Source organism: Tursiops truncatus, chromosome X, assembly GCF_011762595.2.
Source record: "Tursiops truncatus isolate mTurTru1 chromosome X, mTurTru1.mat.Y, whole genome shotgun sequence".
Taxonomy (NCBI): domain Eukaryota; kingdom Metazoa; phylum Chordata; class Mammalia; order Artiodactyla; family Delphinidae; genus Tursiops; species Tursiops truncatus.
Genome location: NC_047055.1, coordinates 4,121,302 through 4,264,054, shown reverse-complemented (window position 1 = coordinate 4,264,054; position 142,753 = coordinate 4,121,302). Strand labels below are relative to the sequence as shown.

At 50.0% G+C, this 142,753-nt stretch overlaps 1 protein-coding gene across 8 annotated transcripts; it reads left to right on the top strand.

Annotated features, from left to right (window-relative positions):
- Positions 1 to 24,900: 24,900 nt before the first annotated feature.
- Positions 24,901 to 140,998, top strand: MAMLD1 (mastermind like domain containing 1). Of its 8 annotated transcripts, none has more exons than XM_073799550.1 (7): positions 24,901 to 25,173; positions 81,900 to 82,058; positions 100,634 to 102,337; positions 104,427 to 104,549; positions 131,223 to 131,466; positions 137,701 to 137,785; positions 138,778 to 138,915. In XM_073799550.1, the coding sequence occupies exons 2-6, from the start codon at positions 81,963 to 81,965 to the stop codon at positions 137,739 to 137,741; spliced, it is 2,208 nt and encodes a 735-aa protein (XP_073655651.1). In that variant the 5' UTR covers positions 24,901 to 25,173; positions 81,900 to 81,962; the 3' UTR covers positions 137,742 to 137,785; positions 138,778 to 138,915. The 8 variants fall into 8 exon arrangements, with proteins under 8 accessions (XP_073655651.1, XP_073655650.1, XP_073655653.1 ...); XM_073799549.1 differs by having other exon boundaries at positions 24,902 to 25,173; positions 100,628 to 102,337; XM_033849654.2 differs by lacking the exon at positions 131,223 to 131,466 and adding an exon at positions 128,976 to 129,098 and having other exon boundaries at positions 24,907 to 25,173; positions 100,628 to 102,337; positions 138,778 to 140,998.
- Positions 140,999 to 142,753: the final 1,755 nt, after the last annotated feature.

Genomic DNA, 142,753 nt, shown 5'->3' with positions numbered 1-142,753 from the left:
CACCCCGTGAACTTGGCTATCCCACCTTGGTCACTGGCTAGCCGCCTGCCCTCATCAGTTGAAATTCCACCTCAAGACTGCAGCATCAACCCTGCCTGTGTTTCCAGCCTGCTGGCCTGTCCTGCAAATCTGGGGCCTGCCAGTCCCCCAGAATCCCATGAGCCAATTCCTTGATATATGTTTAGAGCCTACAGGCTCGGTTTCTCTGGACAGCCCTGCCGGCTACAATGAGTAACTGGAGAGTGCTTGGGATGGTGTGTGGGATAGAAGTCAGCCTACACTAGGGCTGGTTGGATAAGCACCAGCAGCTGGACCAGGACAGGAGTTGGAGAGTGACGGTGCATGGTCCCCGAGCCCCACGCATCTGCCCACAACCCTCCACTCATCCCCAAGGAAGCTCACGTGCCCAGCAGAGTTCTCCAATTAAGTAGGGAGTGAAGGGAACTTCCCGAATCTCAGGAAATGCTTTCCAAAGCAAACCTGGTCAACAGAAGACTGTGATTCCACCAGATACTCTGCAAAGGCATTTCACGGTACCTTACATTTGGGAAACACTCTATCTCCCTCCTGCAATTCAAAGCCTCCGTTACCTGCTGGCGACTCTGAGAAGTCGTACTGGAAAGAGAGCCATTTAACGTTGTTTAAACCAGTATCTCCTGCACTTGTTTGATTTCAGAATCCTTTTCTCTTAGAACAGCTATTCTATTCACATCTGGTAAAACTCGTGTCCCACAGAGCACGTTGCTAAAAATATTGAACTTGGTGTCCTTTAACAGCCTTTCAGCTTCAGCAGGTTAGTATTTTTTAAATTTCTATTAGACTCATAAACCTGGTCGGGTCTCTATTATAGTAATTGTCATTCATTCATCGGGATATGGGGGGATGTTAGGACTGGCTTCTGGCTGAGTGCAAATATCTGTGGCCACAGCACCCTTGGCAGTGGCCCAGGGACTTGGGAACAGCAACCATTTGACTGTCTGGATTTTACAGTCTGACAGCCGATGAGTTGTGTCGTGAGGTACAGGCTCACTGCAGGCTGTGTCCTCCAGGAAAGGTTTACAGCAGGGATTCTGGGCTGCCTGGGGATGGTAGATTTTTTTCAAAGACCTGAGAAAAGTTTTGGAACTTCTCCCCAGAAGAGCACACGGAAGCACACGTGCACGCGTACATCTGCACACAAGATATCCTGCATCCAAATCCAAGGGCCTCATGAATAACCTGGAGCCCTTCCTGGGCTTCCTAGGGGCGTCTGGGCTTGGCTTGAGAACCCCTGGAATAGTCTTGGCCTCCTGGATGGGGCTCATCTCCAAAAACCTTTGACTGCCCTCCCCCCAACAGAAGTCTGGAGACTTCTTTCTTGTCTAGGTGGGAGGTGAGGGGGCAGGAGACTCAACCCCTGCCCTTCAGAGCTGACACATGGGCCCAGAGATGGGCTGGGGCTAAATTCAGAAAGCAACGGGAATTATACGAGGGCATGGCGCAAGAGGGCCGGTCCGGGGCTTCTGCTGAGGGGCTCGAGAATGGTCGGTATTAATCACAAAGATAGCTTCGTAGAGGTGGGGCTTTGAGCTGCGATTTGAAGAATGTGGGTTGTGGCTTAGGGAGATCTAAGACCAGTTGTTGCCTGCACGAGGAACAGCTCAGGCAAAGGCTGGGGGGATGGGAAAAGGGGGACATTTGGGAGAGCGGTAGGGGCAGGAAGAAGGAGGACCCCATAGGGGTCAAGACGAGGGTAAGCGAGAGCTCACAGCAACTCAGGCCTCAAATGGCGGGCCTTTTCGTTCAGCAGACACCCCATGGCCCTACTCTACGCAAAGTCCCCGCCGGCCTGGCAGGCAGGTGGGGCAGGGCGTGCCCTCCATCCACTGGATCCCTCTGGAATCCCCCACGGCAGCTGCCCTGAACCTTCACCACCAGCCTCCCCCGGCCCGCCCGGACTCCGCCAGCAGCGGCTCGGCTTGGACTTTGCAGAGGAGACCGGAGTTGGCCTACTCGAGGCTTCCATGCCCTCGCCACTTCAAAGCCACCGCACCCACCCTCGCCTCCCTTCCTTCTTTCTCTTCAACCTCAGAGGGAAAAGGGCTGCTCCTTCCCCTGTGGGTGGGGACCCCTTCCTCTGGGTCCTGAACCCCATCCTGCCCTGTCTTCTTCAGGGCTTCACTTCTTCTAGAAAGAATGCATGGCTCCAGCTGCCCTGCTTCTCACCCAAACCACCTTGCTCCTAAGGCTGAAACATCCAGCAACCTTGGATGCATCCCCAACCCCTCTACCCCTGAAAAAGCACTCCCGTCAAAGCAGCAGCCCTTTCTCCTGATGAAACTTCTACTCATGCTGCAGGTATCACAATTTAAGGAAGCCCCCTAAGCCTCCCTGCCAGATTACTTAAGGCTGCTGTGATCTCCCGCACTCCCGCCGTACTGGGTACAGCCCCTGAACGGGACACGTGACAGCAGGTACGTAAATGTCCTGTGTTTGTCTCCCAGCCAGTCTGGAAGCGCAGTGAGGGCAGGCATGTGCTTGCTCTTAGCCTGTACTCCTCAGAAAGTCGAAACTGAGACAAAGCCTTATGTGCGAGTATTCTGGGGAGAGAGTGACTCCAGGCAACAGAAGTGAAGGGCAGGGGAGCCACGCAGGGATGGAAGGAAAGTCCATATTGGAGCGTGTTGATTGAGTTGTGGCCGCCGTGAAAGGCGACTGGCTTCTTGAATTTGTGGCACTGTCTAAGCACCGTATGAAATGCATCTCAAGATCATCTACGGTGGAAGAAAAAGGGAAGCAGTTATTTCAGGGGGTGTTAACTCCCCAAACACCAGGGTGCACATGCGTGGGTACTGAGCTCCCATGGTGACTCATCTCTTGGCACCAGAGAAGCCCAAGGAAGGAGGGGAGAAGCAGGTATCATAGGCAGATGAGGCGCTGGCAGGTTGCACCAGTGTGAAGGTGGTCAGAAGCTTCACAGAACCAGTCACCACAGCAGTGGCTGGAATAAGAGATGGGCGAGGCCAAGAGAATCGAAGTGGGGCGTGAAAGGCGTCTGATGCAGCCTTCTCCTTGAACCACTCAGATTGCCTCATATCCTCCGTTACACCCAGCTCCCACATTACCAGATGGGGCTTCCATTTTTTCGAAACATTCAAAATCCGAGACCACTCTACTCAGAGGCCCCTTCGGGGTGCTGGTCAGCTGCAATCTCTGCAGAGATTTAACGCAAGAGGGTTTGTGGGAAAATGACAGTCCCCAGTGCCACAGGTGATGCCTGGGCCGTAATTGCTCATCCCCTTCGCCCTCCTGCACCCTCTGTTCCTTTGACTGCTCTGTGCTGCTTGCTTTGTGAAGCAACTCAGACCTGTACCGCCCAGGAGTCTAGCCCGTAGCTGCCTTGACCTCAGTGGGCCATGGTTCCTGCAATTGCCCGTTCACACCTTTATTACTGGACACAGAAGCACCAAGCAAACACCTCCATCGAATTCCTTGGGCTGCAAACACATTCCTCCCCGCCACCACTGTATGACAGTAGCCCTAACCCCTCCTTTCTTTTCCTGCTGGCTTGCTTGCACGAGAAACCCACACTGACAAGATGGTCAATGCAGCTTCAAGTTCAATGGAACACTTACTGTGACCCCTGGGGGAGACATTCTGTCCCATCAAACCAGAACTTATCTGCCTGAGACTAAGGCTTCAGGAACAGGAAGCACAAATTCCACAAATGGGTCACTGGGAGTGATGGTGAGAAGGCCCACTCCTCTGTCTGTCCAGCCCTTGGTTTCCAGATCTGTGGGTTCTAGCTATTGGGGACCATATATCAGCCGTTGGATCCATGTACTTACTGTGTCCTGGAGGACAGTGCCTCGACCCCCGTGTTTTGTCCCCATGCTGACATCTTAGATAAGCCTTTAACAGGCTATTCTATCAGGCACGCTACTATGAGTGATTGACTACACGGTCATCCCAGTGAGCCCATTGCTGCACTTTCTTTGCCATGAACATGATTTTCCAAGCATGTTCCCTCCAGACCTCTAGCCAACTGGTATGTTACTTCGCCAAGGCTGCCATAACAAAGTGGCTTAAAGGGCAGAAATGTATTGTCTCCAGGTTCTGGAGACTTGAAGTCCAAAATCAAGGAGTGAGCAGGGTTGGTTCTTCCTGAGGGCCTCTTTCCTTGGCTGCAAGATGGCCGTCTCTCCCTGTGTCTCTTCATCCCATCTTCCCTCTATGCGTGTCTCTGTGTGCAGAGTTCCCCTTTTTATAAGGACACCAGTCATATTGGATTAGGGCCCATCCTACTCCAGTTTGACCTCATCTTAACTAATTACATCTGCAATGACCCTATTTCCAAATAAGGTCATAATCTGAGGTACCAGGGTTAGGACTTCAACATATGAATTTGGAAGGTGGATAAAATTCAATCCATGACCACAAGCTATGTCAATCGCTACCGTCCAGGGGTCTGACCTTTATAAACTACTTCTCCCTCCACATCAAGTTGATGACCAACTCTGCCACTTGCAACTCCACCCATTAGGAGTATTTCCCTTTACCACTCCTCTTTATGTCATCACCGAGTAGGGTTGGAATGAAGCAAGAGTCTACTTCTTTTTCAGCTTTCACGAATACGTTGTGCCAAGCCATCTGACAACCAGGCCCAAATTATTTTATCCTCCATCAGCAGGTCATTGGGAAACTCCATAAAGCTGTAGGTCCGAGCTGATGGAAAGGTGTGGTCAACACAACAGATGTAGATGGCACAGGAATCTGGGCCACCTGTCTGTGCCATTTACTTGAGTCTGTGGACCTTCTTGGATCCAAAGTCCAATTATAATAGTTTTCATCATACAAAGGATATACTTGCCTGACCTTATAACTTATTGGATCTAAAAATACCTAGCTCATGAAGGGCAACTGCAGGCTTATAGTTACTTGGGGTTCCATGGTCAAACACTAAGTCTCTACCAAGGCCCAATAGCACTTGAAGAGCCCTTTTATAAAAGGAGAAAAATCCTCTGCCACAGAAATCATGACCTTTCTCCAAAACCTTAGGAGTCTGTACTTAGGTGTCTCTGCTATTAGAGCTTGCCAAGGACTCCACCCAGCATTCTCATCCACCCCAGATACCTCTAGCACCATCAGACCTGAGTCATTAGGCCCAAGAGGTAGAGAAGTTCAAACTTCAGCCTCAGCCCACTGCAGAGCCCTCCCTCGTTCTAAATTCCACTCAAAACTGGCAACCTCTGAACAATCCAATAAATATCTTAGAGAAAAATTCCCAACTGCATTCTCTGCAGCTTCCAAAATCCAAAAAGACCCATTAAGTGTTGTGTCTCTTTTTTAGTGTGGGTGATTCAAGGTAAAAATAATTTGTCCTTTGTCTTTTTCATGGCATGTTTTAGATGATTAGAACCCTAAAAATTTCTCTGACATGGCAGGCCCATGCATCTTCTTGGGTTCTACCTCCCACCCTCTTATTTGCATGTGTCTTACAAGGACATCTGAGGTACTTGTCACTTGATGCTCACCAGGTCCAATTAGCCTGATGTCAGCAATTTCATCAACATGGTGGACCAGTATGATGCTCTGTGAAATGTCAAGATCAAGGCCCCTACAGACTACGCTGGGACAGAGCTGAGAGCAGAGATTCGCCCAACCGTGGGGTAAATAGTGAATATGTACTGCTGGCCTCCTTGTATAAGGGCAATCTGCTTTTAATTCCACTTACTGATAGGGATTAAAATACAGTAAGTCCCCTACATAGGAACCTTCAAGTTGCGAACTTTCAAAGATGTGCGCGTGCGTTCCGTCAACATCCGGTGTGAGTGACATTGCAGCTTGCCCTCTGACTCCTATTGCTGATGACCCTTCAGCTCTACCATCTCCCACCTCCTCTCCCTCCTCCCATCAGTAACTCTTCTTGCCTGTTCACTCAAGGCCAGCCCCTGGATGCCAGCTGTTGTACTGAACTACTATACTTTTCAAGGTATTATACTGTAAGATTAAAATTGTTTTCATTATTTTTTGTGTTCATTTGTTTTTTATGTATTACTTGTGTGAAAAGTATTATAAACCTATTACAATACAGTACTATATAGCCGATTGTGTCAGTGGGGTACCCAGGCTAACTTTGTTGGACTGACGAACAAATTGGACTTACGAACGCACTCTTGGAACGGAACTCGTTCGTATGTAGGGGACTTACTGTAATGCATTTTACAGACCAATAGCCACACACCAAGTGCCAAAGGATGTTCTGGTCTGCTTTAGTAAAGATAGCACATCCAGTAGTTCAGCCACATCTAGAACGACCACCTAGTTAAGTTTACAGTAAGCAGTCCCCAATCATCTTGCACAATTCATCCTGGAGCCACATAGGTGAATTGAACAAGGATGTGATGGGGACCACCACCCTTGCATCCTTTAAGTCTTTGATAGTGAAACGAATTTTGGCGAATTCCTCCTCTGTTGCTTCTGATTTACTATCTTGGTTGAGGGAGCAGACAGTTTCAGCATTTTCTACTTGATTTTTTTCTATCAAAATAATTCTTACTCCACAAGTCAGGTACCCATGTGAGGGTTCTTCTAGCTGCTAAAGGTATCTATCCCGATTATATACTTGGGAGCCAGGGAAATGACACGGGATGGGTCCACAGACCCATTAGACCATTGGGCCAGAATTCCACCTATCATCTGACTTCAGGAAGTCCCCACTCTAACAAGAAAACCATGATGGCATTTTGGGTTTCCTGATGTTGATGTAAGTTCATACCCTGTATTCAACAGTTCTCAAAAAGTGTAAGTAGTTCCCTTTCCCTAGCACAGTTACCGTCACAAATGTCCGTAGGTCCCTTTGGGGAAAGATTGGGAAAATATTTGTCCTACGGAACTGTGGTGGCACCGTAGGGTTCTTCCACAAGGAAACCAGTCTCCCCTTCAATCTGGGCTTGCGTTTGGAAAGTGACGTAGATCTGGAAACTGAATAGGAAACTGAGGTTTTCACTGTGGTGGCTGACACCCACCTTCTGCTCATAAGCTTTAGATTTTGTTTAAAATTATGCTAATCAAGTGACACCCTGGTTATCAATCCACCTATCTGTCCTAGGAACACATGGTCTGTTGGTCATTGTACAGATCCCAGCAGGTATGGCACCTCAGTTGCTAGTCTGACCTTGCTTCCCATTACAATAATGGCTAAGTGTTGCCACCTGGCCTCTGCCATTCTATCAATAGAATCTCATCATCTCCACTGATACAAAGGAACCCAGCTCCATGGTGGTATCTCCTACTGTAACACTGAACCTAGAGAAGACAGCTACCTACAAAGATTCTCAAATATGCCAGTGCCCCTCTCACATACTGCCCTGATGACAGAAGCGTTCTTTGCCCTACGCAAGGAACACAGTCAAATGGTAGGTTTTCTGATATCACATAACGTATCTGTTCTAACACGTCTCTGAATATTATGCTACCATACCAAGAACGTTAGGGCAACTCCATCTCATTTATTATAGGCTATTGTCTTGTCCAAGTTTCAAGGAACATCCCAGGAGAGTATTAGGACCCTTTCCCAATGCTTTTGTCTGAACATGGAATCCCTGGGCACAAGTGAGTGCCACTATTGTCAATAAATTCTGCCTTGTCAATTCCCTGGGTCCACCGTCTTCAATAGCCAACTCCCATCAGCACTGTCACAATTCTTGCTCGCATGTATTAGCCAGTTTCTGCAATTCTCATGCAAGCTACTTTCTTTCAGAACAAGAACTGTACTTCCAAGCTTAGGCTACACTGAGAGCTAACCCTGGTTAACACCCTGAAGGCAATGAGAGGTAGTGGAGGTTTCCAGAGAGTATGGGGGTTCAACAGTCTCAGGCTTATCCACCCAAATGTCCCCACTCAAGGTCTCCAAGTCCCACTGTTTTCCCATTGAGACCGTGATACAGAAAACTATTGAGGCTCTATTTAATCTCCTTTGCTACATTGTATTTTTACAGTTTGATATTGGGTCAGATTTTCATCATGGTCTGCTCTACTGCTGAAGGACACAAGGATCCCTTTAAATGCTTCCCTCTGGTTTTCACAGGCTGTTTTGAATTGATGGTTGGCTGACCCACGTCTGCCATTTTCTTTTTTTTTTTTTTTTTTTTTTTTAACATCTTTATTGGGGTATAATTGCTTTATGCCATTTTCTTTACGGCAAGTTTCTCAAAGTAACAGAAGCCAGACAGCCCCCAGATCCTTCTGGTTCCTGTTGTGCCCGTGCTTTCCAGGGCAGAACCACGTGCTTCACAGGTGAGAATCTGAATTACTGTGATGCCACTGCACGTCAGAAGTTACCACACCCCTTTTTCCACCATAAAGGGGGTCCTTATTACCACTGACTAGTTAGAGGTCCAGCTCCCAAATCCCATCCTCAGGATTTCTAAGGCCCTTCACAGTACCAACTACCCAGTTCCCCGGAAAGCAGAACCTAAGACAAAGGGTCACATGCATGTATCTTTATTGGGAAATGGGAGCCCGGAGAGCAGGGGTGGGGGCGAGCAGGGGGGCAAAATAGGGAAGGAGGAAGAGCCAGAACAAGTATATGATATCTAATTATGCACCATGGTGGGTGACTGGTTGTCTGATGCCATATAAGCCTCTGAGAAGCCAAATGAAATATGTCTCGAAACTAGGGGGAGAAGGGGAGCAGTTACCTCTCATCTCCTCTCCCCATTGGCCAGATTCCCTCCGTGGGAGCCTAACTGGCCATCATGTGGCGTGTGCGCATGGCCAACAAGCCGCCCTGGACCTCCATGTCATAGCGGCAAAGGAGACCAGGATAGAGGCGTGCAGCTAAGCACCTGGGGTGAGGTGCTCTCGAGCTGTACCTGCATGAGGTCTGTTGAACCTCCACACAGAAAGAACTAGAGTAAGAGCCAGGTGAGGCTAAGCACATCTGAAATAGCCCTCCCTTTTCCTTCTTTTTCATTGTTTAAAAAAAGACAGAAAACAAAAAAACCAGATCTTTGCTCCACGCCTCGTATGGTGCTGGGGCAAGGTGCTTTTTCTCAGGCTGGAAGCTAGAGCCGGGAATCAGGGACAGGGTCGGGGAAGGAGTTGAACCACCTCGCTTAGGATTCTTTCCAGACCCAGGAAGCTGCTGGTAGGAAGGACCAAGGCCACGAGCAATACAGACTACTGGCCCAGGGGCTTCTGCTCACTTCCTGCCATAGGACGGAGGCCACCACTCTCCAAGCCCGGGAACAATGGGACAGTCAGAAGAAGTAAGAATCCTTTAAGGGAGAATAAAGGAGGGAGACCTCTGGGGAAAAAGGGGGCAGAGCGGGTCCTGAGAGGTGGGAACTGGATCCAGTCAGGGCCATGGAAACAAATCATCAGAGCCGCCACTCAAAGCCCTGTCCGCTCCCATCTGTAGCTAGGGCTGTGGAGGAAGAGGGACGGAGGCGTCTTCGGGAGACAGTGAGTGGAAGGAAACTGCGCAGCAGCAAGCGGCCCTTTGGGCCATGGCCTCAAGCAAATGGATGGAGATCCACAGGCAGGATGCCTTGGATTTGCTGCATCTTGGGAGCTGCATTTGCCTGCTCCCAAGAAACCACAATAGAAAATCAATAATCAGGGACTTCCCTGGTGGCGCATTGGTTAAGAATCCGCCTGCCAATGCAGGGGACACGGGTTCGAGCCCTGGTCCGGGAAGAGCCCACATGCCACGGAGCAACTAAGCCCGTGTACCACAACTACTGAGCCTGTGCTCTAGAGCCCATGAGCCATAACTACCGAGCCCGTGTGCCACAACTACTGAAGCCCACGCTCCTAGAGCCCGTGCTCCGCAACAAGAGAAGCCACCGCAATGAGAAGCCCGTGCACCGCAAAGGAGAGTAGCCCCCGCTAGTGGCAACTAGAGAAAGCCCGCGCGCAGCAACGAAGACCCAACGCAGCCAAAAATAAATAAATAAATAAACAAATTTAAAAAAAAAAGAAAATCAATAATCACTAATAAATCACTAATGTTCCACAGGCAAAATGGCCATTTCATTATCAGGAACAAGCCCTGAGCAGAGAGCAAGAGAGGTTGGCATGGAGTTTGGCTGGGACAGCGGGTCCTATGCCTCCATCAGGGGCAGGAAATGTTCTGCTTGCTGTTGATCCTACTATAGAGAAACGCGGTCCCTCGTGGCCACACTACAGAATTTACAGTCCAGAACTTTCTTGAGGGTTCTGCTCTGATTCCACCATCCTGACTGAGCCCACAAAGTGGCATGGTGGGGTGGTGCCCGTGATGTGGCACACTGCCACGTTTGCTCTTCAGGAACGAGGAGCCGCTGTGTGGCTATGGCTTCACAGACAGGGCCAGGACCCCGGAATGAACAATGACACATACTGGGAAGGAGGGCTCCTGTGGGACAGGCCTGGGGACAGGGGCAGGACGGGGAAGAGGTTGAGCCGTCCTCAAGGCTCAGTGTGGCATCACGTCTGGCTTGCTTAGAACCCCACATCTCTAGAGTGATCGCTGTGGCCCTCCCAGCCAGCCAGGCATCTGCCACCGCAGCCAGGGGACTTGATTACTAAAGCTGTTTGTTTCGCCGCTGATGCAACGTGACACCAGCCTGTGTGATCTGGCTCCGGGCATCACGTTGCCGGCACACAGCAACGAGATGGAAATTTGGCTGCTGCAAGAGGCACTGATTTTGCCTTCTTCTCTGAATCTCCTTTCTCTGAACAGCAGGGACATTTCAGTCCCATGTAAAGCACACACTCTCTTCCTCCTGGCAAATGCCCAGTACCGTAATTCCCCATATAGTGCCACCTTGGAAGAGCCTCGGGCAGCAGCATGTCAGGGGCAAGAAGACTGCACTGCATCTTAGGTCCCGAGGTGCTGGGGCAGTGATGAGGTGCCCGGAGAGAATGCACTTGGGTACTGAAGCATCTTCTTGGCCTTGCTTGCCTCTGTGCTCAGGAGGAAGGGCTGGGGAGACGAATGGCCCAGCTCACAGGAAGAGTGGCAAGCCACCGCCTTGCCCTTTGGTTTCATTACTCGAATTGCACCAGGTGGCATCTATACTCATTCCGCAAGGCCTGCTGCTTCCCTGCTGGCAGACACACTGTGCAGCCAGGGGGCAGGATGGGAAGGCATAGCTCCAGCTCCAGCACAATCGGAGGCCGCCTGCAACCCAGGATTGGTCTCTCAACCACCAAGGCAAGTGGGGGGACTTTCTGGAAAATGCTGCAGATGGGAGGTCCAAGCCTGTGGAGAGCCAGAAGTGAAGCCCAGAGACGGAAGGGAGCTTGCCCGACGTCCCACACTGGGTCAGGTGCAAGACTGAGCTGGGAACCCGGGGTCTTGCCTCCCGGGCCAGGCCTCTTATCATTTGAAGGAGCTGCCACCAACAGGCATCCAGTGTCACTGTCCCCCTCCCCACATACACACATTTATTTGTCCATGTTGCCTGTTGGTGCACTATAGTCATTTCACGTACAGGACTCGCGTTTCCCAGCCCTGTCCCTGGGTGTATGAGCGTGCTTTGCACTGGCAAGCATTTTGCAGCAGCAGCTAGAAACTGGCTGTAGCTGAGTGACAGCTCACACCTGACAGATATGAAGTCACGGAATCCTCACTCCAACCCCGTGAGGTAGGTACCCCAATTAGCCCCATTTTACAGAAGAGGAAACGGAGGCACAGAGAGGGAGGCACAAACTGCCCAAAGTCACACAGCTTCTAAGTGGCAAAGCCTGGATTGAAAGCAGGCTGGCGCCTGGTTGCTTGCCTTTACACTGTGCTACATAATCTCTCACAGGGTCGCAGGGTCGCAGGGCTGGTTTGAGGATCTGATGCGTTAATATATGTCAGGTGCCAGCGCCTGCTGCCAAGGGCCCCTCCAGCTCTGCAGGGCGATACATCTGTTGTCTCTAATGATGAGTGTGAGATGGTCCCTCCTCGTCCTCTCAAGAGTGTCCAGCCCAAGTCCAACGCTCTGCACACAGTAGGTGTTCAGAAAAGGCTCCTCTGTGCAGTTCGTCACTCAGACACACAGGCATTCACATATCGCACAGCAGCTCTGCGCCCGGCCCTGGGCTAAAACCTGATACACAACAGCTGGTGCCTGAAATCCAGCGGCACCCAGTCTAGTGGGGAGGTGGGCGGATCCGCAGTTACAGGCCAGGGCTGTAAGGACCCACCGGAGCAGCAGCTCACCCGCCAGAGCCAGAGGTGCTTTCTGTAAAAAGGCAGCCCCTTCTCCTGACCTTGGGGAGGAGGGGCCGTGGTCCGTGAAGGTGACACAGGCGAGAACGAAGGCTTCAGCCGAGGCCTGATGGCTGAGAGGAGTGGCCCAGGTGAGGAGGGAAAGGACGGCCCTCTGGTCCGCGGGAATACGGAGTGCGCGGCATGCAGGTGTGAAAGAACAAACCCGGAGGGCAGTCCGTTGAGACAGAGGATTATTCACAAGCCTTAAAATCAAAAGGTACATGACTCTTTTTGAATTATGGTTTTCTCAGGGTATATGCCCAGTAGTGGGATTGCTGGGTCATATGGTAGTTCTATTTGTAGCTTTTTAAGGAACCTCCATACTGTTCTCCACAGTGGCTGTATCAATTTACATTCCCACCAACAGTGTAAGAGGGTTCCCTTTTCTCCACACCCTCTCCAGCATTTATTGTTTCTAGATTTTTTGATGATGGCCATTCTGACTGGTGTGAGATGATATCTCGTTGTAGTTTTGATTTGCATTTCTCTAATGATTAGTGATGTTGAGCATTCTTTCATGTGTTTGTTGGCAATCTGTATATCTTCTTTGGAGAAATGTCTATTTAGGTCTTCTGCCCATTTTTGGATTGGGTTGTTTGTTTTTTTGTTATTAAGCTGCATGAGCTGCTTATAAATTTTGGAGATTATTGCAGCTCTATTTACAATAGCCCAGAGATGGAAACAACCTAAGTGTCCATCATCGGATGAATGGATAAAGAAGATGTGGCACATATATACAATGGAATATTACTCAGCCATAAAAAGAGACGAAATTGAGCTATTTGTAATGAGGTGGATAGACCTAGAGTCTGTCATACAGAGTGAACGTCAGAAAGAGAAAGACAAATACCATATGCTAACACATATGTAAGGAATTTAAGGGGAAAAATGTCATGAAGAACCTAGGGATAAGACAGGAATAAAGACACAGACTTACTAGAGAATGGACTTGAGGCTATGGGGAGGGGGAAGGGTAAACGGTGACAAAGCGATAAAGAGGCATGGACATATATACACTACCAAAAGTAAGGTAGTTAGCTAGTGGGAAGCAGCCGCATAGCACAGGGAGATCAGCTCGGTGCTTTGTGACCGCCTGGAGGGGTGGGATAGGGAGGGTGGGAGGGAGGGAGACGCAAGCGGGAAGAGATATGGGAATATATGTATATATATAACTGATTCATTTTGTTGTGAAGCTGAAACTAACATACCATTGTAAAGCAATTATACTCCAATAAAGATGTTAAAAAAAAAAAATCAAAAGGAATTTGCCCTGCTAGGTTTCAGACTTTCCTGGGACCCGTGGTCCCTATTTTCCTTCCAATCTCTCCCTTTTGGAATGGGAATGGCTATCCTCTGCCTGTCCCGCTGTATTAGTCAGGGTTCTCCAGAGAAACAGAACCAAGAAGAGATGATAGATAGATACACAGATAAGAGAAAGAAGAGGAGATTTATGATAGAAATTGGCTCACACAGGATGGAGGCCAAGAAGTCCCATCCCCCAGATCTGCCATCTGCAAACTGGAGACCCAGGAAAACCAGCAGCACAATTCAGTCCAAGTCCGGAGGCCTGAGAGCCCGGGAAGCCAATGGGGTAAGTCCCAGAGTCTGAAGGTGGGAGAACCAAGAGCTCTGAAGCTCTAGGGCAGGAAAAGATGGACATCTGAGCCCAAGAGGAGAGAGGGAATCCACCCTTCCTTCACCTGTTTCATTTGGGCTCTCTATGGATTGCATGATGCCCAGGCACACTGGTGAGGGCAGATCTCTTTGCTTAGTCTACTAATTCAAATGCAAATATCTTCCACAAACACCCTCGCAGACACACCCAGAAATAAGGCTTTACCAGCTCTCTGGACCTCCCTTAACCCAGTCAAGTTAGCACATAAAAATAACGTTGGCCAGTGTCCTTGTCCCCACGGTGAGCCACAGCCGCCCCCCACCTCTGCGGGAGACCCTCCAACACTAGCAGATTCCAGGTAGATACGGTAAGGTCCTGATCCATGGGAGCTGTGGTTACAGAAGGCAAAGCCTTTAATGCACTGAAGACCTAAAGTGAAGCCGGAGCACTCTGTCAGCCTCGGCAGCTGGCTGGCTTGCCGAGTGCCTGGTCCTTTCCTCCGTCCGGAATTCTGCCACCCATTGATAGGAAACGATGTCAGGGACCCTTCTGCGATGTCTCTGAAGTATGGGAACAGCGCTACAAGCCTCTGGAACCGACGCTGCGAGTGGCAGAACCGATCGATGGGCTAAATGGGGCCAGAGCACAGCTCCAGAGACAGGAATGGACTCGAAATGTGAATGACATAGGTTTTTGCCATTTTCTTTCTACCATAAAAATAAAAAGTATGTCCCGACAATGCATTTATCAAACAAGTATGGTCTTGATGCTTATGCAAGTCAACATTTCCGAGATGAAAATCCTAAGAAATGGATCTGTGACAAGGATTTCCAAACTGTATTGCCATCATTTGATCTCTTCTGAAAGTATGGAAAATTGTATTCAAAAGCTGGACAAATTGTATAACGGTATGCATTTTTGCTAAAAGGTACTTCAAAAAATGCTATAGTAAATAACAAAAAATCAAATGAGATTGACTTAACTATCAAACATTTTTTAAAAACCATGCTATAATAATAGTTATATGTAATACAGCTCCATATATTTCTTTCATTCTAGTCTAATGGTTTTCAACATTCAAAAATCATGGATTTTGGGGCTTCCCTCGTGGTGAAGTGGTTGAGAACCCACCTGCCAATGCAGCGGATACGGGTTCGAGCCCTGGTCCGGGAAGATCCCACATGCCGCAGAGCAACTGAGCCCGTGCGCCACAACTACTAAGCCTGCACTCTAGAGCCCACGAGCCACAGCTACTGAGCCCGCGCGCCTAGAGCCCGTGCTCCGCAACAAGGGAAGCCACCGCAACGAGAAGCTCATGCACCGCAACGAAGAGTAGCCCCTGCTCGCCACAACTAGAGAAAGGCCCGCGCACAGCAACAAAAACCCAACGCAGCCAAAAGTAAATAAAAAAACAAAAAATCCAAATCATGGATCTTGTATGTCAAATTCCTTCTCCAAAATGAACTCAAAGTAGAACTGAAAACTACCTGAAGTACCCTCTCTCTTTAAGTTAATTAATACAGTAAATAAATAGTTTTACATAATATAATGAGAAAGTATTAATGGTGTCCAAAAGCTAAAATATTTCTCATTGCTGTATAGATACAGTATAGTTTAAAATACTATATTCAATATGTGTGTTATTTAAAGTGCGAGGTGCCTTTAGGGGATTCCAAATAAATAGCGTCTTGGGTCTCTGATGACCAGTTTACAGACTAGAGAAGAACAGAGATACCCACATAAAATTCAAGATCACAAAATAAACTCTCAATGAATGCTGTATTTAATTGCAAAGGCGCTTTAGAGTAGAGAAGTGATTATAATCAACGAGAGACTAATAGGAGGTATTCTGACATCAGCCAAACTTAAAGGAGATATTGGATGAAGACAGAAAAGATTACTACAGTTGAAGGAAAAGAGGCAGGAATGAGAAATTAGGCTAGTTAATTCCCCAGGGGTCCTCGCACACCAAGAACCAGGGGAAAGCTCTGGTCTGTTGGAAAGAACACAAAGCAGATGCAAGCAACTACGTTCCTTAGGTTTAGTTAGTATTGCCTCGCCCACGTTTATAACTTTGGATGCTCCAACTGGAAGTCAGTATGTCAAATGTAGATAGAAGTGACCACCTTTGAACTCCTCCAAAGGAATACGTGAGGGGAAATATGAAATATTCTGAGCTAATGGAGAAACATACATATAATGCCAAGTGGAATTCCAGTTTCAAAGGTTTATAAAATAAGTACCATTACCCATTGGAGCATTTATGTAGTATTTGTGACTCACAGCATGAAGCAGTCTAAATAAAATTTTTCATATTTGTGTGTGATTGAAGATTTTAATTCAAAGATACATCCTGTTCGTAATGGCCAAAGGTTGAAAACAACTTGAACACTTCTTAGTATATGTTAAGTTAAATAAATGGTAAGACACATGAAATGCAATACTATGAAGACATTAAAAATGTTAACATGGATCTTTACCTATTAATTTGAAAAAATATCTCCAATATATTTCTAAGAAAAAAAAGCTGGATTCAAAGGAAAAACAAAATAACCTTTACACCCATCTTGGAAGCAGATAACTTGTTGCTTGGTTTCACAAGTGAAGAGGAATTTTGGCCCAGGATGAACGATACCCTGAGTCTCACCGATACCTGATTTAGATGACACGTGGATGAGATTTTGGACTGAGAGTTGATGCTGAATTGGGTTAAGACTTTTGCGGGAAAATTTATCCATGAATTCCCCCAGATTAGGAACCCCTTGACTAGATGCTCTAAGGTCTTCTAAGCTCTATGATTGGTTTCACTAATTTTTAACAGTAAACAAAGAAAGAAAAGGAGTAAACCATTTTGAGTTATGTTTATGTCGCTTGCATTATGGTTTTCATTCTAGAACAAACTAGATTCTAAAAGAATCCTAGTTGGAGCAAAACCCACAAGTTTCTTCTCTAAAATGTGACAGATACTCAACTATACTCCAATAAAAATTAATTAAAAAAAATAAAATGTGACAATCTGGAAAAAAAAAAGACTTTTGCGGGTGTTGGGATGGGATGTTGGATGTATTTTTCATGTGAGAAAGACACAAACTTTGTGGGGGGCCAGAGGGCAGACTGCGATGGGTTGAATTGTGTCCCATAAAAATTCATATGTTGGAGTTCTAACTGCCAGTACTTCAGAATGTGACTTTATTTGGAACTAGGATCACTGCAGATGTAATTAATTAAGTTAAGGCGAGGTGATACTGCTGTAGGGTGGGGCCCTAATCCGATACTGCCTGTGTCCTTATAAAAATGGGGAAATTTAGACAGAGGGCGTGCAGTGAAAGAAGAAAATGTAAAGCGACACAGGGAGATGATAGTCATCTACAAGCCAAGGAGAGAAGCCTGGAACAAAGCCTTCCCTCACAACCTTCAGAAAGAACCAAGCCTGCCCACACCTTGATCTCAGACATCTGGCCTCCAGAACTGGTAGCTAATGCATTTCTGTTGCTTAAGCCCCCAGACCGTGGTACTTTGTTATGGCAGCCCGAGCAGACTACGAGATTTTGGTATTTGGGGTCAGCGACTTTTCCCTGAGGGTAATAGGGAGCCATAGAAATATTTTGAGCAAAAGGGGGGAATGAGGTAAAGTGTGTGTTCTAGAAATTTACCCTAGCTACTGTGAGGAGGATGCACTGGAGTGTGCGAGACCAGAGGCAGGGAGAACATTTACGACATGTTGCTGGACTCTAGACGAAAGTGGTTGGCTGCCTAATATAATAGTGATAATTAGTAGTTGCGGTACACTTATTTTTACAACTAACACTAGCCCATCACTTCTGTTGCGCCAGGTGCTTTCACATGGATTATTATGTTTAACTCTTGCAACAAGCCGATGAGACAGGCGCTGTGGTATCTCCACGTTGCAGACTAGGAAACTTGCCCCAGGCCGCACGGTAAGCAGTGGGCCCGGGATTTGAACCGGGCGGTCTGGCTCTGATGCCCGCATGCAATGGAATGTTGGTAAGTGTCCCTGATTTGCGGCATTTGCCCATTTCTGTGGTGTAGCTACTCCCACCACGGCCAATTTCAAGCTACCAAGAGTCATCAACAAGTTCATAAAATCGCTAAAGATGTAGCAGTCCTTTCTCACGAGCTGGCGCAAGCCAGCCAACTAGCAAAGCGCCAAAGCGCCGGGCTCAGAGCTGGTAACATGCGAAGAAGTGCGTGTTCCTTCCCAATCCCCTGGTGAGCTTTGTCTTAATGGGATTTTGTGGAGGCTGCTGGGTCCCAGGCCACCTAGGACATTCGGATCTCGGTTTCACCGGTGAGTAGCTGTGTGATCTCAGACAAGTTGCTGAACGTCTCTGAGCCTCAGTTTGCTCAACTCTGAAATTAGTTCTTATGAGGCTTCACTGAGCCCACGATGTGAAGCACAGGGACTGGTGTACCCAGAGTTTGGGCTGCTTTTATTGTTAAGATGATCGTGTTTCCAAACGTAGAACAGCGGGAACACGTTGTCCGTTTTTTGTCCCCCACCCCCACCCCACCCCCGCTGACGTCTGCCTGGATAGCATGCCTGCTCGATGCTGGGCTCCGGCTGGTTCCCTGGTGTTACGTCATATTAACCTTCTGAAAGGTTGTAGTGATGGTGCAGCAGTAGCCTAGCTGGTTGCTAGGACAGCAACAGGCCTGGGTTTTGTTGTGTGTGTGTGTTTTTTCCCTAATCACAAAATTGCAAATGGTCTGAAGGGTCCTAGAATAGTGGATGGGGCCTCTTCCCATGTGGGGCCCGAGTCGTGCCTGTGCTATTGGAAAAAAATGTCATTGCATAAAGAGTAATAATTAGCAAGCCATCTGCATACTTTTTTCTATATAAAAGCTCTGACAATGTCTTTCAGTTGTGTGTATGGTGCAAGAGGAAAACTGGCAGCCATCTGGATTTACGTTAATTCCCTAAATTATTTCTCCATCTCTGTTTCAATAACCATTTCCCGTCCTTATCTATGCTTTGATGATATTACCTGTGGCATTCTGGAAGTGGCATTTATGGTAAGCAAGGAGCTGCAGGGGAAAAATTGACTTGTAGCCACGGCTTTCTGGTTTCATGGTGAAATCAATGCAAGCCATTCTACAGCCCTTTAATTAACTGCTCGCTTGCTAATGAGGGCTTTTTTCTTAAAGGTTCCTATTTTTTAAACAGTGAAGTCACCAGGAAATTACAATCAATATTTTAACAATTTCCCATTTGTTTCCATTGTGAGTCTTAAAAATTCCTACCGCCACCATCGTCCCTGAGAAAATTAAAATTGTTTCAGAACATGGTGAAGAGAAATAATTCAACTCGAAATAATACTTCAACTCAAAATGATTTCCCAGTGGCTCTCATCCACCCCCCCAGGGCAAAATGCCACGTGTGCTCCGCAAGTGCCCCAATCTGGCTCCTCACCTGGCACAGAATCACCCTTTGCCAGACATATCAAAACACTCACCGTTTGCCCAGTGTCATACAGGGTTCCGACCCATGTGCAGGCCTGGGCTTTCATCCTAACACGTTTCACCTGAAAGTCAACATCTTTCATTCAATACCTGCCTCCTGTCTTTGGGGGTGTTTGGGGTACATAACAGTAGCCTCTTCTCTGAGGACAAACATCCTATGGGCCAGGCGCCCTGCCAAGGGTGGTCCCGTACAGAGAGGGTTGCAACTCTGACTGCACCCCAGTAAGGCAGGTCCCACTATGACCCCATTTGACAAAGCAGACACCCAAGGCTCAGAAGCTTATACGGCTGGGAGATAGCAGATCCTTACAGCACAGCCTCCCAGGTCAAGTTGTACTTCCTCCGCGTGGGCCAGTCACCACCCTGGGACTCCCCACGGGCATTTGTCTGTCCAGGTGCCTGTTGCTTGTGGCCTCCAGTCTGCTGGGGTCAGAAAACACTGGTCATCAGGCTTAGGACTCTATGCAGCGGAGGAGTTAAGAAGCCCTGAGAGGATGCTCCAGGAGCCTAGGGCTCAGAGCCTGGGCTGTGGGGTGTGGCCTCTGCATGGTGGGAAGAGGGGGGGGGCGCATAGCTGCAGGGGGCCAGGAGCCAGGGGAGAGGCCGGAGGAGCAGGTGGAGGGGTGACCTCCAGGTGGGCACAGCCAACAGCCTCTGCACGTGCGCAGCAGCTGGGAGACGGGTGGGAAACGTCAGGTGTTGTGGCGAGCCCTGCAACGTGCGTCACCCCACTTCTTCCCTCTGGGTCCAGATTCCATCATTTGGAGGGCACCCTGAACCCCCCTTTGCCCCAGCCATGGGTCAGCAGTGAGTTCTTCAGGGAAGCTTTGGGGGAACCCCAAACGTCTCTGGTAAAATAGTGAAACGGGAAGAGCTTAGGGCAAAGGCCTGCAGAGTCAGAGAGGTACAGACAGGCTCGTGGCTGGCGGAGCGAGGGAGGGCACCAGTGCCTGCTGCAACTTGGGCCAGGCTTCACGGAGGAGGAGCCTTTTGAGATGAGCCCTGAAAGTCAGGTGGGATTTTGACAGGACAGCTGGCATTCTAGGCGTGGGAAGTACATAAGCAAAGGTAGAGAGGCCAGAAGAACCAGAGTTGTTCGATGTCCAATCAACAGTCCAGCCGGGCAGGAGGCCCAGAAGCACGTGTGGAAACACCAGGAGATGAACCTGGACACGGAGGCTGGGGCCACCTGTGGAACACCAGGCTGAGGAGTTGGGATTTAGAGCTGTGGGCAGTAGGGAGCCACAGGAGGCTTTGGACAAGGGTGTGCGATGAACGGTGCAGCTGGGTGTGTGTTTCTTACTGGCAGTCCGCGTGCCTGCTCTCCATGGGCCCCGACCTGTGCCGCACACAGAACTCCAGAAGCTGCCCAGTTAAGGTCCCAACATCGGTCACATAAACTTGGGAAAACTTCGTGTATGTTCACAGGACCATGCCCATGAATGACAGGTGGCTGCTGACTGTTTTCATATCTCTTGAGCTCCAGGTTTGGGTCAGACCAAAGGCAGGGCCCACACTGGCCTTGGCATGGTGCTCCTGGACCCCCATAGCCCAAGCCCAAGCCTTTGATTGGCAGCTGGGCACCAAAAGGGCCAGGAGATTCCCCCAGGAGAAGGGCAGCCCCTGGAGAACCTGTGGGATTCCTTTCCTTGCCGGGAGCCGCTGTGGAAGCAGCCCAAGCTTTGAGGCCCAGTTGCTTACTGCTCGGCCACTCTCCAGCTGCTTGACCCAGGACATGCCCCTTAGCCTCTCCAAGCCTCCCATTTCCTCATCGAGAACTCGGAGATGACAATGGCTAACACCACAATGGGTACATGGACTCATGCGGGTAAAGTACATGGTACACCTTGATCCATGGAGGGAGCTGTTAGCGCCAGACCCGGTCCACATTTGGAGTGACAAAAGGGTCTCACAGCCAGTCTACTCACTGAGAACAAAGCCCTCACCCTCACTGTCTCTGGCCTCCTCTCCCATTTCTCCATCAAACTTGGAATACCCAAGGTGACAACTAGAAGGGAACCTCTGTTTCCAACAGTAACTGAAAGAATCCCAACGCATCTGGGCCACAGTGCCCCTTGGTGACATGACCTGAGACTGGTTTCATCACGTGAATGCAAAGCTCTTTGCCTGACCTCCATCCTTCTTAAGGACACCACGAACCTCCTGAAAATGTAATGACAGCTATGGGCCCCTTCCCCAGCGTATGTGTACAATCCTGTGGCCCCCAGAGTTTCCTGAAAACTTCCAGGAAAATAGAATTCTACTAACATTCAGTGAGCAGATATTCCCTGCCAGGTACCGTGCCAGGAGCTAGGAATACAGCAGTGAGCAAAACAGACACTGATCGAGGCCCTCTTGGGATCTAACCTATAGAGGAGGTCAGCTAGCATTAAGTACTAAAGAGAAAACAAAGCAGGGAAGGGGAGAGGAAGCGCCAGAGATGGGTGTGGGGCTTTGAATTGTTACATAGGTTGGCCAGGTGACGGTTGTGTCAAGATGAAAGGAAATGAGGGAGCTGGCCCAGTGGATATCTGGGAAAGTGCATTCCAACAGAGGGAACAGCCAGTGCAAAGGCCCTAAGGAGGGATGTGCCTGGTGTGTTGAGGAAGAGTCAGGAGGCCTGGAGCAGGGTGAGAGCGAGGGCAAGAAGGATGATGATGTCATCCAGGTGTGGGGATGGGGGCATGTCTGCTAGGCCACCAGAAGCACTTTAGTTTACAGAGGAGCTGCTGCAGGTGCTCAGAGAACAGAGACCTTACTGGGGTGGGGAGGGAGGATGAGGGAGGTAGGAAATGGCAACCTGTTAGGTGGCTACTGGAATAATCCAGGTAGGAGATGCTGATGGCTGAGCCCAGAGGGTAGCAGTGGACGTGTGGGGGGGGGGGGGGGGCGGGGGAGAAGGCTGGGAGTGTGGATGCATCTTGAGGATGGAGACAACAGAACTGTCTGCTTCTCTGGATGTGGGGTGTGAGCAAAAGAGAAAAAAAAAATGAGAGAATTCAGCCTGGGCAATTTGCAGGACGGAGCGTCATGGACTCGGGTGGCAGGCCATGGGAGAAGCCGGTTTCAGAAATGTTCAGGAGCTCAGCTCAGGCTGCGTGCGGCTCAAGATGTCCGGCAGCCATCCAGGTGGTGGTGCGAAACGGGCCGTTCATCCTCTGGCACAGGTGCGGCTGTGATCTCACAGGCTCCCAGGACCCACGGGGGGAGTGGGCATCACCCGCTCCGCTGGGGAAGCAGACGGGAAGGGACATGAGGGTGGAGTGAAGGTTTCTGGGAACAGATCCCCATTTTCCACCGCACTTTGAGGCGGGCGGGAATCAAATTTTAAAAGCACTGGGCCATGCTCGGTAATAGACACAGTTATTCCTGGTTCCGTTTTGTTTAATCCGATTCTCTTCAAGACATGAACTCGCCCTCGGCCCGCGGGAAGCCGGCCGACACGAACTCGCTCTAGGATGACCACCCCCCTCCCCGCAGTAGCCCAACAGGCCGGGGACGGGGACTCCATCGCGGCCTTGTCGGGAGTGAAGGTGAGGGCTGCGATCAGTTCAGTCACCGGAGAGCAATACCCTCTCCTGGCCGCTGGCCTTCTCCAGGGCAGCCCCGGCTGGGCCCGGCCAAGGTGGATTCCTACCCAGCAGCCCCGCTGAGCCGCGGACCCCCGCCGCGCCCGCTGGGCCGCGCTCGCCCCGCTACCGGGGCCGCGGAGCAGGAGTCCGACACCTGTGCCCCACGGTGGGGCCCGGACGCCGCTCCTCAGTCAGGAAACTTGGGCAAACGCTCAGAGGCAAGCGCCCGGCTCCGTCGCGCCTACGCAGCCCACGAAAGGACTTCGCTCGGTTCTGGGAGGGGGCCCCGCGCTTCCCGCGGGCCGAGGGCGTGGGCGTGGAGGGAAGGAGGGGCCGCGTGGGCGGTTGGCCCACCCCTTTATTCCCGGCCCGCAACTCGGCCGAGTGTGACCAGATGTGCTGGTGACAGGTCGCTCCTCAGAGGTGCAGGCGGGAGCCCAGAGCCCGCTCTGGGGCTGCTGCGCTCGGCGCTGCTGCTGTCGGACCGGACGCGGCGTCCGCGAACTGAGCTCGCTCCCTGCCGCCGCCCGGGAAGTGCAGGTTAGGAAACGCAGCCCGGTTGGGGACCCCGGAGGAGGGGCGCGAGCCAGCCCCCGGGGAGACGGGGAGAGGAGCCACCGGCCTCCGCGCCCGGGCAGAGGGAGGACGGCGCGCTCCGGCTCGCCGCCGGGCAGCTCACGAGGAACCCGTGTTCCTGCAGAAGCCGCAGGTGTCTGCCCCGGGATAACCCCGCGCTGCGAGAGGCCAGGCCGGCCCAGCTCCCGCGGGGGCTCCGCCGGCCCGAGGCCAGAGAGGCGGGAGACTGGCTGGCGCGCCCGGGCTCCTCGGCGGGCGGCACAGACAGGGTCCGCACCTGGGCGGGGGCGGGGGGCGGAGGAATGCAAGGAGGAGGAGGGGGCGGGGGCCCGCCGGGCGGAGGGGGGCCGCTAGGCCAGGAGCGGGGCGGGTGCAGTTCGGCAGTCGCCACCTGAGAGCCCTGGTCCCCACTGCCGTCACAGCGGGTCGCCTTGGCCGTCTGGGCGGGAGCCAGCGGGCAGACGCGGCGGCCGTGAGACCGGCGCTCCTCTGCCCGCAGCCGTCCGCGGAAGGTGAGCACCCTTCCGGGGCGAGGGGGAGGAGGCCGGGCCGCTGCTCGAGGTCGGTCTCTGCCGAGGACGGGAAAAGGGGGAGGGGGGGATGGAAATGGCTACTTGACGCTGACACCCCGGTCCGGATGACGATCGGGGGTCCTTCGGGGAGCTGCCATCTCTCTCATTCTCTTTCTCTCGCCAGGGCCTCTCGGGGATTCGGTCTCTCCCTGTCTCTCGTCTCCCTCGGTCTCGGTCCGTCTGGAGCGCTCTCCGGCCCTGTCGCCGGTGAGTGCTGGCTCTCCCGCTCTCCCTGCTCGTTCCGCGTCCGTCAGGGGCGCGCTCACCAGCTCGCTCGGCCCAGAAGCGGGAAGTCTACCTGCCGTGAGCCGGCTTCCCGAGCGCGCGGGGCTCCGCCTGCCGCCCTCGGGCGAGCTCCATCCGCTCGTGCCCGGGGGCGCACGGCCACCCCGCTGTCGCCTCTCGCCAGCAGCGCACCGTCTAGGCGGGCCACCTGCCACCTAAGGCACCGACCGCCTCCCTCTGCGTGCGGAGCCACCGAGGTGAGTGTGCGCGTGCCCCTTCCTTCCCTCCCGCTGCTGCCCGGCTGCCCTGGCTCGAGTTGAGTGGAGAAACGAGGCAACCGCGGCGAAGCCAGCCTGCGGCCGCTTTCCTTTCCAAAGAGTGGCCGGAGGGCCCGGTAGGCCCCTCGGGCGGCCGCCGCGCTTCTGCTAACCCCGGCCCCCTCCGGGCCTGGAAACTCGGCGTTTCGGGGCTCGGGGCCGGCGGGGTCGCGGGCGGGGCGGCGTGGCTTCCCCTTTAAGGCCAGAGCCGCTCGTCGCCGCGAGTGTGAGGGTGTGTGAGTGTGCGGCGTGCGTGTCTCCTCCTCCCCGAGTGACACAGCAGTGAGAAATGCCTATCAGTAACTTAAACCCCCGAAACTCCACCTTCCGGGCGCGCGGCGCGGAGCCGGGCGGTGGGAATGGAGCGAGCAGATTGAGGCCGCCGCTGCAGCGCCGCCGGCATGAACTTGGCTGCGAGCTGAAGCGGCCGGAGGCGGGCGGGCGCGGGGGCACCGGCCGCTAGCCAGAGGTGATCTGCAATCGGGCCGGGCCGCTCGGCGGGCGCCGGAGGCCAGACTGCCCGCGCCGGTGGCCGCCCGCCCCTCGGGCATTGCCCCCGCCGCCGCCGCGGGAGCTCCGCAGCACGGTAAGGCTGAGGGCGGGCGCGGGAGGTCCGACTGCTCTGGGGGCGCCGGGCTGCACTTGTGGCCCGCACTTGTGGTCCCCGTCGCGGAGAAGCGGGGGCCCGGGGATACTGAGAGCCGGGGGACCCCGAAGTTTGCTCCGAGCACACGGCCCACCTGGCGCTGCGCGTGGTCGCCCCCTTCTCGGACTGGCTGGGCCGAGCTCAGCGCAGCTCGCATCGCCCGGGACTGTGGCCTGTGCCTGCACCCCGGCGCCCGCCGGGCGTCTGGAATCGGGTAGGGGCAGTCGAGTACCGAGAAGGGAAGGCAGAGGGGCGCGGGCCACGAGGGCTCCCCCGGCCGCGCCGGGCTACCGGGAGGCTCCCGCTCCGACCCGGCGCACCCCGGGCCGCTCGCAGCCCGGATGCCACCGGCGACGCTGCCTTCGCATACCGGCTCCCAGAGCTCGGGCCAGTCGGCAGTGGGCGCTGGGCGCAGGATTTCCCCCAACCCCACCCGTACCCAGTTTGCCGCCACCGAGCGGGAGTGTGGAGTGTGCGCGCGCCGAGCCCGCCGCCTTTCGCTCCCTCCCCTGCCAAATTCTCTGGAGAGCAGCCCTGAGCAGAGCTGGCGGCTCGAGGCAGCCCCGACTGGGCTCCTGCCCGGAGCTCCCAGCGCCCCCGCGCCCCGAGCTCCCAGGCCTCGGAGCGGCAACACAGCCCGGCGCCCGGCGCCCGGCGCCAGCGAGGGCGGGCGGGAAGCCCCCCGGAGCGCCGCCAAATACTTTTCACGGCCAGTTGGCTCGGCCAGGCTCCGTCCCGATGCAGCGTGTCCGAAGCCGCTTGGAAAGCTGGCCATACGGTCTGATTTTGATCCGTGATTAAATTCGGACTGAGCAGACACTAATAGGATTAGCTTGCAGAAAACTGCCCTGAAGTCGTCGGAACCTGAGCAAACAGACGCACTTCGGGCCGGGGGCTTCGCCCCGCCGCGCTTCTGCAGCTGGGTGCGGCCGAGCGGGACACCCCGAGTGTGGGTGGGAGTGTGTGCGCGGGCGGGAGCACAGGATGGCTGAGGGAGGTGGAGAGAAGCGACTCCACTTGCTGGGGTGGCTTGTCGTTTTTTGGCAGCAGGAGGAATTCTCCCCCCCCCCCCGGCCCCAGGGCGCCGTCCCCACGGCGAACGTGCCCTTTGCGGGTAGCCAACCAAGGCCAGCTCCGGGACATTGTGAGGGCGAGCGAGCTGGGCGTACGAGAGGCGGCCGCGCTGGAACAAAGACGCAAAGTCTCCCCGAGCCTGAGCAATTTCGAAAGAGTTGGTTGGGAAGAGGGCCCGAGTCTCCCGGGGGAGACCCCCGCGGGGATCGCGCCGCCCCCGCCGGCCCGGGCCCCGCGGCCGGGCGATCCCGTTCCCAGGCTGCGGCAAGCCGGAGGGCAGCATCGCAGCGGGGCAGCCCAGCCCTCCGCAGGCGTGGGCCGCCTCCCGGGTGCCCACGGGCCGGGTGGTGTCGGCCTCGCTCCCGCTGGGGCTTCCCGGCCGCCGCCGCCGCCGCTCGGGGCTCCCGGAGGCCGCGCAGCTTCTTCCCCCACTCCACCTCTTCTTGTCTTTATAGATTCCCCCCTCCCTCCCACCCCCGCCGCCGTTGCTGCCGCCGACAATCCGCTTTATAAAAAGCCCCTTTGTTTCCCTGGAGGCTGGAGAGAGGGAAGGGAAAAGGGACGCAGAGGCAGGGGGCGGGGGCGAGCCGCCCGGGACAGGAGGGCAAGTGTAGGCGGTGGGGAGGAGGCTGGGTCTCGAATCCCCTCCGCAGGAACCCCAGAAGGCGTGGGGAGCCCCCGGCTCCTGGCGCCTGCAGCGGGCCCGGCAGCCGGGCGGTGGACACCCGGGGCCCCCGCGGCCCGGACGGCTGGGCTGGCGGCTCGGCTAGCGGGCGGGCGCGGAGGCCAGAGGCGGCGCACGCTCGGCGGGTTGGGCAGACGCCGCTCGCCGCTGCGCTCGCCGGGCGCGGGCATAGGGGGCGCTCTTTCCTCGGTTTCGCTTTGCAGCCCGCGCCCCTCGCCGCCTAGACTCAGGGCGGCTGTCGCACCTGCCGGTGGCCAAGACGACGGCTGAGACGACGGCGGCGACTCTGAGGCTAACGCCACCCCGCGGCTGCGCTCCTCCCTCCTCCCGCGCCCTCCTGCCACCCCCAGCCCCCTACACAGGGGCTCAAACGCTCCGCGGGGCCTCTTTGTTTGCACGGAGGGAGGGCGTTGGAACTGCCACCTCCGAGGTTCGTGTAGCTCGGGCAGGCGGTAGGGACGAGGATGCACCTCCGGAACGTGCGTCAGCCTACCGCCTCTGACGGAGCCAAGGCCCTGCACTTGGGGGTGTCCGGGACCCACGGGTTCCCGGCACTAGCTGGAGTGAGGATTCAGCCGGCCCCTATCCCTTACACCTGCCCTGCCCCCCAAACTTGCGGGAACTCGGACTTGCGCGGAGGAATGTTAAACATAATGTTTGGAGTAACCTTTAGCCAGCCTGTCGGCCTGGCCGGCCCCGCCCCCGACCCCCGGACCGGTCCGCCTCTCTACTTGTAAAGTTTGTTCGGAAGGGGAATACTGACAATAAGAAAAATTGACAAATAAGGAGAAGTGGGCGGGGCCCAAACTCGACTGGTAGGTCTCCTGAGCGAAGTCAAATTCCTCCCGGTCTCTCGCCAGCTCCACCCCCTCTTCCCATTTAATCTCCCGGCGACACAGTGTGTGTGCCTTTTCACATATCTTTCCCCTGCTCCGCTCTCCTCCGATCTCTGGAGGGTATTCGTAAGTGCTGGTCGAACATTTGTTCTCTGGTCTTTGGAACAGAAGGAAGCGTTAACTCCCCCCCACCCTCGAAACACACACATCCCAACTGCATCTAAAACCACAAGAAAGTACTCAAAGGGTAAACTGTGGGCTCTACCTTCTCCTCCCCCTTTGTGCTTCCCTTCTGGAACACGATCATTGGAAAATAAAGCTGCTGATGTGCGAGATGGAACATATGGTTCCTCCATAAGAGAGAAGCTGAAATGGCCTTGAACCTGCCGGACAGACCAGCTGTTTGCTGCCAGCCAGAGCAGCTAATCAGCTTCTTCCCCTTAAAGTAACAGCCCTCTTTGCTCTTGATGACCAGTTTGCATATTAAATAGGATATTCTCCAGAGGAGAAACGTGATGGGCTCCTATATTGCTTTGTGCTTTGGTAGTTCTGCAAAGCTGGTCCCCTGCCCTGAGGGCTGCCTTGGCCTCACCCCACTCGTGCCTCCAGCGTTTGAGTGTGTTTCCTTCCACACTGATGTACTAACGTTGCCCAAAGTGGAACCTGGGAAGGAGGCGGGAAAGGGGAAAGAGAGCCAGGCTGAGAGATTCCCAGATGCCCAGGAGGAAGTCTCTGTTTTGTTGGTACTGGCTTTAGAAAAACTAGCAGTTCTCTCCCCACCCCTTAAAAATATCACAAAGAGCTGCAGCTCTTCCTTATAAGATCTGCTTAAAAATCATCCTCTTCCGGCTGTGACCATTTTCAGTTTTCCTTCAGTACAGTGCGTTTGAGAAGGGGGGGGGGGGGGGAAACAGTTTGGCATTGGAAGAAGAAAGGCTTGAGGAGATACGAGGAAATTCCATGTTAGGAAATCATTAGCAAAGGGTGACTTCGTCTGTTTTCCTGCCACTGACGCTGACAGTGACACAGATGTGTGGGTTGAAACAGGAACGTCATTGAATTTTTAAACTCAACCAGAAAATAGCCTGTTGCTTGGGTGGGAGCGGGGCCATACATTCACTGCATCTTAAGGTAGGAGATTTACTGTTGTTGATTCTTTTCACTAAGGAAAGGGATTTTGTCAAGCTTAGCCAGCACATTTAATATCATTTTTTCCCTTTTAAGTGGATCACCCAAAGGCTTAAAATGCACCTGTTAATAGATCAGCCCTAGGAAATCAACTGCTGTCTGTTTAGGCTTCTGAAATGGGCAGAAACTGACCTTAGGCAAGTGGTCCTTCTGACGGTAGAACCACTCTCCTCCTTTAAGGGGGCTTCCTATCTGCAGTAAACTTTTTTACGATTCTGATTTTTTCTTTCTGCAGCGCTGCATCAGAGAGATAATTAGCCTAGGAGCTGGGAAACTTGTGTTCTAGAACAGTCTCCCAACTAATTAGCACAGTGGTCTTGGGCAAGTCAGTCCTCCCTCCTTGTCCCTCTACCACCACGACCTCGGAGTCCGAGTCCCTTCCAGCTCTGACATACTGTGATTTGTGAATGAAATAGTCATTTTCTGGGAAACTGAAATGCTGTCGGGGATAGCAGCTAGATAGATAAAGAAATGGGACTGAGATTTTGAGGGGCAGCGAGAAGAGGGAGGAGGAAAAAAGGACAGAAGGTCAATCCAAACAACATGGAAGTCGAAATTGTTCCCTCTCTGTATCTTTCACCCATGTGAACATCTAACCCAGAAGCCTGGATGGTGGAGGCTGGGAAGCGACCCTGAGGGCTTCCTGTCCGGTACCCTTAATCCGGTGGTCTCAGGACCTACTGACGGCAGGCCTTCTCATCATTGGGTTGGTTTCCAGATAACGAGATCCAAACTCTCTGAAATTAGACTGGCATGTTTCCAAAGGACTCATCTAATATAGAACAGATTTGCTGCTTTGCAGTTATTCAGCAAAGGTTTCAAGGACAAAAAGGCCTTCCCTCTCCACACATGTGCCCCACTGGAGTATATGGGCTCTGAACTCACTGCTGAACCTTTTCTTCCTAGACCACCTGGGTATTTTTTAAAAATCACATTACCAACCTGGAGGACGCAGCAGCCATGCAAGGATCTGCCACTGTCCTGCTTCATGTTAATATTGATTTTTTTTTTAACGGATGGGGGGGGTAGACATTATGAAGGAGGACCTTTTATCCTCTGAGCTCTTTAGCAATTATCTTGCTGCCGTAAATGTTGATACACATATAATGGATGTAACTAAAAAATCTCCTTATCCAAGCAGAAGAGGCTGAGTGTTTGTTGGAGCAGATAGAATGCTGAGAGTGTGAATAGACCGACCCAGATGTGCTGGGGAGGGAGATAAACGATGGGGGAACAGGAGTCAGTTACTATGGATCAGCACAATAAACCAATTCCCATCATACACCTCTCACAACGCCAGCCACCGACGTAACCTAGGCAGCAGCAGTCAACTGTACGGCAGGAAAGGAGCGTCACGAAGCTCAGTTGGAACAATCTGATTTTTCAGACATTGAGTCCTGAAACATCTTCCAGACTTTGAGAGAGAAACTTCATAAATCTGTGTGAACCTGACGGGGTTTTATGGCAGTGTTTATTACTTGTTTCTGTCATCACTGTGTCATCATTTCATCTGCAAATGTAGCAAAGGAGGAACAGCGGGGAGCCCTCGGGCAGCGAGTCAGGGGCGGGTCACTGTGGGGATGAGGGGCGTGGCTTGTGTTAACACTGTTTACCTGGGAGGAGTTCGATGCACAGTCCCAGTGGGGTCCTGCTCACAAATGACCAGCCTGGGCGACTGAAGCCCCAGGAGCATTTTCTGCAGGGGGAGAGGATGGAAGCAAAAAGAGTTGGGTTCCCTCCCTCCCCCACCCCATTGCTTGCTTTCTTCTCCCCATTCACAGAACCTCTCCAGTTTCCTTAGGGCCTCAAGTCCCCCCACCTAAAATCTGACCTCTTCATGATTTCCAAAGCAATCAGATTTGTCACAGCCCAGAAAGCTCCCCCGGAGTGAGGCATAGCGAGGGGCTTTGCTGACTGTGGGCTCTGCAGAGTGAAGGCTTCCAGAGACAGGGCTTAAGTCCCGCCCCGGCTGCCCTCTGACCCTGGCGCACACAGTGCCCCTTTACATACAGCCCAGTCCCAGCCTCGAAGTGGGGTCCCAGCCACTTCCCCTCCCGGTGTGCCCTGCTGCTGGCTCTGCCCAGTAAATAATCATCAAGTGCGGTTTGGGAAATGCCACTTTCTTAAGGCTGAGGGTTGTTCCATGAGGCCCAGAGGAGGATGGGGCCGATCGTGGGATTTCATCACGTGCTTCCCCCTTTCCTCCACCTGTGGAAATACCTGGACTCGAGGCCACAGGGACACAGTTCTGCTGATTCTAGAAGAAGCCACTGGACGCCGCGGGGCCTGAGATAGTGAATGGCATCTGCGTCAGAAGGGCCTGGTGGCCCCGGCTGGTGCCTCCCCTCTTTGGAGGGCAAGTGTGGGCCTTTGGGAACTGGAGACAGGACAAAAACCAAGTCAGGTCACCCTGAATGATTGGGACAATCTCAGGTCCTCTGTCCAGTTGTCCCGAGTCCCCCTCCCCCATCCTTAACAGTGCTTTTCTGTTTTGCTCAGCGTTTGAACCTGAAACCCCCATGTGACATGGAGGGCGAGGGGAGAGGATCCAGCTTTGACTTCCTTTTCGCGGGCCCAGTAGCCAGCTGACCCGAGTTCCTGCACAGAGTGGGCATAGACGAACCAAGGCACTACATACTCAGATGCTGAAAGAATTTTCAAGCTGCAGGAGTAAAGCCCTGTGACTTTACAAGAGAAAAAGTAGGGCCCAGAGAGGGGGCCCGACTTTCCTGAGGAGACACAGTGAGGGGAGCCCTAAGGAGATAGAACTCCGGTCTCCTGCTCTCAGTCAAGTACTTGGGTCCGGAATGCCCACTTGGCGCCCATGCTGTGGGCACGCGGGCTTCCCTTTTTGAGGAAGAGCAGGTATGACAGGAGATGCAGCGCGAGGAGAAGGACCAGGTTTAATTGTGGGGTAATGGGATTTGCCCTGGATCAGTGTGTGCTTTGCTTAGCATCGTTAGGATGGCGGAGGGGCATGCTGGCATCAGAAGCCAACGCTTAGAACCAGTTGAAATCGGAGGTTGTAAATGAAGGATCAGACTGGGGCTCAGGCTTTGGTGCCTCCGAAAGGCGTGTGTCACGTCTTGTTTTCAAGTTGCTGACAGAGAGCTGGGCCGCCAGCTCCTTGGAGGGCTCGGCTGGGTGGGCTTTGTTGGCAGTGGCGACGGTTGTTTGGGCTTTGCTCTTAATGAGATCTCAGTGTCAAGATCTGTCTCTGGAAGTTGCAGCGCCGACCTCGGAATTCTAAGTGGGAGAGTAGTTTCGGTGCAGTTGCCGGCGTCACACGCTTTGCGTGTCTAATTCTCAAAGACTGGCGTGCGTTATGCTGGGTTTGGGGCGGAGGGAGTTCCTAAGCCGCTTGTCTGTCAAGGATTAATTTAACCTCTAATTACTACATTTTCTTCGCAGTTTGCTGCACAAACATGTTGTAACAAAAGCTCAAAGAAGTATGCCATTTCCTTTCGCCGCCGCTCTCCAATTCGTCTGGGGGGGATACGGAGTCAAATCGGACACACTTGGTGTTAAAATAATGGTGCTGACATTCGAATGAAAGTGAACGATCTGGTTGTTTCTAGTGACCCCCCAGCGATGGGGTACAGAGTATTATGGTTATATGCTATGATTGTATATTATTATCGTGGTCCTCGCAGGCCTCAAAACGAGCCCTGAAAATATGGGAGAGTGTCGCCACATCAATCCCACTGGGGCAGCCAGTACTCCCGACACGTGGCCCGTGTGTTGCCTTTGGAGCGTGACTAATGCCCTGCACTGGAGGCCAGCCTGGAAGCGCTTCCTGCCCGCTAATAGGGCAAGGTGGCGAGGTCTGGACCCTCAGTAGAGGTGAGGCCATTATCAAATTGGAGCCTCCCGAGGGCCTGCTCCCTAGGCAGAACCCGTTCAGAGCGCAGCGACAGTGAAATTGCAAGATTAAGCTACAGGGATTCTCCAAGCAGGCTGTTCTCCCTCCTCCTCCCTGTGCCCCACCCCCGCCAGAGCAGCAGCCTTCCCCAAACAGCGGCAGCGACTGTGGCAGTCAGAGGCCCGTTTCCCACCCCGGGGTGGCTGGAAAGTCTGGCTTCTCAGAGCCGGGGCAGGAGGCCTTCGCGGCATCCTTTGCTTTCTCTTTCCAAGTGCACGGAAATAGACTTGTGGGATGAGAGTGCCGAGCTGGTGAGCCAGTTGTGGGGCTTTGCCTCCCGGCCCGGCAGTCGTGGAGAGCCAGACTCGTACACTCTCGCACACGCACCCCTATCTCAGGAGCCCAGAAGCATGATTGCTCTTCGTTTCCTCCCACAAAGGAGAGGCACTTTGCCTTTTCGAGCACGTTTTGTCCCAGGAGTCGAGAACAAGATGCTGTCATTGTTTCTCTTAGTATCCTCAGCCCATCCTTTCTGCAAGGCGGGACCCAGATAGAAAGGGCTAGGTCTGCAGCCCTTGTTCCCCCCATGGCTGAGGACAGGCTGCCTGGCCTTTTCAGTCATGCCTTGGGGTTGGCCCTCTGCAAAATTCTGAGCAAAGTCGTTTGGGTTCAGTCCCCCCATTTTTCCCTTCCTGGGTCCTAGACCTGTCCCCTCGCCCTTAGCTGCAAAGGCACCATCCTCAGCCCTGTGTGTCTTAATGTGACTCCCTTACTTGGGAGAATCTGGAACCTCTGACTTGAATTATGGTAAGTAAGGGTTTGCCATGCCTTGGAGAGCATGTGCTCTTCAGTGCTCGGGTAGGAGGGGTTCAAGGGTTAGGGAGGGCCTCTGGGCCCCCCCCTCCCCAAGTGGCATCATGCCCACGTAAAGCTGGTTCTGTCCATGAGATTGGAACACGGCCAGGCTCACCTGGCTGCCAAGCCTCTTCTGAGCTTGGTTTCAGGGAAGCCGACCTTAGCTGGTCTCCTGATTCCTGTCTCTCTGGAGCAGGGGCAGCTCTGTGCCTTTTGTGGGTCACGGACTTCTTTGCGAATTATATGCAAAGTTGTGTCTAATTGCAGGGGCTCATAGATCCTTCTAGAAGCCCATTCATGGTTCCCTCAGGGATCCTTCGAGACAGGTTAAGAACACCTCAGCATGGTGCCTTGGGCTGTGCCAGATTGCGGGGTCACCGCTGGTTACCACACGGGCAGAAACGCTGTGCTGTGGTGGGAAGAACAGTGCGCTTTGCCATTGGTGCCTGTTGACCAGCTGCGGGATTTTAATCAAGTCCGTGAAATATGAGAAGGCTGGCCCCGCCCAGTGCAATGGCATCGTGGGAGATTCCAACTAGACTGTGTTGGAGAGACCGTCTTGCAGACGGCAAGCTCGGCCAGGCTCTTGGGTTGCTGACTTACCATTTGGCCTGTGAAATTAAACAAAAGAAAGGCAGGTCTCTTTTGAGGTGAACAGTCCTTTTGTCCCTTCTTTGACATTACGACCAGCCTTTGACCAACAGCTGAAGCCTGTGCGCCTGGAGCCCGTGCTCTGCGGCGGGAGAGGCCACGACAATGAGAAGCCCGTGCACTGCTCGCTGCAACTAGAGAAGGCCCGTGCACAGCAGCGAAGACCCAACGCAGCCAAAAATAAAAACAAATAAATAAATAAATTGAAAAAACATACCCAAGGTGAAAGAACTTATGCCAATTAATGATGTGTCATGGATACAAGAGTGAACAAAACAGAAAAAACCCTCGTGGATGATAGTCTAGTGGGGGAGACAAACAATAGGCAAGATTAATAAGTAAAAACTATAGTATGTTTGAGGCAATGTGTCTTGAAGCAAAATAAATCAGGGAAGGGAGTTGGGGGACGTCACGTAAGGGTGCACTTTTTTTTTCTATTAAAGTATAGTTGATTTACAATGTTGTGTTAGTTTCTGGTGTACAGCAACTATTCTTTTTCAGAGGCTTTTCCACTGTAGTTTATTACAAGGTATTGAAGATAGTTGTCTGTGCTATACAGTAGAAACTTGTTGCTTGTCTATTTTATATATGTTAGTTTATCTGCTAATCCCATACTCCTAACTTATCCTTCCCCCACCCTTTTCCCATTTGGTAACCATTAAGTTTGTTTTCTATGTCTGTGAGCCTGTTTCTGCTTTGCAAATAAGTTCATCTGTATCATTTTTCTAGATTCCACATATAAGTGATATCACACGATATTTGTCTTTCTGTCTGACTTATTTAGTATGATAAGCTCTAGGTCCACACATGTTGCTGCAAATGGCAATATTTCATTCTTTTCTTAACGGCTGAGTAATATTCCATTGTGTATATATACCACATCTTTATTTATTCATCTGTCAGTGGGCACTTAGGTTCTTTCCATGTCTTGGCTATTGTAAACAGTGCTGCTGTGAACATTGGGGTGCATGTATCTTTTCAAATTAGAGTTCTTGTCTTTTCTGGACATATTCCCAGGAGTGGGATTGCTGGGTCATATGGTAGTTCTATTTGTAGTTTTTTAAGGAACCTCCATACTGTTCTCCATAGTGGCTACACCAATTTACATTCCCACCAACAGTGTAGGAGGGTTCCCTTTTCTCCACACCTTCTCCAGCATTTATTATTTGTAGATTTTTTGATCATGGCCATTCTAGCCGGTGTGAGGTGATACCCCATTGTACTCTTGACTTGCATTTCTCCAGTAATTAGCAATAGTGAGCATGTTTTCATGTGCCTGTTTGCCATCTGTGTGTCTTCTTTGGAGAGATGTCTATTTAGGTCTTCTGTCCATTTTTTGATTGGTTTTTTTTTTTTGATACTGAGCTGTATGAGCTGTTTGTATATTTTGGAGATTAATCCCTTGTTGGTCACATTGCTTGCAAATATTTTCTCCCATTCCAATTCATTTTGTTTGTAGTTTGCTGTGCAAAAACTTTTAGTTTAATTAGGTCCCATTTATTTATTTTTGCTTTTATTTCCATTACTCTAGGAGACAGATTCAAAAAAATATTGTTGCGATTTACGTCAGAGAGTGTTCTGCCTATGTTCTCTTCTAGGAGTTTTATGGTGTCATGTCTTATATTTAAGTTTTTAAGCTATTTTGAGAGTTTCTTTTTGTGTATGGTGTGAGGGTGTGTTCTAACTTCATTGATTTACATGAGGCTGTCCAGCTTTCCCAACACCTCTTGCTGAAGAGACTGTCTTTTCTCCATTGCATAGTCTTGCCTCCTTTGTCTAAAATTAATTGACCATAGGTGTGTGGGTTTATTTCTGGGCTCTATTCTGTTCCATTGATCTATGTGTTTGTTTTTGTGCCAATACCACACTGTTTTGATTACTGTAGCCTTGTAATATTGTCTGAAGTCTGGGAGGGTTATGCTTCCAGCTTTGTTCTTTTCCCTCATGATTGCTTTGTCAATTCTGGGTCTTTTGCAGTTCCGTATAAATTTTAGGATTATGTGTTCCAGTTCTGTGAGAAATGTCATGGGTAATTTGATAGGGATGGCATTAAGTCTGTAGATTGCTTTGGGTAGTCTGGCCATTTTGACAATGTTAATTCTTCTAATCCAGGAGCACAGGATATCTTTCAATTTCTTTGAATCATCTTCAATTTCATTTATCAATGTTCTATAGTTCTCAGAGTATAAGTCTTTTACCTCAAGGGTACACTTTTAAGTAGGATGGCCAGCAAGGACCTTGAAGCAAAGGTAAGATCTGAGCAAAAACTTGTAAAACCATTTATCAACTAGGCCAGTTCTGCCCACTAGAAATATAATGCAAGCCATAAGTACGAGCCACACATATACAATTTTAAATTTTCTAGTGGCCACATTAAAAAAGTAAAAAAGAAACATGAAATTAACTTGAATAATATGTTTTATTTAACCCAATCTATCTAAAATTATGATTTCAGCATGTAATCAGTCCAAAAAATGTTGAGATATTGTACACAGTTTTTGTTTTATGATGCTAAGTCCTCACATTCCAGTGTATGGTTTGCACTTACGGCACATCTCAGTTCAGACTAACCACATTGCAAGCGCTCAGTAGCCACATGTGGCCAGTGGCTACCATATTGGAAAGCACACAACTAGACTATTCAAGTTAAACGTTCTCATTTTAGTAGGTCACTGATGAACTGTACTTTATAGAGTGCTTTCTTTGCTGACTGGGCTGAAATTATTTAAAACAGATAATATTGCTAATCATCATTAACTTACATAAGTTTTTTCACCATGGGTATTTAGTAGCCTTTTATATCTTAAGTCTCATATGTCTACTGTCCATCCATCCATCCACCCATCCATCCATCCATCCATTCTCCAAATTGGCTCTACTGGAAAGGAGCCCTCTGATTCTCAGTTTTTCTGCCTCATGGTCTGGGTTCTGAACGCGGACCTAGAGGGAGTTCAGTGGACCAGCTGGTGTCCGCCACACTAAGCTGGGCTTGAGGGTCATTGGAGACAGGTCGTTTGTTGGGAAGAGGCTCCAGTTTTGACTTGAAATTTATCAAAACATCAGTTAGCATTCCCGGAATGCCTGTGTGTACCTGATACTCCTGTCCCGTTGCCTCTTGTAAACCCATGCATCAACTGTGAATATTTTCTAACGGTTGGCCCTCCGGCCTCTAGTCTACACTATCTCTCTGGTGGGTTAATTGATCACTTCTAAGCTTCTTAAATTTAAGTTTTAGCTTGACATAAATTCAGACTTCAAGAAAAGTTGGGACTTCCCTGGTGGCACAGTGGTTAAGAATCCACCTGCCAATGCAGGGGACACGGGTTGGAGCCCTGGTCTGGGAAGATCCCACGTGCCGCAGAGCAACTAAGCCCCCGCGCCACAACTACTGAAACCCACGTGCCACAACTACTGAAGCCCACGCACCTAGAGCCTGTGCTCCGCAACAAGAGAAGCCACCACAAGGAGAAGCCCATGCACTGCAACGAAGAGTAGCCCCCGCTCACTGCAACTAGAGAAAGCCTGCGCGCAGCAGCGAAGACCCAATGCAGCCAAAAATTAATTAATTAATTAATTTTAAAAAACAACAACGAAAAAGAAAAGCTGTAAGAATAATAGAAATAATTTCTTTTTTCTTATTTTTTGAATTTTATTTTTTTTATACAGCAGGTTCTTATTAGTTATCTACTTTATACATATTAGTGTATATATGTCAACCCCAATCTCCCAATTCATCCCACCACCACCACCCACACCCCTGCTTCCCCCACCTTGGTGTCCATAAATTTGTTCTCTACATCTGTGTCTCTATTTCTGCCTTGCATACCGGTTGATCTGTACCATTTTTCTAGATGAGTTCAAATAATTTCTGAATATCTTTCTACTCAATTCCACAAATATTAACATTTTACCACATTTTCTCTGTTTATCTGCTCCCCCCTACACACACACACGTGCACGCACACACACACACACACACACACACGCACATACATTTCTTTTTCTAAATTGTGTGATAATACATTGCAGACACAATGCACTTTTATCTCAAAACACTTGAATGTATATTTCCTAAGAATAAGACATTCTCTTGCATAAGCACGGAACGTTGATCAAAATCAGGAAGCTAACATTGGTACCAGTCTAATCTAAAGACCTTCTTCGGATATTAGTGATTGTCCCAATAATGTCCTTTATCACAAAAGAAAATTCAGGATTATACGGTGCATTCGGTCATTATGTCTCTTACATCTCCTTTAAACTGGGACAGTTCTTCAGTTTATCTTTGTGTCATTGATATTTGTGAAGAGTACAGGCCAGTCATTTTGCAGAATGTCCCTTATTTGGGGTTTGTCTGATGTTTCCTCATGATTACATTCACGTTCTGCACTTGCTTAATGCGGTCGTTGGCCATGTTTCTCCACAATCAAATTACTATTTTTTCCTTGGTAATTAATAAGGATCTTATGGGAATATATTTTGAAAATATGTCGATAAATTGTTACTCTGCAAAGTTTCACTCCCTAGCTTAACATCCATCAATGATCCTTGCCTGAGGCAAGTTTATCATTCTGGTTGCCAAATAATGAATTTCTAATTCCATTATCCCTTCTATATTTGGCTTTCTACTGGAAGAGAGTGTTCTTTCTGCCACCATTTACTTACTTCTGTCTTTATTTATATCAGGTGAACTCATGGATTATGATTTTTTATTCAGTGAGTTATAATCCTTGACTATTGTTATTTATTTTGATGTTCAAATTGTCCCAGGTTTGGCCAGTGGGAACCCCTTTATGTTGGCTCTTAGGTCTTTTTGACATGTCCCTAGTCATTCTCTGAGCATGGCCTTAATTTCTGGCACAACAAGATGCTCCAGGCTCATCCGTACATTTTCTGCTCCAGCCCTAAAAATCAGCCATTTTTCCAAGGAGGCTTAGTTTCTTTTGGTGGAGAATAGTATTTAGAAATCAAAGTGTGGGAACTAAGTGTGTGCTCACTTCTACAGGAGTGCTATTGCTAGTAGACCGTCTCAGTCCACAAAGCTAGGAAATTAAGTAATTAATTATCTCCATCAATATTTCATTTTATTTTATTATTTTATTCATTTTTATTATTGTGGTAATCTATCACTTACCTACCTATCTATAAACCATGAGTTCACACTGTTACCTCAAAATTCCAGTCCAACACCAGAGTTTGTTCTGTCTTTCCTCTTTCCATATTTGTAAACCCTTCCATGACAGAAATCTCTCAGCTATTATCCCTAATAGATTTACTTACTTACTGAATTCTAGAATACACAGGAGTTTCAGAATTGCTAATCCATAAGTCTATGGAAAGAAGCCTACTAACTAAACTGTGTTTAGCTTAAGGGTGTGTTGCCCGAAGACTGTTACCAAATCACCTGGGCTACTTCTTCATCCCCCCCCCCCACAACTTGCCCCCATGTGCTCATTTGAATATGGTTCAGTTCACCTGTTTCTGTTTCGATCCCTCTGAGGATTTTTATTTCCCCATCTTTGTTCATTTTAATTATTTTAGCATGTGAAATAACGTAATTCCAAAGGTTAAATCTGTGCCTTCCATTCGTGCCCTCTAAGTAACCAACCTCGTTCTTTTTCCTGGGTTTCTTTTTGCACAAATGAGTGGGTATCTGTGTATTTTCCTCTACCCCTTTCATTCTTACATGAAGGTAGTAGTGTACTATAGATACTCTTTTGGGCTTTGCTTAAAGTGACAGTATGTCCTAGCAATCACTGTATCAATTCATAGAGATCTTCCTCATGCATTTATTACAGCTGCATAGTTTGGCATTGTGTTGATGGACTATAGCGAATTCGACCACCCTCCTATGTTTGAGCATGTATGTTGTTTCCAGTATTTAGCGATTATAACAATGCCGTAAGGCAACCACATGCAGATGTATTTTTCATTTTGTTGGAGGTGCATCTTCAGGGTAGATTCCTAGAAGTGACATTTGTGTGTCAAAAAGTAAACACGTAGGTAGTTTTCTTAGGTATTGCCTAATTCCCCTTCTGAAAGGTTGTATCAATTTGTATTCCTACCAGCAATGCGTGAGAGTGCCTTTTCCCCTAAAGCTTCGCCAACAAAATGTTTGCTATACTTTTTAATTTTTTGTAAATCTGATAGGTGAGAAAAGGTATCTCAGTAATTTTAATTAGCATTTTTCTAATTATGAGTGACTTGGAACATCTTTTTATTTTTTTTACATACTTGTCCATTGTCTGATATGTTATTTGAAAATATTTTCTTCCAGTCTGTAGCTTGTCCTTTCATTCTTTTAACAGGGTCTTTCGCAGGGAACTTGTTTTATGGACCATACTTCTGTTGTGGAGTCCAAGAATTCTTCATAAAGGCCTACATCACCAAGATTTTCTCAGTTTTGAAAAAGTTTTATAGCCGTACATTTTACATTTAAGATTGTGATCTATTTCAAGTTAATTTTTGTATAAGGTGTGAGATTTAGATTGAGGTTCATTTTTTTTTTGCCCACGGATGGCTAGTTGCTCCAACACCATTTGTTGAAAAGGCTGTGCCTCTATTGAATTACTTTTGCATCTTTGTCAAAAATTAATGGGGCACATCTGCGTGGGTCTATTTCTGCTCCATTAATCTATGTGCCTATTCTTCTGCCAATATCACACACTCTTGATTAATGTTTTTTATGTAATAAACATTGATATCAGGTACAGTGACTCCTATTTTATTCTTGTTTTTCAAAATTGTTTTATTCTGGGACCTGAACCCTTCCGTATAAGTTTTAGAATAAGCTTGTCTTGGCTACAAAAAAAAAAAAAATCTTGCTGAGATTTTTATGGGAATTGCATTAACATCGTAGATCAATTTGAGGGCAATTGAAATATTTACTATGTTGAGTCTTCTAATCAATAAACTCAGTGTGTCTCTTCATTATTTAGATCTTCATTTCTTTCATAAGCAGTTTGTAGTATTCTGGATACAGATTCTGTGCACATTTTCTTAGATTTACTTTGCATTTTCTTTGGAGCAATTGTAAATGGTATTGTGTTTTTTGAACACAGCTTTATTGATATAGTTCACATACCACAAAATTCATTTAAAGTGTTCAATTCAGTGCTTTGTAGTATATTCAGAGTTGTGCAACCATCACCACTACCTAATTTCAGAACATTTTAGTTACCCCCCAAAGAAACCACATCCCATTAGCAGCCATTCCCATTTCTCCTCACCCTCAGCCCTTAGCAACCAGTGATCTGTTTAGGTGTCTATGGGTCTGACTTTTCTATACATTCCTATAAATGGAGCCATACAATAGGCAGCCTTTTGTGACTGATTTCTTTCCCCTTTACCATAATATTTTCAAGTTTCACCCATGTCTTAGCATGGATTACTACTTCATCCTTTTTCATTGCCAAATAATCCATTGTATCATTCGTCAGTTGATTGAAATGTGGATTGTTACCACTTTTTGACCATGATGAATAAAGGTGCTATGAACATCCGTGTACAATTTTTTGTGTAGGGATAGCTTTCATTTCTCTTGTGTAGATACCTAGGAGTGGAATTTCTGGATCATATGGCGGTACTATGTTTAACATTTTGAGGAACTGCCAGACTGTTTTGCAAAGTAGTTGTACCATTTTACAATCTCACCAACAATATATAAGGGTTTCAATTTTTCCACATCCTCACCAACACTTGTAATTTCCTGTCTTTTGCATTATAGCCACTGATGTCAGTCCACTGTTCATGTGTTTATTGACCATTTGTATACCTTCTTTGGAGAAATATTTGTTCAGATCCTTTGCTCATTTTAAAATTGGGGTGTTTGTCTTTCTATTGTTGATTTTTAAGTGTTCTTTATATATCCCGAATACTAGACCTCTAACTATTATACGTTATACGAATTGCAAATCTTCTCTGAGTCATTTTTCCACTTTCTTGATGGTTTTATTTGTAGCACAAAACTTTTAATTTTGATGTAGTCTAATTTATCTATTTTTTCTTTTATCACTTGTGCTTTTGATGCCAATATCCAAAAAAAACCATTGCCTAATTCAAGATCACAAAGATTTACTCCTACGTTTCTTCTATGACTTTGATAGTTTTAGTTATTACATTTAGGTCTGTCTTCCATTTTGAGTTAATATTTGTGTAGAGTGAAAAAAGGGTCGAACATCATTCTTTTGCATGTGGATATCGAGTTGTCACAGCACCATTTATTGCAAAGGCTATTATTGTGTCTCGGCACTCCTGTCAAAAATCAATTGAACATAAATGTAAGATTTATTTCTTGACGCTCATTTCTTTTATCTATTTTTAAATTTAACTATAGTTGATTTACAATATTGTGTTATTTCAGGTTATAGGTTATTACAAGATAATGAATATAGTTCCCTGTGCTATACAGTACATCTTTGTTGTCTATTTTATATATAGTGGTGTGTGTCTGTTAATCCCATACTCCTAATTTATCCCCCCCTCCCCTTTCCCCTTTGGTAACCATAAGTTTGTTTTCTATGTTTGTGAGTCTGTTTCTGTTTTGTAAATAAGTTGATTTGTGTCATTTTTTTTTAGATTCTACATATAACTGGTATCATAGAATATTTGTCTTTCTCTGTCTGACTTAGTATGATAATCTCTAGGTCCGTCCATGTTGCTGCAAATGGCAATATTTCATTCTTTTTTATGGCTGAGTAATATTCCATTATATATATATATATATATATATATATATATATATATATATGAACACACACGCATACCACATCTATCCATCTGTAGGTGGACATTTAGGTTGCTTCCATGTCTTGGCTATTGTGAATAGTGCTGATGTGAACATTGGGTTGCATGTATCTTTTTGAACTAAGAGTTTTCTCTGAATACATGCCCACGAGTGGGATTGCTAGATCATATGGTAACTCTGTTTTTAGTTTTTCAAGGAACCTTCATTCTGTTTTCCATAGTGGCTGCACCAATTTACATTCCCACCAACAGTGTAGGAGGGTTCTCTTTTCTCCACGCTCTCTCAGCATTTATTACTTGTAGACTTCTTGATGATGGCCATTCTGACTGATGTGAGGTGATACCTCACTGTAGTTTTGATTTGCATTTCTCTAATGATTAGTGATGTTGAGCATCTTTTCATGTGCCTATTGGCCATCTGTATGTCTTCTTTGGAGAAATGTCTATTAAGGTCTTCTGCCCATTGTTTGATTAGGTTGTTTTTTTGGTACTGAGTCGTATGAGCTTTCTGTATATTTTGGAAATTAACCCCTTGTTGGTTGCATCATTTGCAAAATATTTTTTCCCAGTCTGTAGATCGTCTTTTCATTTTGTTCATGGTTTCCTTTGCTGTGCAAAAGCTTATACATTTGATTAGGTCTTGGCCCTCATTTCTTTGTCATTGATCTATATACATCTGTCCTTATGCCAGTAGAGTATTGTGTTTTTAATTAAAAAATTTTTAATTTGGAATCAAACATTTCCAAATGTTTGTTGTTAGAATATAAAAATGTGATTGGTTTTTGTTTGTGGATCTTATATCCTGCAACCTTGCTGAGCTCGCGTATTAGTTCTAGGAGTTATTTTGTCAAGTCTTTGGAATCTTCCGTATGGGCAATCATGTCATCTGCAGATAGAGACAGATGTAGCTCCTCCTTTCTGATTTGTATGGCTTTTACTTCATTCTCGTAGCTTATTACACCAGCTAGAACTACAGGTACTTCGTTGAATAGCAGTGGTGAGAGCAGACATCCTTGCCTTGTTTCTGATCGTGGGGATAAAGCATCCGGTCTGTCTCCGTTAAGTATAATGTTAGCTGTAGAGTTTGTAGATGCTTTACATCAAGTTGACGAAGGTTCTTCTTTATTTAGTCTTACTTTTATGAGAGTTCTTTTTTTATTGTGACTGGGCGTTGAATTTGTCAAATACTTTTTCCGCATCATTGATATAATCATGTGGTTTTTCTTTTTTAGCCTGTTGATATTGTGGATAACATGGATTAATTTTTTTCTTATTTCACTGTTTTTTTAAACTAAAGTATAGTTGATTTACAATATTGTGTTAGTTTCACATGTACAGCAAAGTGATTTGGTGTATATTTATATATTCTTTTTTTCAGTTCTTTTCCATTATATGTTCTTATAAGATATTGAATATAGTTTCCTGTGCTATACAGTAAATACTTGTTGTTTATCTAACTTATATATAGTAGTGTGTATCTGTTAATCTCATACTCCTAATTTATCCCTTCCCCTTTCCCTGTTGGTAACCATAAGTCTTTTCTATGTCTGTGAGTCTGTTTCTGTATTGTAAATAAGTTCATTTGTACTATTTTTTTAGATTCCACATACAAGTGATATCATATATTTGTCTTTCTCTGGATTAATTTTTTTAAGGTGAAACAGCCTTGGAATCCTGGGATAGACCTCACTTAGTCATTATGTATTATTCCTTTTATATATTCCTGGATTTGATTTGCTAATTTTTTTTTAATTCAAGTTTTTAAAATTGGCTTGTAATTTTCTTTTTCTGTGCTGTGGTTGACTGGTTTTGGTATCAGAGTCATAAAATGAAATGGGGAGTTTTCCTGCCTTTTCTATTTTCTGAAAGAGATTGTGTGAAAGCAGTACTGATTCTTCTTTAAACATCTGGTAAAATTCTCCCATGAAACCACCTAGGTTTGGAGATTTCCTTTCTGAGGATTTTTAAACTACAAATTAATCTCCTTAGTAGTTATAGGGTGACTTGGGTTCTATAATTCATATTGTGTGAGTCGTGGTAGTTTGCTAATAATTTCTTGAGGATTTTTGCATCTATGTTCATAATGGGCCTTGGCCTCTAGTTTTCTTTTTTTGTACTGTCTTTATCTGGTTTTTATATCAGGGTAATACTAACCTCATGAAATGAATTGGAAAGTCTTCCCTTTAGTTTCTGGAAGAGAATGTATAGAATTGGTTTTAATTTATCTTTAATGTTTGGTAGAATTCTATAATGAAACCATCTGGATCTGGTGTCTTGGGGGAAAGTTTTTAAACTATGAATTCATTTTCCTTAAGAGTGATAGTGATAAGGCTATTCAAATAATCTATTTTGGTAGTTTGTGGTTTGCAAGGAATTGGTCCATTTCATCTAAGTTGTCAAATTTAATGTGTATAGAGTTTTTCGTAATATTCCCTTATTATCCTTTTGATGTCTGCCAGTTCGTGTAAGTGTTATCCCCTTCATTTCTGATACTGGTCATTCTTCTATTCTTTATTTTCAGTCTTGCCAGAGGTCAATTTTACTGATCTTTTCAAAGAACTGGCTTTTTGTACATGGACTTTTCTCTATTGTTTTTCTGTTTCCAGTTTTTTTTTATCCTATCTTTATTTCTTACCTTCTGCTGCTTTGGGTTTACTTTGCACTTCTTTTCCAAGGTTCTTGAGGTATAAACTTAGATTATTGATTTAGGTTAGTTACTAAATTGAGACCATTCCTCTTTTCTAATATACGCATTTGGCGCTATACATTTCCCTCTTCACACTGCTTTAGCCGTGTCCCACATATTTTTATAAGTTGTGTTTTCATTTTCATTCAGTTCAATGCCATTTTTTATTTCCTTTGAGACGTCCTCTTTGACCTATGGATTACTTAGAAGTGTGATGTTTAATTTTCAAGTTTTTGGAGATTTTCCAGTTTTCTTTCTGTTGCTGATGTCTAGTATGATTCCATTGTGATTAAAGAACATACTCTGAAGAAAAAAAAAGAACATACTCTGTGTGATTTCCATTCTTTTACATTTGTTGAGGTGTGTTTTAGGGCCCAAGATATGGTCTATCTATCTTGCCATATGTTCTGTGGGCTCTTGAAACAAGTGTGTAATCACCTGTTGTGCGTGGAGTGTTTTATAAATGAAATATTCTTGAGTTCATCTTTGTTGTTGCCAACTAGTGATCGTATCTGTTGCGGAGTGTGGGGTGTTGGAGTCCCCAACTATAATGTGAATTTGTCTATGTGTCCTGTTAGCTCTCAGTTTTTGCTTCATGTGTTTTGAGACTCTTTTGTTTGGTACATCATGTCTTACTAGTGGATTGATTTTTTTTTATCATTATGTAATGTCTGTCTATTTCCAATAATTTGCTTTGCTCTGAAGTCTTTTTCTGATATTAATATAGCCACTACTGCTTTTTAAAACATTAATGTTTGCATGGTATATCTTTGTTTCCATCCTTTTACTTTCAACCTACCTGTGCTGTTGTTGTATTTGGAGTATCTTCTAGATAGAATATAGTAAGATTCTTTTTAAAAAAAATCTACTTTGCTACTGTCAGTCTTTTAATTGGTATATTTATACCACATAAATGTAAGGTGATTGTTGATATGCTCCAGCTTAAGTGTGCTATTTTATTATTTGTTTCCTGTTTGCTTCTTCTTGTTCTCTTTTCTTGCATTCCTGTGGGTTACTTAGACATATTTTAGGATTCCATCTTGATTTTTATTTACTATTTTTGAGTATATCACATTGCATAGTTTTCTTAGTGGTTACTCTAATAACAGTGTGCATAAGTAATTTATCACAGTCCACAGTCTACATTTTATCACTTTAAGTATAGAAATATTAATTCCATCTAAATCCCTTTAACCTCCCCACTTTTAAAATAAAATTGTGTTAACCATTTCTTTTGTATACATTGAGTATCAGATGAGATGGTGTTATAATTTTTGCTTCACCCATCAAATGTGATTTAAGAAACTCGTGAGAATCGTTTATTATGCTTATCACTATTTTTACCTGTTCTGAATTTCTTCATTCCTTTATGAAGTTTGACATCTTTTTCTGTTATCATTTCCTTTCTGCTTAGAGAACTTCCTTTAGCCATCCTTTAATAGTGGGATTATTAGCAACAACATCTCTTAGTTTTCCTTCATCTGAAAACGTCTTGATTTCCCTTTCATTCCTGAAGGATATTTTTGGCCAAATATATAATTTGGAGTGGACAGTTCTTTGATTTCAGCACTTGAAAAATGTTATGCTTCTTCCTTCTGCACCCCATGGTTCCTGAAAAGAAATCCCCTGTCATTTGACTTGAGAGCTCTCTATACATAATGTGTCATTACTGGCTGGTCGTTCTCAAGATTTTTTCTTTGTCTTTTAGTTTTCAGAAGTTTCATTCTGAAGTGTCTTGGCATGGATTTCTTTGGAAATCCTGTTTGGGATTATCTTGGATTCTGGAGTCTGTGGGTTTATGGTTTTGCCAAATTTTGAAAATTTTCAGCCATTATTTCTTTGACTAATTTTTCAATCTTTCTCCTCTTGTTTGAACTTTTGTCGCCCCATTTCCCTGAGGGCTACCTCCTCCTCCTTTTTTAGTTTATTTTCTCTCTGTCCTTCAGATTGGCCAAATTCTATTGCTATGTCCTCAAGTTCACCAGTTCTGTCTTCTCTCATCTCCACTCTACTCTAAGTCCATTCAGTGGGTTACTTTATTTTTTTATTTTATTTTTCAGTTCTATAATTTCCACTTGGTTGTTTTTTATAACTTTTATTTATTTGCTGAGATTTTCTATTTTGTTAATTTGACTCAAGACTATTTGTAATTTCTTGTTGAGCATTTTTATGATAATTGCTTTAAAGTTCTTCCTGAATAATTCCAAAATTTGAATAATGTTGGTGTTGGCATTTGTTGATCATCATTTGTCATTCACACTGTGATTTTTCTGGTTCTTGTTATGATGAGTGATGTTTTTTTAAAAAAAATCATATCCTAGACATTTTGCATACTATATATGAGACCTTGGATGGTATTCCATCTCACTTTTAGGCAGGCAGTCCCCCTGTTGAGGTGTAATGTGAGAGCTTACTGGGTATGTATGTTTAATTTTTTGCTGGGCCCTGCTAACACCACCCTGGCAAAAGTAGAGAGCTGAACTGACAAAGCTTTACTGCTGATGGCTAGAGTAGATTTAGCTACCCCTGGGCTGTGCCGATACCTTCCTTGGCAAAGTGGAGCGTGGACTTGCCTCGCCTTGCCTCACCTAGCCTCTGAGTGGGGTGTAAGCTCAGCTCCCCACTAGGTCCTGCTGGGGAGGGGGGACGTGGAGGCCTGACCCACATTGTCATTTTGCTGCAAGGTGAGAGCAGAATCTCAGATCCCTGCTGGGTCCAGCTGACATCAGGCCAGGACGGGGGACAAGAGGGCAGTGTCAGCCTCTGCCTCACTCTGCTTCATTCAGTCTTGTTGCAGGTGAGGGTGTGGAGGTTCAGTTCCTCACTGGTCCTTTTTTTTTTTTTTTTTTTTGCGGTACGCGGGCCTTTCACTGTTGTGGCCTCTCCCGTTGCGGAGCACAGGCTCCGGACGCGCAGGCTCAGCGGCCATGGCTCACGGGCCCAGCCGCTCCGCGGCATGTGGGATCTTCCCGGACTGGGGCACAAACCCGTGTCCCCTGCATCGGCAGGCGGACTCTCAACCACTGTGCCACCAGGGAAGCCCTTCACTGGTCCTTTTTAACTCACACCAGTGGTCAGGTGGAAAGCGGAGTCCTGTCCAGCCCCGACTTGCAAGACCTTGTTCAGTTTCATCAGTGCTGGTTGGGGGTGGATGTTAAGCTTCCCATATGATCTCACCGATACCTGGGGAGGGGAGGACTTGGTCAAGTCTAGTGCTGATGAGCTGCAACTCACAACACCTCCTTCAACCTGCCAGGTGGATGTGGGGGCTCAGCTCCCCTCAGGACCTTGGGGACACTACCCGGGTGAGGGATTGGGAACATGCTTAGACCCCTGACACCTCTGGGTGGAGGAATCAGAGTGGCGCAACCTGCTTTCGTGAGGGTGGGGCTGGGGTGTGGTGGAACCCACTTTGCCTGGCGGAAAACACAGGATGGGGATGGCTTTTCTGTTGGTGTTGGCTAGAGCAGGGTGAGTATGTTCAGGAAAGTTTTCTGTCATGTAGGCTACCTTCTTCACAGTCCTTTGATTGAGGGGAAGGGCTTTTACTAGAGAGAGAGAGAGAGAGAGAGAGAGAGAGAGTGTGAGTGTGTGTGTGTGTGTGTGTGTGTGTGTGCGTGCGTGCATGCGTGCACGTGTGCCTGTACCCGTTGGTGGTTCTGTGTTGGAGGCTTCTGCAGCAATTTGTCCAGGATGTGACAGTCAGCGAGGCAACCCAGGAAACTCCCCGCTGTCCTGTGCCTCAAGTCTCTAGGTCCTTCGACTGACTGACTTTTCTTTTTACCTCGTAGAATCTGCTTATGCTTGTTTGTTGTATTATGTCCAGGTTTTGCTTGTTTGTCTCTGCAATTTGCTTCTGAAAACATTTCTAATTGTGGTAAAATACACATAACGTGAAATTTATCATCTTAACCATTTGCAAGTGTACAGTTCAATATTATTAAGTATATTCATGTTGTTAGACAATGTGCAAGGTTTTTTTTCAATTACAGAGGGAGGACCTGGGAGGAACGGGGCTACTCCATCTTGGTCAGAACCAGAAGAGTCCTATAGTATGTTTCCCTGGCTATTCTTGTATGTTTGCTTTTTTCGTATGAAATTTAGTATCAACTTGTCTAGCCGCGTTAAGAAGCTTGTTGGTATTTTTATTGGGATTGCATTTGATATTTATAAACTAAGTAAGTGAGAACTGACATCTTTATGACGTTGAGTCACCCTATTCAAAAGCAAAAAGTGTCTTTCCGTTTGTTCAGGTCTCCTTTCAAGTCTTTCCGGAGTGTTTTAGCATTTCCTTCAGAGAGGTTTTGTACATGCTTGTTATGTTTCTTCCTAAGGGTGCCACTTTCTTTGTTGTTTTTGTAAATGGAGTTTCCTTTCCTATCATGTGTGTCTCCTCCCTAAGGTTAGTTGGGTATAGGAAGTAAACCTGTAACTCTCACGCCTGGATCTTCAGCGTGTCATGTGAGCTTAAGACCCAGATTTGTCACAGTCCGTCCCACCTGCTTACCTGGTAGCTCTGTTACACCCTCAGCTCCCTGAGTGCAACTCCTCTTCCTCCCTGCTCACCCTCACCCTCACTCCAGTAATAGTAAACACTCACCAGAAACTGGGGCGTTACTTCCAACTCGTCGTTTTACACCCCCTCACTAGCTAATTGGTCACGAAGTCCTGATTCTCTGGCATTTTAGAAGCTGTGATCATGTAATCTCCGAGTCAGACAGGATCATAAAGTTTTCTAGCCTAACCACACTTCTGATGCCCAAATTCTCTATTCAGTGTCTCCATTCAGTGGTCTCCTGGCACACGCTTGAACGTACATTTCCAGGGGCCGGAAAGTCACTCCTTTATGTGGCAGTCCATTTTATTTCTGGCCGTGTCTGACTGCACATACATATATATTTCAAATTCATCACCTTCTTTCTAAAATCATTCCCCGTGTGCTTGGTTCTCCTACCAGATGGTTCTGGCCAGGGCTCTGCCAGGCTCCGGGACACGCAGACTGAAGGGTGAATTTCCTTGGCTAACGTCCAGACCACTTTCTGACCCCAGCCTTCCTCTCCCACATCATCTCCAGCTACTCTGAGGTTGGGGGAAGGGAGAGGGAGAGAGAGAGAAGAAAGCGGAGAAGGAGGAAGGATCGAGAAAACATTAGCTTTCCAAAGGCCCTTATCGACAGTGGTTGCGAATATCCCTTCTTTCTTCCTCTATCCGTGGAGCTGAAGAGAACGGGCAGCACCGGCCTCTTTAGTACCAAGACAGTCAGTGATAGTTACCCTGCGGCATTCATTTTATTGACGTATAGTTGATTTACAGCGTTGTGTTAATTTCTGCTGTACAGCAAAGCGATTCAGTTATACACATATATACATTCTTTTGCATATTCTTTTCCATAATGGTTTATCCCAGGATACTGAATAGAGTTCCCTGCGCTGTACAGTAGGACCTTGTTGTTTATCCATCCTATATATACTAGTTTGCATCTGCTCATCCCAAACTTCCACTCCATCCCTCCCCACCCCCCTCCCCCTTGGCGACCACAAGGCTGTTCTCTGTGTCTGTGAGTCTGTTTCTGCTTCATAGATAAGTTCATTTGTGTCATATTTTAGGTTCCACTTATAAGTGACATCCTATGGTATTTGTCTTTCTCTGCCTGGCTTACTTCACTTCTTAGTATGACGATCTCTAGTTGCGTCCATGTTGCTGCAAATACACTGGGGCATTTTTTTTTTTTTACACTGGGGCATTTCTGATGTGGACTCAATAATGGATGTTCAGCAGTCATTTCCTACTCCCCTGACACAGTTGGAGTGTGCGACACACATATGCTGCCATCAGGGAGCTTCCAGGCTAGTGGAAGAGACAGGCCAATAAATAAATGTATCAGTGGCCACAGTGCAAACCAAACAGAAGGCGGCCTCCTCTGTGGACCCCGATAGCGCATTCTTTCTTCGGAAGGCGTTGGTTATTTGCAGCCGTGCAGTGGAATTCTTTCTAGAAGGTTAGTTCCTTTAGGGCAGGGACTGCCTCTGGATCTTCCACTGTCTCTTTCCCCATCAGAATCCCATTCACTCGTTAGGGTCTCACTCATATGTCACTTCTTCTGGAAAGCTCTCTGTCATCTCCTTTGTCAGAATTCAGTCCACAGCATCTCCTCAGCATGTGGACCAGGCGAGGCACTGAATATGAGATGCTGGGGAGGGATGCCTTCTGCCGTGCAGCAGCTCACCATCAGGCCGGGCTTTGTCACCCTCACGGCCTTCGATTTTGCTTTCCAGCACCATCTGATGTGTGTCATAGGTCGACCTCTCCCACTGAGCCCAGTGCCCAGCCCAGAGTAAGCTCTCAGGGGGTCAGATGGATGGATGCTAGAAAGGTCCAAACCAAGTATTCACATTCAGGGAAAGGAGGGGGACGTACGGCTCAGAGGCCATGCGCAATGAGTAGCGGGTCATGCCGGGCAGAAGGCGTCCCCCAAGCAGGTTGGCCTTTGCTTAGGCTCTCAGGTGGCAAATTCGGGACCAGCAGGGGGTCCAGAAGCCCAAAGGCAGGCCAGGGAGGGGCCGTGCTTTGGAACTTTCCCCAGAGGGAGTGTGGAGCCACCCAGATTTTTGAGCCGGGAAGGTGGTCAGATCAGTGTTTGGGAAAGATTGCTCTGACTGCAGCGTAGACGACAAAGTGGGAAGCAGAGACTGGAGGCAGGAGAGGTTCCCTGGGAGGAGTGTGGCAGGGTTCCAGGGGAAAGATGATGAGGCTAACCCAGGGCAGTGGAAGCAGACAGACGCTCAAGGGGCACAATCGACAGATGACTACCGCTCCAAAGACGGGTTCACGGATGTTTCACCCGTACAGAGATGTGGACGAGAATCTGCGATAGAACTACCGTTGTCAACAACTCAGAGACTTGAATGGTGTCGTGGGTTGAATTGTGTTCCCCCCGAAAGATATGTTGTGAAGTCCTAACTTCCACAGCCTAAGCCTGGGAAATAAGGTCTTTGCAGATGTAACCAAGTCAAGGTAAGGTCATTAGAATGGGCCCTAAGCCCGTATGACTGGTGTCCTTCTAAGAAGAGGGAAAGTTGGACACAGACACGCAGAGAGAAGAAGGCCCCGTGAAGACGGAGACAGACATGCAGTGATGTATCTAGAAGCCAAGGAACACCAAAGGCTGCTGGCAGCACCAGAAGCTGGAAGAGAGGCCTGGACCGGACTCTCCCTCATCGCCTCCAGCCTCCAACCCTGTTGACGCGCTCATTTCTGACCCCTGGCTTCCCAAACTGTGAAGGAATCAATTTCTGTTGTTTTCAGGCCACTGGTTTGTGGTGATTTTTTATGGCGGCCACAGAAAACTAATATGAATGGTACGAAAGAACAATTGAATGGGCTCTCAGGGACTCTCGAGGGGGTTTAGGAGGAGATATCCACGGTGTAGAAATCTGTCAGCGATTATACTGGTGGCTTGGGAAGAGATCGTCTTATATTTGTAACCCAGCTTGTCCCATTGCTCTCTAAAGAGATGCTCATTAGAACAAAAAAATACTGGGTGTTGCTCAGAACTTGTCACGTGCTGTTGTCAGAGACACAAAATGGTAACCTAAGAGATTACAAATTCCTTCTGCCCTGTGGCTTAAGTGGTAACCTCCTGGGCACAGACCGGAAGTTCCCTGAGAAGGTTAGTCACCACAGCCCATACACTGGGATAGACCTCAGAAAAGGAGTGACATACAGAGCCATGCGACGTGGATGGACCTCCACAACGTGGTGCCAAAGACCAGAAGCCAGGCACTGATGATCACATACTGTATGACCCGTTATAGGAAATGTCCAGAAGAGCCACAAGGCAAACTAATGGTTGCCAGGGGTGAGGACTGGGGGGTGGGGAGCGACAGCTCACGGGTACGAGGTTTCCTTTTTGGCTCAGGAAGACATCGGGGGACCAGGTAGATGTGATGGCCGTGCAACATTGTGAATGCCCCTGAATTGTACACTTTAAAATGGCTAACTTGACAGGGAGATCAGCTCTGTGCTTTGTGACCACCTAGAGGGGTGGGATAGGGAGGGTGGGAGGGAGACGCGAGAGGGAGGGGATATGGGGATATATGTATGTGTATAGCTGATTCACTTCGTTATAAAGCAGAAACTGGACGTCCGTGGTGGCGCAGTGGTTAAGAATCCGCCTGCCAATGCAGGGGACACGGGTTCTATCCCTGGTCTAGGAAGATCCCACATGCTGCAGAGCAACTAAGCCCGTGCACCACAACTTCTGAGCCTGCTCTCTAGAGCCGTGAGCCACAACTACTGAGCCCACAAGCCACAACTACTGAAGCCCACATGCCTAGAGCCCATGCTCTGCAACAAGAGAAGCCACCACAGTGAGAAGCCCGTGCACTGCAACAAAGAGTAGCCCCTGCTCGCTGCAAATAGAGAAAGCCCACAAACACATGAAAGGATGCTCAACATCATCACTAATTAGAGAAATGCAAATCAAAACTACAGTGAGATATCATCTCACAGCGGTCAGAATGGCCATCACCAAAAAATCTAGAAACAATAAATGCTGGAGAGGGTGTGGAGAAAAGGAACCCTCTTGCACTGCTGGTGGGAATGTGAATTGGTACAGCCACTATGGAGAACAGTATGGAGGTTCCTTAAAAAGCTACAAATAGAACTACCATACGACCCAGCAATCTCACTACTGGGCATATACCCTGAGAAAACCATAATTCAAAAAGAGTCATGTACCAAAATGTTCATTGCAGCTCTATTTACAATAGCCAGGACATGGAAGCAACCTAAGTGTCCATCGACAGATGAATGGATAAAGAAGATGTGGCACATATATACAATGGAATATTACTCAGCCATAAAAAGAAACGAAATTGAGCTATTTGTAATGAGGTGGATAGACCTACAGTCTGTCATACAGAGTGAAGTAAGTCAGAAAGAGAAAGACAAATACCGTATGCTAACACATATATATGGAATTTAAGGAAAAAAATGTCATGAAAAACCTAGGGGCAAGACGGGAATAGAGACACAGACCTACTAGAGAATGGACTTGAGGATATGGGGAGGGGGAAGGGTGAGCTGTGACAAAGCGAGAGAGAGGCATGGACATATGTACACTACCAAACGTAAAATAGATGGCTGGTGGGAAGCAGCCGCATGGCACAGGGAGATCAGCTCGGTGCTTTGTGACCACCTAGAGGGGTGGGATAGGGAGGGTGGGAGGGAGGGAGACGCAAGAGGGAGGGGATATGGGTATATATGTATACGTATAACTGATTCACTTTGTCATACAGCAGAAACTAACGCACCATTGTAAAGCAACTATACTCCAATAAAGATGTTAAAAAATAAATAAAATAAAATGGCCAACTTGGTTATGTGATTTTTACCCCAATAAACAAAATTATTGCGGGCTTGAAACCAACCATATTTTATTATTTGGTTTCTGAAAATTTGGAGATCAGTAATCCTGTCTGTGGCCCTGAGGAGGGCCGGGCAGCCCAGAGGGCCCGAGTGAGCGGACACTGACTCTCATTTGGAATGAAGGGCAAGGTCACCAGACCCTCCTGGGCATCACTTCTGGGTGGATTGAGTGCCCCCTGTGGTGGACAGGGTGTAGAATGGCAGTGGAAAGAGGCCAGGCCCAATGCATTCGTGCCATCGCTTGCTGGGAGCCCTCCACAAAGTCCAAGTGAAATTATACGGGAGACTCGCCCAGAAAGCTGGGAAAGTATAGACTGAGCAAAGTGCATTGACACATCCTATGAAAGGCCGAACACTGCGCACACTCCCATGCTCTGAGGTTCTGGAAACTGAGCTGCTGGTGGGATGGTGTCAGCGCTTTGCTGAGGTGTAATTGACAGACAATTACTATACATAGTTGAAGCACCATTGGATTAGTTCTGTCACGTGTATACATCACCACAGTCCATAATGAAGATACTCATCACCTCCCAGGGTTTCCTTATGCCCGTTGGTAATCCCTCCCTCTTGCGCCTCTCCACCACCTCCAGGCGACCAGTGATCTGTTTTCTGTCAATCCTGAGTAGCTTGCATTTTCTGGAGTTTTGTATAAATGGAATCAGAGAATAGGGATTCTTTTATTTATCCATTCACCTGTTGATGGGTATTTGGGTTTTATCCAGTTTGGGGCGACCATCAATACAATGGCTGTCAACATAAACATACAAGTGTTTGCGTGGACATACTCTTTCGTTTCTCTTAGGTTAAATACCCAGCAGTAGGATGCTTGGGTCATAAGGTGTATTTCTTAACTTTTGAGGACGTTCCCAGGTTTTTCGAAGTAGTTGTACCATATCACATTCCATGCTGGTGTGATTTTTTTAAATCCATGGCTTTCTATGGGGTTGGCAGAAGTCCGTGGCTTTTCACAGGTTCTGCATCAAATTAGACATTGGGCTTGATCCAGAAATAACCTTTGGTCTATATTATGAAACAAGATGGGAAGGAGGGGCAAATGGTGAAGGGAAAACCGAATGAGGGGGTCAGAGGTTTCGGGAAGGGAGGGGCCGGCGAAGTGCTCAGAGCCTGCTCTAGCTGCCTGCTGAAGAAACCGAAAGTTCCTGGAGAATGAGTGAACCGTTTTTCTGGGCGCCCACTTCTAGGCCCTGGAGCCCATCTGTGTGGCCATGTTATTGCCTGCTTTTGGGAACCCGTTGCAACCGGGCGGCATCCTCTTGGCCTCTAACTTGGAATGAGTTTCTTAGAAAGAGAGGGCAGTTGTGCCGTTACCTGTTTTCCACCCTTGGAGCGCTGTTTTGTAAACCCTTCTTTTTCCTGTTATTTCTTTAAAGCCTGACCGGAGAGAGGCAAGGTGGAGAGGGGGCTTGGATGACCCCACGCCTTCTATAAGTCCCCTACCGGAGGGACAGAGACCTTTGTGCCCGGCATTGCTCTGTGGCTTTCAGGGGTTGTGCTTGGTACTTGACTTCAATGAGTAGAACTTGAGTCCAGTTCCAGGGCCCCATCCTAGCCCTTGACTTGCAGAAAGGAGTGTGTTGCAGACATTTCATATCAAAGCTCTCATCTCTGCATCTCTGAAATTTACACGACCAGCACCTACGGGAGTCTTTCCCACCCTGGCGCAGTACCGTCTGGTAGGCCTGCCCTTTAGCCAAGCACGTGTGCTGGGTGCCTTTCCCATCATGCTAAGAAGAGCAATGACAGCAGTTGATCCTCTGGAGCAGACCTGCTCCTAGGGTGGCTTTAAAAGAGCACCTGATGGGTAAATTCTATTATTATTGCCGTTTACAAAGGAGGGCGCTGGGCTTCCCTGGTGGCGCAGTGGTTGGGAGTCTGCCTGCCGATGCAGGGGACACGGGTTCGTGCCCCGGTCCGGGAAGATCCCACATGCCGCGGAGCGGCTGGGCCCGTGAGCCATGGCCGCTGAGCCTGCGCATCCGGAGCCTGTGCTCCGCCACGGGAGAGGCCACAACAGTGAGAGGCCCGCGTACCGCAAAAAAACAAAACAAAACAAAGGAGGGCGCTGAGGCACGGAAAGGGTCAAGTCTTTGATCCCTGTCACATGGCCAGGGAGTGGCAGAGCTGTTCAGAAGAAAAAGAATTCGTGCAAGGACCTCCTTTTCCAGCAAGATGAAATCCAAACATGCAAGTCAGGAAGGAAAGGCACGCTGCTCTCGGACCTCCATCACCTCGCAGAGCCTGGGGAAAAATGAGCGAAAACAAGCGCCGCCCAAACTGAACTGCTCCCAAAATCCCAAACTGCAGCTTTGCTTCGTTAGTCTGTTAAAATACGGGTGCCCCGGGCTCCTCTGGGTGCCGATGGGGTCCCTTGATGCTCAGCCATTATTGCCTGGATGACCCACCCTGTTCATATTTTTCCACTAAAATAGGAACACACTCGTTCTAGAATTTCTCTGTGGCAGACATTGGCCAGGTTTGGGCCCCCACCAAGGGGATGCAGGCAGAGGAGCAGGGCTTGCCGGATAGCCTGCGAGAGCCGTCAGGGGCCTGCCTCAGCCTCTCCCTTGCCTGTCCCTCAGCGCCCTCTCCACTCCAGTTTCCATCTCAGAAAGCTGCTTCTCAGCTATTTCCCAGGAAGGACTGACTCATGATCCCAAGCTGTCTCACTCGGGAAGAATGTTGGAGTGCCCGTCGATGATCCCAGGCCATGGGCACAGCCTCTGTCCGAATGGGCCCAGCCATTCTAAATAAACAAGTAGGCCCGTTTCTGGAAACCAGACATGGAGCTCTCAGGAGAACCTCTAACTAGCCATCAAAAGGCTCATTATACCTGGGCATGGGGCACGGAGGGCTGTAGGTCATAGGGTCCTTACAGCAATTGTGATGGGTGGTTTCTGAGCTCGCTGGGGCCAAGCTGGTTCTCAACCTGGAAGGGAAGATGCTTAGTACTGGGTGCTGGTGAAATGCCTCTCAAAGGCTGGGATTCTTAACTCTTTTTGTGCTATGGTTGCCCTTGGCTTTCCGGTGCAACTTAGGGACCTCTGTCAAAAAGAAAGAAATAAATGTTTTTAAATGCACGAAAGAAAACAATGCTATCGCAAAGGATAGCAGTCAGGTCAAAATAGTATCAAAATAGTTATTAACAAAACAAATTTGTGACATTTATAGACGTCTTTCTTAACACAGTAAATAAGATCTAGCAGTAGGTCTCATAATTACTGTAACTTCAAATTGTGATATTTGGAGATCCCTGCTACGACTGTAATGTGAAATAAAAATATCTGTGATTTCTCTTGGCGACACAGTCACAGGTTCTGTAAATATTACTGTGGTTTGTTGCCAACATTCATAATTGAAGGAAATGCTAAATTTCTGTTAGAGGTTAATGAAAATAGAAATGTAATTTTTTTCCTCATTCGAGTTTACAGACTCGCTGGGTTCTGTTCATGAGCCCTAGGTTAAGAGTCCCCTGCTAAGGCAACACTGAAACCTATTTAATTAGGTGGGATCTTTTTCCCCTGATTCCTCAGCTGAGTGAAACTGTCGACCTTACACCTTTCTCTTGTACTGCACTTTCCTCTTACTGCCAAAGCACAAGCAGGGAACTTAGATTCCAGTCCAGCTCCCCCACTTATGAGCTGTGTGACTTTGGGTGGATTGCTGAACCTCTCTGAACATCAGTCTTCTCCTCTGCGAAACAGGGATGATAACAGGACCTATCTCCTAGTGTTGACACAAGAATTAAATGAGATAATACTTGTCAAACATCCTGGCACTGCGTTGGTCCTTCATAAAGGTCAGCTAAAATAATTATTATTATGGAAAGAATTTATCAACCAAAAGGCAGCACGTGTGGACCACTATAGCAACCTGCCTTATTCTTCGGTGATTTATCTCTTTGCTGTCTCCATGATCCCAGAATAGAACGCATAGGATACACAGGCAGCGGAGGGGGCAGTGGTGCAGTGGAGTTGGTTCATACTGGCTCCCCAAAGCCAACTGTTTTCAGGAAATTTACCAGCTGGTTGATATCATGTTGGTAGCTAAAAATCAGCCACAGTAAGAATATGAGAATATGAGAATAGTTTCAACAGAAATCATCAAGTGCTGTGACAGAGCTCTTGTTTTTCTTTGTTTTTTTTTTTTAATTGGGGTATCGTTGTTTTACAGTGTTGTGTTAGTTTCTGCGTTCGGCGAAGTGGAGTTCCCTGTGCTATACAGCGGTTTCTTATTAGTTATCTATTTTATACATATCAGTGTATATATGTGTGACAGAGCTTTTAATCAGAGCTATTTTTTCCCTGGAAAGCTGCTTGTTCAACATTTACCTGCACACTACTTGCTGGGGGGTGGGGGCGATGGGAGGCCACTCTTATCACAGTGATGTGGGGCAACCTATACTGTGTCTGGGAAAAGCCTAAAACATCAGATGGGTTTGGGGGGAGAAAACTAAGTGTTTCTTGTGGTCCAAGTTAAGTTCATTTTCAGTCTATTGGTTCTTCCATCTACACAGTTTTAGATCAAGGAAAGAACAGGTTTTTCTTAACGAATGTTCTCAGTTCTTGATAATTACTTCCATTTCAGCAATTCTGTAAAAGGATCTATTCTCAGATGAGGAAAAAAGAAATCTCTGTTCTCTTTATCTGCAGAGTACAAGTTTTTTCTTTTTAACTTACAATCCAGTATTTCTATGTCCTGGTCAGCTCTTATCTGTGAGATTCCAGTGTGTCCTTCCCAGAGAGTTTTGTAAAGACGCACAGCAGAAAAGTGACTTGGCTGACTGTGCAGCCCTGTTAGCGTTCCTTGAGTCCAAATGTTGGCTTAGACGGTGTTTTCGGAACTCGTAAGTGGATGTTTATGTCTGCGAATGGCAGCGCAGCATGAACTGTTTTCAGACGCTTCTCTGCTAGCTTGCCACAGCCTATAAGCCATTTGTATATACTGCTCTCCACTTGTGAAAGGAAATACGATGGCAAGAGAACTTAAAGCTACGGAGACGTAGAATCCGGCAGAGGAGGAGGGTGATGGAGTCGTCAGCTCCCTCCCGACCTGGCAAAGACCAGGCAGCCTCTCTTGTGGGGATGCTATGGGGTGCTCCAAAAGGGAAAGTGTACCCGTTTTCCAAAATGTCTTTTTTAAGTGTAAGTTTCACATTTAGGAAGTGGGGGGAAGGGAAATGAGCATTTTATAAAGTAAGCCAGAGAAATTGGCTCCTAGAGTTGACATAGAAATGGTGTGTGGATGTGGCTGTCAGAAATTGAGCCTGACCTTGAACTTGACAGGAGTAAGCCTGAGCCTCGGAACTGGGTGTGTCCCTTCCCCTCTTGTTTGGCTAGTGTCCTGTGTGTTTTGGGCCCTGATGGGAAAGGAACTTCCTGGAGGGCGCAGAGCAGGGGCCCACCTTACATTGTTTGTCATCCAGAGACGACACTGAGGCCCAGAAAGGGCCAGGGACTGCCGAAGCCCCACAGCGAGGGAGCAGCAAAACCTTTCAAAGCCCGGCCTCCTGACTCCTAGGCCGGCTCGTAGTTCTGTCCCAGTAGAATGTCTGCAGCCTGCGTTGGTCTCTTTTGCTCTCTGTCACCCAAAAGTGTTTGCAGCCGAGTAATTTTTGAATGTTGAGACCCTTTTCAGGGTCATCCGCTGCAAGGGGGGATTCCCGGCCCCTGCTCATCACTGGTCGCTGTGTACCTGCCCCATGCCCGGCTCTCTTCTAGGGACTGGCAGATAGCATGGGCTCGTATTCTAGTCAGGAGAGACTGGACAGAAAAAGAGTCAGCGTGGCTGTCTGCGCCATGACAACATTTCACCCCACCCAACGGCTTGGCCACTGTGGCCAGGTTCCCCTCTGCCAGGACCTGGAGGGGGGTCTAGAGGAAGACAGTGCCACTAGCTGTTTGGTGGGGCTCACCACACGTCAGCGACTGTTTAAAGCACATTACAGATACCGTGCCTTTGATCTTCACCACAACCCTACGGGGCATATGCTATTACTATCATCTCTTTTACTGATACGGAAACAGATGCACAGAGAGGTTGAGTAACTTCCCCAAAGCCACACAGCTAATGAGCAGCAGAGCTGAGATTCAAACCCAGGCAGTTGGGCACCAGAGTCCATGCTTTAACTGCTCGGCTACTGCACTCTCAGGATGGGACAGTATCTGAAGTCACCACGTTCAAGGAAGGCCCAGGCCAGGGTCCAGCCCTAGGTCCTCCCTACTAAGGGTGAGTACCTTCACCCTGGAAGGAGCTCCGAGACAGCCAGGTGCTAGCTGGGTGTCACCAGGCCTGGCCAGTGCCCCGTTCCCCTTTCTCAGCCCAAACACCTCTGCCGGGGAAGGAAGCCCAGCTCCGTTTGCTTCACAGAATCACGATGAGGCTCTGAGGCGCCAGCCCTGATCACACCAGCTCCCCACCCAAAAGTGTATTAGCACTGACTACCCTCCACCGTCACTCTGGGTTCCAAGCTGGGGCACCAGGTTTTGCAGAGAATGGGAGACCGTTGTCATGCCGGGCGAGCTGGTTACCAGCACCGCCTGTACCAAGGAGCAGTCTTGCAGGCTGCAAGGCCATTTCAGCCTTTGGTGCGCACGGTGCCTCTTGGGTTTGGCCTCCAAGCCAGGTGGGGAGGCTCTAGCCGAGGCCGCTGTGGTGAGCAGGGACATCGTGAGCAACAAGCTGGACCAGAGGCTGCCCAGAGGCTATTTGTCACTGTGTCTGGGAGGCTGTCACCACTTCCCACACTGCCCTGATCTCAAGCTTGCCCTACAGACCTGCCCAGTGGGACCCTTTGCTGCCAAGGTGGCTTTCTCTGGCCCATTTCCTTCTTCCCTGGGTCCCAGGAAGCCAGCTGTCGCAAGCTGTCAGAGCCCCGGGAGCAGAAACTGCACTTCCTGACGGGAGAAGCAGGCGGGCCACAAGTGAACTGAGTCCACTTTGTATGACTGGCCTGTTTGCTTTGCACGTCACATTATTTCGAGTCAGATTTAGGGAATCAAATTTGAGTCATTAAAACCATATGATTGGGCTTCACTGGTGGCACAGTGGTTAAGAATCCACCTCTGGGCTTCCCTGGTGGCGCAGTGGTTGAGAGTACGCCTGCCGATGCGCGGGACACGGGTTCGTGCCCCGGTCTCGGAAGATCCCACGTGCCGCGGAGCGGCTGGGCCCGTGAGCCACGGCCACTGAGCCTGCGCGTCCGGAGCCTGTGCTCCGCAACGGGAGAGGCCACAGCAGTGAGAGGCCCGCGTACCGCAAAAAAAAAAAAAAAAAAGAATCCACCTGCCAATGCAGGGGACACGGGTTCGAGCCCTGGTCCAGGAAGATCGCACATGCCGCAGAGCAACTAAGCCCATGCAACACAACTACTGAACCTGCGCTCTAGAGCCCACAAGCCACAACTACTGAGCCCATGTGCCACAACTACTGAAGCCTGTGTGCCTGCAGCCCGTGCTGCGCAACAAGAGAAGCCACCGCAAGGAGAAGCCCACGCACTGCAAGGAAGAGTAGCCCCCGCTCACCACAACTAGAGAAAGTCTGTGCGCAGCAACGAAGACCCAACGCGGCCAAAAATAAATAAATAAAATTAATCAATTAAAAAAACAAAAACATAAGATCTAGAACCATATTAAAAGTCAAGGATTGAAAATGACCGCACAGAATGTTCGAAAGCTAATATGGTGTTAATGTGGTCATACTGATTTTCATGGAAGGAAACATAGTCACTCGTAAGGAGGAGGAATTAGCAAATCAGCAGATCAGCGGCCCTGAGATGCTATTTTGTGCGACCCTGAGGCCCATGACCCGACGTCGGAACACCTCAAACAATCCTGACTGTGAAGAAAATCCTGTTAGTTATTCACTGGGGAACAGCGTGTGAAGCTCTCCCCTGTCCTAACACTGTGTCCTCAGCCGGCGCCCTGCCCCTTCCAGGCTCTGGCTGACTCAACCATCCCCCAGGACAGAGACCCGCTCCCCGCCTCGCAGGGCCACCTCCAGACTCAGCCTCTCCCCTTCCTGCATCCCTCAAGGTGGCCTGTCCTTCTCGGCCAGTTCCCTGCCATTCTGCAGCCCTTTGTGTCCTGTGGCCAGTCCCTCCCCTGGTCCAGCTGTGCACCTTGTTGGCAACTAGAGCTCAGCCCAGTGGATGCGGCCTGGGTGGATGGGCTTTGCCTCAGGTCCATATGGAGCTGTGACAACCTCCGCCACTAATTTGATCTCTCCGTCTCTCATAAATAGCCTGACAAGTTTGTTTTTAATCGAACTGAATACTATTCATTGTATTCCAATTGCTATACTCCTTTAGCTACCTCAGGCATCACAAACCCAACTTTGGAATTTTTGAGGTATGCACTTGCTGGTCCCTATCTTTCTTTCTTTTTAAATTCTTTTATTGAAGTATAGTTAATTCACAATGTTGTTTTAGTTTCTGGTGTACGGCAGAGTGACTGTTATACATATATATATATATATATATATATTCTTTTTCATATTCTTTTCCATTACACGTTATTACAATATACTGAGTAGAGTTTCCTGTGCTATACAGTAGGTCCTTGTTGTTCATCTATTTTATATATAGTAGTGTGTATCTGTTAATCCCAGACTCCTAATTTATCCCTCCCGCCACCTTTCCCCTTTGGTAACCAGAAGTTTGTTTTCTATGTCTGTGAGTCTGTTTCTGTTTTGTAAATAAGTTCGTTTGTGCATGTTTTATTAGATTCCACATATAAGTGATATCATATGATATTTGTCTTTCTCTGTCTGACTTGCTTCACTTAGTACGGTAATCTCGAGGTCCATCCATGTTGCTGTGAATGGCATTGTTTCATTCTTTTTTATGGCTGAGTAGTATTCCAGTGTATGTATAGAGCACATCTTCTTTCTAGTTACTGCAGATGATCAGATCAGCTCTCCTACTTATTCAGGGACCTTGAGAAATCATCTGAGATGTCTTTTTGTTCCCTTGCTCCCGCTTGGCTTCTCTTGAACAGTATTTCTCAGATTCCCTCCCTTCTGTGTAAGTATCACGTGCTTCCTGTTTTGGAAACGCAGCGATTGACACTCACTGGGCGGCTTTGAGCCCAGGGCAAGTCATCATAAGCCTGCTCTGACCGCTTCGGAGTTTGTTATGGAGGTGTGGCTCTCCCCTCCCCCGGTTACCTGAGAACACTGTTCTGAAGACAGAAGGTAAAGTCAGGAAAGTGGAGAGAGGCATGAGACAGGGAAGGAGAGAAGAAACCCTGTTCCATGAGCAAGAAACAACCAGTTGTAAGCTCAGAGCTCCAGACCATCTGGAGAGGCAGCAGCATCGGACAGAAGCAGCCGAGATGCATCTGAGTCAGAGGCGGAGCACAGGGGGAATGTGACCTGAGACAGAGTAGAAGGTAAAGAGACCCCATACCCAGGGAGTCCCGCGCTCGTGAAGAGACTCATTCCCACAGAAGGAGAACCCAGGCTCTTGGGAGAAAAACTTCAGGCTTCTTTGCAGAAGAGAATGCCCTTCAACCTGGGAGTGATAGACCAGCTGGTGAGATGGTTCAGCTAGACTAGAAGATGGTGATGGATGAAGGGGTTTGGGAGGCTGCCTGCTCACTGAGGACCGAGGTGAATGACAGGCCTGGGCACAGAGGGAGGGAGAGCATTCTGGAATCACGCAGAACTGCCAAAAAGGGCCATAAACCACCAGATGGGCAGCTACTTCCAGATTTCCAGAAAAGAAATTCCTTAAACTGGATAGCGTATGTGGTTCCAGCCAGCTTGCTGCGGCTCCCTGGGAAAATTGTAGAACACGTTCCTAGAGCAATCGCGAGAGAGTGGGTAGTTAGACAAGAAGCCAGCAAAAAGCGGGTCCGAAACGAAAGCAGAAGGAGCAGGTCTCCCTCAGAGCCGCCACTGGCTCACGGGAGCAGCGCGTCCGGTTAGAATCTTCTCTCCTGCTGGAGGAGCAGGTAGGGCAGAGAAAAGCAGGCAAGTGTTTGGACCTCAGCAAAGCCTTTGGCAGCGGCAGTTGTGGAATCCTCGTTTACAGCCCAGTTACGTGATGTGTGACCAATGAAAGGAGTGAATCCAAAGGCCGTGGATCATGGATTCGTGTCCCCCCTTAGAGAGGGGAGTCTCGAGGCAGGTTTGGCCCTGACATAGCGCCAGAGGGTGATGAGTTCTCTGTAGCGGGAAGTTAGAATCCAAAGACATCTTGACGAGCTCAAGATTGACATGCGAGATTGAACACGGACAAATGGTAAGGTCCTATATTTGGGTCCTGAATCCATGTGTCCAAGAATAGGATGGGGGAACCTGGGTTTGAGAACAGCTTCTAGTTGACCGTGATCGTGATTCAGCAGTGAGCTGGGCCTGCCGTCAGGGTGACCATGGCCTCAGGCTGCAGCGTCTGCCATGGCCCACTGGGTGTGAAGGCGCAGTGGCTGCCGTGGCCGCCCCTGGAGCCTGGAGCTCCCCACTTCCCATCCAGCGATATACACAAGCAGAGGTCGTCAAGCTGGGGAAAGACAGGCTGATGAGCAGCTTCCAAATTACAGGCAGTGTAACCAGTGACCTCCCCGAGCTGGGACTAGAACCCAGGGCTCCTGATTCCAGCTTCAGAGCTTTGCAGTGAGCGGCTGAGTACAACCCCGCAGGCGGCATCGTGATCTGCCGCGTTCCGAATACCAAGCCTTGGGCTCATTTCATTCTGATTCTTCTGAGTGTATTGACAGATGCTTTGAGAGTTGGAAAACACTTTCATGGAAAGCAGAGACCCTATCGGCCTCTAACTTCCAGTGCCCAAGGGAAACTCAGCAGAGATCCTCTCTCATAAAAAGCAATTTCTTATATGACTATGAAGTGAATTTCATGAACCACCATAGGCTTCTTAACCATTAAAAAAAAAACCTTATTAAAACAATACGTTTTGGATATGCACCAAGGTTACAGAGGTAACAGGACTTTACTGAGCCTTAACTTCGCTGCAGTACAAAATGAAAAGTTTGTCTCTTTTCTTATACCTTCTCTACGATTCTCTCATACTTGCTTAGTATAAGGAAAAAGAGGAAGGATGAATCAGTATGACACAGGCAGCTTGATTGGATGAATAAACGGATGGCTGACGGGATGAAAGAACTGCAAAGTCTTGGCACAGAAGTGTTTATTTGGAGCGTTTCTGAATTCCAAATCAACTCTGTGCACATTTGAGCATCAGGAACGGGTGATACTCCATCTGAGTCTTGAGCTCTGTGGGTCTGTAATGGTCTTAGGAATATGCCTTTTAATCTTTAGCTGTTGGAACCCTTAAACCACAGAAATATACATTTGTATTTGACCCACAATGGAGTTAGGTGGTCCTGATTTGGGTTTTGAAGAAATCAGTTTAGAAGAATACAGTAGATAAAATCAAGGAGAAACCAGAACTTCATGTTTCCTGGCTGCCTCCTCAGGTGCACAGAGCTTGAAGCAGGACTTGGTTCGTGTTCCCGAACCTTCTTCCTCCTGGTAAACTAGCACACTGCACAGGGCCCCTCCCCCCAGCCCACCCCACCCCCAGTTTTAAGCTCCAGCCAAGGGCATCGTTTTTTTTCTGACTCAGGGAAGACACTTTTGATCAAGCAAAAATGTCCTATTTGCCCTGGTATTAGCACTTGGGCTTCTGGGTTGGAACAGTCTTTGCTTGATAAATAGGCTAACTTTGCATAGGGCTGGCCATAGACATCGACTTGTGTAGTTTGAACTGTGGAGATCCGCACTTACTCTCAACCCAAGTAGCCTACCAAAAGCATTCACGTCAGTGTTCCCCTCCAGCTCCAGCTCTTCTAGAAGCCGGAATCGGGCCATGTGTTCAACATTGCTCTTGCCTGTTAGATTGCATTTGTCTTTAATGCCTGCTTCTATGCATTTTGTTAACTGTGTTCTCGAAGGGAAGTGACTGGGGACCAGTACTGAAACGCACAGCCATTTTCCCACTTTCTTCAGTAACTGGAGCCATTGTTGCCAACTTGTGATAGATAAATATCTTTGAAATTAGATTGTTTCCTCCAAAGCTGATGCTAGCAGCCTTGACTGTTTTCTTTCATTTATGAAATAATATCTAAAATATTTGCAGAGAAGGATTTCCAAGAATGGAGAGAATTTATTGCGTCAGAGTAAGTACTGAAGGCACATTTGCTCCCATCAAATGGGATTTCACATGAAATCTCTAAGTGCAACGGTAAGGTTTTTCTTATTCGAAATCCATCAGGAGAGTGGAATGTATCCAGGAAGGCAATTTTTTTTTTTTTTTTTTTTTTTTTTGGCTGCGTTGGGTCTTCGTTGCTGCGCGCGGGCTTCTCTCTAGTTGCGGCGAGCAGGGGCTACTCTTCGTTGCGCTGCGCTGGCTTCTCATTGCAGTGGCTTCTCTTGTTGCGGAGCATGGGCTCTAGGCGCGTGGGCTTCGGTAGTTGTGGCACGTGGGCTTCAGTTGTTGTGGCTCACGGGCTCTAGGGCGCAGGCTCAGTAGTTGTGGCGCACGGGCTTCGTTGCTCTGTGGCATGTGGGATCCTCCCGGACCAGGGCTCGAACCCGTGTTCCCTGCATTGGCAGGCAGATTCTTAACCACTGCGCCACCAGGGAAGTCCCCAGGAAGGCAGTTTAAACATGAACTCTTCACAAATCTTTTCTAGCCTAATGGTCTTTATTTAAAAAAAAAAAAAAAGGCTGCTCTTTTATCTCACTGCTCCTTAGGCCACTTGTTACGTACCCTCCCCTCCCCCGATATGCCTTCTTAGGTAATTTTCTCAGTTGGACCCGTCACAGTGTAGATGGAGACAGAAGGCTGGACCGTGCGTGCAGACCTCAGGGACACCTCTGTGCAATGCCCGGTGACAAGTGCCACATTTCGTAGCCGTGGCCTTCCTTGTTTCCTCCCACTTTCTTTTTAGAGCACTCTGGACTCTGAGGTTGCTGAATTCTTGAGCCTTGTCCTAATTCATGATGCAGGGCTCTGATCCCCAGATGGCCTTGTTTAGAATCTGGGGGCGGGGGTCACACGCGTGTTTGGCTGAATGTGGAAAGAGGGGACCCCAAACTCTGCACGGCCCCACTAGGATTCCGAAGGCGGCTGAGGGGCTTTCCAACAGCCGCTGAAGGGAAGTCTGTACGCTCCGGCTGGGGACTCATAGTGGGTGGAGACCCATTGAGGCAGCGCCAGCCGGCAGGGCTCATAGGGTCACCCAGGCCAGACTCTTTCGTCTGTTGAAAGAAAGTGAACCCCGGAGAGGTGAAGCGGCGCGCTCGTCGGCCTTGGCAGGGGGAGGCAGCAACCTCAGTGCTGCCGACACTTTGAAGAGAGGCGGGGTCGCTGGACGGCCTGGGAGGCGGCCTCGGATATTAATTAGGCTCCTTGGGTCAGTACCTTTTAGAATGTGGACCAGAGGGTGAGCGTTAGATGGGGCGCCTGTGTCCAGCCCAGCCCACCGCAGTCTCGGGAGTCAGTGAACCTGACATGTGGCGTCAACTCTCCCTGCCCATCGTTCCTCATCCGAGGATCTGCCCCATTCCAGTCTCTGCCTTGATTTCCCTCTCTGCTCACGAAGAGGGTTACCTTACAATCTCTAGTTTGCCTCCCAAAACTAAGATTCTAGGACTCTAACTAAGCGTCACTATAAAGGGGCAGGGGACAAAAGGGACTGCTTCCTTTTGTTCAGTTCATTTGCTCAGAGGTGCTGAAAGGGGCTGCCTTCCCCCAGAGCCTCTGTCACAGGGACTTTCAGGTTCAAGTCATCATCTGACCCTCATACGGTACACGTGAAAGGCGAAGAGCAAAGGGCATCAGTCCTGCTTTGCAGACGAGGAATCTGAGGGTCAGAGAGTCAATGATTGCTTTAAGATATAAGTGCAAGCCAGGTCGCCTGGCTCCGGTGTTCAGCCCACAGTTTCTCCCAGGTCCCCAGCTACAGACGCTTTGCAAACCTTCACGCGCCTGCTTCGGCCTGCTGTGACAGCTGGCATCAGGGCCCAAGTGGCACACGTTGATAAGTTGTTTCTACACGCTGAAGCTATTGCATGCCGAAATTGCCGCAAAACCAAGCCACTTCCTCCCTAGCCCAGCATCTCCAGTTATTGTACGATAAGTCTAGGGACAGCATTGTTTAAAAAATCATTTCGAGGGGAAAAGAATCTTGCTTTCATATCTGCCTCAGGGCCACAGCTGAGGGGAGAGCAGGGGCAGGAAGGGAGGCGAGCACCTTAGGTTCCCTCCTCTCTGCTGGCGGTGCCAGAGCCGCCCGAGGGCTGCTGAGCAGAAGCCCAGCTGGATGGCAAGGTAGAGGGGCCAGGCACCCACTGATGGAGACATGATGGACTGATGGACTGATGGAGACATCCCCCACTTAGAAAGGGAGCCTTTCCCCCTGGGCCTCTAGTGCTTGAGTACTTTCTAGGACAGAGAGAGAGAGAGAGAGAGAGAGTCTCTGTCTGTCTGTGCCTGTCTTTGTGTGTCTCTATATGTGTGTGCCCGTGTGTATCTGTCTGCATGCTTGTGTGTGTCTGTGTGTGCCTCTGTATTTGTACGTCTTTGTGTCTGTGTGCATGTCTCTGTGTGCACGTGTGTGTCTATCTGTATGTGCGTTTGTGTGTACCTGTGTGACTGTGTGCATCTGTGTCTGTGTGCGTACCACCGTGTGAGTGGCGTGGTTTGGCCCTGCAGAGGACACCGGGACGGTTTCCTGACGCCCACCACCCCCAGGCCAACCGCAACCTTGGTGATCAGCTGTGGGGAAGCTTAGGGGAACTCGGCTTGCGGGCGTTCAGCACACAGGAAAGCCAGCACCTAGAAGGGCCGTCGGGACTACCACTTTAAATCCCAGGGCTCTTTCAATTTTCAAAGCACATGATGTCCGGAACAGAAAAAGATGATGCTGAACAAGTTCAGGGAGAAATGAGGTCTTGACGAAACTTGGCCTCACATCACCTTGAGGCTGTTTCTGCTGCAGTCGATCACGTGACAAGATCAGCATTGTTAACCCTGCTGTAAGGCTGTCTCAGTCTGCCCTCATTTCTGTGTGTCCCCAAGTTCCAGAAAACTCTGTTCTCTGCTTGTTGTCATGGATGGACACTGTGTGCTGCTCGGTCTTAGAGTCGAATCCGTTTCCGGGCAGGGCCAGCTGGAGACACAGTGATCCCAGCTGACTTGTTGGTTTGGGCAAGTCTCGTCTCCTTAAAGCAGGATTCTGCAGTCCGAGCCCACTGTGTGGGATCGCAGAACATTTGTACTTGCCAGGAAGCCCCAGCCCCAAGCTGATTCATCACTGAGTGGCATGGGACGGTCAGGGGAGTGTGTGGCGGACAGGCATTTGTAACCTCAGTGGCGTGACATCCCAAATCCGAAAGGAGGGGGACTCGGGAGGTCCCTGGCAGTGGCAGCAGCGATGTCAAAATTCAAGTCAACCAGATCTTGAGGTATTATTTCCAAACCAACTTTGTAAGTTGTTTATCGATGACGTGGGTCACTAGGGAAAGGTTGCGGCACCACTGTGTCATTAAGGGAAGAAAAGGCCTGTTGACACCCCATTTCAAAAGGAGCTAGTCCTGCTAAGAGTGCAGGATACAAACATTTTTTTTCTCCCCAAACTTAAAAGATGTGGCTTCATCGTTTCTCTGAAAGGAACAACTTTCTAAAACCCCAAGTTAGATTAAGGAGTGATAATAATTTGGGCTTTATTTAAAAAGCTTAATTAGTATATAATTTACATACCATATAATTCACTCTTTGAAAGTACACAATTCAATGTGTTTCACTGTTTTGACTTGTCTGTTCTGGACATTTCATATAAATGAAAGCATACGTCATGTGGTCTTTTGCGCCTGGCATCTTTCACTTGGCATGATGCTGTCAGGGCTCAGCCACGTTGTAGCGTGTACCAGTACTTCATGACTTTTTATGGCTGCGTAATACTCCATTGTATGGAGAGACCACATTTTGCTTATCCAGTCACCAGCTGATGGACATTTGGGTTGTTTCCACCTCTTGGCTATCATGAATAGCGCTTCTGTGAACACTCATGTACAAGCTTTGGTGTAGACATGTTTTCACTTCTCTTGGATATATACCCGAGAGCGGAATTGCTGGCCCATATGGCTATTCTATGTTTAACTTATTCTGGAACTGCCAAGCTGCTTTCCAGAATGGCTGCACCATTTACATTCCCACCAGCAATATGTGACGGTTCCAATTTCTCCACATCACTTTGGGCTTTTTCAAGTCAACTTTTACAAATGGAAAGTGGTGTGTTTTAGAATATTGTATTTATTAACACAAGGCTATAATTATATGCCTTGTGGCTCTTGAATACCGTCAAAGCGGTCCTTTCAAACGCACAGAAATATTGAACAATGTGTTACGCCTTCCTGAGGACACATGGGCTCCAACCCAACGAGTCACCAAGGCTCTAGGCTGAGGGTCACGAGTCACCAAGGCTTTAGGCTGAGGGACTCCTTCAAATGGTTCTAGGGCAGCCGCCACCCAAGCTTGAATCCGTTCACACGCAGTGGTAGCTGTTAGACTTCTGTACAGAACTTTGTGTTTTACACATGAAGAAACTCACTCTTCAAGGTTAAGCAGCTTTCCCAGAGCCCCATAACTCATGACCTAGAAGCCAGCCCTCCTGCTTCACGGCCTCTCCTTGGGCTCCGAGGCCCTGACTCTCCTAACATCTAGAAGGCCGGCCTTCTTCACTCTCGACCCGCCTGTCTCCAGCCTGGGCTCTGCCTGCCTCTCCCAGGACTGGCTCCCACTGGACCGGGGCATCTCACTTGACTCCTTACACCTTCACACCAAGATTGCCCGTGGCAGATCGAGATTAGCAGCATCCAGTTCCTTTCGAGCGGGGTCACGTGCTGCGATTACAGCCCAAAGTGCCCACGACTGACGGCAGTGAGTTTCTGGATCTGTTCCCCACGAGGCGTCCTCTGCTGGAGGTCTGGACGGTAGTAGTGGCCTTAGTCTCCTGGCCTGTATTCAGCCCGCCATCAGGCCGTGTGACTCTGCACTAGAGGTCCCTCCTTCCCACTGCTTCCTCTTGCTTTCCACGTGGCCCTGCAGCCCAGTTTTGTCTACAAAAGTTTGTGATGCGTGCTCCACTTCAGAGCTGCTTGGGATCAGAGGATTCCCGGCTGCAGCTTCATGGGGCAGACAGGGTAATAACGGTCCAGAATAGGGCGTTCTCTAAGTGCCGAGAGCCAAAGCCAGCCCTGGGCTCAGAACGCTCTAACTCCTAGTAATCCAAACAAGAGAGGATCCTTCACGACCAGAGAGTAAACAAGCCCCAGAGCCCCCGGAGGGAGCCCCCCCTGGCACAGGCCAGCCCTCAGTGGCATCCACGCCTTTGCTATAGAAAGATTTTTATCCCCAGTGTATGAGTTCGCTAGGGCTGCCATGGGAAGGTTCCACAGACTGGGCGGCTTAAACCGTAGACAAGAATTTTCTCACGGTCTTGGAAGGTAAAGTCTGAGATCAAGGTGTCAGGAGGACTGCACTCCCTCTGAAGGTGCCACAGGAGGATCCATTCCAGCTCTCTTCTAGTGCGTGCTAGTTCCTTGCCGTATGACAGCATAACTCCAGTCTTCACGTGGCCTTTGCCTGTGTGCGTGCCCCTGTGTCCAAATTTCCCCTTTTTATAAGGACACCCGTCGTACCGAATTAGGGGCCCACCCTACTCCAGTATGACCTCATCTTAACCAGTCACATCTGCAATGACCCTATTTCCAGATAAGGTCTCATTCAGAAATACTGAAGTTTAGGACTTCAACACATGAATGGGGAGGGGGAGACACAATTCAACGTTAACACCAGTGTACACGTCTGAAGACAGATTTGAATTATTTTGCCATCGACATTACCTTTACCCGACTAGATGGGTTCGATTCCTCTGTAAGCCCATTTGAAGTCCAGAGATCTTTTGGCTTTTTCTTTGGTTTGGAAGCTAAATTTCACCCTTGAAAAAATGAGGACCTAATATCCAATGTCTTCTATCCTGACCAAAACTATGCCCAATAAGCCAGAGACCCAGGATGGGACATCGTGGTCTCAGAGACTCCTTTGGCAGTGGCAGAGCAGGACCTGTCTCGTCACCTCATCTGGGGAGCGCAGAGGAAGAAGCAACTAAGATGGGGGATGCACTCGGGGATGTGGGGTGCACCCAGCTTGGCTTCACAATGCAGCTCACCTTTATACCTTCCAGTCCGAAGCCCGAGGCTCTTTCTGCTGCTTAGTTCCTGGGGGGCAGGGGACTGGGACTCTTTTGCACTTGGAAAGGTTTCAGTCCTTCAGTGTTGCTCCATCCTCACGCTCGGCTTGCCTCCTTGCCAAGCGCCTCTGATTCGGTTCTTCGTTTCCTTCCTCTGTCACGTCCAGACTTGGGGGGCAACAACGTAGATCTGACCCTGACTGGCACTTTGACGTGGACGTCAGGCGTCTGGCAGAATCACAGGTCTGGGCAGCAAGAGGTCCAGTAGTAGAGGCTTTGGCTAAGATGGAGAGGGGTGAGCCAGTGATAACCCTGGGGGCCCTCGGGTGCCTCCAGAGCCCAGGCTGACGGGGCAAGAGAGACTGCCCTCAGGCCTCTGCTCCGAACCTGAAGTGTGAGTACAGCCCTCACCCACCGCGCTCCCCACATGAACAGGCTCCAGAGCCCCAGAGCAAAGCCTCTCCCTGGAGCATCGACTTACCTGATGATGGGTGGCGGGGGGGGGGGCATTTTCTTTCTGTATTAAACCTGACACGGATATAGAAAACTGAATTCACATGGACGTCTGAGGGTGAAATCCAAAGTGTGTACGGCAGATGATTTGGGGGTTCATCCACAGTCCTGGATTGTGCTTGGGGGAGAAACATTGCTGAGGATTGGTTTCTTTTTATGGGGGATATAGGCTTCCTGTTCAGGTGTTCGTGGATGCTTCTGGGGGGTGGGGGAGGTAGCACACCCCTGCTGTGGCAGGAAGGTCTGCCCAAGGGCTGTTTCCCAGGCCCAGATTCATCTCCAGGGAAAGAGGAAACGATATCATGGCCACAGAGGCTGGTGTGCCGACGGCAGGAGACGCCTTCTGACTTGGACCAAACAAAGTCAATTTCCAGGCAAGGAACTCTCACCTGCGTTTCCGCTGTTGGCCACGCTCTCCAGCCCTGGGCCCAGCCAGTATCCAAACTCGGCGATGCGGTGCTGAGTCAGTAGGCCGCTCCTGCAGACCAGAGCATCAGGCCCTTATCCTCGGAGCTCTGGCTGCTACCTCTACCTGTCCTCTCTACATTGGCTGCTGGGAACCGCAAAGGGGCGGGTCAAGAAATCAGTAGAGTGGAGGCTTTAAGAGCCAAAGCGGCGTTTTCTTTTTTTAATTTTGCCTTTTTTTCTTTGGAGCTAAATGGGTAGCTTGTTTGGTATTGGTAGGTTTTGTGTTGCCAGTGCTAAAATGAGATCTGGGCCTCCATCCCTCACACAGGCTCGAGATGCTGGGCCAGGGAGTTAGTGACGCTTCAGCAGCAAATGAGGTCTCCTTTTTCCATCTTTATTTGGGTGCACTGTATATTATATGACATTTTGTCCTCGTTAGGGTGTCTAGTTTTTGAGTGTGGTCACAGCTGAGGCCTTGGGCTTGGCCCCTGAAACACTCAACAAAGATTTGGGTGGGACTTGTATTTTCAAGAATAAAAAGGTCTGCACAAACTTCTGTACATTGCTTGAGAAAAGAATGCCACTTGGGGGCTCCCCTGGTGGCGCAGTGCTTAAGAATCTGCCTGCCAGTGCAGGGGACACGGGTTCGAGCCCTGGTCCGGGAAGATCCCACATGCCGTGGAGCAACTAAGCCCATGCGTCACAACTACTGAGCCTATGCTTTAGAGCCCAAGAGCTACAACTACTGAAGCCCATGCGCCTAGAACCCGTGCTCTGCAACAAAAGAAGACACTGCAACAAGAAGCCCATGCACCACAATGAAGAGTACCCCCACCCCGCTCCCCGCAACTAGAGAAAACCCACGCATGAATGAAGACCCAAGGCAGCCAAAAATAAATACATAAGTAACTTTTTAAAAAATGCTACCTTGTACGTGCCCCAGAAGCAATAAGAAGAATGTGTCCCCGTGGGTCTGGACACTGAAATCTTTTTTGAATAGAAGTTAGCTATTCTTTTATGAAATAATTATAGATTCACTGGAAGTTGCAAACAGGGTACAGAGAGGCCCTGGATTGTATCAAAACCAGAAAATTGATACTGCTGCAGGTTTTTCTGAGGACATAAATTTTCATTTCTCTGGAATAAAGGCCCTAGAGTGCAAGTGCTGTGTCATCCTACAGCTGCGTGGCTAGTTTTACATTTCCCACCAGCAGTGAGTGGTCCAGTTTCTCCACTTTCTGACCAGCTTTTGGTGTTCCCACTGCTGTTTATTTTAGCCATTCTGATAGGTAAGTAGTGGTATCTCATTGTGGCTTTAATTTGCAATTCTCTAATGGTTAATGATACTGAACATCTTTGTATGTGCTTATTTGCCTTCCGCAGAAACTCTTCAGTGGAATGTCTTTTCATGTCTTTCTCCCATTTTCTAATTGGGTAGTTTGTTTTCCTACTGTTGAGTTTTTGAGATTCTTTATATATTCTAGATACTACTCCTTTATCAGATAGGAGGTTTGCAGATATTTTCTCCTAGTCGTGTTTTTCATCCTATTCACAGGGTCTTTCACAGAGCAAAAGATCTTACTTTTGATAAGGTCTAATTTATCAATATTTCCTTTTATGAGTCACACTTTTGCTGTCAAGTCTAAGAAAGAACTTTTTGCCTAGCTCTACATCCCGAAGATTTTCTCCTACCTTTTTCTAAAACTTATGTAATTTTACACATTTAACTATATGGTCCATTTTGAGTTAACTTTTGTGTAAGGTATGAGGTTGAGTTTGAAGTTCATTTTTTGCCTATAGATGTTCAGTTCTTCCAGAACCATGTGTTGAAAATGCTACCATTCCTGCACTGAATTGCTTTTGCATTTTTGTCAAAAATCAGTTGGGCATATTTGTGTGGGTCTATTTCTGGAATCTCTGTTCTGTTCCAGTAATCTATGTGTCTGTCCCTCTGCCAACACCACACCATCTTCTCTAATGCAGTCATATGATAAGTCTTGAAACCGGGTAGGTTGATTCCTTCCACTTGATTCTTCTTTGTCAGAATTGTTTCAGCTCTTCTACTTCCTTTGCAATTTCCATAAAAATTTTAGAATAATTTTGTCTATATCTGCAAAAAATCGTGCTGGGATTTTGATAGGAATTGGTTACAGCTGTATATCAATTTGAGAAAAATTGACATCTTTAGAATGTTGAGCCTTTCATTCTGTGAACACAGAGTATCCCTCCATACATTTAGATCATCTTTGATCTTTCATGAGTGTTGCATAGCTTTTAGCATGCAAATTCTATGCATGTTTTGCTTGGCTTTCACCTAAGAAGTTTTTGAGCAATAGTAAGCGGCATCGTATTTTTAATTCCAGCGCCCATGTGTTAATTGCTGGTATTTATAAGTGCAATTGATTTTTTTAATTTATTTATTTATTTTGGCTGCGCGCGGGTTTTCTCTAGTTGCAGCAAGCGGGGGCTACTCTTCGTTGCAGTGCACGGCTTCCCACTGCAGTGGCTTCTCTTGTTGTGGAGCACGGGCTCTAGGTGTGTGGGTTTCAGTAGCTGCAGCACGTGGGCTCAGTAGTTGTGGCTCACGGGCTCTAGGGCGGAGGCTCAGTAGTTGTGGCGCACGGGCTTAGTTGCTCTGCAGCATGTGGGATCTTCCCAGACCAGGGATCGAATCTGTGTCCCCCGCATTGGCAGGCGGATTCTTAACCACTGCGCCACCAGGGAAGTCCCAGAGCAATTGATTTTTTTTTTTTTTTTTTTTTTTTTTTGTGGTACGTGGGCTTCTCACTGTTGTGGCCTCTCCCATTGCAGAGCACAGGCTCCGGACGCGCAGGCCCAGCAGCCATGGCTCACGGGCCCAGCCGCTCCGCCTCATGTGGGATCTTCCCGGACCGGGACGCAAACCCGTGTCCCCTGCATCGGCAGGCGGACTCTCAACCACTGAGCCACCAGGGAAGCCCGCAATTGATTTTTATATGTTGATCTTGTATCCTGAGAACTTCCTGAACTTACATTTAAGTTCCAGGAGTTACTTTGTAAATTTGTTAAGATTTCCACGTAGACAATCATATCACCTATAAGTATAGTTTTGCTTCTAATATGTATGCCTTTTATTAGTTCTCTTGCCTTAATGAACTAGCTAGAACTTCCAGTACTGTGTTTTTGTTTTATTGAGATATATTTGACACACAACATGGTGTAAGTTTAAGATGTACAACATACAGATTTGATACAAGCAGTGAAGAGAGCAGATATCCTTGCCTTGTTACCAATCGTGGAGGGAAAGCATTCAGTCTTTAATCATTAAGTGTGAAGTTAGCTGTAGATATATTGTAGATGTTCTTTATCAAGTTGAGGAAGTTCCCCTCTAATTCTGGTTTTCTGAGAGTTTTCATCGTGAATGGGTGTTGAATTTTGTGAAGTCCGTTTTCTGCATCACATAATACGGTCATATGATTTTAATTGAACTTGTGGTTTTGAGATAATTGTAGATTCACATGCAGGTGTAAGAAATAATGCAAATAGGGCTTCCCTGGTGGCGCAGTGGTTGAGAATCTGCTTGCTAATGCAGGGGACATGGGTTCGAGCCCCAGTCTGGGAGGATCCCACATGCCGCGGAGCAACTAGGCCTGTGAGCCACAACTACTGATCCTGCGCGTCTGGAGCCTGTGCTCCACAACAAGAAAGGCCACGATAGTGAGAGGCCCGTGCACCACGATGAAGAGTGGCCCCCACTTGCCACACTAGAGAAAGCCCTTGCCCAGAAATGAAGAACTAACACAGCAAAAGTAAATAAATTAATTAATAAACTCCTACCCCCAACATCTTATTTAAAAAAAAAAAAAGAAAGAATGCAAATAGATCCCATGTACCCTTTAGCCAGCTTCGCCTAATGATAACATCTTGCAAAACTGTAGTATAATATCACAAGCAGGATGCTGAATGGGTACAGTCAAGGTACAGAACATTTCCATCTCCACATGAATCCCTCATTTTGCCCGTTTATGGACACATCCACTTCCTTCCCACACCAACCTCCTCCTTACCCTTTGGCAATGTCTAATCAGTCCATTTCTATAGTTTTGTCATTTTAAGAATTATATAAATGGAATCACACAGTATGTAAGTTTGGGGGGTTGCCTTTTTTTTTTCACTCAGCGTAATTCTCTGCAGATTCATCCAGGTCATTATATATATATCAACAGTCGTGTCTTTTTTTTGCTGAGGAGTGTACCATGGTATACAGGTGCCAGTTTGTTTAATCCTTCGTTCATTGAAAGATTTCTGGGTTGTTTCCAGTTTGGGGCTATCATGAATAAATCTACTATAAACACTTGTTTACAAATTTTTGTATGACTACAAGTTTTCATTCCTGTGGGATAAATACCCAGTAGTGCAATTGCTGGGTCATGTAGGAGTTGCATGTTCGGTTTTTAAGAAAGTACCAGTTTTCATTCCCTCCAACAATGTATGAGTAATCCAGTTTCTCCCGTTGTTGCCAGTATTTGGTGGTATTGATTTTTTTAAATGAAGGTGAAATTCACGTAACAATTCAGCGGCATCAGTACATCCACAATGTACTAAGCCATCATGTATTACTTCAACTTCTTAAAAATTTCGTAGATTGTTTTATAGTCCAAAATATGTCTATCTTGGTATGTATTTCTTGGATGCTTGAAAAGAATGTAAATTTTCCTGTTTCTTGGTGGAGTGTTCTATAAATGTCAATTAGATCCTATTAGATGGTGGTGGTGTTGCGTTCTATATCTTGCTGATTTTCTGTCTAATTGTTCTATCAACTGTTGAGAGAGGACATTGAAGTCTCCACTATAAATGTCAATTTCTCCTTTCAGTTATGTTCATTTTTGCTCCATATATCTTGTAGCTCTGTGGTTTGGTGTGTACACATTTAAGATTACTTTTTCTTCTTGGAAGATTGACCCTTTTTCCGTAATGTAATGCCCCTCTCTGTGCCTGGTAATTTTCTTTGTTCTGAAGTTACTTTATCTGGTATTACTAGAGCCACCCCTGCTCCTTTTTGTTTTAATTAACAATTGTGTGTTTTTTCATCCTTTTACTTTCTACATGCCCGTATCATTATATTTGAGGTGAGCATCTTGCAGACATCATATAGTTGGCTTATGTTTTTTTATTGACTGTCAATTTCTGTCTTTTAATAGCTGTATTTAGATCCTTTTCACTTAATGTACTTATTGATGTTAGTGCTTAATTCTGCCAATTTATTTTTAATTTCTGTTTGCTCTCTATTTTTGTTTCTCTATTTTCTTTTTCCTGTCTTCCTGTGGGTGACCTGAATATTTTTTAGAGTTCCATTTGATGATTCATGTACAGTGTTTTGCATGTTTCTTTTCGTATACCATTTTTCTTGCTGGCTCTAGGTATTACATCGTATATAAATAACTTATAAGCATCTACTGATGTCAACATTTTACCAGTTCAAGTGAAGTATAGAAACCTTACCTCTCTTTCCACTGCTTTACCACCCTCCTCTGTTTATAATGTAATCGTTAACTATTTCTCCCACATACATTTAGAACCACAGCACTGTTATAATTGGTGCTTCAACACCAAACATAATTTAGAAAACTTGAAAGGAAAAGGAAAGTCTATTCTATTTACCCATATTTTTTCTCTTTCCATTGTTCTTTCTTCCTTGGTGATGTCCAGAATTTCTTCTTTTATCATTTCCTTTCTGTTCAGAGAACTTCCTTTAGTCATTCTCTTAGGAGAGGTCTGTTGTTAACAAAGTCTTTTAGTTTTCCTTTTTAGTTTCCCTTCATCTAAGAATGTCTTGATTCCCCTTCCATACCTGAAGCATATCTCTCAGCACTTATTTAGATCTTCTGTTTTAGCTGACTTCCTCTGACAATGCTCTGGCAGAGAAAGGGGGAGCACACTCTCTCATTTCTGCCAGGTAGCTATAGAAATCCAGGTTCCCCACTTAGCCTTCCTTGACACCGGGGAGGTCGGGGCTTCTCATTACTGCTGGGCAGTGGTGACAGTTCCAGCTCCCCACTGGGCTTCCACTAATGCCACCCTGGCTGGGGTAGGTAGGAGTGCCTCATTACTGTTCCCCATGTGATCTCCACTGACACTGGAAGGGATGGGATGTGGACCTATTACCACTGTGCTGGGGCAAAGGTCCTGGCTCTCTGTGAGGTCTCTTCTAACACCACCCTAGCAGGGACAGGGAGAGATGACTCATTACCGCTCTGTGGGAGTGGATTCTAGGTCCCCAGCTGGCCTTTACTGATGGGGCTGGGTGGGAACACCCTTTTTTCTATGGTGTTTAGCTGAATTAGAGTGGTTCTTGTATAAAAGTTTTCGGTCTTGGGAGGCTGCCCCTCTCCCAGTCCTTTGGCTTTTGCTGGAGCCTTTTTGTCTCTGTTCACTGGCACTTTGGATTGTTGGCTTCCGGTCCTGATCTGGGATCTATGAGGCAGAATGAAAACCCAGGGAGCTCGCCACCGCGGTGTTCCTTAGGGCCCAAGGTCCCTACCAGCCTGCTTTCTTCTCTCCACCTTTCAGGGTCTTCTTATGTTTGTTTTATATGTAATGTCCAGAGGTTTCGGTTGTACTCAGTGGGAGAATGGGGAAAGTACTTCTCCATTTTTCCAGAGCCAGGCATCTGGACATGGAAATTATAGACCTGGTTTTGTACTGCCAAGTAGATCTATGGGAAGGAGAGCTTCCCTCGCATATGAATGTCTTAGCAGAGCTCCTATTCCACGTTTACATTGTGAGAACAAAAAGAAATGAAACAAAACAAAACGAAAAAAGTCCGCTGTACCTGGGTTTGCACGTGTCCGCTCATCTGTCATGGAGGGCATAAATTGGGGCAGCCGTGATGGCAGCCAGCTCGGTTAGTTTTTTGTAAACCAGTGCACCAGGTTTTCATGAGCCCCTTCCGACGTCCATTGCTTCTTTCCATTGACTGTCAGGTTATGACCTGTCAGCTCACTTGGCTGGGTGCTAACGGGCAGAGTGGGGAGTTGCTCCTTCTATGGGCCAAAGGCTTCAGTAGAGCTGAAGGGGCAATAAGCCATCACGTGATCCAACCGCCATGGTTTTCATATTAAAAAAAAAACCTGTGTCAGAAAACAGAAAAGCCTTTCCCCAGATCTCACTGCGTACCACACAAGCAAAGCCAGACCCAGGAGCCCCATTCCCTGCCTTTAAGCCCGCTGTTATTTAAGGTACATTGGGCTGCTTCTCCACCCATCCCTCAGCTCTCCAGTGAACTTCACTCTGCCCCATGGCCAGGGACTGCGGTCTCATCCCAGCCAAGTGCCTCCCAGAGGTGCCCTTCATCCCTGGAGGTGGGAGGGGCTCCATGAGGGTGGTGGGGTGGGAAGAGAGACAGGAAAATGAACGTGGCTGACTCCACCTAAACCTGTCCTCAGAATGCAAGTCTGTGATTCACGGGGTCAATGGTCTCATCTTCATATCTGAAAGACAGTGTACTTTTTGTCTCCCTAAGCCCTGTGTCTAGGTCGTTTGGGAAGCGCCTTGGAGAGTCAAGAATAAAATTGCAGGTCAAACAATGGATGACTGGAAAAGTCGGCTTGTAATCAAGAGCATGCTTCCCCATTTCGCCATGGTGGGAAATCGTCAGGAGCCCAGAAAGCTCCAGGAATCGGTCAGACAATGGGCTATTGGGGGGGAGGGGGGTTTTGAATGCTTCTAATCTTAAACTTGAACGTAATATGTGTTATTGAAATTCTCTGTGCGAACTTGGTGGCAAGCAACCAGCCCAAAATGTAAGGCACTGAAATCTGACCTAGAAGGGATCTAGGAGATGAGCTGACCTTGCCCCTTGTGAGTTTTTGGAAGAGCAGGAAATAGAGTCCAAGGTTCCATGTGGATTCCCAGTCCAGCTCTCTCTGCACTGCACCCGTTCAACTGGAAAGAGATGAAGGGTGAAAAGGGAAAAAGACCTACTTTTTACCTTAATAGAAACCAGGAATGTGGGGATGACAGGCACTAGATATATTATATTAGCTTCCTAGTACCACTGAGAACAGGAAGCCGGTGAGTAGGGCACAGAAAACTATTCCCATTCGATTCTCTGGCCCTGATGTCCTTTCAAAAACTCATTTGACAAATTTCTGCTTTCTTCCCCTGGAACTCAGATGTCATCCATGGGTCCGAAACTCAGGGTTAGGGATTCCAGAGAGCCATTGGTTGGTTGAATCTGACAATAAAAGCCTGCAACCTTGCCAGTCTACCAGGGTTAGCTCAGTTAATAGGAGGTGCCGCAAACACAATGGCTGTTATCTCAGTGTATTAGGTCCACAAAGGAGTGGCTCACTTAATCTCTGCAATTAATAGAGCAGAGAGGAAATGGCTCTTCTAGACCCGTGGGTCTGCTTCCTTCCCGTTCAGAGAACTGGGAGCTGGGGGCTCTGAGGTAATGTCATTTCACATAACTAGAGGGCCTGGCTTCTCCAATTCCAAGGGCAATCCACTTTCAGTAAGTCAGTTTTCTATTTAGTTGAGGATTCTGATCTGTGCACAAGTGTGCGGGGACATTGTTGAAATCCTGTTGCTGTCTTTTGCCCTGGTTGTCTACCACCAACAATGTACTGAAAATGTGGTATCCAGTTGAGGCATTTACAAAACTTTGTTTACTGGAGTTCCAGCTCTCACAGAGATGGCGGAAAGATGGGATGGCAGAGAGGGAGTAATTTCTTTGGCCTGTCCTGCCAGCCCTTCCGTCAGGCATCTTTCCATGGCAATCTCTACCCTCCATCCTAATTACCCTTTTGAGTTCTTGCTTCTCTTTTATGGTCAAGAACTAAGTCAGTGAAGGAAAGCCTCTCGGTAATGCGTCCAGAGTTCATGGTCAGTTTCAACGGGACTTGCAGTTTCTCCTTTGTTTCACGCTTGTTTCCAACCCTAGGGGAAAAGACTGGGTGGGTTGTAGATGCAGGATCCTCTTCCCCTTCCCCCCATGTGCCCCACCAACACCCTTTTAAAAAGTGTGACTAGTAAGTAATCGTTTTGGTTTTGATAAGTGTAGATCTCAGCGCAGGATGGGTTTTTCCTAGAACAGGTTCTTAGAGCTGCCACCCGTGCCCTCACTCTGGAGAAGCGGCCCTTGCTCACGCCATTTCCGGGCTAGGCTTCTCTTTGTAGGTGGCCTTTAGAGTCCTTTGTAAATCTTGCCAAAAATTCACATTCATTGCTTTAGAGTTACACCTCGGTCTTGATCAAAATCAGCCCTTCTCCCTCCTCCGTGGCACACCGTATTCTCCGCCAGTGGCTCAGAGTGAGCTGTTTCTGAAAAGCCAAGCTGTCCTAGAAGACCATGGATTTGTCCCAGTGGAGGGGATCCAAAAACCAAGGTTGGGCTCCAAAAGGTCAAAATCACATTCATCTTCCTGGAAGATGCACATGGCCTCTGAGGAGCTGACACCTAGGGCACCCGCTCCTTTGGCTCTGCCTGATGGGTATGCTGGGAGCCAGGCACTGCTGATGCAGCCAGTTCTGGTTTGAGCAGTTCCTGGTTTGAGCACAGCTGACTTCTCGCAGCTGGTCAATCCCTGCAGCTTCAAGGAAGGTACCTGGTGCGCACACGGAGCTCTGCTCCACACGCTGAGTGGCTCAGCAGCCCCGTGTTTGTGGACAGACGGACAGATTCAAAGCAGAATGGCCAGTCAGTTCACCATGACACCTGCTGTCCGTATGAGTTAATACAGGGCCCAGGATGGCAACAGCAGAAAGCAGTCCTTTGTGGGAGCTGGACTGGCACCTCCCAGGTGTGGCCTGGACTGGATCTCGGCTGTTTCCAATGCTTGCTCTCCCTCGGGTACTTTTATAACATCCAGGGATGACAACCCACACCCCAGCCCCAGGAAACTCTGTGCCTCTGGAAGCCCTTCCCTAGCACCACCCTCCCTTGTCCTGGCAACATCCTCAGCGTAGAGGTCTGACACAGACATTCAGCTTACCTGTTTGTTTTTGTCCTTTCCCAAGAAACAGACTAACAACAACAACAACAAAAAACAAATTTCAAGTCAAGTTTTGTTAATAAAATTATATCAGTCCCAAAGGAGAGTTCTTTGAAACAGCCCTGGGATTTACATGTGAAGTTTTTTTTTTTAACATCTTTATTGGAGTATAATTGCTTTACAATGTGTTAGTTTCTGCTTTATAACAAAGTGAATCAGCTATACGTATACACATATCCCCATATCCGTCCCTCTTGGGTCTCCCTCCCACCCTCCCTATCCCACCCCTGTAGGTGGACACAGAGCACCGAGCTGATCTCCCTGTGCTATGCGGCTGCTTCCCACTAGCTATCTATTTTACGTTTGGTAGTGTATATATGTCCATGCCACTCTCTCACTTTGTCCCAGCTTACCCTTCCCCCTCCCCATATCCTCAAGTCCATTCTCTACATCTGCATCTTTATTCCCGTCCTGCCCCTAGGTTCATTAGAATCTTTTTTTTTTTTTTTAGATTCCATACATATGTGTTAGCATACAGAATTTGTTTTTCTCTTTCTGACTTACTTCACTCTGTAGGACAGACTCTAGGCCCATCCACCTCACTACAAATAACTCAATTTCGTTTCTTTTACGGCTGAGTAGTATTCCATTGTATATATGTGCCACATCTTCTTTATCCATTCATCTCTCGATGGACACTTAGGTTGATTCCATGTCCTGGCTGTTGTAAACAGTGCTGCAATGAACATTGTGGTACACGTCTCTTTTTGAATTATGGTTTTCTCAGGGTATATGCCCAGTAGTGGTATTGCTGGGTCATATGGTAGTTCTATTTTTAGTTTTTTAAGGAACCTCCATACTGTTCTGCATAGTGGCTGTATCAATTTACATTCCCACCAACAGTGCAAGAGTGTTCCCTTTTCTCCACACACTCTCCAGCATTTATTGTTTGTAGATTTTTTGATGATGGCCATTCTGACCGGTGTGAGGTGATACCAATGGCATTTTTCACAGAACTAGAACAAGAAATTTTACAATTTGTATGGAAACACAAGAGACCCCAAATAGCCAAAGCAATCTTGAGAAAGAAAAACAGAGCTGGAGGAATCAGGCTCCCTGAGTTCAGACTATACTACAAAGCTACAGTAATCCAGACAGTATGGTACTAGCACAAAAACAGAAACATAGATCAGTGCAACAGGATAGAAAGCCCAGAAATAAACCCATGCACATATGGTCACCTTATCTTTGATAAAGGAGGCAAGAATACACAGTGGAGAAAAGACAGCCTCTTCCATAAGTGGTGCTGGGAACACTGGACAGCTACATGTAAAAGAATGAAATTAGAACACTCCCTAACACCATACACAAAACATAAACTCAAAATGGATTAAAGACCTAAATATAAGGCCAGACACTATAAGACTCTTAGAGGGAAACATAGGCAGAACACTCTATGACATAAATCACAGCAAGATCCTTTTTGACCCACCTCCTAGAGAAATGGAAATAAAAACAAAAATGAACAAATGGGACCTATTGCATAGCAAAGGAAACCATAAATAAGACAGAAAGGCAACCCTCAGAATGGGAGAAAATATTTATTAATGGAGCAACTGACAAAGGATTAATCTCCAAAATTTACAAGCAGCTCACGCAGCTCAATATCAAAAAAATGAACAACCCAATCCAAAAATGGACAGAAGACCTAAATAGACATTTCTCCATGTGAATTACTGAGAGTTCCCTTGCAGGAAAACGTGCGTCTGATGTGACGATTTTTCTTGGCCTAAGACCAGGGCCCAGGACACCTGATTCCAGTCTTGCTTCTGCTCCTAACTAGCCGTGGGGCTTTGTCCATCCTTTGCCCACTCTGAGGACAAAGATCAAATGAACCAGGAGTAAGAATAGCTACCTTTAGTTGAGTGTTGACTAGGCGCTGCGCACTTGCTGAGCATTTGGGCTGCCTTATTTCCTGTAATCCTTAGGATAACCCTGAGATGAAGAGGTTAGCTCCAGGAAACTGAGGCTCAGAGAGGTTAAGCAACTTGACAAAGTCACAGAGACAAGGCGCAGCAGAGCTCAGAGCCTGCTTTCTTCACCACTGTGCTCTGCTGCCTCTTGGATCTGAAGCATGTTGAAAACCACAAAGCTGCAAGCACATATCAGGTGGGAGCAGTTGTCGTAAGAAAGTGCAGCACCCTGCCAGCATTCGTTCATTCACTCAGCAGCCTGATGGCTTAATGACTCGTGGTCTGGAGTCTTACCTTTTGAACACTCGGGCATCCACCCAAGCTTAATAAGGCGTCCAGTCTCTGCAGTGAGTGTATGGAGTTTTAACAGGAGGCAGAATGTTTGCTCCCTCCTTTTGAAGTTAAGATCTCCGCTCCTCCCCCAGAACGGTGAGTGGATTGATTACTAGTGCACAAATCTCTAAAATACTAGCACTCCAGACGGGAGCGCTTCAGAGCCCACGTGGAATTGGAGCCCAGTCGTCTCCGTCTCAGTCTGCACCCAAAGTTGCGAAGATTCCCCAGCTCTGAGCAGCCGCCTATTCCGTTCATAAGGCAGCTCCAGAGAAAATGGAGGCGTTAAGGGCATTAGACGTACAGTCGGAGAAGGAACGGGATGCTGCGCTCACGGCGCACCTTCTGTGTGTCGTCATGGGATGATAACGAATGGCTGACTCTCTAGTTACCATGAGTTGGCATGTCCAATCTTCCTTCCGACCTTCCCAGCCGTTGCCCCTCTTTATGGATGAGGACGCTTAGATCCAAGAAATCCAGTGACTTGTAATAAGATGCTCATGGCGAAGGTGGGGAGCTCTATCAAGGGTCCCTATTCGGGTGGCCCCAAGCGCAGCCTGCTTTCCACCTGCAGTATGACCTAAACCAACGACTCACCCCTTCTTCTCCTTCTTGTCACCTCGAATGCAAATGGAGCTGAGGAAGGGGCAGAAAGTCGTCCTGTCTGTCCCTCTGCTTTAGACTGGTGACCTTAGGTATGCCCGGTAGGAGGAGGGCCGTTCACCGGCTGCCGTGGCGTGTGATCAGGTTGGGGGTTTGTGCCCCTCATCCTCGGAAGCACACACTTTTCTTTGCAAAAAGCACAGGGGACTCAGGAGACCTCAAATTTCATTCCAGAGCTCTAACTAGCACTTTGTGAGCCCTTGGGTAAGTCCCTTTGCTCCTGAGGTCAGAGGGCCTGCATATCTCAGGCCTCCTGCCACATTTCCAGGGTTCCTCCTGTGTGCCCAGCCCTGTGCTAGACCATGGGCTACAGCAGCTCCCAGTCAAGGGGTAGGTAGACTCTTCCCAGGCTTCCTGCACTGGGAACAGATGTGTCCTACTCTGTAGTTCTGCCTGTCCTCCTCGGAAGCCGGGAGGAGAGGATGGCCAAGTGGCTCTCTTGTGCACGTTCCTTTGTAGACAATAGCTCGTCTACTCCTGTGACACAGAGACTAATATTTCCACTTCACCCGGGAGGAGACCGAGGGACTTTCCCAATGTTGCGCGGGCAGTAGGTTGGAAATTCCGATCTCAAACCCAGGTGCCCTGACCAGCATCGTCCACTGCCCAGCCTGTGAGCCGAGAGCCAGGCTAATTAAAACCCCACAGGGAGTAGGGACAGCCAGCCAGGACCTGGGCTGGGTTGTGTAAACAGCTCTCTTGGAAGCCTGGAGAGGCAGCCCAGTGTCCCCTGCTTCATGTCGGCTGTGGGCAGGGTGCACTGGCCCCAGGAGAGGGGAGCAGGGTGTATGGCCCCGGCTTCCAGGAGCCGGCGGGTCCAGGAATCAGCTCACTGGGGAGGCAGCTGTCCCAGACAGTGACTGGGATGCGGCATGAGGCTGTGCCCTCTGCCCACGTCAGATGACGATGAACAAGGTGTGGATATGAACGCAGTGTAAACCACACAGGGTATTACCGCTGTGAGCACTTTTTTTTTAATGATCAGAGATTGGCATTGGCTCAGAAAGGCGATGAGAGATGAGTGTCCTTGGAGCTCAGGTAGAGACACAGGGCCCCTGAGGATATCTCAGGCTCATCAGCAGCCCCGCTGCCCGAGGAGCGCTGGATTGACGGTGTAGCTCTGAGCATTCTGGGTCAAAGCCTGCAGTGCGTATGTGACTTTCTATTTGGGGATCCTCCCCACGGAGCGCGCAGCTGTTCGCTCCTTTTCCTCCCGCCCCCTCCTCCTGCAGTGAGGGCCCGGCCCTGTTCCAGACACCCCGCCGGGCTGGGCCACCAGGCAGAGGCCTTGCCTTCGGCTCTTCTGCGAAGGCTGCACGCTGCTCGGCTGGCCGGACACCACTGGGCTCTGCGTCGGGGTCCCACCTGGGTAGCCCCGTCCAGCAAAGCGGTGACCTGAAAATCGCAGTCTGTTCGCAGGGGGAGCTGCCGGGAGGGGAGGTCTGTTTGGCAGCTGGCACCCACTGGCATCTGGGCGCTCGACACTGCCTATTTCTGAACTTCTAGGAGCCCTCGTTAGCTGTGTCTGCGTTCCTGCCTGGCCTCTGCCCACAGCTTCCTTGACATCAGGCCCGAGGTGACAGGTGTCTGGAGCTTGAGCTGCCCGGGGGAGGGGGACCCCAGGTCGGGGTGTCAGGAGAGTCTGGCTGAGCCGACGCTCGGGCACGACCTCCATCTAGGGTGTGCGCAAACCAGGGGGGGCAGCCCTGGGGCGCAGACCCAGGGGTCCTCAGACTCTGGCTTGGCCTGTGCAGGCTGAGGCCCCTGGCTTTTGTTGAAAATCCCCAGCTGGAGAGCTCAACGTGGCTCTGACTGCAGACAGATATTTGGGTCATAAGCTGCCCCTGGGGTACCCAGTTTTAGACCTCAGGTTGGGCAGGGCACGGGAAGCACGCACTTCTGAAGATTAGGCTACAGGTGCTGATTTCTGCAGTCGACATAGAAGAATTTGTCAAAACCCTGCCTGCTGCTCCTTGGCCTTTCCTTTCTCCTCATCTACCACCTCCCCTGACTCACCAGATCGCCAGCCCCAAAGTACCAAAGTTAAAAAGACAGGCCGGAGCCCAGGCCGGACTCGACCCCTGAGGGCCCAGACCCAAGGCCCAGGCGAGGCTGCCGCCACCCCTCCCTCCCTGCCCCCTCACCCCCCCGCCCTTCCTCACAAACCCCCTTTGTGTGCCTCCCTCTGGTGCTGCAGGGTGCGGTCCCTCTTCTGACTCCGTCCAGAGCTGTTTCTCCAGGCCGGTTGCCCCCCTCCAAGCCTGTCAGCTGGCACACAGGCACTCTCGTGACCCTGAGTAAATGCTCGGTGGACAGTGGTTGCCCTTCCTCTTGGCCAGAAGGTCCCTTAGAAATCGTCCAGGTCACCTCCTTTGTTGACCACAGGAGGCCCAGACACACGAAGGAGAAGGCGTGTCCTTCACGGGGCCAGTTAGTGAATTCATCACAGTTTCTGAAAAGCGATTGCCTCTGGGCCTTGTGCTGGGAATGGAAGAGAACAGGATCATTTGTAGGAAACCTTCTGCTCCAGGGCTTAATTCACATCTGCAGATGCCAGCTGAGCCCTGTCACGACACTAGGTGCTACGGGGGTGCAGAGATGAGGAGGAAACAGCCCCAGTCTTCTGAGAGCTGCGTTGTGGAGGCCTGGGTTGGAAGGGGTGGGGCTCGAGGCCGAGTTATCCTAGAGACCCTTGAAGGCCCGAGGGAGGAGGGTGTGCTTTCATCTGCTGGACAAGGTGCGAATTGTTGACGAGGATACGAAGGCTGGAAGAGCAAGCAGACGGCCAGGCATTCTGGAGGAGGCGGTGTCCTGTTTCATGGAACCCGTGGCGCACCCAACAGATGGGCAGTAATAATAACCATCGTTAGCGCAGGTTAAACGTGGCGTTTGAGACTGCTACGTGCCTCGTGCATTCAGAAATGGTCACCTAACTTGTACGATGGTAGAAATCTTGAAGCTTTTCAGCTCCGAAAATGTTGCCTGCCACTGTCTTGTGAACAGTAGGCCTACGTGGCCCCCTGCAGTGTGAGGGGGGCGATTTGGAAATAGCCTCTGTGCCTTGGGGAAGGCGCTCAGCCTGTGCTGTAGGTCAGGGCTTGGTAAAGTCCCCCCCGGGCAGCCTGTTCTTACAAATGAAGTTTTATTAGCACAAGCCATACCTAGTCATTAACATATCATCTGGAGTTGCAACAGGGACCACTTGGTCTGCAAAGCCTAAGAGAGTTACTCTTTGGGTCTTTACAGAAAGTTGACGACCCCCTGATCTAGGTCACTGGGTTTGGGATCATATTTTCTGAGGCCGTAGTTTCCTCCCATAAGTGGGTGCTCGGCTCTGTGCCACCTGAGGGACAATCACAGATCCTGGCACCTCTCCAGGCATTCTGCTTCCTCTCCTGTGCCACAGCTGGCCTGACCCCCCTCTGGACCTATCCCTTTCTCTCTCCCATCAGCACCCAGCCAGACCTTTTACAAACAGATGGAGCCGACCACTCCTCGGTATAACCCCCCACCCAGTGGTTTCCCACCGCAGACATCTGACAGTCCACCCGCTTCCCAGGGCTGCGGGTCCATCCGTGAGCCATGGCTGTCCCCCAGCTCTCTGCGCACCAAGCACAGTGGCCACCTGCCCGTTCTTGGAGCGTGCCGAGAGCTTTCCCCCAGGGCCTCTCCCTTCTGCCTTCCTGCCTGGAGCGCTCTGCCCCGAGTCCTTCTCCTGGCCACTCTGTCACATCCCCTTCACTCTGTTCTTGTTCTTGCTGTCTTCATACCGTCTGTTCCACTAGAACTCCAGCTCCGTCTCATTCTGGTTCCCCGCTCCTCGCCCGGCATGTGCTCATTCTGAGGGGATCTCTGTTCTGGGCCCCCTAGACAGCCCTGCTTTGCACAGTTAGAAGCCTCCATCTCTGTAGTGGACAGGTGCTCAGTGCCACTCGCTAGCTGCCTCCTTTTCTAAAATAAACTTGAGGCAATAAAGTTGTCTAGTGTTAGGGCTGTCTGTGTGACGCTGTCAGACAATCTCAACATTTTCTTGCCTCTTTTTCTCCTTTAAGTCAAGCCTTTGGGCTTTAGAACAATGAACTTGGCCTATATAAAGTACCTCCAGGAAGTCAGCCCCCAAACACCAACATCCAACATCTGCCTTCTGAATATATGGCTTCAAAGAGCTAAGTGCACGGTAGCAAAGTGCTGTCCATCCTATGTTTTTAAGCCACATGACAGCCAAGGAACTTAGAAATGCCTTGCCCTTTCCTGTAGTTAAATCTGACATAAAATTACTTTATTGGCAGAATTTTAACAAACAAAACTCTCCTGTGTTTTCACCGGTAATTCAGCTTCAATTTTCCGAGTGAGAAAAAAGTAATTACGAATGATGGCAAGGAGACAGTTTTGAGGTCTCTGTTAATAACACATTCAGGGCGAATCCTCTTTCTCCGGCCCACTCAGGGCAGCTTCTTACGGTGAGGTGGAGCAAGAAGGAATCACTCTGTAGGAGTAGCCCCTTGACTGTCAGCACTCCGGCCACTACCAATACCAGCATCACTACCCCTCCACATCCACCACCAGCACCATCACCACCAACCACCTCCACCACCAACAGCATCACCACCACCTCCACCACCAACACCATCACCACCAACCACCTCCCCCACCAGCATCACCACCTCCACCACCAACACCATCTCCTACACCAACACCATCTCCACCATCACCACCTCCACCACCAACACCATCTCCTACACCAGCACCATCTCCACCACCACTACCTCTACCACCAACACCATCACCACCAACCACCTCTACCACAAGCATCACTACCTCCACCACCAACACCATCTCCTACACCAGCACCATCTCCACCGCCACCACCTCCACCACCAACACCATCATCACCACCACCTCCACCACCAACACCAACACCATCACCACCAACCACCTCCCCCACCAGCATCACCACCTCCACCACCAACACCATCTTCTACACCAGCACCATCTCCACCACCAACACCTCCACCACCAACACCATCTCCTACACCAACACTGTCTCCACCACCATCACCTCCACCACCAACACCATCTCCTACACCAACACCGTCTCCACCTCCACCACCAACACCATCTCGACCACTACCGTCACCACCACCATCTCCACCACCACCACCTCCACCACCACCACCTCCACCACCAACACCATCTCCACCATCAGCACCGTCACCACCACCACCATCACACACACACAGACACACACACAGGGGCAATTTTTCAGGTTCTATGACATGCTCCCTGATGTAATCACAGACACCTTCCACGCACAGTGTGTAATCTACTCTTGTTGCTGTGGGATTTGGGACTGTGGAGCATCACCATGTGTTTGTGGCCAAAATTAAGCTAGGACTCCTTACAAGAAAGGCCAGCGCCTCCGAGTACTACACCTTTAAGACAGATAGGTTTGGATGAGAGATCTTAACTTCATAAAAGGATTTCCTTTCCATGGCAGATTCTCGTTGCATTTTATTATGATTTGGTTGACGAAAGTTAGCCTTGCACACAGCTGTTCAGGAATGCAGCCAATGAGTAAAGGCAGATCTGCCTTGAATGGCAAATGCCGCTGAGTAACTATGTTACAGGCTATTTTAGGACCACCAAGAATGTGTTTGCATTTTCGAGAGTGGAAAGAGAGAGACTATTTACTTGGTACGAACACCATGCCAGGCACTACGCGCACTTTCCACCTCTAAGCTCACGTGATCCTGGTAACAAATTTGTGGGGTGGCCTCAACGCTCCCCATCTTGGCTGCACAGCACTGTGAATGTACCAGAGGCCGCTGAATTGTACACTTGCAAAAGCTTAATTTCATGCTCTGCGAATTTTGCCTCAATTTCAAAAAGAGAGGACCTAGGTCATTTCACAGTGTATGCATATGTTAAATCGTCACGTTGCACGCTTTTCAAAAAATCACGTTGTACTTCAATACATATAATTTTGAGCTGTCGATCATACCTCAGTAAAGCTGGAAAAAAGAGAGGACCTAGACCATGGGGAGGGTCTGTGCACTGACCTGAAGCTCCTTAGCCCATGTCCCCTCCCAGCCTCTGCTTCTGTGGCATCAGAGCTCAAGCAGCCTTACTCAAAGGTCTGCTAACTAGGGTGCGTACATTTGCAGGCCATTAGTGTATTTTAGAGCCAGAAGTTGGCACCTAGCCACTAAAATGTGCTTGTTCAGTAAGCACGTGACCTCCAGAATACACCGGACTAACCGGGTGTCTCTGGATTCTTCCCCCACCTACACAGCTGTTGGGTTTCTCATGCAGGGAACTTCCTGCCATGGTCTAAAGCCTGTCGCCATTTTATTTAGCCCATTGTTGGGACACAGGCAGAAGCAAAGTTCCCTTCTGCTTAAGCTTCAGGACTGGCCTTCGAACCTTACGAAGCCTGGGACGTAATTCTGTTCTCTGAACCTTACATTCCCTTTCATAAAGGGGTGCCTCGCATCGTCTAAGCTTCAATCCCCACGAAGCAGAGGGCGTGGAGAGCTATTTGGGGAAGATCATAATTTGACCCCAGCTGGTCTGGGGCAAGTTGTGCTTTCTTTAACATGGTCTGGCAAGGACGCTCGTGAACCACGAGGCTCTCCTTGGCCTATCTGCACCCCGGGGAGAGAGGCCCTCTTAGGTGGGGGACAAGAGCATTCATCTTTGCTCTGCAGGAGCAGAAAGAAAGTCATAGCATCAGCTTACCAAAGCTGGGACCCATTCACTGTGTGGGTGGGGAAACTGAGGCTCAGAGTGGGGTCGGGACCTATGAGAGGTCACACCACAAGGTATCAATACTTAGAAGCAGAGCCCTGGGAGAAGTGAGAAAGTTGGGCTTAAATGAACTCCGAGGGCCCTTCTGCCCTTTTCATATATAGAAACCCAGGTCTGCCCAGTGGCCCTGGTGGTCTCCAACCTCGGCTCTGCCTTCGCTCTTCCTCTTCCCTGCATGTTTCCTGCTGCGTCAGCCTAATTCAGGTGAAACACAGATAACCCTTGTTACCCCGAGTCCTGCACAGACAGACTCATCTGGGCTGGGACAATGCCCTCGCCTTTGACCTTCAGCTTCTAGCCTGGCTCCACAGGCAGTACCTGCTTGATCTCTCGGCCAACCTCATCAAATGCAGGTGCTTGAAACCAACTCCATCTTTGTCTTCTCCCCGCAAGTGGTCATCTTTATCCCACTAATGATGCTACATTAGTGGGATAAAGGGAAGGCCTTTGGAGGAAACGGGGGCAGGGTTTCTTCCAGTGGAAAGAGGCCAACCTGTCAGTCAGAGACACTGGCCCACGGGCACATCTCTTCCTGGCTCTCAACCTCATGAGCCCTCACGTGAATGGGAGGGACCGGCCTGTCACTAAGGGCCTGGCAGTTCTGACAGCCTCTAGGAGTGCCAGGCTCGCACTCAAGGAACGCCTGGTCAATGACGGAACACTTGGAGGTGTCTCGGGGTGGAACCGCTGAATTACGAGCCCGTTAAGTCCACATGCATCTATCTGTTTGGGGCCATTCTTAGAGTTGCCAGTTCTTCCAGCTGGTATGTCTACACTACAGAAAGGGAGAACACAGTTCTCCAAAACCCCCAGGTCTGCTCATTTCTGCATTTGTTGGGGCCGCTCTGGTTGAAGCTTGTTGAAGCCACAGCCCTCATGTTGGGAAGCCTGAGGGTGCAGACAGTGTGGTGGAGCCCAGAGTGGTGGGCGATGGCGAACAGCAGAAGGTGGAATTTTACAGGCAGCGCCGCTGGCCGTCAGGTCGATGCCATCAGCGCCAGGCTGCTCGTCTCTCTCCACTCTCACCCCATGGCCCGATTCTAGAGCATTTGTCCTTATTTGCCAGAGAGCAAGCCGAGGCCCACACTGGAGGGCACTGGGGCAGCCTGGGGACCCAGGGCCTGGAGAGTGACATCAGTGACAGTGACTGCTTCTGACGTGCACTCCTCAAAGATGCTGTGAGGCACCCAGGGCAGGCCGAGGACTCATTTTACAGAAGAAAACTTGAGGCTCATAGAGGGGGAGTGGCTTGCCCACAGTCACACAGCAGATGGAGGAGCTAGGCCTTCCATCAGGTCTTTTGGTGCCTACTCCAGTGCTCCTCCCTCCAGCCCAGCCCGCCTCTACCTGCAGCACGTGCAGCCTCTGTCACTTCGGGGCAAGCCCAGGGCGCCAATATATCCCCTCCTTCTAGGGTGAGATTCTTGCTCCAAACCACCTGTTAGCAGAGATTCATTCCTGAGACAAACCGACTCCTCTTGAAGCCAGTCAGGATTCCCTGCAGTTCCCATCCACCCTGGGATTCTTCAGAACCTCAGGTCTTGCAATTCTGGAAATGCTGAAAGTCCTGTTTGTTCTACAGAAAGACCCGTTTGTGGGGACTTCGTTCTGGAAAACAACCGTGCAAATGATACACCAGCTCAAGTACAGGCAGTTGTCGGTGCTCATCTGATCCCATGTCTACACGCAGGCAGATTCCCTCTCTCTCCCTCCTTCCCTCCTTGTCTCTCTTCCTGCAAACCCAGTCCTGCTGCATCGTGTCTCATCTGTTCTCCTTTCTTCTGAGCAAGTCTACCGGGGAACACTCCTGTCTCAGAGGGCTTGAAATCCCAGCTAGTTGGCCAGCGTGAGCTTCTTGGAAACTCCCAGGGAGCATGTGTAACAGTACCAAGGAAAGGTGTTGATGGAGCATGGGTGGGCTCGTGTGAGAGACACTGAGAGAAGCAGAAGCAGAAGCAGATTGGCCGGGGCTGCACCGCAGGAGGCGCTACTGACAGAGGAAGGGGAGACTAAATACACCACAGGCAATTTCCAGCTTTTGGACAATCTTGCCCGGGGCTCTCTGGAGGGAAAAACGAGGCTCCCTGAGCCAATCTGTCCTGCACACCTTCGGCTTCCTGCATTCTTACCCAGGAGGGACTGTGCATAATTTTGCTGGCCTTTTGTAGATGTCTGTGATAAAACTCCAGCTAGAGTGTTCAAAATCAAGTGCTTATAGCAACCTGCCAGACTTCTTTGGGAAGAGTTTTTTATATATATATATATATATATATATATATATATATATATATATGTTCTTCTCCTTAGGCCCATTTTCTGAGCCTGGACTGTACTCTTGTAATCTAGACCCTTTCCCAAGAAAGCTTTGCCCTTTTTGCCATTCTGGACTAAAAAACTGTAGAAAGGGAAGAATTGCCATATGTCATTGTTCAGACAGAACCAGAAATAATGTTGACTTCAGAGCTGAACTTGGCCTCTATCAGAAGGGTTGCCTTTGTTTTCTCATTATTTAGGGGGTGGGGAAGGCATCACATGCTTTGAAATGCATTTTAATGAATGTTTATAAGGTCGTGGGGATCACATTGGTGGCTTTGTCTGCCCGATTATGAAATGGGACTCCGCCGGCACTGGTGCATGGAGATAAAGTCATTCCTTTCTAAAAGACACCAGGACACCGTCCCTCACTCCCCTTCCCCGCCCTACCACTGCCCGGACCTGTGAGGGCTGGGCCTCCTGGGGTCTAGTGTTGGTGTTGGCCCCTAACTAGCCATGGGACCACAAGCAAATCACCACCCATTCTGTTTTCTGTAAAAAGTGAAGGTTGACGTGTGTTGTCTAGCAATCCTGCTAGTGGCTACTGATTCACTTATGGTAAAAAAAAACAAAAAACAAATGTTCTCCCAGTGAGTGGGCAGGGTCACGTGTAGTACAAGGCCTGAAGGAAGTAGGGGCTGGCCGGGAGCTGGGACCCATAGCTTGCTGTACAGAGTCCACAGAGACTGGAAAACGGCACATAGGTAAAGCTGTTTAGAAGGGTCTGGAAGTTTGGTGGGGACCTGCCACCACCAACGTGATGCTGAGAGGGGAAGTCATTCCGGGGTAGCAAGCTCTCTGCTGCACTTGATCTAGAAGGGTGGCCACGGGGTTCAGTCAAGCCCAACAGTCCAGACAGGTTGACCTCGGTGGTGGCCGCAGCCTGGGTCTAGGGGCGAAATGAACTCGTAGTAGATGTCAACACAGCCGCCTCCCCTCGGCTTGTTGAGGCTTGCCTGGGGATCCGGCCATCCGGCCAAGGTGCTTTAGGCAATCTGTTGAAAGCCCTCCCCAGTGAAATCCGAAATGCAGAGCTGCAGCCTCTAGCAAAGTGGAGTCTCGTTTAGTCCACGGAGAAAGCAAAGCTGGGAAGAGGCTCCTGCCTGCCCCACCGCTGAGACTGCGGCGTCAACCAGCGCCCCCCATTGCACCCCCAGGGACAGCAAGGCCAGCCTGCCCGCCGACTAGGGAGCCTCCCACAGCATTCAGGGAAGCCAGCACCAGCGGCGTCCGGCTGCAGGCTTGGCACAGCAAGGGTAGCACCTGCTCCAGCAGATGGTGTCCACCAGCAGCACGGCAGCCCCCAGCACCTCGCAGGGGCATCCTGGGGTCCGCTGTGGGGTTGAGGGCCTGAAAAGTCGGGGGCACACACTCTCACTTCAGAGGGCTGGAGACCCTTTTCCTTCGCCAGTGGTTCCCAGTATTAACTTTAGCATCTGGGGGTCATGTCCCACCTTCCCCACCTCCTACCACCTTAGTCCCAACGGGATAATGGCAGACCAACAATTAAATGAAAGCCCTAGTATCTGCCAGGGAGTCCAGGCCGGTCCAACTCACAGCTCCTGCCCTCCCTCCCATCCCCCAAGCCCATCCTTCCCCCGCCTGGTCCTATGCAGACTTCACTGGCATTAAACTCTCCTCGAGTCGAAGACATCACGAACAGCACCTTGGGCACGGCCATCGCCAGCTCAGACCCCGGCAGGGGATCCTATGTAAAGCCCACACTGAGTCGTTCCTTACTGATCCATTTTAGACATTTCTGTTCTCAATATAATGGATTTAAGTCTTTGGGAGAACGTAGAAGAGACCAAATTTCAGCCTGAAATGCAGTGACTTCTCTGTGGCCCATGATTGATTGAATGAACGGCCAGGAAAACACGAGGCAGAGCTCGCTGGGCGCTGAGTCATCTGTGTTCATTGGTCCATGGATTCATTCAGCTTCTGTTTACTGAGCACCTGCCGTGGGCCAAATACCTAGTGAGCGCTCCTGGGCGGGAGAGTGGAGCAGATGACTGGAGAGACCTCTTCCTGTGCCTACTCGACCTCACCCCCCAACCCCTTCCTGCCTGCCCGGTGGTAGTCAGACCTCAGATGAATCTGGTGGCGGACCTGCCCCTCAAAGCGCCCTTGGCCGGGTGGTGGACATCTCACAAAGAAAGGCAGAGAAGTAGGCACGTCCCCTCGCTAAGAGAGGGGGAGCCCTTTCTGCGGGGATGGGGCGGTCAGTGGGGGAGGATGGAGGCTGCGGGTCAGGGAACAGCCGAGTGACGGTGGCAGGCCCTGGGGCCCTCTAGCTGAGCCGCTCGGGGCAAGCCTTGCCCATCCCAGGGTCTCAGGGTCCCTCCCTGTCTTTAAAGGCCAGGGTTGGACTCCCAGAGCACTTCCAGATCTACCCTCTGTAATGCCAGATACTAGTTAATGAGGGTCCTCTAGGTACCACGGAATCCGTCCCGTTTCGTGTAATAGTCCAAGCAGCATCATGAGATGAGAACTGAAATGACGCTCATTTTACAAATGAAGAAACAGAACTCAAGAGATTCTGTGCGGAGGCCAATACGTAGTGGTTGCATCTGCCTCGGGACCAGGGCCCTAGGCCATCCTGCCTGCACCCGTGCTCTCAAGCTGGCAGTCCGCTGAGAGCCAGCCAGGGAGCCGTAACAAACCTTGGGTTCCTGGGCCCCGGCCCGGAGGAGACTGAAGCAGTTCAGCTGTGGTAGGAGAGCCTGGGAATCTGGGGGTTTCTAAGTGCATCTGATGGCTGCCAAGGCTCCAGATGTGCAGCCCTAGGGGATCTTTTGACGTTCACTCTGCTGTAAGAGTCATGACCACTGTCGTGCTAGTAGGTGGCCCTCGCGCACGCCTTGACCCTCCAGTGAGGCAAGCGTAAGGGGACGTCAGAGGATCCGCACCGGATGTCCCAGTAAGACTTCAAAGCTGGAAAGAGGTTTCTTCGTGCAAAAGTGCTTCAGGGGAAATGGATCTGGTAGAGCGCTGGCCTTTAGGCGATTTCCAAGCCCATCTCCTCCCACACATAATCCTGCGCTCCACTCCCTTCCCCTTCACTGCAGGTCATGGTCATTTACAAGACAGCCACGGATGACTGTATGAAGCCTTGAAAGTGTAGGAAATACTGCATCAGTAACTTCTTTGATTTGTTCCCAAAGGCTAGGCTTTTATAAATGGCGGGCAGTTCCCCCAGTGCAGATCACAGATCGGGGCCCTTTCCTGTTGTTTCCTATCTCCCCGACCTGAGGATACATCTGCACAGAGGCATTTCTTAATTAGATAGCTTTATACTTTTTTGGTGGAGGAGTGTAAGTCATTCCATTAAAAACAAGCTTCTATAGAAAAATACAGAGAACAGAAAGTGAGTTTCCAGTCACCCCCAAAAGACGACTACTCCAAAGAGTTGCATATACTTTCTTGCAAGGTGTTTTTGTGCACTCGTAGAAATGTGTGTGTATGTGCATGCACGCGTGTGTGTGTGTGTGTGTGTGTGTGTGTGTACAGATCAATGGAACCGTGCTATAGTGACTGTTACGCAGTTGTGTCACGCTCCAAACAGTGTCTCTCAGACAGCTGCCCAAAAGAACACGCCAGATCTACTTCACTCCTCCAAAGCCTCTGCTTTATCCCATTTTCTCACTCACTAGAGCCTGATGCATTTAACCGAGACAGGGAAGCAACCTAAAAGTTCAACGTCTACGTCACGCTTTTCCTTTTTAAAAATCAGGTTAGCAGTAGACAGGTGGGAATTGCAAGTTTCTTAGCGATTCTCCTTTGCCCTCCAATGTCTGCATAGTTCCGCTGAAAGCTCCTTTAAGTGGGCAGAGAATATCCTTCGCGTGACTTTCTGTAGTGTTTGGTGTAGAGACAGCATAATGCTTTATTTGAACTGTAACGCAACAGTCTAAATGAAAGACAGCAACAAAACAACAAGCATCATGGTTCTAAAAATAGGCTGTATTGTATAGTTTTGACAACTCTTTCTAAGTCTTGAAACTGAGAGATCTGTTTTATCTTGCAAGTTTCCTGTTCAATAGCTTTAATGTGCCAAGCCTTTATAAACATTCCTCTGCCTCCCCCCTTCCCTCTCCCTCCCTCCCTCTCTCCCCCCTCCCTCCCTCCCTCCCTCCCTTCCTTCCCATTCCTCTTTTCTCTTCCAGCCACAGGGAACCATTAAGAGGAGGCAGGAAGGAGAAACTTTCCAGCTTTCAGGCATGGCCGAAGGAGGTTACCCTAATAAAATTAAGAGACCATGCCTTGAAGACGTCACGCTTTCGATGGGCCCCGGCGCTCATCATCCCAGCACAGCCTGTGCAGAGCTGCAGGTTCCTGCGTTACCCATGAACCCTGGCTCTGCAGCGATGGGAGCGGCTGGTCATTCATTACTTCTCGAAAATAACCCCATGAACGGCAGCGTAATGGGCTCACCGTTTGTGGTACCACCAACTGCGGAAATGGGACTGAAAGGCCCCCCTCTTTCTTACTATGACAAGACCAACACTGTGCCTGCTGTGGACCAGGAGCTTCAAGATCTGCTGGAGGAGCTAACAAAAATTCAAGAACCTTCTCCGAGTGAGCTCGACCTTGAAAAAATCCTGGGGAGCAAGCCGGAAGAACCGCTGGTCTTAGATCACCCCCCGGCAACCCTAGGCGTGACTCCCAAGCCTGCGGTTCAGATGCCACACTTGGAGAGCCTTGGTTCCAGCAAGGACTTCGCTTCAAGTTGCAGCCAGGTCCCGGGGGTGTCGCTTCAAATCCCGCCCTCCTCTGCGGGGATCAGCTACGCCATTCCCTCCACCAGTAAGCAGATGGTCTCCCCCAGTTCTTCAACAGCACAGGCCAAGAGCCAGGTCCAGGCGCCGCTCCCTGCGGCTGCCTTGCCACCGCTCCCGGTGCCTCAGTGGCATCACGCCCACCAGCTGAAGGTGCTGGCGGCCAGCAAGCAGGGCTGTAGTACGAAGCAGCAGGGCCCCGCTCCCAGTTGGTCCGGCCTGCCTCTTCCCGGCCTCTCCCCACCTTACCGCCCGCTGCCCTCACCACAGCCGCTGCAGCCGTTCAGCCCTCAGGGCCTCATGGTGTCCTGCATGTCATCGAGCGCTCTGCAGGGCTCTCCCAATGCCTTATTGTCCAGCGTGGCGCCCAGCAGCGGCGCTGCCCTGGGGCCGGCCATGACCTATGCCCCCGAGAAGCTCCCCAGCCCCGCGCTCCAGCAGCAGCCGCAGTTCAGCCCGCAGCCCTCCATCCTTGCCAACCTGGTGTCCTCCACCATCAAACAGCCTCAAGGGCACCTGATATCCACTCTGCCCACCAGCAACCCGGGGCCCTCCACTCCCTACCGCCCAGAGAAGCTGTCCAGCCCCGGGCTGCCGCAGCAGTCCTTCACCCCACAGTGCCCCCTGATCCGGAGTCTCACTCCCACCAGCAATCCGCTCGGCCCGCAGCAGCCGCAGCTGCAGCTGCCGCCACCTCCGCCTCCGCCAGCCAGTACCCTCCTCAAGCCCATGGCCACCAGCTCGCCCAGAACCCTGAGCCTGATCATGCAGCAGGGGCTGGCCGCCCCCAGCCCGGGAGCCCCGGAGCCTTTTCCTTTCGGCCACACCAAGCCCTTGTCACATTTCGTCTCTGAGCCGGGCCCCCCGAAGATGCCCTCGGTGCCCGCCGCGTCTCGGCAGCCTGCCCTGCTCCACTACCTGCAGCAGCCGACGCTGACGCCGGCCTCTTCTGCCACGGCCTCGTCCACGGCCACAGCCAGCCTGCAGCTGCAGCAGCAGCCGGACGCCGCTTCGTTCCTTCTGCAGCACGTGACGCAGCAGCCGCAGCGTGTTCAGCGGTCGGTGGCCTCGGATTCCATGCCTTCTCTGCCCAGACAGGTAAGCCGGTCTCATCTCTGGTTGCGTCCCTTGGTTTTGGAAATAAGAACCACGTTTCATGTATTGAGAGCCGCCTTTGGAGGCAGATCCAGGCTGTAGCCCTCTTTGAGAGTGGACTTCACTCTGGAAAAGTCTATTGAAGCCAACTTACTCTGCGCAGTCGAAGCGCAGTATTCATGAGGTCAAGGTTAGGGTTTCAGTTCCTGTGCAGGTTGCTTAGCTTCCCTGGGAGAAAAGTTCACCCACAAGGTGCCGCCAGGGGAAGGAACCAGGGCAGACGAGTCAGAATCACACAGAACTGGGCTGTGAGGCACGTCCCCTCACCCAGGACCAGTGAAGCCTTCATAGGATGCAAGGAAATGGCACTGAAGCATTTAAATTTTCTCCCAGCTGGCATGAGGCTGCACACCGAGCCTTCTAGAAGTGTCACAGCAAACGTCTGCTGGGCAGCGGCAGCGTGCCATCCACCCCTGCACCAGGTGCTGAGGCAGGTCCTAAATGAAACTGTCAGAGACGTGTCAGGTAGTTACTCTTACCATCCCCGTTTTACAGACGAAGTAACTGAGGCTCAGAGTGTTGAAATGACTCGCCCAGAGTCACACAGTTAGCGAGAGGCCCAGCAGCAACTTGAAGGCAGGCGGGCTTGCTCCAGAGCCCATGCTCTTCTCAAAATCCCCATGATGTCTCTCTCATCTCCTACAGTCTTGTCAGTCACTCAGTTCAGCTACTTCTCCCTGGGCAGTGTCTATCATAGTTCCCACTTTTCACTTGTTCTGACCCCTGCCTGTATTAGTTACCTATGGCCGCGTAACAAGTTAGCCCGTAACTACTGCTTAAAACAAGACACATACGTAACTTCACAGTTTCTGGGGGCTGGGAATCCTGGCACAGCTTAGCAGGGCCCTCTGGCCCCAGGTCTCTCACAAGGTTGCAGTCATCTTAAGGCTCAACTGGGAAGGACTGGCTTCCAGACTCACTGCTGTGGTTGTTGGCAGGAAGCAGTTCCTTGTGGGTTGTTGGACTGAGGTCTCAGTCCCTCATGAGCTGCTGGCCAGAGGCCTCCCTTGGTTCCTTGCCACGTGGACCTCTTCATAGAGCCTCTCACAACATGACAGCCAGCTTCGTCAGAGCAAGCAAGAGAGAATGTGCCAGGAAGAGAGGCAGGGGGAGTGCCAGCAGGTCAGAAGTCACAGTCTGTATAACCTAGCCTGGGAAGTGACATTGCATCACGTGTGCAGTATTCTGTTCATTAGACGCGAGCATGAAGATGTGAGTACCAGCAGGGGATTACAGGCTGGGGAGGGTACCAGAGATCCCTGGGGACTACGTCAGATGTCTCCCTGCCCCGAATACCGTCTTTCGTGCTTCCTCTTTTCCATTGCTCTCAGGCCTGCCCGAGTTCAGGCCCTCTTGATTCTTCGTCCGAACTCGTACAGTTGATTCTTAAACTGGTTGTTCCAATAAACCATCCGTTTCTCTGAGAATTACCTTGCTGTGACACAGACCTGACCATGTTCACACTTGCTCGGAAGATTCTGGAGGCCCGTAAGCTGTGACTCCATCTACCTCCTTAGACTCGGTGTCCCTCGGGCCCCAAAGTGCTTGCAACTCCTGGCCCACTCTGCGCCCTTGGCCTTGGCTCCCACTGTTGCCTGTGTCCGGCCTTCCCTGCCCACCTTTGCTCTCCTGTCCCACTCTTACAGGTCCTAAGGCTCTGTCACTATCACCCCCCGCCCCCGGGAAGCTTTGCCCCAGCTGTCCTCTGCACTTCCGCCTCCCACTCTGCCTCCTTCTTCTGTAGAGAAGCCAAGGAGTAGGTGGCTGTAAAGTGCTTGTCTGGGAATGTGGCCCAAGGGAAGCTCCCAGTGGGGGCTGACCTCTTTGCTGAGGGCCCTGGATGACCATGGCCGCAGCAGTCCCCGGAGGAGAGACACCGTGTCTTTTTCATCCAGGTCTCGTGGAGTATCACCAGGCAGAGTACTCCACGCCAGGGGTCGGTCCTTCGAGGGGAGCGCCCGTGGGGGTGGCCAGGGTGAGCGGCCGGCCCTTGTCCACAGTTCAGGAGCACTTTGGTTTGGTTTTGTTATAGGCCTGTTGCCAGCTGTTTTCGTGGACTTCTGCAGCTGGCTTGGGGGAGTGCCAGCTTCAGCACTGGAGCCCTTATCCTAGCAGGAAAGAGCCTCAGCCCGGAGCCGTGTCACCGTCTAACATTGTGAGCCTTTTTGGTTTCTTTTGTGTTCAGTGGGGAACATGTGTAGCCTGACTGTTGCTTCGGAGCCAGACCAGCTGGCTCACAGAGAGAAGCCTTAATGATTAGGGTCGTGAGAATCACACCCAACTGATTCCCTAGGTGGGGCTGGAGAAAGTGTCCGGGAGAAAGCGCGTGCAGCCAAGCTCCCCAGGTCAGGAGGGGCTCAGGTGATCTCCGCCGACAGAGGCAAGAGGCTGGGCTCCCCGATGGGATGCTCTTGCCGCCAGGAGCTGCCTTCCCGGCCAGCACTAGCCAGTGCCCAGGGGCTGAGTGTGCTACCTGGGACTTCACCTGCCTTTTCTTGTCTTAGTCCTCAGAGGTAGGGGCTGTTATCATTCTCTTTAAAGTTGAGAAGACTGAGACACAGAGAAGTCCCCAGAGTTGCCCACAGTCACACAGCAAGTCGGGGCCAGAGCAGGGAGTCCGGCTAGAGAGCCCACACTTGTAACCCCACGCACGGGGGCCTCCAGAGCCCTCTGTTCCTGCCTTGACCTCCTAACTGTTGCCTCTTCTACAAAGTGGGTGTGATGGTAGGTTGTTTGAGGATTAAAAGCGTCGATTCAGCGCGTCGAAAGCACTCCAAACAGAGCCTGGCGCAAAACCTGCCAACGAAAGCCTGACTCCTCGTCCTAAGTCTCCAGATCTGTTTCCTGGGGGCTAAGGTGGTTCTCAAACCTGGGGCTGTGTCAGGACAGAATATGAGCAGTGCTGTCTCCAGACCCCACGCCTGCCAGTGAGATGGACGGCAGTGGCGGGGCTCACTAGCTTCGTGGGCTCTTCTTGTCCCAGGCCCTGCCCCGCCTAGCCCACCGCAGGCCCGCTGGGCGAGGGGAACGGGCCGCCTCGGCGCTTTCACGCTGGCTCCGCCCCGCTTCCCAGCACCCTGCTCCGTGCACGGCATTCTTTTAGCCAAAATGCACTGACGAAGCCTCCAAACGGGCACGTCAGCAGCTCCGCTGTTCCTTCCCATGGCCTTTCCGCATTCAGTTTAAGGCCTAAGAACCCAGCTCTGGTCACTTGGCCAGGAGAAGGTGGAAGAAAGGAAGAGGCGAGTGTTTGAGGCCCCCGTGGTGAGGAAGTACATGCTTCTTGCTCCCAGCAGGGAGAACTTGCTGTGTTTTACTGATGGCCAAGCTGAGCCTCGGGAAACACTCGTTACCCCCTGGACGGCGTTGACTAGCTCGTCGCACCTCCGTGGACGGTAGCGGTTACCACGGAAGGACTGGGCATTCATCTTAAACCAGAAATGCCAAGTCCAGCTGCCGCAAGGAGCTCATTCTTATGTTCAGACTAGCCTTTCTCAGCTTGGGGGATTTCACTTACCAGTTACGTGAGTGATCCAATTTCAGTGACCCGCTTGCTTGCCCTGAAGGTAAGAGGTAAATGCCATCTGGCATCAGGGCAGCAGTTCAGCATGGCAGGGGCGCTGGAGGCAGACAGACTGGGGTTCAAGTCCGGACACCAACTCTAAGTGGGCATTGTGCCAAGAGCAGTGTCACTTAAGCCCCCTGAGCCTTAGCTGTACCTGGGGAGAGGGATGGGCCCCATCGCGTAGGGCCTTGAAAGACAGGAGATGCTGAACCGATACCGCTCAGACCCCTGCCCGGCCCACACTCTGCACCCAGGCACGGCAGGCGTGGGCTCCCGGACTTGGATCTGGAAGCCCTGGGGTCAGACGCGTTTCCAAATTCAGAACTTTGGGGACTTTAGAAAAGTAATATGGTGCATATAGCAAATATGACACAACCCTCCGGTGGAATCTGGGGCACATTTTATTATTTTTGCAGAGAAATATGAATATTTAACGAAGCCCAGGTCAAGTTTTGTTCCCAAATAAATTTTGGCACCGAATTTACAGAACTAAAATAGGTTTGCAGAGCTTTGGGGCTTGAAGTTACAGATAAGGGAGGTGGACCTAGAATTATTAAGGAAGGGACTATGGAGTTGTGACACCCAGCCCTGGTGTGGTGACTTCCAAGGCCCCCAAATCTCCTCACTGTATTCCCCACCCTACTCCCAAGGCTGCGTGACTCCTCTCTGTTTTTAATCGAAGCGAGGCAAAATGAATTTTGTTTCCATAATGGAATGCCCCTTCTCGCTGAAAACCATTGAGGATACCGTAGGGTGTTGTGAACATCACGGTTAGGACTTCAATTGGACTATCAGCCACTGGCTGAGGAACTGACATTTACTCAAAGACAGAAACAGTTCTGTCCAGGAGATGAGACCTGTGCTCTGGAAGAGTCGGGGAAGCAAGAGGCAGCAAGGGCGCCCTGGGTGCACGTGCGATTGCAGAGCTGGGAGTGTAGCATGGCGGGGAGGAGGAACGAGGATGGTGGCCAGTTGGAATAAGAACAAAAAAGCCTGAAATCTGATCCTTGAGGCAGGCTGGGGTGGGGGGGTGGGCAGCTGCAGAGAAATAGACCAGAGGCGCGTGATATCGTTTGGAGAGATTTTGAGAGGGGCGAGAGCGGGGACCTGAGCCTGCCTCTGGGAAGGCTGGACGAGCCCTCGCCTGCGTCTGCCCCGTCTTCCGCCTTGAATGCCAGCCGCCCGTCTCCCATGCTTAGGCAGCAGTGAGCACCCAGCAATGGTGGAGGCGCGGGCTCATTAGGAGAACTTGCCATCCACCCTCCTGGAGGGCTGGGCCTAGGAGGGGGATCTGGGCACCTCGGCCTGAAGTGGGACCGTGAGGAAGCCCTCTAGTCACCCTCACCCGTGGGTGCCTCTTGTCCCTGGGAACTGAGCCTCTGAAGCGCAGCACCCCCGGCACCCAGGGCCTGGAGGGAGACAGCACAGAGCCAGGGACAGCGGGGCCTTGGCCCTTGCTTCCTGGCAGGGTGCGGGCCCCGGGACTGGGCTTGAGGCTTGGATCGCTGAGGTCCAAATCCCGGCTCTGCCGCTGTTTCATCTGGCACGCTCCTTCCTCTCTCCGTGCCTCAGTCTCTCCATCTGCAAAATGAAGATACTTGTATACCTATCAAATGGGGCTGCTGAGAGGATTCAACGAGGTGAGGTAAACGTGCCTGGCCCAGGGCCTGGCACACAATCCCGCTCCACCGATGTTAGCTCTACTGTGTCGAGAAAGCTCTTGAAACTCGGCACTCAGTGGAATGCGTTTAGACTGCCAGGCTCCTCTCCGGCTCCCAGTGTTGGTGGCTCGCAGAGGAGGGGCGGGGAAGTGCGCTCCAGCCGTGGGGTGTCAGGGAGGCCAAGTGGCGGACACAGACTGGTGACCCCCGAAAGGAGCAGAGCAGCCAGGCCCGGCTGCAGCTTCCCGAGCACCCTGGCCAGTGGGGAGGGGACGGTGCTGGCCATTCTCCCTCCAAGCACAGGCGGCAGAGGGAGCCACGCAGGGGGCTGCACCATCCCGCGTGTGTGCTGAGTACCAAACGGCAGTAACACATTCTGCCTGCATTCAGCTGGGCCCCAATCCCGCCGCTTGCAACAGGCCGAGGGCTGCCTGGGTTTCTAGATCCAGAGGGACTGCTGCTGATGGGCGGAGAGAAAGAATGAAGGGCAAGTGAGGGCCAGCCTTGCCAGCCACCCGGCGCCAACGCCGCCAGGAGCACTGGTTCATCGTGGTCACTTGGTTTGGACTTCCGAGGTTGGACTCGACTGCTCGGTAGAGCAGAACCGTGAATAACTGCTGTCTCGATTAACACTGCAAATTAAAATCTTTCCCTTCACACCGTGACCTCCCATTGAAAACCAAAATGATAAAACCAGGTTAGTTAGACCGAGAGAATTCCCTCATCTTGTCAAAGTTATGCCGGCTCCATTTTCCACTGGAGGAAGAGAGTCAGGAGAAATGGCAGCGTGAGTCTGCTCCTAGCCTCAACATCGTTCATGACCCTTTAAAAGCAAGTGACCACTATCTTGCCAGATGTACCGCACATTGTCAAGGAAGGGCCTGTGACCTTGGACTTGAAAGTCCTTTCACCAGCTTCCCTTAATTCTTCTGCTGTTTTGAGGCTAAGAGGCAGGGCAGGGCGGCACTGCTCCCCGTGTAATGAGGAAAGTTTCTTCGCCTTTGTCTTTTACAAATCCTGGTGAGAAGCATCACAGATTTCATTTCAAAGGTTAGTACTGCTGAAGTGCAAGAGCAGAGGCCTCTGGGGGAAGCTCTGGGCTGAACTAAGGAAGAAGCGGGGCAGGAAAGTCAGATTTCAAAGAGCCCATGTGTCTGAGCTCCAGCCTCGCCTTGCACACGTCTTCTCTACCAGACATGAGGACATTTTCCTGAATAAGCATCTTTATTTTGTTTTTATATTATTATTATTTTAAAAATTTATTTATTTATTCATTTTTGGCTGTGTTGGGTCGTAGTTGCGGCACGCGGGCTTCTCTCTAGTTGTGGCGCTCAGGCTCAGTAGTTGCGGCGCGTGGGTTTAGTTGCCCTGCGGCACGTGGGATCCCCAACCAGGGATCGAACCGGTGTCCCCTGCATTGCAAGATGGATTCTCAACCACTGGACCACCAAGGAAGTCCCTAAGCATCTTTATTTTGTATTTAAGCATGATTGTACATGCAAGCTTAGTTTTTCCTTTCTTTTTTTAAATTGGGCAGCAAAGAACTATTTAATTTGGTGAAACATTTTTTAGCTGCTTTGGGAGGAAATATAATTAGACAAAGATGCACACGTGCCCTGTATGCCAGCTGTTGTACTGTACTACAGTACTGTTCAACGTACTGTACTGTAAGATTAAAAATGTTTTCTTGGGACTTGCCTGGTGGTACAGTGGTTAAGAATCCGCTTGCCGGGACTTCCCCGGTGGTTCAGTGGTTAAGAATCCGCCTGCCAATGCGGGGGACATGGGTTTGAGCCCTGGTCCGGGAAGATCCCACATGCCACGGAGCAACTAAGCCCGCGTGCCACAACTACTGAGCCTGCGCCCTAGAGCCCATGCTCTGCACAAGAGAAGCCACTGCAATGAGAAGCCTGCGCATCTCAATGAAGAGTAGCCCCTGCTCGCCACAACTAGAAAAAGCTCGCATGCAGCAACGAAAACCCAACGCAGCCAAAAATAAATTAATTAATTAATTTTTTTAAAAATCTGCCTGCCAATGCAGGCGACACAGGTTCAATCCCTGGTCCGAGAAGATCCCACATGCCACTGGGCAACTAAGCTCGTGCACCACAACTACTGAGCCTGCGCTCTAGAGCCCGCGAGCCACAACTACTGAAGCCCGTGCGCCTAGAGCCCGTGCTCTGCAACAAGAGAAGCCACCACGATGAGAAGCCCGCGCACTGCGACGAAGAGTAGCCCCCGCTCGCCGCAACTAGAGAAAGCCCGCGCGCAGCAGTGAAGACCCAATGCAGCCAAAAATAAATAAATCAATGATTTTTTTTAAAAAAATTTCTTTATTTTTTGTCTTTGTTAGTTTTTTCTGTATTATTTGTGTGAAAAATACTATAAACCTATTACAGTACAGTACTATATAGCCAATTGTGTTAGTTGGGTACCTAGGCTAACTTTGTTGGATCTCAAGCAAATTGGACTTACGAATGCACTCTCAGAACAGAACTCATTCATATGTAGGGGACTTACTGTAATATACATTTTGATAATTTAGAGACCGACATCTCTGTGTTGAATAAGTTTTGTTTTAACCACTCTGAATTGCCAGGAAATGAAAGTCTGTTTGGCAAAACGCAGGCTCAGAACTTGGTACTAATGCTACCAAGAATCAGATTTTTTTCTTAGTTTCTTTTTTGGTTTCTAAGTACCATTAATGATCCTCCACCTCAAAGCTATGTCCCTTTTTCAAAAAGTGGAAATTTTAAATGAGCTGCCTATCAAATGCTAACTTTTTAAACACCAAGCTTTTTCTGTGTCGGAGGCTGAGGAATAAGTGAGACGTCGCATTGCAATGAGGCAGCGTTACTTTTTGCCCCTGGAGTAATGATCCATCACTTAGTAAGGTCAACACCAAAATTAACGTGGATGCACAAAGCCCCCCAGTTCAGATGCCTCCTTAATGGCGATCACTAGCCTTAATTTTTAATTGTTTGACAATTGACCCATGAGAGCTGGAAAGGCAGCCATTTTCAGAAACCTCCCGTGAAGTTTTTGTTTGGTTTTTTGTTTGTTCCTTTTGTCTTTACATATCTGAAAAGGAACACTAAACTTTGCTGAAGTTGGGGTGCCCAAAAGTGAGACTTTTAAAAATGAAATATGTAGATTATTTTATACTAAGTTCATTGAAACCCGCTGCATATTTGTCACTGTAAAGCAAGGAAAGGAATCTGATTTCAGTTTTCAAAGAGTCGAAGAGGACAGAAATAAATCATTGTGTTATGTTCCTTTAAACTGTAACTGCTTATGAATATCTACAAACCCAAAATGTAGACTACCTCAAGGAGAGGCCGTCCACTTCCACGCATAAAACAGGTTTGAAAGTGAAGTGGTCAGCTACTGTTGTGACCCCAAGTGAAAAGTTAGCAAAATAGAAAAAATGTCTAGGGCAGATGGAGGGTCACAGTGGATTTGCACCGTTCAGCTGTGACCCAACACCTACAGCCAACATTGTCGCTGAGTGCAGGATGGCGCCAGAGGAGCAATGCAGGTCAGAGATGTGACCCTTGGGGCGAGCAAGGGATGTGTCCTAAGGGGGCTGCACTGCATCCTTGCCCCTCCTTCCTGCACCCTCCCCAGCTTCCCTCTCTCAAACCCATTCATGGCCCCGTAGCACAAATTTATGGAAACCTCTCCTAAGCCCGTTTATACTTTCAGCCTCTTCTGTCCCTTGGGGGTTGTCAAATCCCACAACCTGGGCCTGCTGGGCAAAGCAACAGCGTGCGTATGCTCCGAACTTGTGTCTTGTGAGCTTGAAGGGAGCGGCGAATGAAAGCAGCCCACCCCACCCCACCCCCAGAGAAAGAGTTTCTGCTTCTTCCTAAGGAGTTGAAAAAGTTTAGGTTTTGATTTGCTGTTGTTGGATGAGGGCTTATCATGTTAGCTTCTCCCAGCCAAATCAGTGAGGTTGTTGAGAGCTAAAAGCAGCGTAAAGGTCCAAAGAGATCACACCTCCACCCCAGGCCCGCGTGCGTGCATGGTGGTCCTGAGAGCCCATGCAGTGCCCCGAGCTGAGCCTTCCCTGGCTCCTGACTCCCAGTGGAATAACAGCTTCTAAGACAGAGAGTGGAAGAAAGGGGCAGCATTTCTCCATTTCTTTCATCCTTCGGTCCTTCGCCCCATGTGAACCGAGTTTCATGTTAGATTAGAAAGTGGGCAGCGTGGACTCACACGGAGCCCGTAGACCTTGACTCAGTGATGGAGAGCTAGGTGCACGGGAAAAGGGGAAGTGGGCAGTCCAGGAAATGATCACAAAGTCCTGGCCTAAATGTGACCTTCAGAGCCTGAAAGATGCATAGCCCTACTTCATCAGAAATTACTCCAACTCTCGCTTTGCTTTTGGGAGCTTTGGATTTGAAGCTAAGTGCAGAGGTTCTATCTGGCCTTACCCCCTGCAGCATGCTACCATGTTTGGCCCTTTTTGAGCAGAGGAAGTGAGCAGAATTGTGGGGACCCAGACTTTTCTACAGGCCCATGTCTGGGTGGCACGTGAAAAGAATTTGCCAAGCCAGCTGACTCAGGAGGCCAGTAGATGAAAGTGGACTCCTTATTGACAGTTTTGCATAATGATCATTTATTTCCATGTGACAAAGCTTTGAAAGATGTGGGAGGCCTCCAACCACCCTTGAGTGGCAGTAAGTGGGAACAATTCCATGACCTTTCCCTCTATCAGGCAACACTTTCAAAGATGAGCTCTAGAAAACGTGAACAGGCAAAGCTCTCAAACATGGCTTTCTAGTTTCATGTCGTCAAAAAACAAAATCTTGACACCCATTAGGATGGCTATCATTTTTTAAAAAATAGGAAAAACTAGTGTTGGTGAGATGTGGAGAAACTGGAAACCATATGCACTGTTAGTAGGAATGTAGGATGGTACAGCTGCCGTGGAAAACAGTAGGGTGGGTCCTCAAAACATTAAACATGCAATTACCATATGGCCTAACAATTCCATTCTTGGGTATATACCCAAAAGAATTGAAAGCAGGTTCTTGAACAGATATCTGTTCACCAGTGTTCATAGCAGCATTTTCACAATGTCCAAAAGGTAGACGCAACCAAAATGTCCACAGAGAGAAGAATGGATGAATAGAATGTGATCCGTCCACGCAGTGGAATATTATTGAGCCTTTAAAGGAGGGAAATTCCGATACCTGTTACAACATGGGTGAACTTTGAAGACATTATGCTGAGTGAAATCAGCCATCAATCAACAAAAGGACATACACCATGTTATTCTACTTATAACAGGGACCTAGGAGTCAGATTCATAGAGACAGAAAGCAGAGTGGTCCTTGCTTGGGGCCGGGGCACTGGGGGTTAATGCCTAATGGGGACAGAGTTTCAGTTTGGGAAGATGAAAAAGTCCTGGAGATGGATGGTGGCGATGGCTGCAGGACACTGCGAATGTACTTAATGCCACGGAACTAGGCACTTAAAATGGTCAGTTTGTGGGCTTCCCTGGTAGCGCAGTGGTTGAGAGTCCGCCTGCCGATGCAGGGGACACGGGTTCGTGCCCCGGTCCGGGAGGATCCCACATGCCGCGGAGTGGCTGGGCCCGTGAGCCATGGCCGCTGAGCCTGCGCATCCGGAGCCTGTGCTCCGCAATGGGAGAGGCCACGACAGTGAGAGGCCCGCGTACCACAAAATAAATAAAATTAAATTAAAAAGTCAGTTTAACAGCAAGAAAAAAAGAAAAGGAAAAACAAATTTTAAAACATGAGCTAATCCTCTCCTAGTCAAGGCAGTATTTAATTTTGATAATATTAACGTGTGATGTCGAGGTGGCAGCAGCTGAGCTGCCTGTCTTCCTTCATGGAGAGGAGAGTACTGACTGCACAGGTACCTTACCCATGTTTCTGTGCAGGCCGGCTGCACTTCTTAGATGCCTTAGTGACACGTGTGCACTTAGGGAATGCATGCACTTCCCCTTTTCACTCAGTGCATGCGTGTTAACATGCCCGGCGTAGGGTTCCTGGGCATAGCCAATGCTTAGAAAGAACTTTCCTGATAAATCGATCACAACTTCTGTCCTTTTCTGGGCATTTTAGAGAAGTGACAACATGTGGATGGGGGAACAAAGAAGTGATATAGACAGAATGGGGTCTCTGCTCCGGAATGGGGTAAGAAAGCCCACTGGCTTCATGGGTTCTCTGGTGCATGTGCAAGCCTAGAAATACTAGGATGGCTCACAGTTTGCTGATTAATACAAGAGCCAACAGAACAATGCGAGGGACTCACTGTCTGTGCACAGTGTCCCTCTGGAGCAAGTGCTAGGCCCTGGGGGAGAGTTCTGGAAAGAGTTAAGGGTCTCGGCTACAGTGCGAACCAGGCTTGACCCTGACACACAAAGTAGGAAACAGGAGCCTCTAGTCATTGTTCAAATGACTTTTGGGAAGTTGACACACCTGGTCACTGTGTCCCCACTCACACCCCAGCTCTCAAGACCTTCGGTTTCTGCCTTTCAGGGCCTGGCAGTGTCCACTTTTTAATCAGAGTCATTTGTGTCTTGCCTGTGCCCCCATTTGCTAGCAGATTCCTCAGGCATATGATGTCTTATCTAGGTCTGTAAACATGAGCTCAAGGAGCCTTTGAACGAATGACTGGAAGAAGGCAGGAAGGAATCAACCTATAAACCGATTGCATCTGCTGGCCTCTGAGAATTAAGCTCCTGAGATTGTTTTGAGTGTTTTAGAGTAACTATTGGTAGAAATCCCCAATCCTTGAAGCCCAGGAGGCTGATGAACTCAGATTCTTGTGTTGGACTGAAGGGAGAGCTCCGCCTCTGCACGCAGGGTCCCTACCCCGTGACTGTGACTGTGAGACATTTTCTGGTCCAGTTGGGGCTCTTGTCTGCCAACAGCACGAGGACAGGCACTTGCCTACAATTCTACAAGTGCACTATCTGAATACATCTGATTTCTTCAAACTCTAACAAATAACACGGTTTTGGATCTCCAGGGGTAATTTGCACTGGTTGTTCTGTTGCAGCGGTAGCGGTTGTTTCATGCCTTTTAGAAGGACAAACAAGACCTCTGGCTGCTATTTCACATACCACAATGATAGCAGCACATGATATAAGAAAAGAAAAAAAAGCTGGCTTAGAAATTCAGGCCACTCATTCCATTGCTTTTTTCCCCAGTTCAGATTCGCTTATGCCGCTCTGGGGCGGCACTGTTATTCCTAACGTAACCCAATCAATTTCAGTTTTGAAGGCTGCTCGGTGTATGTTCTTGTCCTGTCAGACTTTAAATGTTAACTTATAAGAACAGTTGGTTGTATTTGAATAAGCTTTCCCCATTGGTTTAAAAGAATTAACAGGTTTTTTTTTTTTTTTTTTTTTACTAGTTCATGAGCACAGATTTTTATATCCTTTGTGGAAATGATCTTTGGGGGTTTCGTTTTGATTTGTTTGTTTTTGTCATTTTGACAGCTGTATTGATAGCTTCTTCTATTTGCTTGGTTCACTTTTCATTTGGAAGTGTCTTCTTTAGCAGAATAATTACATCACAGAGATTCCTTCCTGGCACCCTCCAGAAAGATCTCCTGATGTCCCCTATTGCTATATCAGCTGTTATAGTTCGAGATTGGTACAGATCAAAGTAGCAGAATGGGGTTGAAAAGGGCAGCCTCTGGCAATGGCCTTGACCCTGCCGATTCCCTCTGAACTCCTAGAGCTCCAGCATCGTATAGATCTGCTCTGCCTGGCCCTTTCCTCAGCAGCCGGTGGGCAGTACTGCTCTTCCAAGCGCCGTAGTTACCCCATCCTCACTGCAAAAGGCAGGATTGCAACAGAGGACCCATCCTTTGATGAAACTATGTCAGCCGACTATCGGAATGACCTCATGGCCTCAGGAACTGACCAGACTCCGCTGCGAGCAACAAATATGCTGTGACTCGTCAGAGCTAGAATAACGTCCAGTTTAGAGTTTAGAATCCTTCTCCATATGCCCCATTTTTGGAAACAAATGACAAAATCGTGAGGTTGATCAACATTGTAGTCCAGATTGACATATATACACTAATATGTACAAAATGGGTAACTAATAAGAACCTCCTGTATAGAAAAATAAATAAAATTTTAAAAATTTAAAAAAAGACATTGTAGTCCAATATGCTCTCTGAGAATTCAGAGCCCTTCAGAGGTTTAAAGACAACTGGGATGTTCCCACTGAATCTTCCCTGCCACCCCCAATTCTCTGCCCGTTTCCTGACTATTTCTCTCTGAACTGAGCACAGGGCATTGGCGTGAGGCCCTCTGGGTGGGTAAGGCTTTACTGGACTGACCCAAGTGCTCCAGGTGCGTGAGCCCTGCGCAGGGGAGAGCAGGAAGGTCATTCCCACTCTGCAGTAGATCAAGGGTGTTTTTTTTGGCACTCCTTTTTTTTATTGTAGTATAGTTGATTTGCAATGTTGTGTTGGTTGCAGGTGTACAGCAAAGTGATTCATTTATATATGTTTTTTCAGATTCTTTTCCATTATAGGTTATTACGGGATATTGAGTATAGTTCCCTGTGCTATACAGTAGGTCCTTGTTGTTTATCTATTTTATATACCGTAGTGTATATCTGCTAATCGATAAAGTTTTGATATAATATTGGACTAGGGTTTGAGAAAGAGAATGAACCCTCCTAGAGCCATCAGCACCCGAGTCACCGACACCTCTTACAGGCTTTTAATATTTTTGTTTACAGTTATTACCTCTGAAATCAAATCTCGACTTTCTGGTATGGTCTTGGACTTTTCAAGGGATTTAAAAATTTAGGAGTTCGGTGCCAGTAATTTGCTAATTTGCTATAGATGAATTCCAGTTTGGATCATCAATTATTTTCTTCACAGAAAGCCACAAAGTACATATTCGAGTTAGCGTCGGAATTGAATTTGATCCAGGAATTCATAATGTTGTTAAGCTAGATTATTGCTGCTAAAACGTGGATCACATTCAACTAATGCAAAATAGAGTATTTAAGAGCTTGAGTACCACACTTGAGATCTGAGCGAAGAGCCCAAGGTTGCAATGTGGGATCCGCACTCGATGCGTTTGCTTGATCATGTTGTACAGACAGCTTAGGCATTCATCTTTAGATGAACTGGTCTGTGGGTAAAGGAAGATGACTCAAGGCTGAGCAGGGTCCCACAGGCCCCAGGCTTCATCGTCAGAGATGGGCTGTCCTCCAGCGTGAGGCTGGATGTGTGACGCAGACGTCGTGAAGGTCTGAGGGGCCAGGCCAGGCTAGAGTCTTTGGCAGTTAGGATGTATTGAGTCGCAAATAGCAGGAAATAATAAAGGGAACTGACTTCAACAATAAAGGGAACTGACTGAGTCCCGTAAGTGGAAGGCCGGCTCTTGGGCAAACTTCAGGTAGTGTCACCGAGGATGCCGTCTCCTCCCTGCCGTCTATCCGGCCTTCCGGAGCACTGGCTTCGTCTTCAGGCCGGCTCCCCCTTGTGGGCACATGATAGCCCTCAGCACCTCCAGGGGCTGCAGGCCTCCTCCTGCCCTCATCCAGGGGAGCAGAAGAGAGAGCTGCTTTGAGAAGCTGTCAGCAGAGCAAAGAAGTGTCTTTCCCAGAAAGCCTCTGGCACTTTGGGCTCAGTGGCCTGAATGGATCACACGCCTACCATTCTGCTTCGTGTAAGCGGAGCTCGGTGCCCAGCCTCTGCAAGCCCAGGTGGAGCGAGGTTTCCCCAAAGCACATAGGCACGTGGGGCAAGTGAGGCCGCCTGAACGGAAACTGTGGAAGGCAATGAGAGCAAGAGAGCTAGGCGCCAGCTTAGCCATCAGTTGTCTTTGCTGCAATCGACCTCTTTGGCCATCCACAGCCATACCCTCCCTCTTTCCCATGCGCGTGCCTCCCGAAATGCTCACTCCTCCAGAAAACCTATGTACTCCCTCCCCAGAGGGGTTCAGTTCCGATCCAGAAACTGCAGATGTCGTGCCATCCCCTCAGTTTGGTCAGAGCATAGCCCCTCCTGTTCCCGGGACCCCCGGCCATCGCGCTCACCTTGGCAGAGAAAAAGCAGAAGTACAGGACAGGAGGAAAAAAAAAAAAAAAAAAAGGAGCTCCCGTTTGGAAAGGAGCAATTGGAAAGCAGCGCACGGTGGTCAAGAGCCCAGCATCCACGGGCTTAGGGGTTCCTTGCTTCTCCGGGTCTCAGTCTCCTCTTCTGTATAACAAGAAGGTTGGATTAAAGCTGTGGTTCTCTCTGGAGTGTGTCCTGGAGGATCTGTGAAAATGCAGAGTCCTGGGCTCCACCTGCAGTGTTTCTGATTCGGTAGGTCTGGGTGGGACCCAGACATGTGCATTTCTAACAGCTGCTGCTGGCCCAGCGACTCCCACGTTGAGAACCTCTGGTGTAGATGAGTTCCACAGGCCCTGCTGATTCTGACGTTTGGGACTCAGCTTTTTCTTAGCTACCTCTTCCGTTCTACATTGATTTACAACAGATTGTTTTATAAATGGGACACACCCTACTCTACCATGTGAATAGCTAAGAACATCTCAGACCCCCAGCTTCGGTTTGTTATCTGATTTTCAGCAAGTGGGCTTAAGGCTTCAGGAAAGCCAACAACTTTCTTGAATTTAATAAGTTAGGAATAGAAATACATAGACTGTTCATCCGTCTTCCCCGCCCCCATCCACTGCAGCACGATGTTCTTTGGGTTGACTCCGTGTGACTCCAGAAAGCAGCCCTTTTTCCAGGGAGAACCCAGATCCTTAGGCCTCATTTTGAAAGCCTCCTCCCTACATAATCTGCGTATCCATCGGGTCTTGGGATAGGAGTGGCACTGGGGGAAGCTGTGATGTAGCTAAAGTTGACTTGAGAACTTTGCCAATTGTCTGCCCAGGACCCCCTCACCTGGACAACATCTCTTAGTCCTTCAGGTCACAGCTTAAAGTTCAGTTCCCCCAGGAAGCCTCCTCTAACTAACCCCTCACCCCAGCCAGGCTGGGTTCTCCTGTTGCCTGTTCTCTGCAGTGTTCCCGTATAGCACTTACCACCTTTGTTACAAATCCCGTTTAAGTGATGTGCATTACACGAACGTGCCTGCTCTACAAGGGCAACGCCATCTCTGCTTTATCCACCAGTGTTATCACAGCACAGGGCCTGGATCCTGGTGGGTGCTCAGTAAATCCGTGTTGCACGAATGCTATAAGAGGCGGGCTGTGAGCAGATTCCAGCCACCGTATTTTATTACGAGGAAAGCTATCAAACGGTCTATACTATACGTTCTACTGTGTGCAGTGATGGTTGCTCCAAAGGAACGAAACAGACAAGCCGTCAGAAGAAACAAACACACGGATAGAGAGCCTCAGCGTCCCTGGCAACTACAGCCAAGTATTTCATACCCCTCCTGCCTTCTCTCTGGGAACCTGGCACCTGGGAACTAGGTATCTCCCTACCAGGCACCCTGGGCCTCCTCTCTCCAGACAGCAGCTTCCTGAACACCCAGCTTCACCCCTCCCACACCCATAGTTTGGAGATAGGCATTTGGGTGAAGTCAGTGGAAGCCCCCGCAGCTCACAGCATGCCCCACCCAGCAGGGCCTAGAGAGCTGGTCTGGGCGAAGCCCACATTTTCCCCCTGGGGTGGTGTGAGTCTAGCGAGGCCCTGAAATGCCTGGCCCCAGGCAACAGCCCGAGTCTCCTGACTCCTGGCTCAGACTCTGGGCTCACAAATTCTGCATCTTGAAGCAGACGGGTGGCTTCAGATATAGGAATGAGATATGAACATCGTACGCTTTTTATCCCCAATGCTGTAATTCCCTACTATTATCCCTACTATTATTACCTATTATTATTATCCCCAATGCTGTAATTCCCTACTATTATTCCCTACTATAATGAAATTCAACCAAACCTGAAAATTCTTTATTGAGAGAAAGCAGATGAAGTCTACAAACTGACCAGAAGTATACCCTGCAGATGTTGACTTTGAAGGAGGTCTGTCTGGCTCCCGGAGCCCTTCTTCCTTTTGAACAGTCCTATAATCCACACATTTGCTGGATTGCAAGGCCCTGATGAAGGAGAGACCGCAGTATGGTGGAGACCAGAACCTTCTCCACAGGACAAAGTGTGCTGTGTTTACTGAGAGTTGCTGGACTTGGGCAGCTGGAGACAGTCTAGAGCCCAACTAACGCCCAAGTTAGCCAGGAACCCTGGAAAGCAGATTAGTCTGGGGTTTCCCCATTGTCTTTTTCAAAACAACCAATTCATAAGTGGGGCAAGGAAGGAAAGTCACCAAAAAAGATATGTAGCCCAGGGCTTCCCTGGTGGCGCAGTGGTTGAGAGTCCGCCTGCCGAGGCAGGGGACGCGGGTTCGTGCCCCGGTCCGGGAAGATCCCACATGCCGCGGAGCGGCTAGGCCCGTGAGCCATGGCCACTGAGCCTGCGCGTCCGGAGCCTGTGCTCCGCAACGGGGGAGGCCGCAGCAGTGAGAGGCCCGCGTACTGCAAAAAAAAAAAAAAAAAAAGATATGTAGCCCAAAAAATCTACAGAAACTATAATAAAGCTTCCACAAAAATTAACTCTCTGAGCTGTGAGGCAAGTGCTTGAGGAAGGAGACAGGTGAGCACTTCTCATTTTCCTCACTGCTCACCGTGGTCATTCACTGGGGCAGTGTGGGAGGGTCAGAGGGTGAGGAAAAAGGGTTTCCTCTTATGTCTGGCAGAGAGAAGAACTAAGTAACCAAGTGCTCCTTTGTGCCTGTTTGGACCTACCAAAAGGCAGACACCAGTATGACACTAGACATGCAAGAAATGTATGGGGCAGGGAGAGCCTGTGAAGGCTAAAGGGAGAGAGAGCAAGAGAAGGTGGGGAGGGCTTCCCTGGTGGCGGAGTGGTTGAGAGTCCACCTGCCGATGCAGGGGACATGGGTTCGTGCCCCGGTCCGGGAAGATCTCACATGCCACGGAGTGGCTGGGCCCGTGAGCCATGGCCGCTGGGCCTGCACGTCCGGAGCCTGTGCTCCACAACAGGAGAGGCCATAACAGTGAGAGGCCCGCGTACCACAAAAAAAAAAAAAAGAGAGAAGGTGGGGAGAGCCTCAAACCACAAAGCAGGTGGCCTGTGACGACTGTGGGACAGAGGAAGACTGGGTATGAGGAGTCTCAGACAGCAACTCCAAGAAAGGTTCAGCCAGGCCCATGGAGAATTCTTACATCATTTTACAGATGGGGACACTGAGACCTTAAAAGGAGAAGGTAGACGACAAACAAATTTTATGAACAGAGATGCAAAAGTTCTCAACAAGACCCTAGCAAACCGAACCCAGTGACATATGAAAAGCATTATGCACCATAAGCAGGTGGGATTTATCCCAGGAATGCAAGGCTGGTTCAACCTGTGACAATCAATCAATGTGATGAACAATATGAACAGAACAAAGGACAAAAACAAAACCACATAATCATCTCAGCAGACGCAAAAGGGAAAGGGACTTCCTTAAGCTCATAAAATGAATAGCAAAGCCCAGACTAAACTCAGGTCACCTGACTTCCAGGCCAGAGCTCTTAATAGTAGTCGGGGTGGGGATGGAGGGTGGAACTGGCCCTCGCAACTGCATACACTGCACTGAGCCCCATATTGGGGACTTGCCCCTTGTCCTTTCATCCGGTCCTCACGACAGCCCCTGGCAGCGGGCGCTATGTCATCCCTACTTACTGCGTAAGGAGGCTGAGGCTTCGAGAGATAAGATGACTTACCTGAGGCCACCCAGCTGCCGAGCGCATGAAGGAGCTAAGCCTAGACCTCGGGTTTCCTGCCTCCCACTCTGGAACTTTCCCTTGCCCTTCACTGCTCTCCTCGCTGATTGGTGCTGCTGGCTTAACCCGATTCCATTAGTTCTCAGCTCACCTACTGCCAAGTCAAGTAGATGGGTTTTTGCTGTAAGCGGATGGGAATGTCCTCCAAATTCCCTGGGGAAAGAGCCCCCTCTCCTATGCCAGTACGTGACAACTCTCAGAGTCCAGGTTGTTGACCTACATCCGTGTCATCTGGGTTAAGTGGCCGTTTATGAGGACGGCAGAACTGTAAAGCGAGCGGCACTGGGGAGGGCAGAGGCCAAATGGTTGGAAGGTGGAGGGCAGCGCGGAGAAGAGGGGGATGAGACTGTCCTTTGCTCCTGGACATGCTGAGGACCAGGCCGGCTGGCCTCTGGTGGAGGCCGTCGCAGTGAAAGCTCTCGCTTCCAGATGAAACAAGAAAAAGAAGGCAGAGGTTTCAGAGAGTCGGGTAGAGAGAGCGATGCAGTTGGGTCAGGACTCGGAAGGCACCTTGGACTGGGCATCTGGAGTGGTGAGTTCTAGTCTTCTCTGATTTGGGGCAAGGCTCTTCCCTACCATGAGACTCAGGGTCCATACCTACCAGGGTCCTCAGAGGGTGGCGTTGCAGGGCTCCACGCTCAGAGACTGAGTCCCTGCAAAACAGTGCGGATAGACGCTCTCTGTAGGTCTCTCTGACACTCGGCCTCTCTGTCTTTAACTTGCTTGGTGATCTCTTTGCCCCCAATATTTTAATTGTGGTAAAATACGCATCATGTCAAATTTACCATCTTAGCCAGTTTCAAGAGTACAGTTCAGTGGTATTAAGTACATTCAGACTGTTGTGCCCTCCATCACCATCAGCCATCCCTAGACCTCTTTTCATCATGTACAACTGAAACTCTGTCCCTATGAAACAATAACACCCCATGACCCACTCCCCTCCGTCCCCAGCAACCACCAATGCTCACCTGGCAGGGGAGAGAACGTGATCAGGAAGATGGTTTTCCTAGGGTGAGGCTTAGCCATTGTTTGGTAATCTTGAGCAAACCATGGGCCCTCTCCTTCTCCTCTTGAGAAAGATGACTTGAGTAGGTGATCTCTCATTTCCCTCGAGTTACGAAAAGCACGTTAGGGTCGTAGGGAGAGGAGTTAGCCCCAGGGAGACAGAATGGGTCAGAAGAAGACAGAAGGTGAGGCCTTCAGTAAAAGGAAAGCAGAGAATGATGCCCTGCTCCCATACCAGTGGGGAAGGAAGAAAACCCAGGTTGCTGTGAGAGAGAGGCGTAGCAGGAAGGCACAGGCTCATTTGTCATTGGAATACCTGCTTGTGTATCTATATGGACAAAATCTTCCAGGGAAGAAGGAAGACCCCAAATCCTGAGCCCTGGAATGGTTGGCATTCCTGACAAGAATTCAGACTGTCAACACCAGGCCACCCGAAACCCCATGAAGAGTGTGCTGATCCCACCCCGTTCCCCAGCAACTGGAGCATCTCCAGAAAGATCTGGGATCGGCAACAGAAAAGAAAAGAAGATCTAAATTCCAAAGTGACTTTTTAAACCTAAATGATGATGATTTTACATGAACTTGTTGTTCCTTTGACACACCATCATATTTTCTACTTACATGAGTCCTGGTTTGTTTTTTAATCTATAGGATAGCTACAGAGGAGCATATAAAACAAAATAATAAAACCAACACCCGTGTACCCGCCAGGACAGATTAAGAAATAGAACACTCACAGTATCTTAGAAGCCCTCCCTCTTCCCAGAGAGAGATAGCAGCTATCTGAGTGCCAACGCTAGGAACCTACCCACGGCTCCTTGGTGACCTTCGAGCTCATTCTAGTTAGATTAGGGGCATCACCAGTCTCTTTAGGTCGTTATTTTCTGCATAGATTCCCACAGATGGGTCGTCCCATCTCTTTCGTGTTCATCCTTACCAGTTTCAATCTTAGATGGAGACCTTGTCTTTTTTCAATATGTTTTAAGATCTTCTGATTACAAGAACAATATATGCTCTTTGTAGTAAACTTTGAAAATGCAGAAAAGTGTAGCGAAAACACAAATCCCATGAGATAACAAAATACATAAATATACAATGTATAAATTAGCCAGGGATAACCGCTGTTAACATGCTGGAATACACATTATTTTTTTTCTGTGCCATAATATGTATTTCACATGACTGGCGTTAAGCTGTGTATGTAGCTTTTTCCTTTTATTGTGAAACGTGACATAGATACAGGAAAGTATGCAAGGCCTATATGAACAGTTTGAAGAAGTATAAAGTGAAAACCTGTGTCACTACTGGTTAGGTTGAGAAATAGAACATGGTCGACCCCCGAGTAGACCCCGCACCCCTGCTGCCATGTGCCCCTTCTGGTAGAATTAACCACTATCTTGATTCCAACGTTCTCTTGCTTTTCTATGTAGTTCCACTACTTATTCACGAGCTCTTCAACAAGCGATCGATTTGTTTTGAAGAACCAAGTGGCAGGCACCATCTAGGTGCTTAGGCAGCAAAGGGTCACGGTGCCACCATCCAGTGGAGGCTTCCAGAAGAGAAGCTGCTCCCCTCTTAGGGAAGTCAGTGACTAAAGGTACCACGGATCCGGCCATGTGTAAAGCCCACCGCCGTCAGGGCTCCTGGTGGAGTCATGGGCGTGGTACCGGACAGACAGAAGGAATCTGGCCCGAGGGCTTTATCTCGCCACAGCCTGCCTCCAGGCCCTCCAGCTTCCAGGTGGAGGTCAACAGAGAACACCTCTGTGGGGTGAAGCAAATCCGGGCAGCAGGATGTGGAAGACAGAGCAGGAAATTCAGCAGCAAATGGTCAAGCCAGATCTCTGCCAGAGAGGAGGAGAGGCAGATACCCAGGGCTGTGGAGGCGGGATGGCCATCCAGGCATCTGCCTCACTGTGTTGGCCACCCACGTGCACTTCACCTGCCAGTTCCAGAGGCCACCTGGGGCTGCTTTTCCTGAGCCTGCCACGTAGACCAAGCTGCCTTTCCACTTTCCCCTCTGCCATTCTGTGATTCAGCTTCCCTGGGGCCGTGGAGTCAGTTAACCCTGGCCTAGCTGCCTTTGAGCTTGGGCTAATGCATTCGCCTTATCCTTGCAGGATTGTGTTTTTGAAAACCAAACCAGGCCAACCCCTCACAGGACTTTTAGTGGGGCTTTGCGAGGGACTGAATTTAGGTGCATGCATTAGGTCTGCCGTCTCGATCCGGAAGTCTCCAAAGGAAATCCTGCCGCGCCCTTCCTCGGTTGCCTGAATGTGATGGTCAGTCGGATGGCTTCTTTGGAACCCCGGGGCCTGTCAGCAGTGCTTACTGCATGCAGTGGGGAGACACTGGACAGGATGGGGGGAGGATTCGGTGCGCATAAGCAGAAGGGTTATGCTTTGGACATGGTAGCTGTTCATCATCGTCACCTTCGTCATCATGAGACGATAGGAGCCTTGCAGAAGCTGTCAGAGCCTGGCTCCAGAGGCTCTGGACTCTCGAGAGCTTTGGTATCCTTTGACCCAGTCCGTGACGCTCCTTGTAGCAGTGCCCTTGACCTCACCTTGCTCGTAGGCTGATTCCCAGGGGCCCAAGTAGCCTGACCAGACGTGCAGTCTTCCTTGTCTATAACCCAGCGTTACCAATGATGGGCACAGCCCTGGCCACTCTGCAAAAATGCCCCACGGAAAACAGCTCCAGACATTTAAACTTGGAAATACTAACATTCAATTATACACAGTTTTTTGAAGTTTTAACAAAACCAGATGTATTAAGTTTGCAATTATAGTTTGAAATATTTAGTGAAATTTACAAGTTTAAATGTGATGTTTACATTTTTAAGCTTATTTGATTTTTTTTAACATCTTTATTGGGGTATAATTGCTTTACAATGGTGTGTTAGTTTCTGCTTTATAACAAAGTGAATCAGTTATACAGATACATATGTTCCCATATCTCTTCCCTCTTGCGTCTCCCTCCCTCCCACCCTCCCTATCCCACCCTACCAAACGTAGGGTAGATAGCTAGTGGGAAGCAGCCGCATAGCACAGGGAGATCAGCTCGGTGCTTTGTGACCGCCTGGAGGGGTGGGATAGGGAGGTCAATTATACACATTTATACAGGAAAAGTCCAGAAAAGCTGAAAGGAAACTTTTACAAAATGCAAATTTACAGAAGAGATCCAGCGAATGATAGGATTGGCGCTACCTTAGAGGTTTTCTTGCAGAATCTCTCTAGTGACCCTCCCACTCCCTGTACCACATGTATCAGAACAGAAATCCCTCAACTTGGAGTTCTCATTTTAGGATACAGTTGTTACAAAAGGAAGACAACACCTGGGTCACACGATAGCCCACCCAGCAGCCCTTGCACAGCTGTGAGACCCTAGCAGCACTCCAGAATCTTCTTGCTGCTGGTCTGCCTCTATATCACATTAGCAAAAGTTTCAGTTGGGCAATTGGATCAAGCAAAACTCAGGGCCTGGGCTTTGTAGTCAGACAATGTCTGGGTTCTAGTCCAGGCCCTGGCACTTACTAACGATTGACCTCGAGCAAGCTAGTTGCTTAACCTTTCTCTTTGTGCCTCAGTTTCCTCATCTTTACAATGGGATCATACCAGTGCCTCCCTCTTCGGATTGTTCTAAGAATTAAGTAATTGAAATGACTCCAGGGAAGGGCTGAACCCAGTGCCTTAGATTAAGTTCTCAATAAATGTTTCTAATATTATCATCGTTGTTTATTATTATTATTAGTCTGTTTTACCAAGAGATAGGAAAAGTGATAGCTCCGCTGAGCTATGGCCAGACCACGCCTTAGAGCATGTTCAGTTCTAGGAGGAGTGGATCAAGATGGTGGAATAGAAGGACGTGCAGCTCACCTCCTCCCACAGGACAGTGCCTGGAACGTTGTAAAAGGGCTTGATACACGGCAGAGGTATTATTGTTAATTAAGACTACCACTGACTAACCTTCAGAGAATACAGCACGCAGGCACTACACGTGTGTTAGTTAATTCGGTGACTCCTCATAACCTCCGCCACTCTCTGAATGACGCACTCCTATGACTTCCCCTTTACAGATGAGAATATTAAGGCACAGAAAGGTTAAGTGGCTTCCCCCAATCACCTAGCTAAGAAGTGGCAAATCCATGATTCAAGCCCAGACCCTCTCTCTCCAGAGCCTGCACTCTTCGCCAGTATGGTGAAGAGCTGTGCTCTCCGTTACTGTCACCAGCATTCACAGGTGGCTATTTAAATTCATGAAAAGTGAATACAATTAAGAACTCAGTTCTTCATGTGCGCTAGACACATTTCAGGTGCTCTATTGTCGCATGTGGTCAGTGGCTACCGTATTGGACAGCGCAGGTATAGAGCATTCTGTTCTTTCTGGGAGGATGACTCAGCATCATCTCAAGGTTCTGTGGGACTGTGCTGCTCTGTTGAGCTTCTACGATTCTGTTTCTTACAAAATCTCAGGCTTGAGTTGTATAGTTTTTTCCTAGTGTTATTAATAGATGCATGCTTGCGATATATTGAAATCGCATTTGCATTTGGCCAAGTAGTGTAATGGCAAGTAAGAGGCCAAGAAGTCTGACTCACATTACACTTCCCTGGTTTCCCAAAGCATGACTTCACATTTACGAAGTCGTCTCCTGTCACCTCTGTTTGACAAGTCTGCACATTCATGCATTTGCCCAGAGACCCAGCTTCTTCCGCAGCTCTGCCTTGCCCTCTTTGAGCTCTCTGCCTAGCATTTAGTACCCTAGCGTGTTCATCTCACTCGTGGCTTGAACAGCTGGGGCTGGCTTCTGAAGTCAGCCCAGCCGTGAGTGACCTTGGCCTCCGAGAGTCTCTGGCACACGCACCAAGTCTCCAGTTCCTTCTTGTGGGCTCTCTCTGCTCGCCTCTGTTACACGGTTAGTAAAGCAAAGGAGGAGTGAAGCAGGATTTGTTGCCTGAACTTTCAGGATGAGTAAGTCTAGACATCAACGAGCTCCCAGAAGCCAGTGGAATTACAGTACACAACTGTGACCTTGTGAACGCGCGTGTATTTCCTTCGGACCTCCACGGCGAAGACTGGACCGAGATCGAATCCGGTCAATAACTGATAAAGCCAGAGCAGGTACCCGCTTCTTGCAAAGCGTCTGAGTGTCTGTGCAGGTTAGTCATAATCTGAGCGCCTTACACCGCAGCCCATTTGCTCTACGGTGAGGTCACAGAATAGCCAACAGCGTGGTCACTCCAGTGTAGATGAAGGACACCGACTGCTTCTCTCCGTGCGCAGAGAAGGAGCCTCTTCTCCCAAACCCAGCAGTTGCTTGGGTTTAGTCACTCTGTTAATCAGGTCCAGGTCTGTACCCACTCTCCTGCGTGTGTCCTGGTAAAGCTATCTCCACTTCCTCGTCTTGTAAACTGGGGACAGTCTCAAATGTATGTGTGTGTGCACAGTTAGTGCGGTAAATGCTAGCTGACGTTATTTCCACGGTGTGATGATCTCTGTTCTACTGATGGGCTTGAAAAGAGATGAGTAAATGTGTTTAAAATGAGGGTCAAGGCTCACTTTTATCATTAACGTTCATCCCTAAAAGAAGCCAGCACAGTGCTCACTGGACTAGCATATCCCGAGCGCCTGGGATATCGTGCCAAGCTCATAACAGATACAGTCAGTTGAATTTTCCAAATATTTGCTGAACCCTCTGCCTGTGCCAGGCACTGTCTGGGCACCAGAGGGATTTAAAGATGATTAAGACTTGGCCCGACAAGGATGTTCAGTCAGCCAGAGGAGCTGGACCAAAGGAGAGGCAGAATTCCCAGGGTGGATCTCCAAGGACATGCAGGGTTCCAGACGGGAAACTTGGAGAAAGGGCTCTCTGGGCTACCGAAGCAAGGAGCGCGATCACAGGGGACTGAACGCGGGCGGCAGCCTGTCTGGGGAACTCCAAGGACATGGGTATGACTGCGGGGTAGTGTACCTGACACCATGGGACAGGAAACCTGCCTGCCAAGAAGGCAGGAGGCCAAGGAACAAAGAGCCCTAATTGCAAAGTTTAGCAGGACGTGCTTGGGGCTCTAAGTGGCTGCAAGCCATTAGAGGGACCCAGGGACAACCTCGTTCCAGCAAGTTCTCTAGCGATCACGGGAAGCCCAGTGGGGGTGAGCTCCGTGAAATCGGGCACCAGCATCGGGCACTATCCATCCCAGGGTCTGATCATCTGAAATTTGGAATCACGCGGAGCCGGCCAGTCCGAGAGGTAGTAATCGTGCCCACCAATCATGGACTGGCTTTGCTTTTCTGAGATTTTCAGTGATTCCAAAGACAGAGGTGGGTTTACCTTATGTGTGGAAACCTCTAGGCGTTGAAAAGTGCCAACCACTTTTTCTTTGGAAGCTGGACCTCCCACTTAACAGGGCGTGTAACAGCAGTTTCTTTTCCAAAGTAAATAAAACAGAGAAGACACACGAGCATCAGCTACAAAGCTCCTTGTCGGTCAGAGTCAAGACTGAATCTCATCTAGTTTATTTCTTTTCTTTTTTTAACCAAGGATTACACCGGTCCGCGAAGCGCCTGCTCCCATTCTGCTCCACTTGAATGGGTGGCTGCAGCCCCGTTCCCAGCTGCCGCCGAAACAGAACTGCCCGCACCGTCGGGGCATCTTCTGCTGCTGGTAATTTCCATGTACCATCTGCAGGGTTTTTTCTGCCTGATGAACTACCGAGGCGCTGTGAGCGTATGTTCATGCTGATGGGGGTTCTTGCTTCCTGACCCGTCACTAATATCCTACAAGTCACATGAAGCTACCAGGGATTCCTGAGCAAAAGCTTAAAATGCTTCAGTTCCCTACAAATAAGCCCCACTCATTGCTTTCAGTCTGTGTCGTCACGGGGTGGGCAAGGAATCAGACCTCTAGGAATAGTTGCATATCGGGATCGTAAAAACTCCTACATGGCTATAAAATAGTGTCTTGAATTATCAAGGCGCTAGGAATGCAGGCACAAAGAATAGTCCATTGTAGAGATGACCTTGGTCCAAGGACAAATTGGAGCTTGACTAAGCGAAGCTTCAGGTGGCCGGTGAGCTCAGCTCTGCACGAATGCACCAGCCCAAGGGGAGGGGCGCCGGGCCCTCTGTAGTTGGCTTATCGTCAGAATGGCAAAGAAAGTTTTCCTTCCCACGTGCAGTGAGTTCACTTGCTAAGCGCATTTCACGTGGTTTTTTGGTTTTGTTTTTCTCTGGGGAGAGGGGTGTCATCTCTAAAGCTCTCCAAGCAGTTAGGTTTTCTTCCTAATCCCATCTTTGAGTATTCATAACGTGTTCTTAAAATTTTGCCTGGAGATCCCTTGTAAAATCCGGCCTGTACTTTTCTTAATGACACACTTGAACAGTTTCTACATTTCAAAGCCTGTTTTCCATATGACAAGCTAATCACACACATGCACACACCGTGCCAGACTTCATGTGGACCTGGGAACCAGGCAAACCTGGATTTGCATCCTCCCCTGCTACTAACTAGCTGTGTGACTTTGGGCAACTTCCTTAACCTCTCTGGGCCTCAGTGTCCTCCTCTGTAAAATAAGGACAGTAATCGTTCCTGCCTCATATACAGCTGTTGCAAGTGTTGAGTGAGACTGAGTATTGAAAGCACTTGGGTTAGTGCCTGGTACGTAGCAAATGCTCGATAAATTCAGTGGTGGCAGTTTTTATCGTTAATTCAACTACGGCATCCAAATGTCTACTGGCCTGTCATCCGTCACAGAGGCTTGCCCACGGTAGGCGCTTAGTCGTGTTTATTGTCATGAATTGAATTGACTCCGACTGTTTAGATTCGGAGGATAAATATTTCCCTTTCGACTGGGCTGTTTGATAGACACAGGTGATCACTCAAAGCTCAGGTGTTAAAAGCACGACAACGAAGAGGCTGCTTCACGTAGAAAGACCTTCTCCTCAAGGCAGGCTCCCCCTGGTCCTCTTGGGCACCCCTGTGGCCGAGCGCTCGCTGCGCTCTGCAGGATGTCAGAGCCGTCTCGGCAGCTCCTTGGAGTCTTGAGGCTTCCTGTGACGTGGATATCAAGTGTGAGGGTTTTTAATTGCCTTTGGCTGAAAGAATTGGGTCAGATGTTCAATTCGGGTGAAATCCCTGCCTTCTAAAATATGACGGAAAGGGGAGGGGCCACTCACACGCAAGTCCTGAAACGTGGGGGCCCCGGCAAGGTGAAGTGCAGTGAGGGCTGCCGCCCAGGGCTGGGCTGCTGTGAGGTTTCCACTTGACTGCTTGGTTTTGCACTCACCATTTGGTTTTGCAGATTCCTCAGCATGTGTCTACACACGTACCTACACACCAGTTTAGAATGGTGTGCTCTGGGGGGGGAGGGGCGTGGGGAGGGATCGGGATTGGTCAAGGTCATTGCTGATGACGTAGCTTGACTCCCATTTCCAACAAGACAGTGACTGATGGAGGCAGAGGCTCCTTAACTGAGACCCACGGATGGGTAGTAAGTGGTCCAGAAAACCCCTGAGATTATACGTAAGATGTCGGTGGGCTGGGAAGGGGGAGACACCAGCGTAAGTGCTTTTTCTGTGGAGAGAGACCATAGCTCTTAGCCGATTCTCAAAGGAGTCTGTGACCCAAGACAACCAAGACCACAAAGCTGTTGGGTTTGGTTGGCCCAGACCACTTGGTGTGTCTCACCGAGCACCCAGACGACCCCGCTAGGCGGTCAGGGCAGTGACAGGAGCATTCAGAGGCATGTCGTGGCCACGCCGCTGATGGACTCTTCAATGGTTGTTGTAGACTCATGTAGACAAAGCCTGCAAGCTTGGGGAAGCCAGGCCCCCCCAGGTCAGCCTCGGGCGACAGCCCCCATCCTGCCAGGCCCTGGGGAGTGAGTCCTTCCTGCCCGGCAGCTCCTTTGCTCAGGAGCTGGCCCGAGTCACCTCCTCGTACAGCACCTCAGAGGCAGCGCCCTGGGGCGGCTGGGATCCGAAGGCCTGGAGGCAGGTGCCCGCTCCACTGCTGCCTAGCTGCGACGCTGTCGGTAAGTCACTCCCCCAGCCTCGCTTTCCTCATCTGTCAGCTGGGCACGGTCCCCTGCTCAGCCTGCCCGCCTGCCGCACACGGTTGTTGGGACGCACAGAGGAGGTGACAGCCCGGCCCGTAAAGCTCTGTTCACCTAGGAGGGATTTCTAGCAGAGAGACCACCCAGGCAAGCAGACTGCTCCGGCATCTCAGCCTCATCTTCGGGGCACTGAGTGGTGATCGCCCTGGGCGCAGTTGCTCCCTCCCGGCTGTTGGCCTTCCAGCACCCCAGTTCATTCCCTGCCTGTCTGTCCCTGCGGCCAGGCTGTGAGTCCGTGGGGCACAGGGGCTGCGCTTCTGCACCTCCGAATCCCACCCCCCACGTCCGCCCCGACCCCGTGCCTGCCTGCTCCATAGCCGGTGGGCGCTCGGGAACTGCCTCTCCCTCCAGCGGTCTGCTGTGGACTCCGCACCCCGAGGTGTTCTTTGACCCCACCTGGGACTCACGCACCCCAAGAAGTGGGAAGTTGGATCGCCCCACTGGAGGACTGGTAGCCCCGGGGGAGGGCAGGCAGAAGGAAGCCCAGATTCTCAAAGAAATGCCTTGACTTGCCCTAAGGAGTCACGTTAGTGGGCATGAGAGAAAGATGGTGGACGCCAGCCGGAGCGGGCCTTTGCAGAGAATTTCACTGGGCTCGTGGAGTTGTTGTTCTGGCGCGTGAAATATCAGTGTGTACGGGATGTCAGGCCTCTCTGCAGAGAAAGCTAGAGAAATGAGCATTGGCTGAGTGATAGTGATCGGAAGATGCTCATCCGGCTGAAAGGACCTCCGGGATTCTGGCCTTTAATGGAAATGCTGCTTCGGTACGTGAGGCCTCGCTCTCCCCATCCCACCTGCCTCAGCCCGCAAGAACAAGCAGTGCTTTCCATTCAAGGGCTATCGATTTTTCTCTCTCTTTTTTTTCCCCCTTTTCTCTGTGTGCTCTCACGGTGCTCTCCGGCTTGTCCAGTACAAAGCTGCCAGGGAAACAGAATTAACAAAATGGACTGGGGCATCGTCCACTCAGGATGTCTCTGAGTTCCACCCTGGTCTGACCTGTTTTTCCCTGTCCCCAAAACGCAAAAAATGAGCGATCCAAGCTAGCTTGCCTCGAGAGAATTCATTTCCCCATCTTATTATCTCTCTTCAAAGCCAAGCCAGGCCTTCCACCCTGCACTGGAGGTGGGGGGCGGGCGGAGGCTTGGCCCTCAGATCTTCCCTACGAAGCTTTGGAAGTTGGGCCCACCTCGGGGGGCTTTGAGGGACAGGACCTCCAGCTCAGCCATGACTCAGGAAGACCAGACACAGTGTGAGACGGAGGATGCAGGCTCCCCAGGGGAAGAAGAAAGGCGAGCTGCAAAGACATTTGTTTCCTTTGCGGCCAGATCAATCCTAGCACGTAGACCCAGCCCTTCCGGGACCAGGCAGCCCTGAAACCGCCGAGATGGAGGTGGAGTCAGGAGAGAGTTCGTACAGCTGGAGGTCAACTGCAAAGGCAGAAAATGGAAAAGAGAAAAGCCGTTTTCGATGGCGTTGATTTTGTGAAGTGCCCGGTGGCAGCTTCAGATCGGTTCAAACCCAAGGGCAGCATCATGACCGTGCGGGTGGTCCCTGTCTCCTGCTCCAGAGGCCCCAAGGGTCAAAGAAAGACCTCAGCAGGCCACTGGCGCCCCGGCGTCCGGGTGTGGCACGTTCCCATGTGCCCTGAGGGCCCCACGGCCTGCGCCTGGGTTTCTGCCGTGCCGCCCAACTCCCCGTCCCGTCACTCTGTCGTGTTCTCTTTAGTAGATGCGCCACCATTGGCAATGACTTTCTGTGACTGATTGCTTGCGTCTTGTCAGTTGCCCCCTCCGTTGTAAGCTTCATGAGAGTAGAGACACACAGTGCCACCCCATGCCTGTGACAGAGCCTGGCCCATGGTAGACCCGTGAGAAATGTCCATCAGCTGACTGACAGAGGGGCTCACCGGGCTGCCAGGTAAACCCTATATCTTCCCACCCGGAGTCAGGGAGGCTGCCCTCCGGGCAGGGAAAGGCATTGAGCAGAGGCCCGAGGAAAGGGCAGGTGTGTGGCCGCCCCTCCCCCCGCCCTGGCCTTGGCCTCTGAGGTCCGCAGGGAAGAGTGGCGGCCTGATGACCCACTCAGCACTCCCATGTGGAGGCACTCTGGAGAAACTGAGTCACGGGCTCAGAGAGTTAGGAGCGGGGGTTAGGAAACACTGAAGCTGGCCTGCCATTCGCTGTGGGCAGCCCGTTTCTGAAGGACACCTGAGGAGAGTTTTAGCCTAAGAGCATCCACGCCCCCTCAAACAGGGCTTCGGGTCTGAGGAGTCCCCATCCACAGGCGTGTGGGAGTCCCTAAGATTCAGATCTCCATGCAGAACGCTGTCTTCCCGTCATTTCAAAGGAAAAGTCACAAGAGTGGGTGAGTTGTTTCCAAATCTGCCTTCCCAAAACCACAAAAGAAGGTGCTTTTCCTATTGGAGGAGGAAACCAACCAACCCACCCACACACTGGAGCTCGCTAACCTTTGACCCTTTAACACAGAGGCGAGTGGCTTCTGCTGTGGCAGGCTGGCTCTGCGTGGGGCACCCAGGGCCTTGTCTACTGGGAAGGGAGCAAGGAGCTGCCTGGTGCTGGAAAAAGAAAAACCCTCCCTCTGCCCCTCCTCCCCCTCCCCCTCCTCCCCTCCCCCCCCCTCCCCTCCCCCTCCCCTCCCCTCCCCTCCTCCCCTCCCCCTCCCCTCCCCCTCCCCTCCCCTCCCCTCCTCCCCTCCCCCTCCTCCCCTCCCCCCTCCCCCTCCTCCCCCTTTCTCCTCCTCTTCCTCCTCTCTATCTCCCTCTCCCCCTCCCCTCACTCTCTCCCTTCTCTGTCATCCCGTCTCTCTCCCTCCCCCCTCCTTCCCTCTCTTAACTCTGCTGCACAAAATAAGGCTTCACGTCCATCCCCGCATTCCCCCAGAGCTGTTCCCTTGGATCCCCTCCCCAGTCAGAATGCTCTCCTCTTGGGGATCGTGGGGCAAGTAACTTCAGGCCGAATCTGCCCAAGACGCAGGAACCCTGTGTGCGCATCTGCCTCTGCCTCATCCCCATCCAGTTAGAGCGTCCCTGGGTCTCATGAAGTGGTTGAATCAGTAATGAGACTGCTCTCGGCCTGCAGTGGGGAGAGGACGCGTCAGGTGCGTGCTCTGGGGCTCACAGGAGACATCCTCCTGTGGTGGCCAAAGCGTGAGGCCCATAGGGTGGCCTGGCCTCCCCGGGGGGGCCCAGTGTTGGGCTCTCTGCTGTGTTGGGGTTCGGGCCGGCCCTTTGCCCGTCTGTCCTGCCTGTGCCTATAGCACCCGCAGGTGAACGCTAGCCCTCAGGTGAGCCCCCAGAGCTTCCTGGGGCATCGGCAGGAAGTTCCTCGAAAGGCAGCCCCGGGACTTCCTGGATCACCATCCTGGCCGAGGCCTGTCTGTGAAGGTGGCCCCTTGGCCAGGTGGGAGGAGGAGCCAGGGCCCTCGTTCCTGGGGAGACTTCCTTCCGGGGACCACGTGGGGAAGCACACCTAGGCTCACACAGGCCCACCCGACGCCGCCCCGCCGGCATCACCCGGTACAGCAGCACCCAGCTCCATGACAGCCGACCGCAGCCCTAGGAAAGGCAGGCCTTGGGTGAGCTCCTCCACGACCACGGTGGTGGAAAGCCACAGGTTGCCTGGGCCATCCTTCAGTGCGTCCATCACTAAGCAGCCCCTTTCAGCCGCTGCTTCCTCCTGGTCACTGAAAACATTTGTCATTTCCTGTTTTCTCCATTTTCCAACGATTCTAATTGTCAGTGTCAAAAGGCAACAACTGTTTTCTTGGGGCTTATCTTTGGAGCACATTGATTCAGAACAAAGGATGGGGGCCTCTGTCTGCAAAACAAAGGAAGCAGCCTCCTCGGGAGGCCTGGAGAGAATGCTCTGGCTGCTCTGCCAGGGACAACAGGACAGGCCGGGAGCAGAGGGCTGGCGGTGCCCCCCCCGATGCCCCAGCAGCGTGAAGAGAGCCCTGCTTGACGGCGACACCCCAGGCCGGCGTCGGCCGTGCCCTTCGGACTCGGCAGCTTCTGTAGCCGTGCCGCTCCGCAGACTCGCGCTTAAACTCTGGATCCTCTGGGTTTCTCTGCTTCCTTGGATGAACGCCGGCCAGCATCCCGTTGTCCCTGTAACTGTGGACCGTTCGAGAAGCACTCCCTTTCATCTGGCAGACACTGCCCACTTCCTCCACTCTGACCTCTGCCCCAGCCTCGCCTTCACTTTGGTTTCCCAGGCCCCGGGGGCGTCTTTCCTCTCTACCTCCCTCCCTTTGGACTCTTCTGCCTGTCCCCTGCTTTGTCTTTCGTCGCACTCTGTAGCCTCCACCTGCCCTTCCCCCACTCCGTACAACTTTCTGTTATTTGATGCACCTAATGGAGCAGCTGGTGGGGATGGAGTTAGGGCTGGTATAGACAGCAGGGCACAGGAGCCGGTTCCTGGAAGCAGCGGGCTGGGGAAGCAGAAGCAGTGGATCTGCAGTTAGGAGACGCTGCACTTCCCCAGCCGTGTCACCTTGAGCAAGTCACTTACCCTCTGTGAGCCTCAGTTGTCACGTCAGTAAGCTGGGACCATAGGTCTTCTACCCAGATCTCCTAGGGCTGGTGGGAGGTTCGATGGCAAGAACAGAGGTGAGAGGGCTGCCTTCAGAAAGGCCTGCCCACCCTGAGCAGCTCAAGCAGAGCACAGGGCTCCCCCAGCTCCCCCAGTTCCCGATGGGGTGGCCTTGGGTGGTCATGCGACCCCTGTGCTCCTGAGGTCCTGTCTCCCCACCCCACGCTTTAGCAGGAAGACGGCAGCTCCAGGGCTGAAGAGCGACATCCCTGGCACCCACCTCCCAGCAGCCCCGGGGGAAGGGGGGCAAGAGCTCGGACAGGAAGCAGGCTGAGGGCGGGAAGCTGACATCGCTTGTGGTGTGGTCCGCCCACTGCCACGTGTTTGTCCTCTCTGCCTTGGCAGGAACCGAGGCCGAGAACTGCCCGACAGGCCCGGGCGCCGGGCTCTCTCCCAAGCGCCGGCCCTCCGAGTGCAGAGAAGCAGGCCCCGGGCAGCCTGTGTTGTCGGGTCAAGTCTTCTGGCATCTGGGGGGCGGGGGACGCAGTTCCGAAAGTAAACTCAGGGAGGCGTGCTCCCGACAGAGCTGCCTTGCTTGGTGGCGCACGAGGAAGCAGACTCCTTGAGAAGGGGACAGAGGCGGCAGCGGGTGAGCACTGGACTGGGAAGCAGACCTGGGGCCCAGTCACAGCCTGGCGCCGAACGGCTGAGGGGCTTGGGGCCAGTTGTGCCTTCTCCCGGCCCTCAGCTGGCTGGCTCGCGGCTGTCCCCTTAGCGGCTCCCAGCCTCAGGGCTGGGACTGCAGCCTTCGAACGTGGCTCCTCCCCCTGCCCACCCAGCTTGCGGATGGAGACCGGGAGCCCGTTCCCATCGCCCATGTGCGGCCAATCAGGCAAGCGAAGGGAAGCTGGGACTGAGTGGCTACTCCGGGCGTCGGCCAGTGCGTCCATCTGATCGTGTGATCATCGCGCCCTTCGTGCCAGGACCACCTGGAACAAGCCTTGGCCCTTTCCCCATGACAGCCCCGACATCCCTGGTTCGCTCAGCCATTCTTTGCCCTCGTGGTTGGGAGTCCAAGCCCTACCTCCATCACTTAGTGTCCTCCGAGTGCGGCCAGTTTGTCTGGGTCTCCCTGAGGCTGGCATGCCCAAACTCTTGTCAGCACCGTAGACGTGGTCTGGCCAAGGCAGAGTAGTGTAGGACTGTCACCTGCCTCCTTCTACATACTCTGCTTCTACTAATGCAGCCTAATGTCACATTTGCTCTTTTGGTGACCACATCTCACTGCTGCCCCATCCTGAGCAGAAGGATGTCCAGAATGCCTAAATCTTTCTTCTCCGTGCTCTTGCTGTTAAGCTCTGTGTCTCCCGCCCTATCCTACGCTGTCGCAGTTGGTTTTTTAACCCAGGTGCAGAATCCTACTTTTATTTATACCTGCGGAGTTTTGCTTGGGAGGGTGGGGCATGCATGCGAGTGTGTGTTGGTGTATTCACTCATGCTTTCTGCTACACCAAAGCCAAGTCCTGAGTCCCCACACAGAGATCCCAAGGCTAGTATTTCTTGGTAGCCCTAATCTGACACTTCTTTCTCATCTTCCATTTAGCAAGAGAAGCAGAAATCAGGTCTTATGGCAATGATCCCTGAACAGCGGAGTGCATATCTCGCCCAACAGATGAGTCAATTTCAAGGTAAGCACTTAAACTCGATGTTCTCGAAAGGGCGGGCCAGGGGGAGTGTGTGTGAGGTTGGGGGAGGATTCATTCCAGCAGAAACAGTTACTGAGATGTTTCTGAAAAGCACTGAGGGAAAGAGAGGAGGTCTGCAAGGCACTTCCAGGGCAGCCTGGTTGGATCCGTCACGTGGAAAGCTTAAGTAGAGTCCCAGTGAAACGCTCAGTCTTAATGACTCTGCAATCGCTGTTTGATTCAAGAGATTGATTCACCCAGGGCATCTAGGACTGTAATCAACACTGACTGGCCGCAGATACAGCTGTTAGCCAAAAACCAGACACGGTCTCTGCCGGACTAGCAGGGGAAACATGCGTTAAGCAGTCCTCCCCAGCCAATAGTGACATTGGACCAGGCCAAGGGTATTCTTGCCTGGGGTTTGGGGAAAGCTGCTTGCCCTCCAACAGGTGTTCAGCAGCTTCACTGTAGCCCAGTGGCCAGCAATGGCCCATTGCTCCTGCATTCTCTTGCAAAACCCCGTGTTCCTTTGGGTCTGATACCAGCTGAATGTCCCACCTGTCCAGGCTGGAGTGGCATGTCAGGCACACTTCAGCCGCAGGGACAGGACGGACAAGTTCCAGAAAGGCCAGTGTCAAGGACTGGGCATCCTTCAGGGGGTGGGCGGTGCCAGGCCTGCGTACGGATACTGAGTAGAAAAGTAGACCCAGACCCTGGCTTCACGGAGCTTACAAACTACTGGCATTTTCAGTCCAACATGATCTGCTCTTGGGTGGAGGGGGAGCCATGAGCACAGACCCAGGGGGTCTAGGAGGGCTTCCCCCAAGAACTGCAGTCCGGGCTGAGGGTGGAGGAACCAGGGGAGCAGGAGATGCTCGGGAAGAGCCCAGGGCGGAAGGTGAGAGGTCAGTGCTGGGCCGGTGGCTCCCCGCCAGCAGCTGCGGCCCAAGTTGAAGATGCCTTTGGAACTGACCCCCACTTCTCTCTTTCTGTAGCCGTCCAAGATCAAGTCACCTCCAAGTGTAGCCGGACCAAGGCAAGCTCCCCACCCAACCAACCCATGATGCCACCCGGAGCTGCGCTCCTCCAGAGCGCTCTGAGCCCAGGAATGGTCCCGCCCGCCAGGCACCAGAGCCGGGAGGGCGTGGGCCTGATGTCACCAAGTCCAGGCAAGCAGCACGGGACCTTCAGCTCCAGCCCCCCGTTTCCCACACCCTTGCGCTTGAGCCACAACCCCGCGGGCAGCCTCGGGTCCACCTGCCGGCGCACGCGGATTCCCAAGGCCGCCCCCACGGGAGTGCCCCTGCCCGGCTTCTGTCCCAGCCCCCTGGGCAGCCAGCCCCTGAGTCCCCACCAGCTCAGACAGCCCTGCGTGCCGAGAGTGCCCACCGTGCTCCACAACGCTGCCTGGGTGGCGGCAGCAGCAGCAGCTGTGAGCACCGCGGTGTTGAGGGGGCCACCCCCGAGGCAAGCAGCCCATGGCGTCCAGCAGCATTTCCATAGCAACTCCCTCTTTGCCAAGGCCCCCGTGAGGGTCCCCCAGGGAGCCCCAGTGTTTCCATCACAACAGGCAGTTGTGTCCCCCAGTCAGGTGGCCCCGGGAGGCAGACCCAGCCAGAAGGTGGGCGCTGCCCCCGCCAACCCCAGCTTCAGCCTGCTGGGCCACCAGAGCCTCAGACAGAGCCCGCTGCGGGGTCCCGTGCCTGTGCTACACGCCACCAAGTCCCTCCAGCAAGGCATGGCCAGCTTCAGGCCCGTGAGTCCCATCCAGGGCATCGAGCCACCGAGCTATGTGGCTGCCGCCGCCGCCGCCGCCTCCACTGTCGCTGCCAGCCCGTCCCCTGGTCCCTTCAACAGCGTGGCGAGCCCCCCTGAGTTGCCACCCTATGCCTTGTTGCCCCAGGCCTCACTGAACGATCTCATTTCACCCCCTGACTGCACTGAGGTGGATTTCATCGAAGCTCTCTTGAAAGGCCCCGGCGTGAGCCCAGGTGAAGACTGGGTATGCAACCTGAGGCTGATCGATGACATTCTAGAACAGCACGCTGCTGCCCAGACTGCCACAGCCCAGAGTGCCGGCCACATCCCTGAGCAGGCTGGCCACATCCCCCAGAATGTTGGCGAGCTTTAAATGCCCAGAGAAACCTCCACGGGGCCATCACTCCGGGGAGCGGTGTGAGTCCACAGCAAATTCGCAGCTGGTCCCACGTAGCCACACGCTTGTTGCCTCATTACGATTTGAGGGGCGTCAGCCCACGCCCACCCCTCTCGCTACCTGTGACGAAATGGAAAGCTGGTGATTTTTCAAGCTACCTGTACATATCTGAACATTTTGTAAATGGTTTTCCTAAACATTCACGACAGAAGTATTTATACTTCGTTTTGTGACTTTGTAAATAAAGTGACGGCTTTCCTTTCAGTAGAGCTGTGTCCATTATGCATTGTCTGTGTTTATTCTACATTGTTGCAAATACGCAGACTGTGTCGCTCACTCCAGCCATACCTTATCAACCAGGTGGTGGAGTCACATACGCTTTAGATGCAGTGGTGGATGTGATCAAGAGGTGTTGTGCAAACTGACAAATACCAAATCGAAACTCACTTGGCCATGTATTTCCATTTCCACTAAAACTTCTGTCGCCCTGTGTGGTTCTTAACCTCTTTCGCAAACCTTTCAGTCTCTGCTAGCTCCTTCCTGACGAGCATATTACAGCACAAGCCGTTTGATCGTTAAGTGCCCCTCAGAGGAATTATTTGCCCGGAGGCCGGAGAGTTCTGTGGATTTGGGAGAAGCAAGGAGGTAATGTGTGAGCTGGGCACCGTCTGAGGATCTTGAGTCTCCTCCCTTTATCCCTCAGACGGTTGGCACTACTCCAGCAGCACCTTGCGGGATGGAGGTGAGATGTTCCCGGTTTAAAGCCTTTCGGTATTTGTTTTGATGTAAGGCTCTGTGGTCTGGGGGAAAATGGGTCTGTAAACATTAATTGTTGATTCGGGCTTTGTCTTTGATGGTTTCTATCTGCAATTATCGTCATGTATATTTAAGTGTCTGTTATAGAAAACCCACACCCACTGTCCTGTAAACTCTTCTCAGTGTCCAGACTCTGTGTAATCACATTTTAATTGCCGCCTCGTATTTCGCCTCTACATTTGAAATCTGGCGTCTGTTTCCAACCAGTGCGTTTTTTCTTCGTACTGTAATAAACAACCAGGAGAAAAGTGCCTCTATGTGTTCATTTCTCTTCAGTATCTACAAACCCCTGTCAGCTAAGCCCGCTAGTGTCTTCGGGCCTTTCTGAGGTCACTCCCTGTCTCGGGATGCTTGGCCGCCGAGGGGAGAGGGGTGAGAAGTTTGTGTAGCGTGAGCCGCGATCCTTTCACGTCACAGCATAGAAGCACATCATTTCTGACTCGAACGCCTCCTTCTACAGAGGACGAAACAGGGGAGCCGCTAAGGTGACTCTGCGCTGGGGGCAGGGGGCAGGGGGAGGCTTGCGCGGAGAATCTAGACTCTCCCATCACCATCCTCTTTCCACTGAGAGGGTGACAGGTCCAACTAAAGATCCAGCTCCTCCCACGTAAGGGGGACCCACATAGGGCGGCTGGAGGTCGTCCATCACTTCACAGAGAGAGTCAGGAAGAGCCTGGTGAAGGCGTGGTCCCGGGAGAGAAGGGTCTTCCCGCCTCCTCGTCCCCTGGCCCTCCCCCAGAGTCTACGCTAAGGCCAGCCCCGTTCGTCCTTAGCACTGGAGCGGGCAGAGCTCAGCGGCGCGGGGTGCTGAGCGGACGGGATGCAGCGGCTGTGCCGTCGTCCCGGCCCGTCGGCCCGTCGAGCTCCAGGAGCCCCGCCCCTGGAGCCCCGCCCCGACCTGCTACCCAATCCCCGCTCGGCCTCCTCCTCTCCCCGCCCTCCCCGCCAGCAGTTGCAGGCAGCATCTTGGCTGCAGGCTGTTACCAATTTAAACTGCACGAAAACACACACACACACCGTGTGCTGTAAGAGCGCAGCTGAAGCACCAGCTGGGATCAGGGGTGGGCCAGATTGAATACACGCATTTAATCCCCTAACAGGCAGGGAGAGTTTATATCCTCATCCTCAAGGTACAAAATGTTCCAACACCTTTTGGAACTTTGGGGGCTGAGGAAGCCAGGTACACTGAGGCAGGCCTGTCCTGTCCTGTCCAGCAGAGCCTGAAATGCTCTAAGGAGATGCCGCCACGCGCCACTCTCAGTGGCTGTGACTGAGGGCAGAGATCCACAGGGGGAAGCAGGCCTCCGTAGTCCGTGGGCCAGAGGGGTGGTGGAAACAGTCACGGCCCCAAAGCCCGGGCAATTGGCCCACCTGCTCACAAGGCCCCTCCTGCTTCCTGCAGAGCGTTCCTCTTAGGTCTGGGGAAGGGATACGTCCCGCGGGCGTCCCTCAGCGCCAATCACGACTCTGTGTCTTGGGCTCGACCTCTGTTCCCCCAGTGTTGACAAACGCCCCACTCCTCCTGTCCCTTCTCCTCAGCGGGCCCAGGGGCAGGAAGGGTCGGACCCACCTGCCCAGAGACTGTTGTTCACAGCCAGCCAGTGGGGGTGTTGAAAGCCAGCCCGTGAAGCGGGGCCTCCTCAGCCTGCCACGGGGCTTCGGGAGCCACAGCTGTCCCCACTCAGCTCTGCCAGCCCTCAGAGTCCCGAAATAAAAGCTGAGCTTGGCCTGCTGAACTGTCCCGCCTCCCATTCCCAGAGGGTTCACTTCTCACCTCAACCACGTGGTGACCTCAAGGCTGAGCCAGTGTGGGCAGCACCCACGCCCAGCACTTCCTGCTACCTGACCCCAGCCTGGCCTCACTACCCCCTGGTCGCCCCAGGCTGCTCTGCCCAGAGATGCCAGCCCCCACCGTTCTGCCCCTCTCTCCTGCACCCCCTGCACCGTCAGCCTCTCCTCTCCTGGATTCTTCCCAGGGGCTTTGACCTGGGCTACGTGAG

Bases quoted from the DNA above. Each gene is read 5' to 3' on its own strand.
- MAMLD1 (XM_033849654.2), top strand. From the start codon at position 81,963: ATGGATGACTGGAAAAGTCGGCTTGTAATCAAGAGCATGCTTCCCCAT. The intron at 102,338-104,426 runs GTAAGCCGGTCT...GTTTTGTTATAG, and splicing joins TGCCTTCTCTGCCCAGACAG to GCCTGTTGCCAGCTGTTTTC. The intron at 129,099-137,700 runs GTAATTTCCATG...TCTTCCATTTAG, and splicing joins CGGGGCATCTTCTGCTGCTG to CAAGAGAAGCAGAAATCAGG.